At 37.7% G+C, this 141,002-nt stretch overlaps 13 protein-coding genes and 3 long non-coding RNA genes across 30 annotated transcripts; 6 read left to right on the plus strand and 10 right to left on the minus strand.

Moving 5' to 3' along the window:
- The first annotated feature begins 19,649 nt into the window (after window positions 1-19,649).
- Window positions 19,650-22,547, plus strand: LOC131316348 (uncharacterized). Its single transcript, XM_058345683.1, has 2 exons — window positions 19,650-19,758; window positions 21,685-22,547. Exons 1-2 carry the CDS (start codon window positions 19,650-19,652, stop codon window positions 22,545-22,547), a joined length of 972 nt encoding a protein of 323 aa, XP_058201666.1.
- A 5,525-nt stretch (window positions 22,548-28,072) lies between these two features.
- Window positions 28,073-30,386, minus strand: LOC131335473 (uncharacterized). Its single transcript, XM_058370844.1, has 4 exons — window positions 30,289-30,386; window positions 29,359-29,696; window positions 28,274-28,346; window positions 28,073-28,130 (listed from the first exon to the last, which is right to left on the minus strand). Exons 2-3 carry the CDS (start codon window positions 29,676-29,678, stop codon window positions 28,277-28,279), a joined length of 390 nt encoding a protein of 129 aa, XP_058226827.1. The 5' UTR covers window positions 29,679-29,696; window positions 30,289-30,386; the 3' UTR covers window positions 28,073-28,130; window positions 28,274-28,276.
- Window positions 30,387-43,065: 12,679 nt separating this feature from the next.
- LOC131331979 (uncharacterized) lies at window positions 43,066-45,506 on the minus strand. Of its 2 annotated transcripts, none has more exons than XM_058365985.1 (4): window positions 45,418-45,506; window positions 44,492-44,829; window positions 43,434-43,506; window positions 43,066-43,286 (listed from the first exon to the last, which is right to left on the minus strand). In XM_058365985.1, exons 2-3 carry the CDS (start codon window positions 44,809-44,811, stop codon window positions 43,437-43,439), a joined length of 390 nt encoding a protein of 129 aa, XP_058221968.1. In that variant the 5' UTR covers window positions 44,812-44,829; window positions 45,418-45,506; the 3' UTR covers window positions 43,066-43,286; window positions 43,434-43,436. The 2 variants fall into 2 exon arrangements, with proteins under 2 accessions (XP_058221968.1, XP_058221959.1); XM_058365976.1 differs by having other exon boundaries at window positions 43,066-43,289.
- Window positions 45,507-51,857: 6,351 nt separating this feature from the next.
- LOC131334017 (EG45-like domain containing protein) lies at window positions 51,858-53,156 on the plus strand. Its single transcript, XM_058368883.1, has 3 exons — window positions 51,858-52,188; window positions 52,614-52,902; window positions 53,036-53,156. The coding sequence occupies exons 1-3, from the start codon at window positions 52,083-52,085 to the stop codon at window positions 53,040-53,042; spliced, it is 402 nt and encodes a 133-aa protein (XP_058224866.1). The 5' UTR covers window positions 51,858-52,082; the 3' UTR covers window positions 53,043-53,156.
- Window positions 53,157-54,146: 990 nt separating this feature from the next.
- Window positions 54,147-56,685, minus strand: LOC131333970 (anthocyanidin 3-O-galactosyltransferase 3GT6). The gene is made up of 3 exons (XM_058368822.1): window positions 56,104-56,685; window positions 54,808-55,184; window positions 54,147-54,732 (listed from the first exon to the last, which is right to left on the minus strand). Exons 1-3 carry the CDS (start codon window positions 56,585-56,587, stop codon window positions 54,229-54,231), a joined length of 1,365 nt encoding a protein of 454 aa, XP_058224805.1. The 5' UTR covers window positions 56,588-56,685; the 3' UTR covers window positions 54,147-54,228.
- A 1,187-nt stretch (window positions 56,686-57,872) lies between these two features.
- Window positions 57,873-65,721, minus strand: LOC131333889 (uncharacterized). 4 transcript variants are annotated; one of them, XR_009201963.1, is made up of 5 exons: window positions 65,242-65,720; window positions 64,737-64,976; window positions 61,830-63,068; window positions 59,874-60,540; window positions 57,873-57,986 (listed from the first exon to the last, which is right to left on the minus strand). XR_009201963.1 is itself a non-coding variant. In XM_058368712.1 (5 exons), exons 1-5 carry the CDS (start codon window positions 65,574-65,576, stop codon window positions 59,931-59,933), a joined length of 2,283 nt encoding a protein of 760 aa, XP_058224695.1. In that variant the 5' UTR covers window positions 65,577-65,721; the 3' UTR covers window positions 59,706-59,930. The 4 variants fall into 4 exon arrangements, 2 of the variants coding, with proteins under 2 accessions (XP_058224695.1, XP_058224682.1); XR_009201962.1 differs by lacking the exon at window positions 57,873-57,986 and adding an exon at window positions 58,712-58,901; XM_058368712.1 differs by lacking the exon at window positions 57,873-57,986 and having other exon boundaries at window positions 59,706-60,224; window positions 60,366-60,540; window positions 65,242-65,721.
- Window positions 58,890-60,130, plus strand: LOC131334036 (uncharacterized). The gene is made up of 2 exons (XR_009202008.1): window positions 58,890-59,403; window positions 59,515-60,130. It is a non-coding gene; the product is annotated as an uncharacterized LOC131334036 (long non-coding RNA).
- A 2,052-nt stretch (window positions 65,722-67,773) lies between the features above and the next one.
- Window positions 67,774-70,839, minus strand: LOC131334007 (glutaredoxin-C4). The gene is made up of 4 exons (XM_058368875.1): window positions 70,527-70,839; window positions 68,749-68,822; window positions 68,202-68,300; window positions 67,774-68,098 (listed from the first exon to the last, which is right to left on the minus strand). The coding sequence occupies exons 1-4, from the start codon at window positions 70,703-70,705 to the stop codon at window positions 68,022-68,024; spliced, it is 429 nt and encodes a 142-aa protein (XP_058224858.1). The 5' UTR covers window positions 70,706-70,839; the 3' UTR covers window positions 67,774-68,021.
- A 6,863-nt stretch (window positions 70,840-77,702) lies between these two features.
- LOC131333909 (pentatricopeptide repeat-containing protein At1g10910, chloroplastic) lies at window positions 77,703-87,971 on the minus strand. 2 transcript variants are annotated; one of them, XM_058368726.1, is made up of 12 exons: window positions 87,480-87,971; window positions 86,961-87,045; window positions 85,006-85,269; window positions 84,130-84,432; window positions 83,645-83,749; window positions 82,276-82,375; window positions 81,190-81,509; window positions 80,647-80,823; window positions 80,434-80,562; window positions 78,809-78,994; window positions 78,329-78,581; window positions 77,703-78,218 (listed from the first exon to the last, which is right to left on the minus strand). In XM_058368726.1, exons 1-12 carry the CDS (start codon window positions 87,773-87,775, stop codon window positions 78,202-78,204), a joined length of 2,235 nt encoding a protein of 744 aa, XP_058224709.1. In that variant the 5' UTR covers window positions 87,776-87,971; the 3' UTR covers window positions 77,703-78,201. The 2 variants fall into 2 exon arrangements, with proteins under 2 accessions (XP_058224709.1, XP_058224717.1); XM_058368734.1 differs by lacking the exon at window positions 78,809-78,994.
- A 263-nt stretch (window positions 87,972-88,234) lies between these two features.
- On the plus strand, window positions 88,235-91,969 carry LOC131334026 (protein DETOXIFICATION 45, chloroplastic-like). The gene is made up of 3 exons (XM_058368895.1): window positions 88,235-89,439; window positions 90,574-90,668; window positions 91,354-91,969. Exons 1-3 carry the CDS (start codon window positions 89,361-89,363, stop codon window positions 91,510-91,512), a joined length of 333 nt encoding a protein of 110 aa, XP_058224878.1. The 5' UTR covers window positions 88,235-89,360; the 3' UTR covers window positions 91,513-91,969.
- Window positions 91,970-95,996: 4,027 nt separating this feature from the next.
- Window positions 95,997-98,929, plus strand: LOC131334040 (uncharacterized). 3 transcript variants are annotated; one of them, XR_009202013.1, is made up of 3 exons: window positions 95,997-98,130; window positions 98,257-98,366; window positions 98,714-98,929. It is a non-coding gene; the product is annotated as an uncharacterized LOC131334040 (long non-coding RNA). The 3 variants fall into 3 exon arrangements; XR_009202011.1 differs by having other exon boundaries at window positions 95,997-96,217; window positions 97,090-98,366; XR_009202010.1 differs by having other exon boundaries at window positions 95,997-98,366.
- LOC131333982 (flavonol 3-O-glucosyltransferase F3GT2-like) lies at window positions 98,928-101,589 on the minus strand. The gene is made up of 3 exons (XM_058368848.1): window positions 101,004-101,589; window positions 99,614-100,107; window positions 98,928-99,514 (listed from the first exon to the last, which is right to left on the minus strand). Exons 1-3 carry the CDS (start codon window positions 101,482-101,484, stop codon window positions 99,137-99,139), a joined length of 1,353 nt encoding a protein of 450 aa, XP_058224831.1. The 5' UTR covers window positions 101,485-101,589; the 3' UTR covers window positions 98,928-99,136.
- A 1,030-nt stretch (window positions 101,590-102,619) lies between these two features.
- LOC131333999 (pathogenesis-related protein PR-1-like) lies at window positions 102,620-103,444 on the minus strand. Its single transcript, XM_058368868.1, has one exon. It carries the CDS (start codon window positions 103,373-103,375, stop codon window positions 102,788-102,790), a length of 588 nt encoding a protein of 195 aa, XP_058224851.1. The 5' UTR covers window positions 103,376-103,444; the 3' UTR covers window positions 102,620-102,787.
- A 3,584-nt stretch (window positions 103,445-107,028) lies between these two features.
- LOC131333936 (CBL-interacting serine/threonine-protein kinase 21-like) lies at window positions 107,029-110,454 on the minus strand. Of its 6 annotated transcripts, none has more exons than XM_058368784.1 (14): window positions 110,020-110,454; window positions 109,682-109,744; window positions 109,533-109,604; window positions 109,332-109,439; window positions 109,160-109,231; window positions 108,963-109,016; window positions 108,678-108,803; window positions 108,501-108,590; window positions 108,288-108,413; window positions 108,096-108,203; window positions 107,884-107,988; window positions 107,735-107,791; window positions 107,584-107,658; window positions 107,029-107,480 (listed from the first exon to the last, which is right to left on the minus strand). In XM_058368784.1, exons 1-14 carry the CDS (start codon window positions 110,179-110,181, stop codon window positions 107,343-107,345), a joined length of 1,356 nt encoding a protein of 451 aa, XP_058224767.1. In that variant the 5' UTR covers window positions 110,182-110,454; the 3' UTR covers window positions 107,029-107,342. The 6 variants fall into 6 exon arrangements, with proteins under 6 accessions (XP_058224767.1, XP_058224757.1, XP_058224773.1 ...); XM_058368774.1 differs by having other exon boundaries at window positions 107,884-108,003; window positions 110,020-110,443; XM_058368790.1 differs by lacking the exon at window positions 108,963-109,016 and having other exon boundaries at window positions 107,884-108,003; window positions 110,020-110,449.
- A 14,455-nt stretch (window positions 110,455-124,909) lies between these two features.
- On the plus strand, window positions 124,910-133,839 carry LOC131333921 (xylose isomerase). 3 transcript variants are annotated; one of them, XM_058368746.1, is made up of 21 exons: window positions 124,910-125,087; window positions 126,201-126,282; window positions 126,957-127,058; window positions 127,196-127,270; window positions 127,366-127,495; window positions 127,589-127,680; window positions 128,176-128,226; window positions 128,948-129,024; window positions 129,111-129,165; window positions 129,277-129,378; window positions 129,578-129,629; window positions 129,849-129,894; window positions 129,971-130,026; window positions 130,354-130,405; window positions 131,193-131,272; window positions 131,389-131,459; window positions 131,557-131,597; window positions 132,066-132,165; window positions 132,269-132,340; window positions 132,431-132,508; window positions 133,612-133,839. In XM_058368746.1, the coding sequence occupies exons 2-21, from the start codon at window positions 126,223-126,225 to the stop codon at window positions 133,645-133,647; spliced, it is 1,428 nt and encodes a 475-aa protein (XP_058224729.1). In that variant the 5' UTR covers window positions 124,910-125,087; window positions 126,201-126,222; the 3' UTR covers window positions 133,648-133,839. The 3 variants fall into 3 exon arrangements, with proteins under 3 accessions (XP_058224729.1, XP_058224738.1, XP_058224744.1); XM_058368755.1 differs by lacking the exon at window positions 124,910-125,087 and adding an exon at window positions 125,239-125,318; XM_058368761.1 differs by lacking the exon at window positions 124,910-125,087 and adding an exon at window positions 125,361-125,505.
- A 5,513-nt stretch (window positions 133,840-139,352) lies between these two features.
- On the minus strand, window positions 139,353-140,564 carry LOC131334058 (uncharacterized). Its single transcript, XR_009202017.1, has 2 exons — window positions 140,504-140,564; window positions 139,353-139,655 (listed from the first exon to the last, which is right to left on the minus strand). It is a non-coding gene; the product is annotated as an uncharacterized LOC131334058 (long non-coding RNA).
- Between the last annotated feature and the right edge of the window lie 438 nt (window positions 140,565-141,002).

Here is a 141,002-nt window from a genome sequence, read left to right on the forward strand (position 1 = left end):
ATAACTTTAACTAGTCGACAGTCGACTCAATTGATTCCTACGTCGGCCAACCAAACATATCATGTGAGTTCATTAGATCTGTTTAATTAGTTGCTCACTTCACAAACACACACACAGAGAGAGAGAGAGAGAGAGAGAGAGAGAGAGAGAGAGAGAGAGAGAGAGAGAGAGAGAGAGAGAGAGAGAGAGAGAGAGGATTTATGGCATTACAACTTAATTGCACCGGACAAGTACATTGCTATGCTTTGATGAAGCTGGTCATCAACATGAATCAAAAGCTTATTTCAACATTACATGAAGAACGTAAAAAAAAAAAAAAAAGAACTGAAACAAAATGAATGAGGAAAAAAAAATGAAAGAAATTAGTAATTTGAGATTATTGAAAGACCGGCACTGAGTCATTGGTTTTTTTTTTTTTTGGTAAAAGACGACTCATTAAAACATAATTAAGCGTTTACAAGTTTAGGATATGCAACATCGCTCAAATCCGCATACAATAATATAGCAATACAACTTGAAATAAAAGGGTAGACATGAAATTCTCCCACCAACACAGGGGCATCATTTGCCAACGCATCCGCATAGCGATTTGCTTCCCGGTAGATATGGTAGATGGCGACCACATCAAGCTCTAGCATCAGAGACCTGCAATCAAGCAATATGTTACGAAGCGGATAATTCACAGCATTAGCATCGTTTTTTTTTTTGCTCAGCGAAGAAAATATTATTGGCTCGAAAAGGGTACATCGAGAGAGAAACTCACTAAGCACACACGCTTACTGAGAGAGGAAAACAAAGCGGGAAAGAAAGCAATTTACACAGCATTAGCATCGTTGAGTAGTTGAATGACACCCCTAGCATCCACTTCCATTTCCAAATTATGTAAATTGCTTTCTTTAGCTAAAGTTATTCCATTCCTTAAAGCCCAGATTTCAGCCATAAGGCTGGAACTAGCACACATGTTTCTGTGAAACCTGCCAACCCATTGGCCATGATGATCCCGAATAATCCCACCCGTGGAGGCAGCCCTTGAAGTTGAGTTAAAAGCTTCATCCGTATTAAGTTTATAGTGGTTAGAAAACGGTGGAACCCAACCAACAAATTAAGATGTCTTTTTTCGAAGGCGAATTCTTATGGTGAACCATAAAAAACCACTCCAAGAACTTACTCAAGATAGTTATTTAGTAGAGTGAGGTCCATAGCATTCGAGTTTGAATTGTAATCGAACAAACAGCAGTTGCGGTCTGTCCAGATGTGCCAGATGGCAAAGAGGAACACAATATTATAAGGGACACCTGAATATGGTGATTGCCCCCAACTTTCGAATTAGCCAAAATCCAAGTATATGGGTCATCAGAATGGTTTGACAAAGGTATTTGGAGACTAGCCCAAACATCAGAGGCACGACTACAATCACATAAAACATGGCAGGCTGTTTCTGTGGCATGCCGGGCACCAAACAAAGTGGGGTGAGGAGGTGATATGGCGCAAGAAGAGATTGTTGCGAGTGGAAAGGCGATCTTGTGGGGCAAGCCAAACAAAGTGTTGGATGCGGTAAGAGCAAGGGAGGTGCCAAATCCACTTCCAAGAGAGATGAGAGGGTAAATTGGTATCAGGAGGAAGGAGTGAATGGACAGAGTTACAGCTGAAATCCCCATTGGCAGTAGGGTTCCAGATAATTTGATCGGGGGTAGGGTTGAACCACTGGAGAGTGGTTGCATGGATAAAGGAAAGGATATCATCCGGAAGAGTGAGAGAAAGGGAACAAAGATTCCAGGAGTGCTGAGACCAACAGTCTCTAACAAAAGGATAATTGATGACAATTGACTATATAGATTTCCTTACTGGTTCACTTCTTGGAGTTCTACATTTGAAGCATTCCATCCTGCAAGCATAGTTGTGTGCATCGCATCCAGTCCTGCCAAATTAAATACCAAATTCGGATTCGTATTTAGACGAGATGCTACGACACCAATTGTAAGTGGCTACAAACGAATTTGTAAAGCAATAGCTAGCACATTGCACTTGTTTCTGCAGTTGTGACATTCATATCTTCTGTGAGCTTTTGCTTTGTTGCTATGGATTTTCTCGCACATTTCATGAATCTATACGCAAATTTTACGAATTTAATTATATGCATATATGTATGAATTGAAGGCAATTCAAAAAATGCAAACCATACGCAATCAAATAGGGCTTGCATTCCCAAAACAATATAAGGATAATCTTGTTCATGTTTCCTACGGATTTTTTTGTCTCTAACCTATAGATCGCGGATTAGAACTGTGTAACTACATATAATAGCACGAGAACTAAGTAACTACATACAATGCTTAAGTTAAGATGATGTTTGAGTTTAGTTACTTGTACAAAAAGTAATGCTAGGGAGAGAACTTTAAAACACAACTTCATACACAATTGTATCAGAGTTGTTTCGAAGCATAAGGGCTCACATACATCGGACGCCTCAAAACATAGTTGTGTTCAAAGTTAAATTCCTAGCTAGACGTTTAGTTTTAACAATGATACCAATTTCACCTCATAAACTATGAGAGATAAAATGTTAAACGGCAAGATAAGTTGAATTCCGCTGCCTCAAGTCGTGCGCAAGGGTGAAGAAAATCCTCCCTTATTCTAAATTATTCAAACCCCATCTTCGTACAGCAGTTTCACGAAAAATATACTAGCTAATTGATGTTTGTACTAATAAAAAGATGTATGCTAAATTGAAGTCATCTAACACAAATAAATGCTAACTAACCTAGCACAAATCCAGTCACCGGTTTTCCATCCCGGGAGACCACCGCCGGCTGAGGCCACCACGCCTCCACCATAAACATTACAGTAGCCGTTTTTTGTCGCGCTACATTTATAGCAGTTTGATCGGCTAGCGTAGTTGTGTGCTCCACAGTTGATGACATTGCAGTACCAGTCCCCCGGTAAGACCTCGATCCTGTTTAGTCCGAGCGATGGCACATCGACACCACCTCCGAACTTGGGGCATCCACATCGCTGGCACGAGTCCCGCCTTTTGAAGTTCATGTGTTGGCATGAGCAGCAAATCCAGTCTCCTGAGCTCATCTTTCTCAACCTTGATATCTGGAAAGTACAAAAATGGGAGTTAGGAAATATGTTATCATCACTGTTTCTTCATTCAATCCAGCTCTAGCCTCAAATAGTTTACTTCGGATGAATGTATAATAAAAACTCTCTACAACCCTTTTGAGTTTAAGTCTTTTTGCGGGAAAATAGGCCATGTTTTCAGAGAAGTATATAGTGCTACTGCAAAAAATCAAGGCAATTCGAAACTTTTTTTGAATGATGTTCGGGAAAGTTTCATAGAAATTTCTCGGATTTACTCGAGGTGCTTGCAAGTTGGTCTGGACATCTGGTTATAAAAAAAAGTTTCGTCGAAACTAGAGGAACATCTCTATGATGAAAAGATCAAGGAATTAATACTCAGAGACATATCTAGGATTTGAATCATCTGGTCAATAATCGAGCCAATAATAGTTTTAGCTTGCTAGTTCTTAATGGCGAAGTAGAGGGGCTTACCTCAAGAAGATGAAGGAATGAAACCTGAAATAAAAGAACTGAGATGTATTAACTAAGCTGTTGCTGCAGAAATCGAAAGAGGAAATGGTGATTTTGATGGATGGATTGAGATGGACTTATATACTGGTAATTTGTATAAGGCCTAAAGATGGGGTGGGGCCCTGGTTTGGGAACAAATTCCAAGGCTCCATTTGTTTGGCCGTCAAATGTTTTACCTATTTTTCGGTGTTTAGTTGTATAAAAAAAGAGAAAAATATTTTACATATGTAAAACATTTTCTATTAATTTGATGAAAATGACTTACTCTTAAATCTTCCGTAAGTTATTTTTCGAAATGAACCCGTTGCCTTCTACTGCAATTCTCACCACTCAGTTTCCTCACTCCGAGTCCCAACCCTTTTTGATGTCCTTTATGGTGGAGGAATTCTAACTGCATTTTTTTTTTGGAACAACGAAGAAGAGTTTTATTAAAAGAAGAGGAAAGGATAGTACAGATAAAAGGCTAAGAGAGGGCATCACAACGTAAAGATAGCATCCCAACTATGTTGACACCGTGTCCGGCGACATTCATCTGTATCTCAGCCCGCTAGTTGATAAGGAAATCTAACTGCATGGTATATAACTGCATGCATGGAATCACGTATTGTTTGGGTTCGTTTTTGGTGTTGTTAGGGAGTCTATAGCATTTCTTATCGAGGCAATGTATGACTCAGATCCGTAAGGGCCGAGATAAAATTTGAACCATTAATTATTGAGATATATGGTTCAGATTGCACGCACTACAGTTCTGTAGTGCGCCCCTAGGTGCGATATATTATTATATGCATTACCAAAAACTAATTCGAAATTGTTATGCCATATTAGTGTACGCAAACGCTAGAAGATGCCAACTTTACATGATCAAAAAAATCACGACTGTAGCAAAGCTTTGCCCGTCATTTCTAAGCAAAATCAGATGGAGCCAACTTTACATGATTCTCTCTGCATTATTTGAGAGAAGTTTTTTTTCCTCTTTCAAGTTTGATTCTCTTTTCTTCTGGCAAATTGGGTAAGGTGTTATGCAGGAAAGTTTGTATCTGAAATGTAAAATGTTGTCACATGCACGTGCATAGGTCACATGAGAAATTCTACTCTCTGTGTTTCATAATTTTAGTCGATTTTCCAAAACCGTCCGTAAATTCTTTTTTCTCCGTTAAAAAAAAATATTGGGTACAGAGGGATTATGTTTTCCAAGAAATGACGAAAATTATAGAACTGAAAGGAGAATGTCTCACTTGATTTTTATCACCATTTCATGTATATGAGCATTTAGATACTTTTTTTTATTGGTTTCTTGTAGGGGTGGCAAATTAAACCCAAACCCACTCATTAAAAAATAGACCCAACGCAACCCATTTAATAATTAGAGGAGGAATACACTTATATACACCTCGCTAACTAACTATTACGTACAATCTTTTTCTAACTAACTGAACAGCCGGATCAAAAAAAAAACTAACTGAACAGCTTAGCACTAACTAATTACATCTGTTAATTACTTGGCATTTTGTTTTTTATTTATATTACTTGGCATTCCAACACTTTCCACGCAAAATATCCACTGTCTCCATTTCTCTCCCTTCCTTTAATCGATCTCGATACAGAGAACACCGTTCTCTTCTCTCTCTGAATTATCCTTCTACCACCCTAATGCACCAAACGAAGAATCGTTTATTGAATGTACTGTTCTTTCTTTTCCTTTTTCTTTTCTTTTAGCCCTATGTTCTACCTCATCCGTTTGTGGCTTACATGACTGTCTCGATGTACCATTTGTCGAGTTATTAATAAAATTTATTTTGCTGATAAAAAAAAGTCGTTTGTTCATTCACAAAGATGTGCCAAAAACTTATCCACCTTATATTTGCACAAAATCGAGAACTGCTCTTCCATGCAGGAGCTGCTAATTAATAATCGGTCTTGCTATTGTCAGCCCACTGGGCTGACGATAAACACACTAAAAGACAAGAAAAACACGTATTTTTGTGCACTTTTTACATCATTTAATACACATTCACACACCTACTATCGTCAGCCCATTGGGCTGATTTTAGAATTTTCCATTAATAATTAGTTGCTAAAAGTAGAAAAAGAAAGAGATTGCTTTCATCAAGGATAAGAGGAAGCGACTCCGATGACGGTCTTCTCACTGGTCTTCTCAACACGCTAGTCCGGTTATTGGATTTTTTGCCGGGGAGGGGACTTCGACGAAGTCGTTTGCGAGAAAGAGAAGATCGATAGAATTCTGTATTTTTTAGTCCGAAGAGTATCACAATTTCGCTAACCAATGCGAATTCTTTGATACTTTTTTTTCACTGGACACTTTCTAATGTCCAGTAAAAATAAGAATGAGTTTTTTCCGTGTGCTTTATAAAAATATTATTGGTATATCTGATTTTTTCATTTTTATCTAAGATAAAAAAAAAAGATAAATAAATAAAAAAGTAAAATTGTTTGTCAACAAGTAGTTGAAAGAACCAGAAAATGAAAAAACGCAAAGAAATATTTTGGTCATTTTAGTAGTAGAGGGATAGTAAAGTAATTTTATAGGGGTATTTTAGTCATTTAGATTTATAGGGATAATATGGTCATTTTAGAGTACATTGGTACTTTAATCATTGTAAATTTCAGTATATAGTATGCAATTTGGTTAATGGCCAGGTCGGATTTGATTTTAAATAAATAAGTCGGGTTAGGTATGTGTAATTAAACTCATAATTAATGGGTCTAAATGTGTCAATAACCCATTAAAGACTTAACCCATTTACAACTTACCCAATTTGACCCAAACCCGTTCATTTGACACCCCTAGTTTCTTGCCAATCTAGGGAATGGGTCTCGGGTCTTTAGGCACTGGATTATTCTTAGATTTAGGAATATTGTTCTTAGATTTAGGGATATGATGCCGCCAATCCTTATTCTTTTAGTCTTTGTATCATTTTCAAAGATTATAAAATGCTACTCTCTCTGTTTCATAATTTTAGTTCATTTTCCAAAACTTTCGGTAAATTCTTTTTTCCAGTTGAAAAAAAAAGAAAAAAGGAGAAAGAACAGGGAACTAAGTATATGAAGAAACTAGATTGACAAAACGATTGAAAAATAAGTTATGCGGAGAAGTAGTTTATACTCCCCGTCCCAAAACTGGGTACGGAGGGAATATGTTTTTGAAGAAATGACGAAAATTATGGAAGTACTGAAAGGAGAATATCTCACTTGATTTTTATCACCATTTCACGTATATGACGTATTACCCGCTTCTGTGACCATATATACTAGTATACAGTAGCATTTACGAAAAGATACTACTAATAATAGCCGGAGGAGGCCTGGTGGTGTTTTGGTGGTGGCGATATGGTGGCTGGTTGGATTTGGTGGTCGGTGGTGGCTGGAAACTTTGATTGAAGCTGTGCGGAAGAGTAAGGTTAGGTTTTGGACGTTTTGGGGCTGTGTTCCTAATTTTCAGGTATGGGCAGTTTTAGGCCTTTTTCTTGGGCTGTATTTGTATTATTTGGGTTTTTTTAGGTCTTTAGGGTGGTGGAAAAATGACGGCCAATAACGTGTTTTGATAATTAATACATGTCAAAGACATTTTTAGCATTAACAAATGTTCTAGTATGTTCTTGGCAGATATTAATTATCAAAATACGTCCTGGGCGGTCATTTCCTCGATGGGTGATTTGTACTTCGTTTGTTTTATCTGGGCATTTCAGTGGCCCTTAGATGTTTCGGGCTTGGCCCACTAGGTGTTTGTTCAACGTTGGTTGGATTCCCCTCCCATTCCTCTTACTTGTTGTAGCCTTTGACAAGTACCTTTAATAAATTTTTTGGAAGAAATTAAATAGGCATCCTAAATAGAAGACTTATTTAGGTGTTCATCCTACTGTGTTTGAATACTTATGTTCTCATCCTCAAATTGTCATGTTGTCCCAAGATGCCCTTGGTTATTAATTAATATCTATATTGTATTTTACATATCCATAATTATAAGATCAGTAGGAGGTTCCTAAATTTGTGGGATTTAGTTAAATTTGATTCTCTCTCTCTCATCCATCAAAATATCCAACCATCCACCAGCCAAAATTGAAAAGAATAATCTCGAGACAAAAGAGAGAAAAGAACAAGGCAAAAAGATTAGTAGTGTTCAACGGAATGATATACACACAGAATCAGCACTACAAAGCATTACAACCATTGACTCAAAATACATCCTAATAACCGTGGAGGAAAAAGTATGAACATGATGATAAAAATTGTGAAATCACCATAAAACAAAAAAAATTTGTGGAATCGTGACAAAATTTGTGGAATCTCCATGAAACAGAAAAATCATAAATGCTAAAGTCGTGCCAAAATTTGTGGAATCTTTATGAAACAGAAAAAATCATAAATACTTAATGTAAAATCGTGCCGAAGAGCTCACTACTGCACCAACACCCGCACCTGAACATACTTGAATCTCCATGGCTACTCGAATCCAGTTCTCTCTGAAAAACATGCAGCCTCTGGTTCCTATCATCATCTCATCTACGCTCCCATCAATTCCAAAGGACTCCAATATCTCAAGAATCGCCTCCACTTTCTTCCCAGTCTAATCTCTTCGTTTTCGTCCCAAAGAGCTCTCTACTGCACCTGCAAATATTGAAATCGTGACAAAATTTCTGAAATTTCCATGAAACAAAAAAAATCATAAACATGTAACGTAAAATCGTGACGAAGAAACTCTAGTAAACCAAAATCATGACAGTTTTGAGAAATCGCAACACACCTACCGAAATCATGAAATTTTTTGTAGAATCAACATACAACATAAATTATCATGAATACGTATTGTAAAATCATTCCTACGGAACTACAGTAAACAAAAATCATGACAAGATTTGGAGAAATCGAAACACACATACCGAAATCATGATAAAAATTGTGAAATCAACATAAAACATAAAAAAAACCATAAACACGTATCGTAAAATTATGACGACGAAACTACAATAAACCAAAATCAGGACAAACTTCGACAAACTGAAACACATCTACCGAAAACACGACAAAATTTGTGGAATCACCATACAACATAAATTATCATGAAAACATAACAGAAATCATGACAAGATTTGGAAAAATCAAAACATATATACTGAAATCATGACAAGAATTGTGAAATCACCATAAAACAGGAAAAAAAAATGTAAGTATGGTTTAGAAATTGCAACTACGAAGTCTAGCCATTCCAAATCGCTGATATATGTCACCGCCTAAGGTTTTCCAACTGAGTTCGATGGAAGGGGGGTTTTGTATAGGATTTCCTTACCGGAACTTAATGTAGATCGCCGACCGGAGGATGGAACGGAACCGGTCCTTTCGTTTCCCCCTTTCTTCTTTTTTCTGTTTTGGATTTGGACGATAGGGAATGGGAAGTGGGGCATGTAATTTGTGGGATGGTGGGACCCTCCTTGAATAATGGGATATTTTTCCTCCTCACATATCGTCTAATCCCCAATTTTAGTTAAAACAGGACCTCTCTCAAACCTTTTTGTCCGGTAGTTATATATAATCCCTTTAAATCTATTTAACTAAAAAAAATAGTAAAACAATTATTAAGGGTGAAATGGGTGTTATTTAAATTTCAGGATGACGACATAAGTTTTTAAACCTACTAGGATTAGGACTTAAGTATTTATATAGGGCAGGATCTATATTTAAGTTACCCAATTTTTTGTTGATATATATATATATATATATATATATATATATATATATATATAAAATAGACCATATGATTGTCAAGAGTATGTGTGCCAACATAGTTGAGATGCACTTCTCTTATTGTGATGTCTTTTTCTCATGGTCCTTTTAATCTTTGTAACATCTTCAAAGATTAATAAAATTATCTTTTGCCTTGCAAAAAAATAAAAATAATAGACCATATGAAAAAAATACTGTAAATGTTTTTCCGTTGATTTATATAAATGTTTGAAATATATCAAACAGTAATTGCAAGAACTAGTAAGGCTTCGTTCTGCTTAGGAAAATAAGTACTTATTTTTTGAATTAAAGGGAATGTATTTTTGAAAGAATGACCGACCAGTATTGTAAAATGGAAAATAAGTACTTAAAAAATAAGAATCTTAACTGTACGGGGCCTAAGTTGATCTAATTGGTTAGGTGCTTGGCAAAATTCATCTTAGTGATCAAGAGAAATTACTTAATAGTACAAAATTGCAATTACAGAAAATGTAACAGGTGACATATGCATCGATGTACCCTTTAGAGTTTTGAATAAAATTTCTCTTTTACCGACCCAAAAAAAAAAAGACTGCTACTGGCAAATAAACCTCCCTGAGTCGATGGGCTCATAATATTACTCACTCGAACCCAGCTGATTGCGCAAAATTCAAAATTCAAAAATATCTATTCTTCCTTTGTTTGAAATTCCCTTCCGGCATGCAATAATTCAAAAGCCACATCAAGATTCATGCCTTTGGCATCACTTGTGACGTCTCTTGAGTTGTGAGTTTGGGACTTGCACAAAATTCTCAGTTTTATTATTATTATTATTATTTTCAGTCTAAAGCCATGCATGGTATAATAATGGGAGGCCATAATTAAGTGTCACACCTCAAAATGAGAAGTGACCAGTCATGAACCACAAGACCAAAATTCGTAGAACGTGCAACCTAAAAATAAATTTTATAAAAACTCCCAAGCAAAGATCTACTAAACAATCAACCATTTTTTTATTCAGACCATCCCCAATCAATAAATTCCACAAAAAGAATGGGATACAAACATCTCATGAACAAATAAAATCTAGTAATCCAACAGTAATAAACGAATCCAGATGTCTGACAAAATGTTTCAAATGTGGAAGCGATTACTAAAATAAAAATATGATGAGACACTCTAAGTAGGTCAAACTAAAAGAAGTCCCTGAGATGCCACCAGAGTCCTTGCCTAAATCCCCGACTAGGAAAAAGAAGTTGGAATAAATCCATCAGCTGACAAGCTCAGTGAATGACAAAACATGTATATTAGAATAAGGTTCTGAAAAGGATCAAAATAATTTACTATGTTGACATAATTTGGCATCTGCGGTGAACAACAAAATATAAACCAACCCAATGAACAATTCAACCAATAACTTAATGGTGATCACAATACAATATCCAACCACGATGGGGAACCACAACCAATACCAAATAGTACCAAGTGCCAGTGAATAAATATCTCAAAATTGGATCCAATATCGAAACTTAGAGTCACCAGGAATAGGCAGCCCGTGGAACTTTTCTTAAGAATGATCCGATCAATAACAACCGTTGAGCATTAAGATCGCCGGCCTAAACCGGTCTCTCTCCTAATGGCCAGAGTCACCCGCACACAGAAGATTAATTTCCTTGGATTTTCAAAATATGTTCCCATCAACATTCACAAAGTTCTCACCAAAAGATTATTCGATCAACAAATGGTTTTACCAATCCGCATGCCAATTTCAAAAACCAAATAGAACGAATACATGTTCCCAATTTCAATCATTAATTTTCTAGAACAATAATTTAAGGGATACGGAGAAGTTCGCAAATACGTAACATGTTTAACCACTCACCTGGATCCGAAAGTAATGCAATCGAACAACGCAAAACGATCATAACTTGAACAAAGAATCATTTAGCAGTATTATCACTAACCGTATATCAAGTATTACCAATGTAGGACTGCCTGCCTAAAAGAGTGTTTAACTAACCTAGACTAATTACCCAAGTCACCAAACTAGCAAACTCAAAACTCTAATTCCCAAGTCCAAGTTCCACGTACACATGAACCCAACTAGAGCCCAATTGAAAGACCTGATGGCTTTGTGAAGCGACAGATTTGAAAACGATGTAGATGAAAACTAATTGCCTCAGAGAATCCAAAGAAGACCACTCCGAAACCCTTGACTGCTGCTCTCGATTTCGACTGTTGCAACTTTTCTCTCTCAAAATAAACAACCCTAGTCTAATATAATGACTTCCACTAACCCACGTTCACTCCAAATAAAAACCCTACTAATTCGTGAAAATATCTCCTTACGAGTAACTTTATAAAACTACCCGCTAATCACAAACTCCCACAATATAGCCATCTAGTTAAAACAAAATATCTAAAATTCTAACTGAGGTAAAAACTAAATTACTATGGTTAATTAAGCTCATACCTTTGTACTTATACTAACGACAATTGTATCTGTTGTGTATGCAAAAATAATTAATCAGGACCCAACCATAACACCCAATTAAATAATGGCCAAAATAATTAATAAAATAAATTAAAATTCTAGGCCATAACATCCTTCCCCCCTTAAAATAAATTTCGTCCTCGAAATTGCTTACTAATTAACCTCATGCATACAAATACAGGTATTTCTCGCGCATCTCCTTATCACACTCCCATGTAGCTTCTTCAACCGTGTGATTGCACCACAATACCTTGACCAATAGAATCTTTTATTACAGAGCATCTTCTCCTTCATATCTAGAATCTAAACAGATTGCTTATCATAGGTTAAATCATTCTGAACAAACAAGATGAAAAAGGAACCAAATCGCATCAAATTTGCGGACTGCAATTTTTTTGACAACCAAGATCAATCCAGTTATATTAATACAAAAATAAAGTACAATGAAAACAACGAAGCAAAATACAACAAAACAAAACAAAAATAAAGAATAGCCGTATGAAACTAGACGCTGGAGTCGGATCCATCGGTCGCACTCGTGAACGTTGGTGGCGTGGCCAAGCAAGACCCGCACCAACTTAGACCCACAACCAATTTGAGCTAGACCCATAACCACCATGAACTTGTTTCTGTAGTAAACTGAAGGACCATTTCTAAATCTACTGCAGACGCTACCACTGTTGCCATCAGAGCGCACAAAAATTTGTTGATGAAGCTGAATGGATCAAAAAGTCAAAACTCAAATCTAGTTCTCCATATCTAGCTCTTGAGTCCAAAAATGATGGGTAGAATGAGAGATAGATCCTCCCTAAGGAGAGTGATGCAGGAAAGCGTATAAGAAATTGAAAACGGAACAGCAAGGACAATCACAAACACAGTAGTTTTAGAGAAAACTCTCTCTAGACTCTTTTCAATATTCAATAATCATCTCCTTAGCCTTGAGGCGAACAACTAAATATAAAGGACGCAACTCTAAACCCTAGAAAGCGTAAAATAGAGGAAAAAACAAGAGTTCTGAAAAAGAACGACTTGAAATGGAGTTTCCTATGAAAAGTTATAAGCGAAATAAAAATTGCCCAAAAATGGTTCGAATGCCCGTTCAGAGACCCAAACGGCCTTAGAAGGCTAAAAAACACGCGGCACATAGCCAAAGACAATGTGTCCTGACCGTCGGGCCATTTCAAATTGAACCCAGGTGGGCCCAACACCAAATTCCTCGATCGATTATTTACGAAAATACCTATTAGTACAAATTGGCCTTGGAATGCTTAAGGTGGTACTTCTCCTCTTTGGCTACTGCATCAGAAAGAGTCTCAAGACTCTCAACTATCTCACAGCCATGGAGATAGGAGAGAAAAGAGAGTCTGGGCTAAGGCGAGCTGCAATTTTTTGCTTCGCTTATTGTCCTTTCATTCCTCCATTAATTCATTCCACAACTGCATTCATAGAAATGAGGACCTCCAACTAAAGAAATACTTTATTTGTGTCTATTTAAGTGTTCATTGCATGTTATTTTCATCAGCTTATATCTCTTGAGATATATTATATTTTATGTTTTTAAAATCATTCTCTTATAGAAATAATAATATTACATCTCTTGAAGTGAGTGTATTTTAAATTTATAATGCTAGCCTTTTACATGCATTCAAGATCGTAGTTGGTAATCTTAATTACTTCTATTAAACAAAGGTCTAAAAATCATAAAAATATCAAAAAATTGAAAACTATAAGTAATTTACAAATGACAAGAATGTCCAAAAATGAATAAGAAATCTGGGGGAGAGGGAGTTTTAAAAATATGGACACTTACGTGATGCAGATGCCATAGAGGAAGAGTATCTTAGGCATTTTAAGCCTAAGTTGGCAAGACCGTAAATACGCGACTGTGGAGTTATGTGACGGGTCCATATGGGTTCGATCCGAAACGGCTCAACAGTCAAGACATGCACATCGCCTTTTGGCCATGTGCCGTGCATTTTTTAGCCGTTTACGACCGTTTAGGATCCCAAAAGCCCAAATTTGCCGTTTAAGGAAAGATTTGACTTGCTTATAAATTGGGCAAAGAAAATCCGAATTAAGCCGTTCTTTTGGGAGAAGTCTTAGAATTTTCTCTATTTTCCAGTTTTGCTATTATTCTGAATTTTTTCATTTTTGGTAATTTTCGTTAGTAATTGATTCGGCTTCTGTTTTGGGACGAATCAATTAGGGTTAGGGTTTTCTCTTCCTGTATAGTAAGTTGTAAGCCTTCGAGGCTGGACAGTTGTTGATTATTTTTAAATTAAAAGAGTCTAGAGAGCGTTTTTTCTAACTTTACAGTTTGTGTTAATTTTTGTTGTGCGTTTTCTCTAACTTTACAGTTTGTCTCCATTTTTGTTGCGTGATTATTCTGTAGTTTATACGGCGCCCTACATCATTACGGCTCACCGAATTGTAATCTGTTATAGAATTGACTCAATTTTTGTTGCGCGTTTTCTCTAACTTTACAGTTTGTGTCCATTTTTGTTGCACGATTATTCTGTAGTTTATACGGCGCCCTACATCATTATGGCTCACCCAATTATAATGTTTATAGAATTGACGCTCTCGCGCTCTCACTCCCTCATTTGCTTTGCTCGTGCTCGTGCTCGTGCTCTGTGTGACTTAGGATGAACATTGCATGCACCCTTTTGAATTGGCTTGGATTCATAACAGCTGCATACAAGTTCCTAACATTTGCATAAAATTAATTCACAATATGAAAACAAAAGCTTACTTCAAATGTGTGATTAATTTTCGATATACTTCAAGGGGTACATATCGTATACTCTCAAAACTGAGGGCATGCATTGTAGCATTCTTCATAGCTTTTATCTCAGTTTTTTTTTGTTATTGGCAAAAAAAAATTATAAATCTTTGAAAGATATTACAAAGATTTCATGGGTCACGGGTACATCAACATAACACTACCCAAGAACCAAACTCAAATGAAAGGCAAGAAGCTAACCAAAAGCACCACAACCAAGACCACCACACCCTCTAAAGCAACCCAAACAAAATTAATATTTTAATGGCTGCCTCTAATTCCACGAACAGTTTTCCTTGTGCCACGAGCATTAATTGTTCTTGTGGGTAAAATGACTCTTTTGTCCTGTTGTGGTCAAAAGCTGTCAGCCCATAAATGACTCTTTTGTCCGGTGAAGGTTTTTGCATTGCAAAGTGTATTACTATTTACTACTACTTTAATTAGGAGAAAGTTCCAAGATAAATTCTTTTTGCTGTGCCAAGAATATGGCAAAGAGCAATTGTAAGGTTATTCTTTTTTTTTTTGGTAAAAGACGATTCATTAAAACAAATTAAGCATTTACAAGTCTAGGGTATGCAACCCTGCTCAAATCCGCATACAATAATATAGCAATACAACTTGGAATAAAAGGGTAGACATGAAAATCTCCCACCGACACCGGAGTGTCATTTGCCAATGCATCCGCACAGCGATTTGCTTCCCGGTAGATATGGTTGATGGCGACCACATCAAGCTCTAGCATAAGAGACCTGCAATCAAGCAATATGTTACGAAGCGGATGATTCACAGCATTAGCATCGTTGAGCAGTTGAACGACACCCCTAGCGTCCACTTCCACTTCCAAATTATGTAAATTGCTTTCTTTAGCTAAAGTTAATCCATCCCTTAAAGCCCAGATTTCTGCCATAAGGCTGGAACTGGCACACATGTTTCTGTGAAACCCGCCAACCCATTGGCCATGGTGATCCCGAATAATCCCACCCGTGGAGGCAGCCCCTGAAGTTGAGTTAAAAGCTCCTTCCGTATTAAGTTGGAATTGTGATCGAACAAGCAGTAGTTGCGGTCCGTCCAGATGTGCCTAATGGCGAAGAGGAACACAATATTATAAGGGACACCCGAATGGTGATTGCCCCTAACTTTCGAATTAGCCAAAATCCAAGTATATGGGTCATCAAAATGGTTGGACAGAGGTATTTGGAGACTTGCCCAAACATCAGAGGCACAGCTACAATCACGTAAAACATGGCAGGTTGTTTCTGTGGCAGCCGGGCACCAAACACAGTACAGTGTGGAGGTGATATGGTTCAAGAAGAGATTGTTGCGAGTGGAAAGGCGATCTTGTGAGGCAAGCCAAACAAAGTGTTGGATGTGATAAGAGCAAGGGAGGTGCCAAATCCACTTCCAAGAGAGATGAGAGGGTAAATTGGTATCAGGAGGAAGGAGTGAATGGGTAGAGTTGCAGTTGAAATCCCCATTGCCAGTAGGGTTCCAGATAATTTGATCGGGAGTAGGGTTGAACCACTGGAGAGTGGTTGCATGGATAGAGGAAAGGATATCATCAGGAAGAGTGAGAGAAAGGGAACCAAGATTCCAGGAGTTGTGAGACCAACAGTCTCTAACTTTGAGATCAATCTCGTTGCGGGCAAGAGGACCAAAAATTCTGGAACGAAGAGGGCCCTCACCCGTCCAGTTATCCAACCAAAAAGAAGTGGAGAGACCATCCCAAGACGCATGCGCGTACCTTTATAAAAAAGATCTTTCCCGGCCTGAATGCCCCTCCAAGTAGTGGAGGGTCGAGAGCTCATCCAATTGGTGGAGCGATACCTACCTTTAAGAACACGAACCCAAAGGGAGTTTGGATTTTTGGTAAATTTCCAATTCAGTTTAGCCATGGCCACAAGATTGTTATTCCTTTTTTTCCTTAATCCAAGACCCCCCACAGATTTAGGCTGAGTAACTTGGTTCCAATTAACCGCATGGGGTTTTCGTTGGGTTGAAGTTGAACCCCAAAGAAAATTGCGGCTTAATTGGTCGATTTTGTTGGAAACAGAGACCGGAAGGAGATTACAATGCATGATGTGGGAGGGAATGGTCTCAATAATAGATTTAAGCAAGGAACATCTACTTGCAAGCGACAGGTGTTTGCGCTTCCAACCCGAAAGTTTGGCCTCAATCTTATCGATAAGGAACTGGAATGACTGTTTAGTCGGGCGGGAATGGTGAATCGGGCAGCCAAGGTACTTACCAAATGAAGAAGTTTTAGGAAAGCCAAGGGCAGTGGAGAGGGAGGTTTGCACATCAAAGGGAGTGTTGCTGGAAAAGAGAACTTTTGACTTGGTCAGGCTCACCTTAAGCCCCGAACATGTACAGAAGTCATGAAGAATATTATTGATAGTATCACAATTATCCAAGGTGGCTTTCGCAAAGAGAACAAGGGCATCGGCAAAAAAGAGATGAGACAAGAAAGGACCGCTCCTTCCTGTCTTAATGGGGGTCCAACTATTGTCTTCACATGCAAGCGTAATTTGGATTGACAGATATTCCATGCACAGAATGAAAATGTACGGAGATAAAGGATCACCTTGGCGGATACCCCTAGAAGGGTAGAAGGTATCGGTAATGCTCCCATTAAAGAGAATGGATAAAGAGGAGGAAGAGATGATCGACATTATGAGATTGATCCAAAGAATAGGGAAGTTGAAAAAATAGAGAACTTTTCGGATGAAATCCCACTCAAGCCGATCATAAGCTTTTTCCAAATCCAGTTTGATAGCCATGTTGCCTTTAGAACCTTTCATGACATGAAACCGATGAATAACCTCTTGGACAATGATAACATTATCAAACTAGACTGAAGGGGGCTAATAAGGTCATCAAGGAAAAGGGCGAATGCGACTAACAAGGATTTTGGTCACAAGCTTGAGGATGGTATTACACAAACTAATTGGTCGAAGTTGACCTACTGTTTGGGGATTGGATATTTTCGGCACCAAGCAAAGATAAGTATGGTTCGGGTTATGAGGGATCTGACAAGGGAGAAAGCCATCTCAATCACTTGAAAAATGGAATGGGAGACAAGATCCCAAGATTTTTGGAAAAACCCCGGATGAAGGCCATCCGGTCCTGGCGCTTTCCAAGGTTTAAAGGTCCAAAGTACCCTCTTAATCTCTTCCATAGAAGGAACAGAGCATAAAGAAGGGTGGATATCTGTATCCAGATTGGGAAAAGGGAAAGGGGGGTGAACAAGGCTAGTGCTTGAGAAAAACTCAGTGGTAAAAAGGTTTTTGAAATGGGTAGTGAGGACCTCTTTGATGATGCTATCCTCGTATTGCCAGATTCCAGCTTGACTTAAACAAAGCTCTGCATGGTGGTCCATGGTTTGTTAGGCCTCATTTTATTTCCATTAGAAAATGGGAAGCAGGTTTTCAACCCTCTCTTGCAACGATCTCTACTTCGGCAATCTGGGTTCAGCTACCCGAGTTGCCATTGGAAATGTGTGATAAAGAAATCCTTCGAAAGATTGGTACTAAAGTTGGGACACTTTTGAAAATCGATGTTCAAACTGAATCAGGTGTAAAACTAAGGTTTGCACGTTTATGTGTCCAAGTGGACCTTAATTTACCTCTGATTTCCTGGGTTAAGATTGGCAAACATCGTCAACGGGTTGCCTATGAGGGGGTATCCTCTATCTGCTTCCATTGTGGAGTGCTTGGTCACAAGATTCATGATTGTCCTCAAAAAGAGCCGGCCAAGGAGAGCACGCCGATGGTTGAGCAATATGAGAAGTGGATGCTTGCCGGTCGGAAAAATCCTCCTCACCAACAGAAAAATAAGCCTGTCAAGCCGCTTCCTTATTTGGAAACTGGTAGGGGTAAGCAGCCGCTGACTATGGGAAAAGGAACAAAGCAGAGTGCTAAGCCCCTGACTTCTACCGTTGACCCTTCTAGCTCGGGCTCTGCAATCACTTCTACCAACCCTTTTCAAATTTTGTCCTCTTGCAACCAGCCTTCTGACCCTCCCTCTGTAACCACCTTGAGTATCCTTAACACTGCAACCCCTGCAACCTCGTCTAACCTCACCTTGCTTCCTCGGACTCCCATTGTACCCATCAACAGTACCCAAAGTCCTGCCAAAGTCAGCCTTGCATTAACTCCTTCTCTGCCCCTCTCCCCAAAAAAATCTTCTACTTTTTCTAAATTATCCTCCCCTTTACAAAAAAAACCCTCACAGAAAACCTCAACCCAGCACAACCATGGCAAACCGCCACAGATCCAAAGGAAACAACTCCCAAACCCCCAACCAAAATCCAACCACAGCTCCTCTGATACCCTTTTCTTTGTCCAACATGGACCGAGCAAGTCTCCCGGGCTGGTATCTCGAATATCGGACAAACCACTCCCTATTGAGCAACGACCTCCTCCAATATGTGAGACGGCACCCGGACACCATTCTGGACTTCACCAGCCCCGAGGTGATTCAGGCTTGGACCAACCTCTCGCCATTTTACCCGATACCCCCACCCCAATCCATCCCTTAAGACCAATGGCGATAGTAACTTTTGTTCAGTCCCCGTTCATCCATGCAGTGGATTTTCCAACCCAAACCATACAGTTGATCCACAATATGATCCCATCAACATCCCTCCTCCCAAATCTCCAATCGGTGACCCAAACCCTATCAACAGAAACTCTGATCCCGTCCATTCTGGACCCATACTGCAAACTCCACATGTTGGAGAAGGAACCATTGAAATTCATTTACCGTGCGGGGAGGTCCCGAGTGGATGTGTTAACAGTCCCTACATCCGTGAAGTTCTTGACCCTAAGCAGTCACTTCGCAAAACCGCCCGGTGAAGTGGAATTCCACCACTACCTAACCTTCCAAGTGAAACAAGAGGAGTTGAATGCTCCGATAATGGGGCCGGGACAACTGTCCTTGAAGGAGGATGCAATACCAACCAACAGTGTTTTGATGCAGATTCTAATATGGAATTGTAGGGGAGCTGCGAATCCGGCATTTTGACATCACTTTCGCGAACTAATCCGTCAGTACAAACCAGAGATGGTTATTATCACCGAAACTCGTATTGGAGGAGAGAGGGCCACTAAAGCTAGTGCTAATTTGGGTTTTACTAAGGTCGCCATATCAGATTCAGCTGGGTTTGCAGGGGGTATTTGGCTGCTATGGAATGAGGCTGTTTACACCCATTTTTGGCCAAAAATCAGGAAATGGATTTACGGGTTAAAAGGTAGCCTCGAGGGTCGAGGCCCTAGCCTTGAAAGACCTTACGACCAGTTGCCCACGAATTAGGGCCGGTTCTTAAGAAATGATGGGCCTTCCATATAGGCCTAAATCAGTCAAAGGCCTAAGGCTTGAATCAGTCCACTAGGCCTGAGTATTTTGTCCAGGCCTAACCCAAATTCCTAAAAGTAACAAAGGCCTAAGAAATGGGCCCAAATCGGTAGAAGCCTTGGTTTTCTCACCAGGCTTGGGCTCAGAAGGCTTACATTGGGCAAAGGCCCATGATTTACCAATAAGTTCAGGCCCAATTGATGAAAGGCCCACTGCTTTAAGAGCATCGTTAAAGCCTTTAATGAGCAATGACGGGGCCTTAAGCTGCTCACAAGTAGCTCAAAGGCCTTAAGCTGCTCACAAGCAGCTCACAAGGAGCTCAAAGGCCTTAAGCTGCTCACAAACAGCTCACAAGTAGCTCAAAGGCCTTAAAACTGCTCACAAGCAGCTCACAAGGAGCTCAAAGGCCTTAAGCTGCTCACAAACAGCTCACAAGTAGCTCAAAGGCCTTAAGCTGCTCACAAGCAGCTCACAAGTAGCTCGAAGGCCTTAAGCTGCTCACAAGCAGCTCACAAGCAGCTCGAAGGCCTTAAGCTGCTCACAAGTAGCTCAAAGGCCTAGAATATTCCTGATAGGCAGGTTTGGGTAAGCTGCTCACAAGCAGCTCAAGGTCTGAACTGGTGGGACCCCATTCTTCAGCATGAAGCAGGGCCAGAGACAGGTGGCACACATGCAGCCTTTGGAGCTGTTGGTGAATGATTCATGCAGACCTAAGCAAGCTGCTCACAAGCAGCTCATCCAAGTCTGGTTAATCCTTTGTTTCTGGATCCTTCTTCCGTAAAAGATGAACCTCAGAGGATTTAGAGGGCCCACAAGTATGCAAGGTCCAATAAAATGATAAGAAAGGCTTGGTGAAGTATTGGTCTGCAGCTATGGTGGGCCCGGAATGGCCTGGATACTGCAGAAACTGAAATTTTCTTTGCCCTTTTTCAAAGTTATATGCAGAAAAGAAGGATTTTTCAGGCCTTTGCCCTTTTCTTGGAGTAAAAGGCACGTTTTGTTCAGAGAGTAGCCCCTCATTGGAGCATTTCGAAGCTGCTCAAGCTCAAGCCTCTGATAGAAGGCCATGTGGCAGCCATGCATTGGAGTATTTTGAAGCAGCTCAAGGCCTGTAGCTCCTATAAATCACAGTTCTGAAGGCCTTGGCCAAGGTCCACGACCATCAAGCCCCCGGCTTATGCAAATTTATGTTTTAATTATCTTCTATCTTTTGGTCCACGACCATCAAAGCCCATGGCTTATCCAAATTTCATTTCATTTATCTTTTAACTATTTTTATCTTTCGGTCCCCGACCAAATAAGCCCACGGCTTATCGTTCAATTACCTTTACTTTCTAGAATAGTTTGTACTCGATCTAGCCAAGCCTAGATTTTATTTCATTTCCTTGTAATCAGACTTTGTTAAACCGTTAATAAAGTCCATTTATTTCTGTTTTAGGCCTTGCTCTACCTTTCTGTCCATTTTTCACACGATTAGGAAATTTTAAGTCCTTAGCCCGCAAAGGCAAACCACGAACCTCCTCACGGTCTCCACCCTTAGGCCGTGCACTTTCGTTCGATTAGAAGTCAGACTGAGGCTTTCAGGCCTTGATACAAATTTGGACTGCAATCCAGTCCTTGCATGAGGCATACAGGCCTTGATACGAATTTGGGCAGCAATCCTGCCCTGGCACGCCCGCATCAAGCCTAGAACTGCACTACTCGCTGTTCCTAGGCCAATTGTTAATTTTTTGGAAACAAACAGAGGGTGACCTTCAGTGTGACATCCTCGATGTGACACCGCAAGAAATCCACGCCTGCATCCAGGTATCTCCTACCTCTACTCCTTGGATTCTTTCGGCTATCTATGCTAGACCTAATTATGCCGTTCGTCGTGAACAGTGGGATAACCTTACTCAATTTGCTGACTCGCATAACTCACCTTGGATTATGGCGGGAGATTTCAACGAAGTTTTAAGTAGTAGTGATAAATTTGGAGGCCGACCCATCTCCAACAGTCGCTCCTCCGCTTTCTGTAATTGTATTGATTGTTGTGGCATGCACGATTTGGGGTTTTCGGGCCCGCGCTTTACTTGGACTAATACCCAAGTCACAGGTGGACTCATTAAAGAAAGGTTGGATAGAGTGTGGTCCAATTCGAGTTGGAATTTGATTTATCCCGAGGCTCATGTATCGCATTTACCCCGCACCCACTCTGACCACTGCCCGATTCTTCTCTCCACTGTCCCTAACTCTGGTCCTCCCAACCCTCGTCCTTTCCGGTTTGAATCAGTTTGGTTCTCTGATCCCTCTGTTTTCTCGGTTATTGAGGATAGTTGGTCTACTCCTTCCCCCTCCTTTGCCTTCACGACTAACCTCTTTGCCAATAAAATCACTATTTGGAATAAAGAAAACTTTGGACACATTTTTCATAAAAAAAAGAGACTCTTGGCTCGTTTGAGTGGTACCCAAAAAGCCCTTGATCTTAATCCCAACAAATTCTTAACTGATCTCGAGCAAACCCTCATTTCAGACTTCAATAAGATTTTGATTTTGGAAGAAGAGTTTTGGGCCTTAAAATCCCGTGTCAATTGGTTGAGTGATGGGGATCGAAATACCAGGTTGTAAGGTTATTCTGGTGTAGGTATTATTGGGCTTCTTGAATTGCTGATTGACTACTTTCTACATGAGCTGGATATGCTAATTTATTGTTTTATTAGAAGTTTTGACCAAATTAGGAATGTTATGATCAATACCGACTAATCTGTAAAACGCGGAAATTTTTTCTATCCAACATCGGGTAAATTAATTAGCATATTTTTATGGTCCTTTCAGGATGGATTAGGACTACACATGGTTTTAACTATTTAACTACTTTAGAGAAATTCAATGTCTGAGATTCTCAATTCTATTCTATCCTTTCCGTTTCAACTCCAATTATTGGAAGTAGCATTTATTTATTAAGAAATGACATCAACTCCATGAGAAGAAATGGTAAAAAGTTTACAGAAACCCAAAATAAAAAAAAGACAAAAAAAAAAAGCAATCTGGACTAAGTTACGTTAGTGGTCAACAGTCTAAGACTCACGACATTACGGCAGTCAGAAAATATACATTCTTATCTCAACAACTTGCGATTGAAAAAAATCTAAAATATCAGAATTTGCATGTTGATAGAGCTTATGCTTAACCTTAACCCTGGTCATGATCTAAGGTCTCATGTTTTCTGATGATCATGATCAACATATCAATAACGATATGATGTGCACAAGTATTGGATGTCCTATTCGATGTGTTATTGAACATCTGATGTTTCATTTTACGTGAACTATATAATCATAAATTGATGACTATAGACTATCAAACGATATGTTATGATAACATATTCCCTAAAATTTGTTGCAGTAACTTGTTATTAACCCCACGTATCTGTTCTTTGGAAAAAAGTAAAACCTGAATATAAAAACATTAGAAGAAAATTTAGAAAAAGGCCAATTAAGGCTCCGTACCGTTTAACTTTTAGCACTTTTTGGAGGTTTTGTACTTATTAAAAAAAAAACCCTGTCCGTTAGTATTTTAATATATACACTTTTTGCAAAAAAAGCCAATTGATTTTTAATTTTTTGAATAAGGAAAAAACCTTTAAAAAAAAAAACACTTTCTGCTTAATGGTACAACAACACTTAAGCATGCACACTTTAATATAAACACATTAAAAAAATTACTGAAAAAAAGGGCCAAGCATGCACCCAACACTTTATATTCTCCAACAGTGACTAGTCTCAAAAGGGTGAAAATTTTCCCCTGATCAAATATGATACTTTGAAAGGGACCAGATTCTAGTTGTTGTTGATGGAAAACAGCCTTTACTTGCATGTGAATGTCGTTTATTCCCCCTTTTCCATTTTATGCTATCTGATTTTGCAATTTCGACCTTGAATTTGAATGACTGTAATGATTAAAAAGAACAAGAACAAAATGGCATCAAAACGGAGGAAGCATATCAACGAGATTGATACCCAACTCCATGGCAATTCCTTGCCACTCGAGCTCCATGAGGTTACAAGAAGTCAACCTACAACACAAAACCGAAAGAAAACAAACATTTTTTTTTTCGACACGAAATCTTGTCTTCCATAATTGATTAATATCTTCATAATCAAACTAAGAAATTTCTTCGCAAACACCCCTTTATCAATACAAAAAGAAAATGGAACGCGGTGATATCAGTACAAATTATGTAGTACAAAAATGCTACCACGACACTCGTATATACACCGAAATAAACATCCTCACACTACATGGGTGTGTGGGTCCCACACACAATAATGGTGTTGTGTGTGTGGGCCCCCACACCAATGTGAGTCTGCGTGTACATTTGGGTGTGGTTGTAGAATGATGTGATGTAGTTGTAGAAGGATTGTGATGTAGTACAAGGAAATGCGTTACTCGTATTTGTTTAGAATACAAAGATTAAAGTCATCCATTCCTTTAAATGATTTAAGTTCTTAGTTAGATGAAATTGTTTGAGTGCGCGTAGGCCCAATCCATTAGGGAGTGTCCACAGAGTCTATACCATATCGCCTGGACTCAATATACATTAAATGATCCATATCTATTTAAAAGATTTAGTCTTATGAGTGGTCAGTCATCCAATTGTGTATTAAAGTTCAACGCTTTTCTTATTTATCCGATGTGAAACTCAATCCTTCACATATGTTCCCAAACACGTAAAAAAAAAAGATTTCGTAACTTGTGTCTTCTTTCTCTCTCTAACTCTAACTTTTCTCAGCTATTAGGATTCCCCGCATTTTTAGGGAAAATTTCAAAATATCCCCTGACCTTTCGCACAAATCACACACAGGCACCTGACCTTTTAAAATTATCAAAAAAACACATTTTCAGCATTTCCGTTTGTTTTGGATGGGAAGTTAACGGCGGGTGTAAAATTGATGGATTTTTAAATAGGTCAGGTGTTTTTTTGATAATTTTAAAAGGTCAGGTGCCTGTATGTAATTTGTGCGAAAGGTCAGGTGCTATTTTGAAATTTTCCCGCATTTTTTTTTTTTTTTTTGGGGGGGGGGGGGGGGCATCTATTAGGTTCCCCACTTCTTCTTTTTTTTTTGGGAGGTGGCGCCTCCTCCTCCCAAGCATCTCTCCCCCCTCTCTCTCTCTCACACGCACACTCTCATAGCTTCCCCCTTTTTCCTTTCTTGGTCTCTCCTCTCTTGGATTCTGTTTCCTCCGGTGAACTCTCACCGGTTCTACTGCTGGGTGGATCTGGTTATGCCTAGTGGTGTGTGGCCTAGCTCTTGTCAAGGAAGGAGATCGAGTCAAGTTGCCTCTTTTTCTCTCTGTTTCTCTCTTTTTTCTGTTCTTCCTGGTCTTTCCCTACCTGGTCGATTCTCTCCTGTTTCCCACTGGATCCGTTTGTGCCAAAGAAATATGCATGCTAGGAGACAAAACGAATCAAATTCTTTAGTTATCGATACCATAAAGGTGGTGTTCAACTTTTGTGGAAAAGTTATTTTAAAAAAAAAAGGTAATTTCAAGTTAAAAAATCATGTGTTTACGCAAATAATTTTCCTACCAATATGGATCATGTTTGATAGATTTCATTAAGATCTTTTAAACAAAATAAAAAAAATTGAAAAAATATTTTTCATTTTTATTATATTTGAGTTTGAAATTACCTTTTTTTTTCAAAAATTTCTTTTTGGAGAAAGTAGAACACCCCCAAAATCTATATAGCCACCTTTCAAGTAATTAACACGTCCCCTATTAACACCTTATTGCATGAGCCTTGCATGTGGTGTGGGTTTGGAATTATTTAATTATTTTGCAGTGCGGCGATTCGAACAAACACCCAATCTTTAGTAGTACTGCATAAGATAAGATAAGAGAAGACGATTTAGTTTTTTCAATCACCCAATCTTCTTTTTTAATCACAGACGACTCCACGAATAAGATTCTGATATGATTGGTCAATTTTCTTTTTTGTTAATAACCTGGGTGCCTCGGACAGTTGACACACACTACAACTAATCTTAAGAGTCTAATTCCACCCGCCTACTTAAAAACAATAATAAGACATTCTTACTTTATGCTATTGCACACGGTTGTGCTTAATATCCACAACCTAACCAAAAACACTGGCCGATTGTATTTTCAAATGTTAGGGAAGGTACCCTGACTTGATGTACGTACTATTTGATAAATTTTTTGGAATAAATTGTTACTTTTGCCTGAAAAAAAAAAAGAAAAAAAAGAAGAAGTCAGGGAAGGTAGTAGGACCATGAGATAGTCCAGCCAAGCGCATAATTCAAATTCCTGGCTAGCTTGTTCTTATCCACAAGAGTAAGATAGGTTAATAATACTTGGAGAATTAAGTAAATATCAGGTTATATCTGATTAGACGGATTAAGAATAGGATTAGGATTGAATTACATAAAATAGGGAATACATTCCAAGCATCTATATTATAAAATAGAGAAGTTTCTGTTAAAAATCTCTAGGCATATAAATAAGAGCAACTTCTACAACCGTTAGATCGCTTTCTGTTAACTTTGTAGCCATTAGATAGTTTTTTTAAAAAAGATACAAAGAATATTCTTTTAATAAATTTATACTTTTCTACCCTCACTTTTTAGGCTATGTATCTTTACGTAAATATTGACTTTTATGATCAAATAAGGATTTTGTTTAGGTCTGGACATCCGGATTTTGTTTAGTTCAAATACTCGTGTACCATTGCTTTTAACCCGTGAACTAATTTTACCCGAGATGCCTTCTCTTTTTTTTTTGCTTGGCGAGATGCCTTCTCTTTTCGCAACCGTTAGATGAGATTCAACAGCTTAGAGCAAATGTCTGGACCTAAACAAAATCCGAATGTCCAAATATGAATAGCCATGTATAGATAATTGTAGCTGATACTTTGTGGTGATTACAACTATCGCGTAGAACAGTTGTGTAGAATGGATAAATTATTTAAGCAAAGACTATGTTACATTGCATCCGCTAGTTTGAATATGTAATGATGATTAGTGGATCACAATATGTCTACACATGCATCTATTAGAAAATCAATCGCACAAAAATATGGATGATGCTATGGTGTCCCCGGTCATTTTGGAGACACCGTAATATTTGGCATAATTTCACCATTATGAGCATAACTAAAACTCATTACAAGCATAACCAAACCCAAACAAGGTATAATTAAGGAATATCCAAAAAATCAACCAAGGCATAACCAAACCTAACCAAGGCATAACAAATAAGTTATGTTTTGCTATGGTTCTGTTATGCTCATAATGATTTTGGTTATACTCATAATGGTTTTGGTTATGCGCATAATAGGTTTTAGTTATACTCATAATGGTTTTGTTATGCCAAAAGTTACGATGTCCCCAAAATGACTGGGGACATCGAAGTCATTCCCAAATATGCGATATATAAATAAGAGAATGACTTCGGTAACCAATTTTAGGGACACTGTAACTTTTGATATAATAAAACCATTATGAGCATAACCAAAACCCATTACGAGCATAACAGAACCATAGCAATGCATAACTTGTTTGTTATGCCTTGGTTGGGTTTGGTTATGTCTTGGTTGATTTTTTAGATATTCTTTGGTTATGCCTTGTTTGGGTTCTGTTATGCTTGTAATGGATTTTAGTTATGCTCATAATGGTAAAATTATGCAAAAAATTACGGTGTCTCCAAAATAACCGATGACACCATAGCATCATCATATGTGGAATGATGTAGTATTCTTAAGGAACTATAACCAGTCGACTCATTTGATTCCTAAGTCGGCCAAACAAACAAATCATGTGAGTTTTTTTTTATATTCCTAAGTCGGCCAAACAAACAAATCATGTGAGTTCAATAGATCTGTTCAGTTGCTCACACACAAAAGACTTGCAAAAATTTCAGAGAGAGAGAGAGAGAGAGAGAGGTAAATATTAAAATGGTTATGGCATTACAACTTGCACCGGACAAGTACATTGCTATTGTTTGATGAAGCTGGTCATCAACCTGAATCTAAAAGCTTATTTCAACCTGACATGATGAAGAAGGTGAAAGAAAAGAAGTGAAACAAAATGAACGACGAAAAAAGAAAGAAAGAAAGATAGAAATTGGTAAACAAAAGGAAAATGCATTTAGAATAGTATTATTCCCTCATCGCTCCTTGTGTTCAACCTCCTGAAAATAAGAAGGATGACAAATTAACAAAAGGAAAATGCATTTAGAATAGTATTTCACAAAGAAAATTTTAAAAAAAATGGTTTATCTCTACTAGGTAAACAAGAATAATTTACCACAATAGGCTATGTAGATTTCCATACCGATTAAGTTCTTGGTGCACCACATTTGAAGCATTCCATCCGGCAAGCATAGTTGTGTGCACCACATCCAACCCTGGCAAATTAAATACCAAATTTGGATTCCTATTTAGATGAAATGTTACAATTGTAAATGGCTACAAAGGCGCGAATTTGTAAAGCAATTAAATAGCACATTGCACTTGTTTTTGCAGTTGTTCCGGCCGGATGCTAGAGACATTATGGAAAAATTTGGCAAATGCTATAGACACCTCACATATACATATTTGGACATAGATGCATTAAATGAAAAGCTTTAATAAAATAAAAATTCACCACCTTTGGACACAAATTCAAAGGACCTGGCCATAAATTCAAAACATCGACTTTGAATTTGTGACGTTCATTTGTTCTGTAAGCTTTTGCTTTGATGCTATGGATATATATATATATATATATATATATATATATATATATATATATATATATTTTTGCACATTTCATGAATCCATACGCAAATGTTAGGACTTTATATGCACATATGTACGAATTGAAGGCAATCAGAAAATACAAACTATACGCAATCAAATAGGGTGTGCATTCTAGCACTTCCAAACAATATAACGATAAAATCTTGTTCATGTTTCCTTCGGATTTTCTCTCTCTATCCTATAGAGGATTAGAACTGCGTAACTACATATGTATAATAGCACAAGAACTAAGTAATTACATGCAATGCGTGCTACTTTTACAAAGGTAATGCTAGGAAGACAACTTTAAAACACAACTCCATGCACAATTGCATCAGAGTCGTTCAATGAATATGGGCTCATATACATCGGACGCCTCAAAACATAGTTGCGTTCAAAGTTGTTTTCCTAGACTTTTTGTTTCAACAATGATACGCACCTCATAAACTATGAGAGATAAAATGTCAAACGGAAAGATAAGATTTCTGCAATCAAGGGTGAAGAAAATGTCAAACGGAAAGATAAGTACGTTCAAAGTTCGTACTGCATTTTCACGAAAAATATACTAATTGATGTATGTACTAATAGAAAGATATATACTGAATTGAAGTCATCTAACACAAATAAATGCTAACTAACCTAGCGCAAATCCAGTCACCGGTTTTCCATCCGGGGAGACCCCCACCGGCAGAGGCCTCCACTCCTCCACCATAAACATTACAATAGTCGTTCTTTGTCGCTCCACATTTATAGCAGTTTGGTCGGCTAGCGTAGTTGTGTGCTCCGCAGTTGATGACATTGCAGTACCAGTCCCCGGGTAAGACCTCGGTCCTGTTTAGTCCGAGCAGTGGCACATCGACACCACCTCCGAACTTGGGGCACCCACATCTCTGGCACGAGTCCCGCTTTTTGAAGTTCATGTGTTGGCATGAGCAGCAAATCCAGTCTCCTGAGCTCATCTTTCTCAACCTTGATATCTGGAAAGTACAAAAATGTTTGAGTTAGGAAACATGTAATTATCACTATTATATTTCCGTCATTGGATCCAGCTGTAGCAACCAATAGTTTATTTGGGATGAATGTATAAGTAAAACTCTCTACAACCCTTTTTCCGAGAAGTAGTGCTAGTACTGCTATGTAAAGGAAGAGAAAAGTTGTTAAAAAATCAAGGCAATTCGAAACTTCTTTTGAACGATGTTCAGGAAAGTTTTACAGAAATTTCTCGGATTTATTCGAGGTGTGTGCAAATTGGTTTGAACATATGATCATATGTTTAGTTGGCGTCTTGCCTGTCTTAAGGTCTTGGGTGGCTTTTTGCCGGTGTGTCTTAGATCTTTTTAAATCTTTGTAATCCTTTATAAAGATTAATAAATTCTTTTTGCTAAGCCAAAAAAAAAAAAAACAACATATGGTCATAAAAAAAAATGTTTCGTAGAAGAACTTCTCCAAGACGAATGATCAAGGAATTAATACTGAGAGACATATCTAGGATTTAAATCATCCGATCAATAATCAAGCCAATAATAGTTTTTGTTTGTTAGTTGTTAATGGCGAAGTAGAGGGGCTTACCTCAAGAAGATGAAGGAATGAAACCAGAAATAAAAGAACTGAGATATATTAACTAAGCTGTTGCTGCAAAAATCGAAAGAGGAAATGGTGATTTTGATAGATGGATTGAGATGGACTTATATACTGGTAATTTTGTATAGGGCCTAAAGATGGGGTGGGGCTCTGGTTTGGGAACAGATTCCAAAAGTAGAAAGATTTCTGGAAAATTAAGATAGACTTCTCCGAGTCCCAACCCTTTTTGATGTCCTTTTTGGTGGAGGGAATTCTAACTGCATGCATAGAATCACGTGTTGTTTAGGTTCGTTTTGGTGTTGTTGGAGAGTCTATAGCATCTGTTATCCAGGCAATATGGACACTCAGATTCATAGGGCCGAGATAAAATCTGGACCATTGATTGTCGAGATGGACGGCTCGAATCGTAGCCTACATTTATGTAGTGCACCCCTAGGTGCGATCTATTGTTATATGCAATACCAAAAACTAATTTGAAATTGTTATGCCATATTAGTGTACGCAGACGCTAGAAGATGCCAACTTTTCATGATCGAAAAAATCACGACTGTTGCAAAGCTTTGCCCGTCGTTTCTAAGCAAAATCAGATGGTGCCTTCTTTACATGATTCTCCCTGCATTATTTGAGAGAAAAGTTTTTTTTCCCCTTCAAGTTTGATTCTCTTTTCTTTTGGCAAATTGGGTAAGGTGTTATGCAGGAAAGTTTGTATCTGCAATGTTGTCACATGCACGTGCATTCGTCACATGAGAAATGCTACTCTCTCTGTTTCATAATTTAAGTTTATTTTCCAAAACTTTCAGTAAATTCTTTTTTTTCCCGTTATAAAAAGAAAAGAAAAGAACAGGGAACTAATTATATGAAGAAACTAGATTGATAAAACGATTGAAAAATAAGTTATGCATTGTAAGACTGCTAGCTCCTCCATTAATTTTTTTTTTTTTTGCTCGGCAAACGAATCATTTTATTGAACTCGAAAAGGATACATCGAGAGGAAGAAAATTAGATGAAAGGTGCAACAAACTATCCAACCAAGGTTGGATAGACAATACGCCTAAAGATTACGCTACAACTTCACTTTCCGAATCCCTTCTAGATATCCTTTGAAATCCTCCACTGTATAAACCTTAATGTCAAACTTGGCCTTTATCCACATGGCCACTCTAGTTTTGATTAGATCCACTACTTCCCATGCTTGAGTTGAAACATTGTTGAAAACATATCCATTCCTCACAATCCAGATAGACCAGAGAATTGCAAAAAAACATACCTCCCAAATACTTTTTTCCAAGTTCCGAAACCCGTTCTCAAACCACCACGATGCAAGTTCAGCTAGAGAGGATGGGCAAACCCACTGTATTTTCCACCATTCCAGAATACTAGACCAAACTTCCCACGAAATTCGACAATGCAGGAGTAAATGAAGGGGGGTCTCAACAACATTGGAACAGAGGGGACACAATGCCTGTTGGATTTCAGTAATCAAGTTCCTATGAAATAGCACTGACCTTGTTGCAATTCTTCCTTGAACGGCCATCCAAGAGAAGATTTCCACCTTTGGGGGGCTCAAATTCCTCCACAGAGAACCCAAAACACTATTACTTGATTGAGTCTGAAGTTCCCATTGCCTATACACTGATTTGGTGGAGAACTTTTTGTCTACAGACCAAATCCACAGAAGGGAATCCGGTTTTGATGGATCTAAGGTCACTCCCTGCAGTCGTTGCTTCATCTCCTCCAGTTGTTGACTCGCCCGTAAGCGCAACCTTCCCCTAAATTGCAAATCCCAATTGTCACTGCCCCTTCCGATACAAACCTCGCTTAGAACAGCATCTTTTTGCGTGGAACGCAAGTACAGCCGTGGAAAGTCCTCTTTCATAGCTGAATTACCCAACCACACATGATCCCAGAACAGTGTATCACGGCCTGAGTTTACTTGCACTTGAAATCCCGCCCGGATGGAGAAACCAAGGTCCGAGTCATTATTTCCCACTGAACAAATATCCCTCCAGACATTTGAAGTTGGGCCATTGTCTTGTATGTACGGGAGCCAACTCCTTCGGTCTAGATTATATTTCCCTCTAATAACCTTTGCCCAGAGAGAGTCCTTCTCGTTACCGAACCGCCACCACCACTTAGCAAGTAGAGCCAGATTTTGTTGTATCAATCGCTTGACCCCTAAACCCCCGTTTTCTTTCTTCTTGGAAATCCCCTCCCAACTAACCAGGTGCATCTTCTTCTTGTCCGGTGTATCTCCCCAAAAAAACTGTCTCTGTATTTTCTCAAGGGTCCTTGCTACTGCCGTTGGCATTTTGAATAATGACATGTAGTAAGTTGGCAGCGTACTGGAGTTGGAATTAACAAGAGTTAATCTGCCCCCTGTAGAGATGGTTCTCGATCGCCAAATATTTAATCTCTTTTGGGTTTTTTCAATAATGGGCTCCCATGTTTTAATCCTCCTTGGGTTAGCTCCTAGAGGTAACCCAAGGTATTTAATAGGCAAAGATTCCACTCTACAACCCATCACCAGAGCCAGGGCTTCAATCTCCCCCTGTTGGACCTTAACACCACATAGGGAACTCTTGGAATAGTTAATCTTCAAACCAGACATCAATTGAAAGCATCTAAGTATCCTCTTAATGTTCCCCATCTCCTCCAGATCGTTGTTGCAGAATAGGATTGTATCATCCGCAAATTGAAGATGAGAAATTGTCACACCATTATTTCCCAACTTAACACCTTTAATGATGTTTTTCTCACGGGCTCGTTCTAGCATAATATTGAGAGCTTCGGCTACAATATTAAACAGGAACGGAGATAAAGGATCCCCCTGTCTCAACCCTTTTTGCGTTTGGAACTCTTGAGTGGCTGACCCGTTGATCAAGACAGACATATAGACTGAGGAGCAACATTCCTTAATCCACCCACACCACCTCTCCCCAAAACCCACATTCTTAAGCATATCCAGCAAAAAACCCCAGTTTACACAGTCGTAAGCTTTCTCAAAATCCAATTTAAGGATTAACCCCCCTTGAGATGAATGTTTCCAACTGTGAATGGCTTCGTTAGCAATAAGAACACCATCAAGAATTTGTTTACCCCCCACAAATGCCGCTTGAGACTCACCAATAACAGAAGTAAGATGTTGCTTAAGCCTATTAGCAAGGACTTTAGAGAGAATTTTGTAGATACTCCCCACCATGCTAATAGGCCTAAAATCTTTAAAAGTAGTTGGGCAATCAACCTTAGGAATCAACGCAACAAAAGTAGAGTTAATACCTTTCGTAAGCTTTCCATTTGAGTGAAATTCTGAAAAGAATTGGAGCACTAAATCCTTCATGAACTCCCATCCTTTCTTGATGAATGAGAAGTTAAATCCATCTGGACCTGGAGCCTTTAGACTGCTACACCCTTTCAGAGCAGCCCTAATTTCTCCTTCTTCGAACTGACTTTTCAGACTGCTCCTCCATTAATTTTACCGGCAAATAAACCTCCCTGAGTCGACGGGCTCAGAATATTGCTTTCTCGATCCCAGCTGATTGCGCAATTTCCATTTAGGAATCAATTTATCCTGATGCATGTACATCAATTGCAAAATTCAAATATATATATATATATATATATATATATATATATATATATATTTTCTTCCTTTGTTTGAAATTCCCTTTCGGCATTCAATAATTCAAAAGCCACATGAAGATTCATATCCATTGCCATTGGCATCATTTGAGACGTCTCTTGAGTTATGTCTAATATGCATTCATGTTTGGGACATGCCGAAAATTCTCAGTGTTTTTTTAATCATTTTCAGTCTAAAGCCATGCATGGTAATAATGGGAGGCCATAATTAAGGGCATGCAGAATATATATTTTTAGATGAAAATGGAACCAAATCGCATCAAATTTGCGAGCTGCATGGAACCAAATCACATCAAATCGCAACCAACTTGAGCTAGACCCGTAACCACATGAGCTTGTTTCCGCCGCATACTTAAAGACCATTATTGAATCCGCTACAGACGCCGCCACCGTTTCCGTTAGACTGCTCAAAAATTCGTCAACGAAGCTGAATGGATTAAAAAGTCAAAACCGAAATCTAATTCTCTAAATTAATATGGCTCTTGAGTCCAAAAATGATGGCGAGAATGGGAGATCTATCCTCCCTAAGAAGAGAGTCTCAAGACTCTCAACTATCTCATAACCATGGAGGTAAGAGAGAAAAGAAGAGAAAAGAGAGTCTGGACTAAGGCGAGTTGCAATTCTTTGAATCGCCGATTGTCCTTTCATTCGTCTATTAATTCTTTCCACAGCTGCATTCATAAAAATGAGGACCTCCAACTAAAGAAATACTTTATTTGTGACTTTTTATTAAGTGTTCATTACGGTTCTACGTGCTATTTTCATCGACTTAAATCTCTCAAGGTATATTATATTTTATATTTTTAAAACCATTGTCTTATAGAAATAATAATATTACATCTTGAAAGTGAGTGTATTTTAAATTTATAATGCTAGCTTTTTACATGCATTCTGGATCGTAGTTGGTAATCTTAATTACTTCTATTAAACAAAGCTCTAAAAGTCATAAAAATATCAGAAAATTGAAAACTATAAGTAATTTACAAATGACAAGAATATCCAAAAATGAATAAGAAATCTGGGTTGTGGAGGCTCTCAGACTTGGTGGAATCGTTCTAGAAACAAAAATCTCGTGTGAAGTGGCTGAAGCTTGGGGATCGAAACACTAGGTTTTTTCAAATTTCAGCTAATAACCGATTTAAGAGGAACCTAGTAGGAGCAGTAAGGGTCAATGGGAGCGTGCTGGTGGATCTTGTTCAGATCAAAGAAGCAGCCTCAGAACACTTTCGGGCCAACTTTACAGAAGAGAGAAGGTTTAGACCAGATTTGGGAGGTTTTTTTACGAGGAAAATCAACCAGGAGAGTGTAACGCAGCTTGAGAAACCTTTTGAGGAGAAGGAAATTCTGGTAGCTTTGCAAGATTGTAGTAGTCATATAGCCCCTGGTCCTAACGGCTTTAACTTTGCTTTTGTTAAGAAAGGGTGGGTCTTCATGAAGGAAGCGGACCTCAAATTCTTCTCAAAATTCCATTCAAATGTGAAGCTGTGCAAAGGTATTAATTCTACTTTTGTCTCTCTTATTCCTAAAGTAGCTTGCCCTAGCTCTTTTATGGAGTATAGGCCCATTAGTATGCTGGGATGGGTATATAAGGTTTTGTCCAAAGTCTTGGCGAATCGAATAAAGGGGCAATTACGGTCAATGATAGGGGAAGCCCAAGCGGCCTTTGTTTACGGGAAGCAAATACTGGATGGAGTCCTTATAGCCAATGAGGCCATCCATAGTTGGAAAAATAGGGCGAATGGGGGTATTATCCTCAAGTTAGATTTTGAAAGAGCATACAATTGTGTCAATTGGGGCTTCTTGAGCAGTATGTTATTGAGGTTGGGCTTTGGGGACAAATGGAAGGGTTGGATCTTAGAATGCTGCTCATCGGTTTCCATGTCAATTTTGATCAATGGATCACCCTCCCCGGAATTCCACACTCAAAAAGGACTGAGGCAAGGCGATTCTCTTTCTCCATTTTTATTTATTATAGTCGCGGAGGCCCTTAATATACTATTAGAATGAGCAAAGGAGCAAAATATTATTAAGGGAACAAAAGTGGGGAGAAACGGGGTTATTGTTTCTCACTTACAATTTGCGGACGATACAATTCTATTTTGCAATAATGATTCGGTGGAAATGGCGAACATCAAACGAATTTTGAGGTGCTTTCAATTGATATCCGGGTTGAAAATTAATTTCTTGAAGAGTTCCCTTAGTGGAGTGAACATCCCACCGGAAGATATCACATCTCTGGCCAAGATTATGGGATGTAAAATGGAACAGCTCTTGATTAAGTACCATGGTTTGCCTTTAGGTGCTAATCCAGGGAGGATTAAGACGTGAGACTCTGTCATTGAAAGAACTGAGAAGGTGTTGACTATTTGGTGCACTCGGTGTATTTCCACCGGGGGGAAGGTTGACTCTTATTAATTCCAATACGGCAAACGTTCCCATATACTTTACGTCCTTGTTCAAAATGCCAGCTGCTGTTGCGAGGAAATTGGAGAAAATGCAGAGACAATTTTTTGGGGTGATTCGAATGACAAAAAGAAAATGCATGTGGTCAAGTGGGATGAGATTACTCGGAAGAAATCTAATGGAGGCTTGGGGTCAAGAAGATGATGCAACAGAATCTTGCTCTTTTGGCAAAATGGTGGTGGAGATTTGGTACGGATAAAGAATCACTATGAGTGAAGGTGATAAGGGGAAAATACGGTTTGGACGCTAATTGTTGGTTACCCTATGGTCACGGCGCTAAAGCCATGTCAAGAATCTAGTCAGATATTTGCTCTCTGGATAATCCTTCATCCCCATTGAGCTATTCCATCCGAGACAGCTTTCGAGTCCAGGTAAATTCGGGCGATGCAACGGTGTTTTGGGAGCATGTTTGGCTAGGTGAATCCTCATTAAAAGAAGATTATCCTCGACTTTTTTCTTTATCTACCCAAAAGGAGGTGCTGATCAGTAATTTGAGGGTTGAGGGATCACGGGAATTATTGTTCCGAAGAGAATTTTTTGGTCAAGAAAAGCAGGAGTTTGACAACTTGAAAGAGCGGCTTCAACGGGTTATCCTAATCCCTTCCAAACCGGATGCTTTGCAATGGAGATGGTCAAGTAATGGAATTTTTTCTGTCAAGTCAGCCTATGGGCAATGGGAATTGCAATCCCATTCTAGTTGTGCGCTGCTTGGCTCTGTTTGGAAGAATCTGGGCCCTCCTAAGGTGGAAATCTTTGCGTGGATGGCAGTAAAGGAAAGAGCGGTAACCAGGTCTGTCCTTCTTAGCAAAAATTTGATCAGTGAAATTCATTTAGCTTTGTGCCCCCTATGCTCCCTGAGTCTGGAAACTCACCAGCATCTATTTCTTCACTGTCATTTCTCCTGGAGTGTTTGGTCGATAATCCTAGATTGGTGGAACACCAAATGGGTTTGCCCAAGTTCTGTACCTGACTTAGCAAACTAGTGGTTTTTTAATGGTTTCTCCAACCTTGAGAAACATGTTTGGGAAGCTTGCTTCTATGCTACGTTGTGGTTTATTTGGTTGGCAAGGAATGATATTATCTTCAACAATTCTATGAACCAAGTGTAGGAGGTGGGGGATTTAGTAAAAACTAGAGTGGCGATGTGGATGAAAGCGAAGTTTGACATCAAGGTCTACACCGTTGAGGAGTTCAAGATTTTCTTAGATGGTATCCGCAAACTGAAATTGAAACCCAGTTCTAAGGAGAGTCTCCAACTGTTGGTTGGATGTGTTTGTAATTTTGGGTTCAACCAAGCTTTGGCTTAGGTTGAATTTCCTCGATGTACCCCTTTTGAGTTTTAATAAAAATGTTCCGTTTGCCGAGAAAAAAATAAGAAATCTGGGACAGAGCGAGTTTTAAAAATATTGGCACTCTTACGGCTCACCCAATTGTAATCTTTTATAGAATTGACTCTCTCACTCCCTCATTTGCATTGCTCGTGCTCGTGCTGTGTGACTTAGGGATGAACATTGCATGCACCCTTTTGAATTGGCTTCGACTCATAACAGCTGCGTAAAAGTTCCTAACATTTGCATAAAATTAATTCACAATATGAAAACAAAAGCTTACTTCAAATGTGTGATTAATTTTCAATATACTTCAAGGGGTACATATCGTAAGGTGAAATTGTGATGGAATCCGAAAGGTGAAATTGTAATTTAGATTTAGGTGTGTTTACATCCAACTATCTGTTGGATGTTTGTTTTATTTTCTTTTTCATTCGGTCCCTCAATGTATCCCTTTCGAGTTTATAAAAGTTTCGTTTCTCGAGAAAAAAAAGAAGAAGGTACATATCATATACTCTCAAAACTGAGGGCATGCTTTTTTTTTTTCTCGGCAAAACGAAGTTTTATTAGTTCGAAAGGAGTACATCGAGAGGGAAACTCGCTAAGCACAAATGCTTACGAGTGAAAGGATAACAAGGACCAAAAAAACAAGAAAAATAAATTAGAGGACCGTCCAATAGAAAATTGGACCACACCACCCTTCACAAAATCTATTACACTTTCACCTTCCTCATTCCATCAAGGTAACTCTTAAAACTCTCCACCGAGTGCACATTTATATCGAATTTCACCTTAACCCATATTGTTACTTTGGTTTTAATTAACTCCCCAAGATCATTCACACGCCATGAGGCATTGTTGAAGACAAGATCATTCCTTACCAACCAAAACGACCAAGTTGTGGCATGGAAGGTTATTTCCCACAAATACTTCTCCAGGTTTTTGAAGCCCATACCTAGCCACCAAGTAAACAGGTCTAATAGGGAGGCAGGGCACACCCAATTGACATGCCACCAATCCAAAATCAAAGAGGAGGGCATGCATTGTAGCATTCCTCAGAGCTTTTATCTGAGTTTTTTCTTCTTCTTTTTTATCGGCAAAAAAAATTTATAAATCTTTGAAAGAGATTACAAAGATTTAACGGGTCACGGGCACACCAGTGTAATGCTACCCAGGAACCAAACCCAAATGGAAGGCAAGATGTCAACCAAAAGCACCACAGCCAAGACCACCACACCCTCTAAATTAAGCAACCCAAACAAAATTAATACTTTAATTAACATGATTTCACAGCCAGATTACGGTCATAATACTCGTCCGGTGAAGGTTTTTGCGTTGTAAAGTGTATTACTATTTACTACTACTTTAATTAGGAGAATGATCCAAGATAAATTCTTTTACTGTGACAAGAATATGGCAAAGCAATTGTACGTAGGATTATTCTGGTGTAGGTAATAGGTATTCTTTGGCTTCTTGAATTGCTGATTAACTTTCTACAGCTGGATATGCTAATTTATTATTTTAGAGTTTATTAGAAGTTTTGACCAAATTAGGAATGTTATTAATCAATACAACTAATCTGTAAAACGCCGAATTTTTTCTATCCAACATCAGGTAAATTAATTAACATACTTTTATGGTCCTTTTAGGATGGATTAGGACTATACTACACATGGTTTTAACTATTTAATTACTTTAGAGAAAGTTAATGTCTGAGATTCTCAATTCTATTCTATCCTTTCCGACTCCAATTATTGGAAGTAGCATTTATTTATTAAGAAATGACATGAACTCCATGCGAATAAATAGTAAAAAATTCACAGAAACCTAAAAAGAAAAAGAAAAAGAAGCAAACTAGATTAAGTTGCGTTAGTGACTTAGTGGTCAACGGCCTGAGACTTAAGGGGTTTTTCCCATCTTATCTACATCACAAAATTTTTTTTTTTGCTCGGCAAACGAAGATTGAAAATATTACAATATGTGATATCTACATCACAATATTACGGCAATCAGAAAATATACAGCCTTATCTCAACAACTTGTGATTGAAAAAAAATCTAAATATCAGAATCTGCGTGTCTACAGAGCTTATTCTTAACCCTGGTCATGATCTAAGGCCTCATGTTTTCCGTTGATCATGATCAATATATCGATAACGATATGATGTGTACAGGTATTGTATGTCCTATTCGATGTGTTATTGAACATCTGATGTTTCATTTTACGTGAATTATATAATCATAAATTGATGACTATAGACTATCAAACGATATGTTATGATAACGCGTTCCCTAAAAATTGTTGCAGTATCTTGGAACTAACCCCACGTATCTGTTCTTCGAAAAAAAATAAAACCTGAATTTACTCACGTGTATATTAGCAATTCATGCATGTTGACCAAGGATTTGATAGCGTGGAATCTTAAACCCCATTTTCCTGACTGTCGAAATGAATATAAACACATTAGAAGAAACCTTAGAAAAAGGGCCAATTAAGGCTATGTTCCGTTTAGCTTTTAGCACTTTTTAGAGGTTTTGTCCTTATTTAAAGAAAAATCCGTGTCCATTAGTATTTTAATAAACACTTTTTGCGGGAAAAAAAAACCAATTAATTTTTATTTTTTTTGAATAAGGACAAAACCTCACAAAAAAAAAAAAAACTTTTTGCCTAATGGTACAACACTTAAGCATGCACATTTTAATATAAACACATTAAAAAAAATTAAAAAAGGGCCAAGCATACAACCAACACTCTATTCTACAACAGTGACTAGTTTCAACAGGGTGAAAATTCTCCCCTGATCAAATATAGTACTTTGAGAGAGACCAGATTCTAGTTGTTGATGATGGAAAACAGCCTTTACTTGTGAATGTTGTTTATTCCCCGGCCCCTTTTCCATTTTATGCTATCTGATTTTGCAATTTCAACCTTGAATTTGAATGACTGTAATGATTAGAACAAATTGGCATCAAAACGAGAGAAGCATCTCAACAAGGTTAACACGGGCACCCAACCCCATGACAATTCCTCGCCACTCGAGCTTCAAATTATAAAAATGCTAATTCCACACCCATGTACACCCAAATAAATATCCTCGCTCACATGGGTGTGTGGATTCCACACACAATAATGATGTAGTGTGTGTGGGTCTCCACACCAATATGAGTATGAGTGTACATTTGGGTGTGGTTGTAGAATGATTGTTATGTATCATAGGAAAATGCATCACTCGTACGTTTTTGTTGAGAATACAAAGATTAAAGTCATCCATACCTTTAAATGATTTGAGTAACAAAAATGCTACTTGCACAACTGTTGTGTTGGTTGTGTGCGTAATTCTGACCATCCAAATTTATTTAGACGGTCTAGATTTTATAAAAACTCTTCCAAAGAAAAGTTTAACTTTTATGGGGAAGAGTTTGAGCGAATCCTGGCCATTTATTACAGCAATGGACGGCTAGAGATTGGTTGTGTGTTGTGTTTTACACAACCGTTGTGTATGTAGCACTTTTGTTTAAGTTATGCCTAACTGCGGCCTCTTGTCAGGGAAGGAGATCTAGGCAGGTTGCAGCTTTTTCTTTCCGTTTCTCTCTCTTCTCTCCTCTTCCTTATCTCCCCCTACCTGGCCGGTTAATTCTCTCCTATTTCCCGCCGGATTCTTGCTAACAAAGTGATGGGTCTCGGTTTGGCACTGGAATATGCTTAAGCTTAGCTAGGGATATGATGTCGTTTTCTTTATTTTCATTAATCTTTGTAACAATTTTAGAAATTAAAATAAAAAATAAATAAACGAGGAAAAAAACAGCACGTTGTCAAACACTTTGAATTCTGAAAGAAATATGCATGCTAGGAGACTATTAAAATCTATATAGCCACCTTTCAAGTAATTAACACGTCCCCTATTAACACCTTATTGCATGAGCCTTGCTTGTGGTGTGGGTTTGGAATTATTTAATTATTTTGCAGTGCGGCGATTCGAACAAACACAATCTTTAGTATAAGAGAGACAAGACGACACTGATTCCCTAGTTTTTTCAAGCACCCAATCTTCTTTTTTAATCACAGATGACTCCACGCATAAGATTCTGATATGATTGGTCCATGTTTTTTTTTTTTTCATAACTTAGGTGTTCGGGACAGCTGACATACACTGCGACTAATCCTAAGAGCCTAATTCCAGCGCCTACCTTATTTTTTTGATAGGAAACAAAATTTTATTAGAACTCGACAAATGGGACATCGAGGCGAGACCAAATATAGACCATAGAGATTGAGGTACTGTAAGAGACCTAAAAAAAAAGAGCAAAAAAGAGAAGAGAAAAATACATTCAATAAAAATTGAATGAGCCTAACGACAAGACCGCCCAAAACACCACAAAATCATTCCAAATGAAACATTGAATGCCAACATAAGACAAGCAGTTGGAAAGCATCAAGTTCTAGTAACTCAGCTCGCAAGGTCCAATTGATTCATTTTGGACAAAAGGTCCAATTTGATTCTTATCTTTCAGAACTCATCATAAAACCAAACATCCACATGAACTCATCATAAATTCCACCGTACCGCCTACTTGGAAACAATAATAAGACTTTGGTTGGATTTCCCTCCCTCTTTCCCCTTACTTGTTGTAACCTTTGACAAGTTCCCCTAATAAAATGTTATTTTGCCGATCAAAAAATAATAATAAGACACTCTTACTTTATGCCATTGTATAAGGTTGTGCTAAATATCCACTACCTAAGCAAAAACACCTGCCAATTATATTTTCAAAAGTTAGGGAATGTACGCCGACTTGGTGTACTATTTGTCAAGTTTTTTGGAATAAATTGTTACTTTTGCCGATGAAAAAAATAAAGTTAGGAAATGTAGCACCATGTCCACCCAAGCACATAATTCGAATTCCTGGCTAGCTTGTTCTTATCCACAAGAGCTAACTTAGATTAATAATACTTGGAGAATTAAGTACTAAATATCTGTGCATTAATTTCAGGTTATGTTTGATTAGATGAATTAAGAATTAAGTAAATATGAGATATATAAATAATATGTGGACTGATGTAGTATTATTAAGGACATCAATAACTAGAACTAGTCAGGACATCAATAACTAGAACTAGTCGACTCATTTGATTCCTAAGTCGGCCAACCAAACAAATCATGTGAGTTCATTAGATCTGTTCTGTTGCTCACACACAAAGACTTGCAGAAATTTCACTTAAACGTGCACACACACACACGGGGGGGGGGGAGAGAGAGAGAGAGAGAGAGAGAGAGAGAGAGAGAGAGAGAGAGAGAGAGAGAGAGAGAGGAGAATTTTAAAATGGTTATGGCATTATAACGTGCACCGGACAAGTACATTACTATTGTTTGATGAAGCTGGTCATCAACAAGAATCTATAAGCTTATTTCAGCATGACATGATGAAGAAGGTGAAAGAAAAGAAGTGAAACAAAATGAACGATGAAAAAAGAAAGAAAGATAGAAATTGGTAATTTGAAATCGGTAGTTTGCTACATATATGTGTTATTCCCTCATCGTTCCTTGATGAGTTCAACCTCCTGAAAATAAGAAGGATGACAAATTAACAAAAGGAAAATGCATTTAGAATAGTATTTCACAAAGAAAATTTTAAAAAAAATTGGTTCATCTCTACTAGGTAAACAAGAATAATTTACCACAATTGACTATGTAGATTTCCTTACTGATTAAGTTCTTGGTGCACCACATTTGAAGCATTCCATCCGGCAAGCATAGTTGTGTGCACCACATCCAGTCCTGGCAAATTAAATACCAAATTTGAATTCCTATTTAGATGAAATGATACAATTGTAAATGGCTACAAACGCGCGAATTTGTAAAGCAATTAAATAGCACGTTGCACTTGTTTTTGCAGTTGTTCCGGCCGGATGCTAGCGACATTATGAAAAACAATTGGCAAATGCTATAGACACCTCACATATACATATTTGGACATAGATCCGTGAAATGAAAAGCTTAATAAAATAAAAATTCACCACCTTTGTACACAAATTCAAAGGACCTGGACATAAATTCATAACATCGACTTTGAATTTGTGACATTCATATGTTCTGGAAGCTTTTGCTTTGATGCTATGGATATTTTTATTTTTTGCACATTTCATGAATCTATACGCAAATGTTAGGACTTTATATGCACATATGTAAGAATTGAAGGCAATTCAGAAAATGCAAATTGTACGCAATTAAATAGGGTGTGCATTCTAGCACTTCCAAAACAATATAACGATAATCTTGTTCATGTTTCCTACGGATTTTGTCTCTCTATCCTATAGAGGATTAAACTGCGTAACTACATATGTACAATAGCATGAGATCGAACTAAGTAATTACATGCAATGCATGCTACTTTTACAAAGGTAATGCTAGGAAGACAACTTTAAAATAAACTCCATGCACAATTACATCAGAGTCGTTCGATGGATATGGGCTCATATACATCGGACACCTCAAAACATAGTAGCGTTCAAAGTTGTATTCCTAGATTTTCTGTTTCAACAATGATACAAATTTCACCTCATAAACTATGAGAGATAAAATGTCAAACGGAAAGATAAGATTTCTGCAATCAAGGGTGAAGAAAATCTTCCCTTATTCTAAAAAATATTCAAACCCCATCTTCGTACTGCATTTTCACGAAAAATATACTAATTGATGTATGTACTAATAGAAAGATATATACTGAATTGAAGTCATCTAACACAAATAAATGCTAACTAACCTAGCGCAAATCCAGTCACCGGTTTTCCATCCGGGGAGACCACCACTGGCGGAGCCCACCACGCCTCCACCATAAACATTACAATAGTCGTTCTTTGTCGCGTGACATTTATGGCAGGTTGGTCGGCTAGCGTAGTTGTGTGCTCCACAGTTGATGACATTGCAGTACCAGTCCCCCGGTAAGACCTCGGTCCTTTTTAGTCCGAGCAATGGCACATCGACACCACCTCCGAACTTGGGGCACCCACATCGCTGGCACGAGTCCCGCTTTTTGAAGTTCATGTGTTGGCATGAGCAGCAAATCCAGTCTCCTGAGCTCATCTTTCTCAACCTTGATATCTGGAAAGCACAAAAATGTTGAGTTAGGAAACATGTAATTATCACTATTTCTTCATTGGATCCAGCTCTAGCCTCCAATAGTTTATTTGGGATGAATGTATAAGTAAAACTCTGGACAACCCTTTTCAGAGAAGAAGTGCTAGTACTGCTATGTACAGGAAGAGAAAAGTTGTTAAAAAATCAAGGCAATTCGAAACTTCTCTTTTGAACCATGTTCAGGAAAGTTTCTTAGAAATTTCTCGGATTTACTTGAGGTGCGTGCAAGTTGGTCTGAATATATGGTCATATGTTCGGTTGGCATCTTGCCTGCCTTTAAGTCTCGGGTGGCTTTTTGCCGGTGTGCCCTTGATTCTTTTAATCTTTGTAATCCTTTATAAAGATTAATAAATTCTTTTTGCTTAACAAAAAAAAACATATGGTCATAAAAATTAAAAAAAAGTTTCGTAGAAACTAGAGGAACTTCTCGAAGACGAATGATCAAGAAATTAATACTGAGAGACATATCTAGGATCTGAATCATCCGATCAATGATCGAGCCAATAATAGTTTTTGTTTGTTAGTTGTTAATGGCGAAGTAGAGGTGCTTACCTCAAGCAGATGAAGGAATGAAACCAGAAATAAAAGAACTGAGATGTATTAACTAAGCTGTTGCTACAGAAATCGAAAGTGGAAATGGTGATTTTGATGGATGGATTGAGATGGACTTATATACTGGTGATTTTGTATAGGGCCTAAAGATGGGGTGGGGCTCTGGTTTGGGAACAGATTCCAAAAGTAGAAAGATTTCTGGAAAATTAAGATAGACTTCTCCGAGTCACAACCCTTTTTGGTGGAGGAATCCTAACTGCATGGTATATGACTGCAAGCATAGAATCACGTGTTGTTTGGGTTCGTTTTTGGTGTTGTTAGAGAGTCTATAGCATCTGTTATCCAAGCAATGGACGACTCAAATTCATAAGGGCCAAGATAAAATTTGGACCATTAATTGTCGAGATGGACGGTTTAGATCGTGGCCTACATTTATGTAGTGCGCCCCTAGGTGCGATCTATTGTTATATGCAATACCAAATACTAATTTGAAATTGTTATGTCATATTAGTGTATGCAAACGCTAGAAGATGTCAACTTTACATGATCGAAAAAATCACGACTGTAGCAAAGCTTTGCCCGTCGTTTCTAAGCAAAATCAGATGGTGCCTTCTTTACATGATTCTCCCTGCATTATTTGAGAGAAAAGTTTTTTTCCCCCTTTCAAGTTTGATTCTCTTTTCTTCTGTGGCCAATTGGGTAAGGTGTTATGCAGGAAAGTTTGTATCTGAAATGTTGTCACAGGTATGTGCACATGAGATATTCTACTCTCTGTGTTTCATAATTTTAGTTCATTTCTTAAAACCATCCGTAAATTCTTTTTTTTTTTCCGTTAAAAAAAAAATTTGGGTACAGAGGAATTATGTTTTCCTAGAAACGACGAAAATTAGTAGAACTGAAAGGAGAATATCTCATTTGATTTTTATCACCATTTCATGTCTATATATGATGGTTATTATGTGCTTGGCAAAGTTCATGATCTAGGTTCCGAGTCAGCTAGTTTTGAGCAAACTAAGCCCTTAATGTTGTCTGCTAGAGATGCCCTTAGCAGAACGGGGTTTAAGTTGACTCAATTGGTTAGGTGCTTGGCAAAGTTCATCGAAGTGATGATCAAGAGAAATGACTAAAAGCAAAACAACAATTACAGAAAACGTAACAGGTGACATATGCAATGTACGTAAGACTGCTAGCTAGCACCTCCACTTTACTGGCAAATAAACCTCCCTGAGTCGATGGGCTCATAATATTGCTCGCTCGATCCCAGCTGATTGGGCAATTTTCCATTTAAAGAATCAATTCCTCCCGATGCACGTACATCAATTGCAAAATTCAAATATTCTTCCGATCCTCCTTTGTTTGAAAATTCCCTTTCGGCATGCAATAATTGATCAAAACCCACATAAGATTCATATCCATTGGCATCATTTCTGTCTCTTGATCGAGTTGGGATCGGACTTGCACAAAATTCTCAGTGTGTTTTTTTAAAATCATTTTCAGTCTAAAGCCATGCATGCATGGGTAATAATAAATTAATAATATTGGGAGGCCGGCCATATATATATATATATGAATTCTTTTTGGTGATCGATGCTGGATTTGGATGACTGACTTCAGGCTTGCTTTTGCCCCTATGAGTACGTGTTACAACTGGAATGCCCTTTGTGTTACAATTGGCTGTCCTGGTTTTGGACTCATTCAATCATCATTGGATGTAGTTTTTCTTTTCCCTCTGACTTTTTACTGTGTCTCAATTTCTGTGGTCTATAATTGGTCTCTCTTTCTCTCGATATATTTTTTATCAAGTTTCTAATTGGGAGGCCATATAGGGCATGCAAAATATCACTTGTTTATTTTGTATCAAGTAGGGCTTTTGAGCCAAGACACATGTATAAGTAATTTCCAAATGACAAGAATGACCAAATATAAACAAGAAATCTGGGACGGAGGGAGTTTAATTTAAATATTGGCACTAGGCTCACCCAATTATAATCTTTTTTAGAATTGATGCTCTTGCGCTCTTACTCCCTCATTTGCGTTGTTCGCGCTCGTGCTCTGTTTGACTTAGGGATGAAAAATGCATGCACCCTTTTGAATTGCCTTAGATTCATAACCCCTGCATAAAAGTTCCAAACATTTGCATAAAAATTCACAACATGAAAACAAAAGTTTACTTTAATTTCGATATACTTCAAGGGATACATACCGTATACTCTCAAAAGTTTACCTCAACTTAGGTTTTTCCGCTTTTGGGCTTGGCCCATTAGGAATGAGTTTGTCCCAATGGGTGCAGGGCCTGTCTCTAATAGGAGTGGGGTTGTCCCATTGGTGTTCTCTTGATTGGTTTCTTCCTAACCTCGGATTTAGGTCTCAGATGAGTATAGGATTATTTTTTCCTTTGTAACCTTGATGGGTCTCGGGTTAGGGATATGATGTCATAATTCCTTGTCTCTATTAATCTTTGTAACAATTTCAGAGATTAGTAAAATTCTTTTCGTCTTTCAAAAAAAAAAAAAACATGATTTTTACAGGCATAATACTTGACCGGTGTAGGTTTTTGCATTGTAAAGTGTATTACTACTAACTTTAATTAAGAGAAGGTTCCAAGAACTCTTTTACTGTAACAAAGAATTAAGAATTAATATATGGCAAAGAGCAATTGTAAGGTTATTCTGGTGTAGGTATTATTGCGCTTCTTGAATTGCTGATTGACTTTCTACATGAGCTGGATATGCTAATTTATTGTTTTATTACAAGTTTTGACCAAATTAGGAATGTTATGGTCAATACCGACTAATCTAGCTGTAAAACGCCGAAATTTTTTCTATCCACATCAGGTAAATTAATTAACATATTTTTATGGTCCTTTTAGGATGGAGAGAATATTAGGATTATTACACATGTTTTTAACTATTTAATTACCTTAGAGAAAGTCAATGTATGAGATTCTCAATTTTATTTAAGTTACGTTAGTGGTCAACGGCCTACGACTTAAGGGGTTTTGCCCATCTTATCTACATCACAACATTACGACAGTTTGAAAATATACAAACAGAAGAAAAATTACGAGTAAAATTATATACTCGCAAAAAAAAAAAAAAAAAAAAAAACAGCCGTAACTTCTGGTTGGAGATCGAGGACTTCTTGAACTGAAACAAGAGCAAGGAATTTGGCTAATTACAACCTTATCTAAACAATTTGCGATTGAAAAAACCTTTATATTAGAATCAGTATGTCGACAGAGCTTTATGCTTAACCCTGGTCATGATATAAGATTTCTCATGTTTTCCGTTGACCATGATCAACATCTCGATTATGATGTGCACAATTATTGTATGTCCTAGTCGATGTGTTAAGTTAATCATCTGGTATTTCATTTTATGTGGACTATATAATCATATTAGACCGATGACTATAGATTAACGATTAGATGATGTGTTATGATAACGTGTTCCCTAAAAATTATCACAGTAACTTGGTATCAACCGCATGTATCTATTCTTCTTCGAAAAATAAAAAATAAAACCCCTGAATTTACTCACGTGTACATAAGCAATTCATGCATGCACACTTTAATAAAACACATTAGAAAATTAAAAAAAAGAAAAGGGCCAAGCATCTACCCAACACTTTATTCTACAACAGTGACTAGTCTCAAAAGGGTGAAAATTCTCCCCTGATCAAATATAATACTTTGAGCGAGACCAGATTCTAGTTGCTGTTGATGGAAAACAGCCTTAATTTACTTGTGAATGTTGAATATTCTCCCTTTTTCAGCGGTTCTACGCCCACTGCTCTGTTTCACCGCTCAATATCTCATCGTCTGTCTCGGCAATAAATGGTCCGGATTTTAAAAAACTCTTCCAGCGAAGAGAAAAACTCTTCAAATATTGACCGTCCAAAACACTTTTGGACAGTGAAATTGAGAGCAAAAGAGAAGAGTGGTGAATTTTGAATGGTGGGCATAGATTTTCTGTTTTTCATTTTATGCTATCTGATTTGCAATTTCAATCTTGAATTTGAATGACTGTATGTTATGCTGCTAATTGTTCTAGACGCCCTTTGGGATTGGCATGGGCCTAGCTTCCATATCCTAGAACTCCGCTAAGCTTTGTTAGATTTTTTTTTGGACAGTGAAAAGTAATTTCTTTTTCTTCCCAAAAGGATAACCATGAATAACATGAGAGTACATCCATCCTTTATCAACGGCCCACAACGGTCGATAGACTTTCCAAATAGGAACAACTGATCATCCATAACCCTTACAAACAAAGCAATGAGCCACGCCATTACCAATACTCTTCACAAAACTAAACTCACACAAAGAAAGTACTCACCAATCTCCTAGAATCTTCCACAAGGAGGACACTACGCTTACAAAACTAAAACCACACACAGAAAAATACACACCAATCTCCTGGTAACTTCCACAAGGACTCCAGCATATGGACCTAGACCGAGTCATGCTGAGTTAACTACGAGCCACACCAACACAGGCCATCTCGAGGCCAAGGCTATGTCTCCGTCAAGACCCCGGCGACCTCGACCACAAAAACTCGCCTCCCGCGGCCACGAACTGCAAAACACAACCTCCAACAACTGTCGGACTAAGCGGCAGAAGAGGCAGAGGAGGGGCGGCGTATGGTGGTCGGGAGAGGAGGAGGATGGGGGTGATGGAGGAAGGAGAGGAAACCTCCCAAATCTAGGATCGGGAGAGGAAAAAAACCCACAAGGGGGATAAATCCCTCCCCTCTCGCTGCCCATTAGGGTGTAAAATCCTTTGGAGAGAGAGAGAGAGAGTAGTTAAAAGGAACAAAAACAAAATAGCATCACGATGAGGGAAGCATCCCAATGAGGTGGATACCCAACCCCCATGACAAATTAGTTGCCACTCGAGCTCCAAGAGGTTACAACGGGAACAAGAAGTCAACCTACAACCCAAACCGAAAGAAAACAAACAATTTTTTTTTTTCCTCACGAAATCTTGTCTTCCATAATTGATTAATATCTTCAAAATAAAACTAAGAAATTTCTTCACAAACATCCTTTTATCTATACAAAAAGAAAACCGAACTTGGTGATATGACTACAATATGTTTGTGTTACCAACTATCTAAATGTGATTCAATTACACAATATAACACATGTTTGACCCGTTTATGAAAAAGAGTCCAGCCACCCATAAAGATACGTTAGCTATTTTTGTTTTGCACCCCTTCCTCTCAAGGGAAATTCCAACTCGCGCAAACAACTAGAATTACGATGGTCCATATCCTCTGTTTTTCTGAAGTCTTGAAATGAAGTTTCCTCCCAACTGATGTAAAATGGAGTTTGATTGCCAAAAGTCCAATGAGGAGCCCCCAAAAAGAAAGAGAACCACTCAATGCAAAACAAAAGAAATTAACCCTGTTAGAAATAGCCAAGAAAAGATTGCAAGTTTAACAATTATCCAAATTGAACCTGATAACAAAATGATGTACATGTTCCTCTGTGGAAAGCAAAATGGTGGTATCCAATTTACTATGCTTGCAAGCAAGAAGATTATTTCACCGAATCAATCTATTTACCTATTTGCGCCACATACTAAGCACGTGTAATACACATGACGTGTGCTTATAGTTTCAAAAAACAAGAGAGACAAAATTATGAAAAGTTTAACGTCAACCATCTACATTCTCTCACGTCCCGCCCTCCCTTTTCCTTTTCGAACTTTCGCTAATTGTTATGCGAATTGTAAGGAGGACCTCTCTCATCCTTTTCATTTTTACCATCTCTAATTTGAAAGCTAGCACAGACCCCTGGGTTATTAAAAAGCACATTGGATAAGATGATCCCATGTTTTCTAAAGATGAAGATTAACCCATTACAAAATGTTAAATCATAGCATGCAGGAAAGAAATATCATTTAACTGAGACTATCGATTCCGTGAGGTAATCCATGCTTGCTTGCCTAAAGGAGGATTGGCCTTTTTTAGGCATGTAAGCGACCACCACTTTTTGCCCCAAGATTCCCATTTGAGCACCCTGATTGGGGAGCCTCAAGGCTAGAGGTCAGGGGCCATCTCGACTTTTTGCTGCTACAGTGAGCTAATGTTCATGTACTATAGCGATTTTTAAAATTTTACTTTAATGGGTTTTTCGACTTTTTACCATTTTCCTCTATGTCCTTTTTCCTTCTTAGTTTCTTGCTTTTTTGTCCTTTTGCGCAGGGTTACTTGGGTAAAATCATGTCGGGAAACCTTCAAAAATCAGAAGCAAAATCTTGGGAAGATTTTGCTAAATTTTGATGAGAGAGAGAGAGAGTCAACCAAGGATTTGATTCTGATTCTGATTTTAATAATTTGATTTTGATTCTTATTTTGCATCCAATGGTGGAAAAATAATTTGAGAGCTTGAGCAGTTGAAAGCAAGATTTAAGGTGAATTGTGAGGGATCCACTGAGCAATACAAAGAGCAATGAGCACAGAACCACATGCGAGGATGTCGTGCTCAGCCTAGTAAAATTTCAGTTTCTCTCCTCTCTCTACTTGAACCTTCTGGACGGGAGAACTTGGGCTATAAAAGAGAGCTAAAACCACTAAAATTTTCATTGATCACAATAAACTCCCAAAAGGGTTCCAAGGTATAGAGATATTCAGTGTGTTGTCTATATCGGTGCAACAACAAAGATGGGCAGTTTGATCCGATTTGTGCTCATGGTCATCACAGTAACGAGCCTAATCTCATTTGGGTCCGCATTCACGGCCCGTGCAACATACTACACAAAATATATCCGTAAGTGGTTACATATATATACCGAACCCAAATAAATATACATACATACATACATACATACATATGTGCAAGTGATTAACAAGAATAAAACATCCGCGGTCATATAAGCCTGCGTTCTTTAAGTGAGGTACGTAGTTAGGATTTGGCCTCGAGGGGGAGTCAAGTTTAAAAAGCGAATGTATAAATTTTGGTTATTCTAATTTTTACAGGACGTGTTTTTCGATAGATTAAAGAAAGAAATCTCAAGAATCAGACGATACCGTTACCATGAATTAGTAACCACTAGGTCCACATGCCAAATTTTAGAGAATAAATTCGGTTATGTTTCTGGATATGGGACACAGTTAATGTATTTTCTCCATGTAGGTCCTTCGTCGACTTTCCAATGCCGTAACCCATGAATCGCGTAACTCTGTTTTTTGCAGCATCTTCATGCTATGGCAATGTGGATCAAGGCACAATGATCGCAAAAATTGGAGAAGAGTTTTACAGGAAGGGGTACGAATGCGGGAAGAAGTTCTACGTTCGATGCGTTGAAGGATTGAACACAACCACTTGCCGAGGGGATGGTACTAATTTCGTAACCGTTAAGATTGTTGGTCTATGTTCATCAAGTGAATGCCCATCATCATCTTTCAGTATTTCCCTCTCCAAGGAGGCTTTCAACAAGATCGCGTATCCTGGGCAAAGAACCATACGAGCCGAGTTGGAAGTGTAAGCTATATAATGCATATTCCCTAGTGTTAAACTTATCTTGCCTTCCTTTTTGAAATTCAGAATCTATGCGATAAGGTTCATCGTATGTTATCGAGGTTCTAAATAACACGAGTGTGTGTGTTATTTTCAGGGCATGAACAAGCGACAGATCAAGTTAAGGCTATGTTTTTCGAAATTGCAATTGGGAGCTCCCAGAAAATAATGTAACCTTGCAATCAGCTAAGAAAGAATAATCTGGAGATTTGCAATCAGCTTGCTATGTTGTATCCGACATGAACTCTCAATGCAAAGATATTAGTAAATTGGGGGTGCCGGACAGCATGCGTGATGGGCCAATCCGGGTCGTCCGTGCTCAGCAATGAATGACTCAGATTGCATCTTGACCGAACAGATCTCGATCGTCTATTGCTGTTCAGCTGAGATACAATATGAGTTGTCCATTGCCGAGCATGGACGGCCCGAATCGGCCCAACACACATGTTGTCCTTAACGCACCCCGTATTAAGGGCTCAAGCAATGAGACATTAATCTCCATGGGTTCGTTTAGTTTGCCTATTTTACTTATTTATTTAGGCTTCATTTGGCCCAAATTTTGGCGACTTTTTGGCAAGCTCTTTTTGGTTCTTCTCTCTTAATTCTCACTAGATTCCGTTCTACTTTTAACATCACATCGTTCGCCTCGATGAGAGAAATAGAAAAAGTATCAATATCTTATCGAGACAAGCAATGCAATGTCAAAGTTTGAACCATATCTCGTAAGAATTATACAATAAAAAAACAAACGCACCAAAAAGTTGCCAAAAAATTAGGCCAAAGGGGGCCTAATACTTAATTTGCTAATCTACTTGGATGCTCGTTTCGCTTATTAACTTAATTTGTTAACTTATCTGCTCTTAGTTTAGTTGAAAATAAATACTACCCCTGCTCCGAGTGATCTGATGTGTAAATTTTACCATTGCCATGGACCTATGAGAAATTTTTCGGTCCCGGGCGGGTATATCCCTCGTGGTACCCGTTCGGCACATTCGGACCATTTAATACACGACTCAGATTGAAACTCTCTCTCCTCTCATCCCAACACTCTCTTTCCTTTTTCTTTCTCCAAATTTGAGCCGTCCAAAAACGCAATAAACAGCTCGAATGCTCTGAACGAGCACCACGTGATACCCACCGACACTGAAAATTTTTCCGGTCTGTAGCCGCGAAAGTCACTTTTCCCAAAAGGAAAATTGCTCCATTAGTGAACAATAAAACGGCATTTATAACAAAGCAAAATCCCATATTTTAATACTAGTTGCAAGATACTAGTAATTCCAAGCATTTCTAAAGGTCGTACCCTGCTACTATGTCCATCAATGTGTTCAAATTTTGAGTCGATCTCCCTTTGGGTCCAAAAGCCTTCAAAGCAAACTCTTTGTACTTTCCAACTTGCTCCCTCAATTCCTTCCCCTTCTCATGGGACAAAACCAGTTCAAGGGCAGACATTGTGCTACCTTCTGTGAAGACTCCACCCTCCACCCTCACCCCAATCTTCCACACATTCTCCACCATCCACGCGTCCACCTGTTGATCCCCGAAGAACGGCCTACCGATGATTGGCACGCCGGCCTCGACGCTCTCCATCACCGAATTCCAGCCGCAGTGGGTTAAGAAAACCCCGACTGAGCGATGCTCTAAAACTTGCACCTGAGGCGCCCACGGCACTATTTTCCCTAGCTCACTTGTTCTCTTCAGGAATCCTTCCGGTAGATGTTGTTTGAAATTGTCTCTGAGAGACCAGAGAAACGGTGTGCTTCTAGCTTCTAGTGCTTCAGCTAACGCCGCTAGCTGTTCAAAATAAATTACAACGTTATATATATAATTGTACATTTTAAGAGTTCAAGCTTAATTTTAGTACACTACCTCAACCGGTGGCGGTGTAGCCACAGATCCAAAGCCGATGTACGCCACTGAAGCTGCTTTACGCCGGTCCAACCACGGGATACACCCGTACTCATCCAAGTTGGACGACGGCAGTGGTGATATCGAGTTGAACGGGCCACAGGTGAGGAGCTTCTGAAACTTCGACGCGAGAACTTTCATGGGTTCAGGTTCCAGTTCGTCGAAGGAGTTTATGGCAACTGCGGTCGCTTTGTGCAAAACCTGGCCCATTTTGTATAGCATCATTGAGAAGGGTGATTCTAAGTTTCCATACACGACTCCGCTGGGCAAGTCCCCGAGTCGTACCTCCGAAAATCCCGGGACGAATTTCACGATTTCGTCTTCGCGTCCAGCAGTATCTGTGTGTATCAAGAAGTAGTCCATCAATTATTGAATCACAAGTGTTAGAGTACATGAAAACAAAACATGAAAGGGTCCATGAAATTCGAATGAATGGTTCAGAAAACAAAACATGAAAGGGTCCATGAAAGATGTGAATCTAAACCGTTCATTCCAGTTTCTTGGACCATTTCATATTTTGTTGTCATGTATCATACTATTCCTCTTATTGAATCGTTAAATGAGCTAAATAAATGAAGCAACATCTCTGAGGTAGTTTTAGAGTTAGATAATGTCTTGAACCAAAGATTAGAAAAGAATACTCACTCCGTCCCCTTTTTGGTTTTATTGTTCTAAAATTATTGTCCCAGTTGAAAAGTCAGGGGAAAGAAGCAGTGAGTTTACTCTTTTACCCTTACTTTTTGAAATTAAGCACATGCAATGATGCTATTTTGAAACGTAGAAGGGAAAAAAATATGATATTTCCTAATAAGTTGAGATCTCCAAAAGAGACCGATAAATTGGAACCGAGTGAGTAGTCAAGCAGCAAAAGCTATGTGGTGCCCGGGGCACCACCTAGCAGGTGGTATGTAATGACATAAACCTTTTGTCCCTTCCGATACCATTGCATCCTGATATAATGCAAAATCGCAAGTGTATGGGCCGTTTTTCCGTTAAGTGTCAGTCCGGTTTTAATTCATGAACCGGTTGACAACTGATATATACTTGACCCTTGCATGTAATTTAGGAGATGAACAAGTTTTTTTTTTTCAAAAAAACGATTTTGAGATCGACAACCGTGACAACCGATTTCTACTGCGTATCGTTTGACACTTCCGATACTGTTATACCACGATCACTAGCTAGCTACTTCATATTTTAAACCTTGGTTAATTATGTTTATAGCTTACACCCAATTATCAACCGGAAATTACTTACCATGCATTCCAACAGTTTCCCTGATAAGATCAGTATAACAATGAGCCGCAAGTGAGCATGCCCCCGACGTCCACAGCGCGACCCACGGCACCCCCATCTCCTCTGCCAACTCGCATGAGAACCACATAAACGCATCCGACACCACACAATCAATCCTCCGCCCGGTCTCCTCCTCAGCCGCCTTCATCCCGGCCTCAAAGCTCTCCTTCCCTGCCGCCAGGAACAAGTTGATGTCTTCATGGTGCTTCCCTGAGAACACGAACCCCTCGGGAACGCCGTCCGATGTGGCGTGAGGTCTTATGTTGTTTTCGCGATTTTCGGATGGGAACAGGGTTTGGATGGATTGAGGAGTGCTGAAGAAGGAGAAAGTGACGTTGGGAGCGGCAGAGGCGAGGCGGCGGATGATGCTGAGGATTGGGGCGGCGTGTGTGGAGAATGGGAATGGCAAAACGGCGACGTGTCGGTCTTTTGAGGAATTGGTCATGGTTTGTTTTTGTGATGGCTCTGGGGTTTGTTAAGTGCGAGAGAGAGAGATGCTATAAAGATAAGGAACACGAACTTGGGAATTACAATGAAACAGAATAAGCGAGTAACATAAGAAAAGCAGATTTATATACTGAGAGAGAGAGAGAATGGTGGTGGGCTCGTGGGATTGTGAACTGGTTGTTGGGAGTGAGGTTGAGGATATAGTCTGAGGAAAGTGAGGGGGGTTAGCACAAGGGTACTCGTACCTTTCAATAAAAGACACAACTACCCCACTTTTGCCCCTCATTAATTTGTCAACAGGATTTGCACGGTTCCTATGGCTTAGCTATTAGCTAATGGCTTATTGACATTTTTGCTCCCGAAACTATTTATATGCATAAGTCTGTGTTTGAAATTATGCCAAAATAACACCGAACCGATCCAATAATATTAATATTTGTTGAACTGTTGATACACTAGCAACCTAAGAACAACTTTGACCTCAACTAAAATATCCAGCCATTTAGGGTCTTCGTGGAAAATTGGGAGAGAAGGTGCGTGGGGGACTGGACTTCATGGAAAATTGATTATGCACAATTGCGCGCAAGAACCTAGTGGGGCATAATCCACCGGGAAGGACCGGCACAATATGAGGAGATACTCACAATGCAATTTTGCATGAATTGTACCGGGTCACGATGGATCATCCGCCGAGAATAAACATTGAGTCGTGCAACTCATTAGCAGTGGTTGGGTTGTGCGGTTGCTTTCCAGGCTAGTATTGGTCCGACGACTCAGCAGCTATTGGCTCCACGTGGGCATCAGGTGACAATGCTCAGCCACGTAAGGTTCGACTATAATGCTCAGACCCATTCCGCTAAGATTTTTATTTTTTAACTACTTATTTTTTGTTTTACGGGACATATTATTCTCTCAATATACATCACCTTTAAATAAAAAAAGCACTTACTCCTATTTGAAAAATAAGTACTTATTTTCATTAGAGGAATGGGGACGTTTACTGAAGCCCAAAACATAAAAGGCTGTTCTAATTAATTTGAGACCTAAAATAAGCCCGAAAGGCTGGATGGTACAATCCAATCTCTGCTTTCGGCCCACACAAAATTGGCCTCAGTTGCCTCATAATGGACAGGTGTCTATGGGCCGGACCCAATTACATTTCATTATACTTGTGAGTGTTAGTTACAGATTACCTCCTTAAACTATCACATTTTTGTACTTTAACCCCTCCAACTGAAAAAATCTACACCTTGCTCTCTTGATCTATCAAGGAGTTCTGACAATTTAATACTATTATTTTGTGGAACAGCTTAGAGATAGTCCGAATTTATCCCGAGTCCTGACAATTTCGTCAATCACCATGAAAAGATATCCTCTGTTTAATCATTCAAGGATTTCTGTAAAATGAAAAATTAGATGGTAGGACAAGTGTTATTTCTTAAGGGAAATTCATTTTAGCACTCCTTTTTTTCTTTAATACTAAGGAACTCCCTATTTAATCCTTATCCATGTGGAACGGCAAATTTTTCATTTAAACATTTGTTCTACAAACATAAAAATGTTAATCTTGTAATCTACACAAATAAAAAGGAGTGAAAAATTCATTTCACTTTAAACTACACAAATATTGCAGAAAAAAAGGAAAGAAAAATGATTTCTACACTTGGTTTATATGCATTAACAGTTTTATTAATGTTTATAATTGCGAATTTACAACAATACACTGTCTTGAATTAAGCATAAAATGGAAATACTTGTGTTGGAATTTTACTATATACCTACCTAGGGGGTATACCAACAGAAAAGTAGTAGAAAAATCATTCTGCATAAGAAAATGCATTATATGGGCTAGTACAACATACATTAGTAAAGGAACACAACCTTCACACCGAACTTGGGGGGCATATATGCTGCATGTTGTGGACAATTCGAGCCTTTGGATCGTGGATCCGACAACTCGGATCTCATCTCGGCAATGGACGTCTGAGAACCCTTTATTGCCAAGATGAGATCCTAAGCTATTGGATGCACGATCCGACGGCCGAGATTGTGCACAAAACCCATGCTGTGCACAAGTGCACAACAGGCCTCCGGATCACACCACTCCAACATAAAGTGTGTGAGTCTGTGTGTGTGTGTGTGAGAGAGAGAGAGAGAGAGAGAGAGAGAGAGAGAGAGGCATGCGGACAAAGGTGATGGTGACCAAAAACCAGGCTTCATCGGTGAGGACGAGAATTATTTAATGCATAAGCCGTGAACGTTTCTGAATCCGTACGGAGCGGACAAATTCACCTCAATTCATCACTTTACACCTGCCCAAACAAAACTAAAGCATTTCTTCAAGTCTCTGTCTCAGAGAGAGAGAGAGAGAGAGAGAGTGTGTGTGTGTGTGTGTGTTTTATTGATGGAGGGGTCCTGGGGAGGCATGTTAGTGTCTATGATTTGTGGTGTTACGAGAGGACATTGAGGCCAATCCAAATGCCGGGAAGATTCTATTTCTGCAGCTCTCTTCAATTCTCTCTCTCTCTCTCTCTCTCTCTCTCTCTCTCACACACACACACACACACACACTTGAAGACTGATATATATACAGCAAATTACCTATTCTCTCCCAAGACGGGAAAAGACAGGAAAGCTCTCCTATTCTATGCAATAAGAAAGATGAAATCCTCGCGTGTCCTATTCCTCTGCCTCCTTGCAATTGCTTTGCTTTGTGTTTCCGAATGCGTCGGGTCTTCTTTCAAGCAAGGAAGGCGGCTCGCAAGAGAACCAAAGGTGTTGGTTGGAGAACACAATGAACTCCACAAAATCCAGGTAGACAATGAAATCCTCCCTCCAAATCTTTCTGGATTTTTTTTTCCCTCAAGGTCATTTGCTTACCTATAAACACTTGCCTGAAATAAATTAATTGCCTGACAAGTGCAGGTTAGAAACATGAGAATTAAGCAAGGTAGACCAACCACGGTTGACGTTTCTAGACGTGAAGAGGGTTTAGAGGAGGAGCTGGTCTACCACATTGATTACCATGGAGTGATGACTCATCCGACTCCAACACCGAAGCATCCCACACCATAGAAACACTATTAGCAAAGGGATATATAGATAAGATCGACTCCTGGTTTAATTTCCGCACTTTTTTTTGCTCGTCAACTTGAGTTCGTCTACTTTTTTCACTTTATCCTACTAGAGCAACAGTAGTCGTGATAATGTAAACAGTTCTACTTGTGTTAGTGGGGAACATAGGTCATGCTAAATGTACCCAAGTGGTCAAAACTCAAAAGTACCTGAAAATACATATAGAATGAAGTAGAGGTTAATGGCCACCGGTGCACCAATATTTGTCAATTGCAATGCAACGAAAGCATCCCACTCGTATATTGTTTCCGGACCTTTCTGTACTTCCCAAGCAATATCTTGTAGCACTTTTCCACATCCTCAAAAGCTGCTTCATTGCAGAACTTGCACTTGACTTCCATGAATGCAGCTTCTGCCTCATCTTTATGGTCATGGCAAAATAGAATAAGGTGTTGAAGTTGTTCAATTGAAGGAATACTCCATTCTTGTACCTCAATTACTTGTTCATCATTGCCAAGATGCTGCAGCCATCTTATCTGCTGTAATGGATCTTCGTTTTCCTGGAGAGACATCGTCACATTCCGAAGTGCATCTGAGAAACTTGATTTAGCATCAATGCTTTTAATCAAATGGCTGAAAATTGATCTCTGATTCAGATCAAGCCAGCCTTCGCTATCTGACAATAATGAAATTGCACCAACCAAGCAAGCTTTACGAAAGGTAGGATCAGAATCACCAATTAGCTTGATTGCAACACGCATTAGGATCACAGAAATAGCATTCAGACTCCCACACAATGAATCACATGACATAGAACTAGATTGCTTCTGATTCTGATTCCAATTATGAAGTGCAACATGAGCGAATCCCTCCCACCTGTGTATCAAATAAAGGGTCAGGATAAGCATATGTTAATCAACTCACATCACTCGAGTGTATTTTCTTCTAGTTAAACAGAAATTCTGTGACAGACCATCTGTTTCTCTATTGCACACTGATTGCCACAACGGCAATTCCATAGCATGGCCTTACAGTTACAGGCTTACAGCCAACAAAGTGGTTCCAAACATTCAATTTCAATCTGGACCAACTTTGAAATTAACATCAGAACAAATGTATAGGATAACCTTCTAACCATGACCTGATCAACAAAAAAAAACTGAACTTTCTAACCATGACCAGATGCTATGCAGCCACTTCATTTTGCCAGATGGTTTTCACAAATGAGAATGCAAAACATATGCTATTTGATTCACTCCAATAAATGCGTATGTTTGCATTTCCATGTGACCCAGTTAACAGTAATTCTATTTAATCAAGTAATTCACTAGTTTGATCAATCTCTGCGTTGCAAAATGATTACATTTAGTACCTTAAAATACATTTTACAGACATCACTGGCGAGATTTTCCCGGGACATAGGGTCCATAACTCTATGTTCTTATCTGATTATGTCCAAATCATATAATGTTGGCACAAATATGGGCCCATCCACATGTGCCCTGCTCAGTGTCAGTTAGTAGAACAAAAACTTTTCAGTCAATCAGCATGTTCTGGTCTACACATGCCCTAATAATATTCCAATAGAGCAGGGATATGGATTACTCCCTCCGTCCCAAAAAGATTGTCTGCTCAATGAAAAGATAACTTAAAAGAAATGCATTTTTTCAAAAAAATCAAACCTTTTTCCATAAATTAAAAGAACTCATTGATATCTAGTAACTTGCGAAGAGAAGTTTGATTTTGTTGACAAAATACATTATGTGTAAGTTCCCGTTTGGCAGACCACAATCTTTTTGGAACATTGGTATTATTCTTTTATGTCCATGTTTGGTTGACAGTTCCGTTTTCCACAATGCTATGCATTAGATTTGTAATCAATGGATCGTGCCACATTCTAAAAAGACTTGCTCACGGATAAGATGATGGTTATAAAATTATAGTAAATGCTTCCAAGTTCCAACCCTTTATGGCCCAACTGTGCCTGTTAGCCAAATTCTCAAAGTTAGCATGCATATATACATGTATGCAACACAGTAAGCACCAGTTGGGGCATTTGGGATCTCAGAAATATCCCCAGATAACAATGTAATGCAACTACATTTTAGTAATCCATCAATTCATCCTAAGCAAAAGGAGAGAAAAAGAAAAGCATGGGTTCTTACTCAAATGGAGGTTCCACCTCAATAGCAAGTGTCAGATGTAAGGACAACTCAGCAGTCTCATTAGGTCGGTCATTATCCACAACAGTACACGCCTCATGAGGAAAACCTCTAGGAATATACAAAACATCCCCTTCTCTAAGAAAAATTTGTTCGGATCCATCCAGGGCCAACGTAGCAGCCTCATGTGTGTTTTCAACAGTTTCATACAACCGGGGTAACTGGAGAGTTTTTGGATGAAAAACAGTCCATTTCTTAACTCCAACAAGTTGGCATACAAACACGCAGTGATCATCCCTGTGACAAGCCAGACCCTGAGAATTAGGCGGCGTCAGGTACATATTAACTCCTGCAGATGGTTGACCAAACAGGTATGCCAAACCATCTACTAAATCAGCAATACTCCCCAAGCGGAACTCCATGCCACGAAGCGCAATTGTATAACCTTCTTCATATGCTTCTTTGCATCTCAAAATATCATCCATAATGAGAAACTGCAAGTCCTGAAAAAAGTGCACCTCTCTTTTTAAATTCTGTGTTTTCAAGACTCTTATGTCCTGTTTGTATATCATAGGGCAACCCAATTGATTTTTCATCTCCTTGAGGAAATGAAGAATGTCTAACTCATCTGAAGTGATAGGTGGACAAGAAACAAGATTCTTAAGGATCGTAGAAAGGAAAGAAGGAAATGCCTCGTAGAAATCTAGAGACTGTCTAAAAGAACCAAAGATATCAGTGCCCTCATTTAAACCTGATGAGAACTTTCCTATAAGCATAGGTGACACCTCCCAGTTGTTCTCCATGAAATTTTCAAAACCAGACCCATCCCTGCTGAATATGCATCTCTTAACAACATCCATATGGCGAGGTGTGGTAAGCTCATCCACAATAATGGAGAGTCTAAAAATGCTCTCTGCCAGATTATTTGTACTAAAATTGCTGACACAGGAATGTGACTCTTGACTGCGTTTCAAGATGGTGTTGGTGCAAAGTAACATTTGTGAACGAACTTTAGTCCAGAATTTTTTCAAGTACACCAATAAACTTTCTGAGAGCTTCTTTGGGATCTTCTCCAGGTTTTCTGTTGAGCAGGCGTTGATGAGCATAATGGAAGCATCAAGAAGAGAGACTGGAAGCTCATCTTCCTCAAACCTTATTCTAAGTCGGGCCTCACTTCCTCTTTCCTCATTAGAAAGACAAACCAATGCCTGTGAATTTCTAGAGACCTGAAGGAAGTGAAAACTAGTAGATGTTAAGTCAGAATTGTCCAAGTGTACAGGTGAGACTAATATTAAAGCAGTGGTCACTAAATGCGCATAGAGATTGTGGCAGACAAAGTTGATCATTAAAATTACATAGAAGGTTATACCGGCAATTGCGTCACCAAAATTAGGATAGAAGCTTATAGTGGTCAAGATCGAGGAAAGAATACACCTAATTGAAATTTTCTAATTCGAAGTCGTGATATAACAAGTTCTATTACTCTGCAGCAAAGTCGGACGTAAAGGAAAGAAGAAGGAACAATAACATAACAAAACAAAAACAAAAAGGCAAGGGAGAACGGGAGAACCGTTTTTGCAAAATCTACCCTTGAAATTTAGAACACAACTGTGATCAAACTTGCCCAAAGTAACATTGCCTAGGTAATGGCAACAGCTGCATCCGGAATGACATCTCAGTTGTACAAAATCAACAGGTGAATGGATTCCCACACACACACAGAGAGAGAGAGAGAGAGAGAGAGAGAGAGAGAGAGAGTACCAGAAGAGCAAAATTTTATCAACTGAATTCCCGGTAGATCAATAACTCCATTTATTAGTTATTACCTCATAAACAGAGCTGTCCACGTACCATTCTCTAACCAACTCCCAACTGGCTGATTACAACCACAAACAGAACTAACAATCTTAAATAGACTCTTAAGTCTCTAACTAACCTGACTGCCGAGGGGAATTATCAAGCTTAACTAGCCATCATCCCCTGTAACAGGTGCAGTGCTTAATGACATCTATCCGGAAAATTCGTACAATGGCAACAGCTGATGGGAAAAAATTTACTTGCAGCTTAACCTCCTTGTACACAAAACCAAAAGAACCTGCAACTATCATTTTAGTTTGCATTACTAGATTTTCTACCCAACCATTGACTGTCTTCAAACCTTATTTTATAGTTCTTGTTCTCTTTGGTCATCGACCTCTACAACAAAGTGATCAATTAATTCTGATAAACTGGATTTTCATGGCATTACTCGCAGCATCGCCTGGTCGATGATTAATTAATTCTCATAAACTGGATTTTCATGGCATTACTCGCAGCATGGCCTGGTCGATCACATAGGCGAGAATAAGAAAAAATTCTACAGAATTGTACTATTTTTGTCAATAGAAGGATGGGAAGGGGTCCCCCATGGGCATGACCAACAGGGTTCCCGTTCCCATCCACCATGAAATGTCAAGTTGTGGCTAGCTGTCCCAATTAGGTTTGTCATCACAGGGCGCTCTAGCTAGTTAACCATTGCCCGGGGGAGAGCAGCTCGACCATGGCCCCACCACGGAGCGAGTAGGAGCAAGGGCCCTCCACACAGCATCTAGTTCGAAAGCCCCATTACCCGCATTGAGTCCTTCACACCAACAGTTCAAGAAGAGAAACTTCAAGTGTCATTTTCGTGCAGGACAGCATTGCAGTCAAACATTATCAATTACTAAAATACCAATGTAAATTATAAAGCACAAGTGGCTGTGAATTCGAGTCCTTAAGATCAAGATTCAAGAAAATGAACCTAAAGTGTTTTTTATGTGCAGCATTCGTATTGCAATCAAACAATCAAAAAGTACAACAAAATCGCACCAACAAAAGAAGAGCAAACCAAGGGGTAATAACTAGTAATAAGAGGAAGAGGAAGATACTCACATAAGACACTCAAGGAAAGAAGATTCAACGAGGCGTTGTCGCCCGAACGACGTCGTGGCCATATCCAAAACAGCATTGCAAGCAGCGATCGACGAACTCCTCCTTCCATTTGAACTCGACAACGCAAAGATCAGACCTTTCACGATTTCATCATCACCAGCTATTTGCTCATTCATTTCTAGCGAAAACAACGCGGCCACCCCCACAAACTCCGCACACTTGCACACAACCTCAGCATACCTACCATGACAGCAAATGCCAACATTAGCTCTCGTTTCAGCAATGTTAGAAGCTAGTCATGCGGAAAAGGGGCCTGGTGCCTAAGCAGGGAATAGGCGCCCGCCCAACCAGTCGGCTGCCTAATCTAGGTGTTGGGACCACCACCTAGCGCCTAGGTGGGGACTAATAGGCCTAGGCTGCCAACTTTTAGAACACTGCATTTCAGTGAAAAATTAATCAATAAATTCATAAAATCAAGTGCAGAAAAGGGAAAAGAAAACCTTACTTGGAAGTGAGGAGGAGTGGAAGCAAAGAGAGGATGGGAAGGGGTAGGGTTAAATTGGGAAAAAGAGGAGGAGAATTATGGGTTTTGGAGAGAAGAGAGAGGCGGAGCTGGGTTAGGAGTTGGAGTTGGAGTTGATGATGATGATAAGAGTTTGGTCTGCGGGAATCATTTTTCTTCCTCTGCTTCTTGTTAGGGTTGGCGAAAGTCGTAGAAGAAGAAGATGTTGCGTGAAGGGATGCGAGCATCAGGGCGAAGATGGTCTCCGATTTCATACTCTTCTTGCTCCTTTTCCTTTTGTGTTTCGGTCTAATGGTTCTCCGCTCCTGCTGCTCCATTTGTTGTGGTTTCCTCTCGAGAGGAATTCTGGGAAAAAACTGAATTTTAGGCCTGCTCTTTTTTCCCAAAAACAAGGAATTCAACACGAACTCGCGCTTAAAACACGCGGGGTTTCACCAAACTCAGCTGCCAGGATTTCAATTTTGACCTTGTTCATTTGGGAGACTCAAATACTCGTAGCACGGTCTTCAATAAATTTTTTCTATCTCTCTCTATTCATTACTATCAAAAACCTCCCTCGAAGCAAACAAGGCTATATGACTTCGCAAGTTGAACACATGAAATACGTTAGAACGACATACCTTTAGTTTCATTAAAACTTCGCACGTTAAACATGCAAAGTGAGTTGAAACCACGTCGCATCAATCAAAGCTCCGGCATGTAACCAGTAAGTGGCCAATACTATAAACATGGAGTCTCACGGGCAAGAATCCTTCCACTGACACTACATATTGACGACCGCACTTTCCTCGGTTCCGCATGTTTCGCTGTAACAAACAGAGCCTAAGATCGTAACATATCATCACGCTATGCAGCAAATGTCCACGACAGCACATTTCATCAAACTGGCCTGATGGTGGTCCTTTCCCTTTGGCGATTTTGCTAAAATACCGGTATAAATCAAAGTAGTCCATTTTTAAGTATCTAAATCCAAGAATATAGGTCGCCCCTTCTATAGCTCGAGCCAGCAAAAAGCTCGCCCCTAAAGCAACATTTTGGTTCAAACTAAACACTTATTAATGCTACAGCAAGAGCTTGAGGGTTTAACATTTTGAGTCTTCTTTTTTCCAACTACGAGCACGACCAATGGGGATGGATATGGGGTTGTATAGCCATTTTCCATCCCCATTATAGAACTCTCCGCAATATTCTTTGGGTTAAATTACTCATGATGATAGTTTGAAAGAGAAAATTGTAATGGTTGTATAGTATTGTATCTAGAAAAAAGATATGCTTATTTATAGATTGATTGAGAGAATGGTGATTGAGGACGGTAGTTGAGACAATGGTAGTTGAGAATGATGGTTGAGAAAAATTAGGTGGAGGAATTAATCATTCATCCCGATAAGAGGAATTAAAAAAATATGAAATGTGAACCGATGTTAAAAAAAGTTCATATAAGATGACATTTTACACAAGAAAGACTTTTTTATTTTTCTTTAGTGAACTTTTTTTTTGTGGTCATAATACTTTACTTTTTAGACTCCTCCCGTCAAGATGGATAGTTAATCCAAAAACTCTGACACGAATTTAACAAGAATTCAGAAAAGATAAACAAAACAGAAAACAGAAAAGAAGTTTTGGAATGAGAATAGAGCCTAAGTCATACCATACTTAATTTCCCTACTATGCTCGTCTTGTGCTGCGAATGGACCACAGAGACCAGTATATCACGGTCAGATGTTAGGAGAAACTTTTGTATATCCAGATATACAAGGGTTCTTTTTTTTTTTTTTTTGATCAGATATACAAGGGTTCTTACTATCCCTTTCCGGTTTGTTTTCAATTTTTAGTTCACTTCCCGAGCATACCTTGATAATCGGCTTCGTTCATTTTATAGAGTTCGACGAGAACATTAATCTTGCAAAAAATTATGATTATCGGACTTTAGTAGATACATGATCGGCATATGTGAAAAATGAAAAAAAACAAAAATTGGATCCAAAAACACACTAGATCAGAACCCAATTTTTGTTTTATGGCATTTTTCACATTTGCCGATCATATATCTACTAAAGTCCGATAATCATAATTTTTGACATGATTAATGTTCTCGTCAAGCCCTACAAAATGAACGAAGCCGATTATCAAGTTGTGCTCGGGAAGTGACCTAAAAATTGAAAACGAACCTAAAAGGGATACCAAGAGCCCTTGTATACCTGGAATATAAAAAAGTTTCTCCAGATGTTAGATCTCGACTAACTAACAACAAATTTTTCAGGACCGGTTAGGTATGGCTGACATGGTGCCCACGCAGCATTGAAAAATTCCTCCTAACTTACTGAATAGAATCACACAAATGAAAACCTCTCAACTTCCAAACTACAACACAAATGATCCTAGGAAGCTCATGGTCATGGCTACCTGTTGCTTCAGTTTTTCTTTTCAATCACAATAAGCTCACAGCCTTGTCCAATGAATGAATTATATCTACGATCCATAGGCAAATAGCTTATGGACCTATAAGAAAGCATGTTGATAGTCATCTTTTATTCCTTAAAACATTTCAATTCTCTTGCAATGCAAGTCTACAAGTAATTTGAGTTTTGGTCTGAAAATTACGATGAGACGGTTTCTTAAAAGGATACATGAAGTACGGTTGTTCGTAAATACCGGTTGAAAGCTACAATGATAACTCATCACAGAATACTAGTATACAGTCTTTTACATCACTACCCTACAAAAAGTACGAGAACAAAGGAAACAGACACTTGATTTTTGGCTTAGAGGTCATCCTTATCCTTTGGGGCAACACCTAAAAGCTTTGCCAATTCACCGCTTTCAAACGCTTCAACAGTATCTGTAATCAACAGATTAAAATGTAGTCAGGTGCGGTGTTCATGTCAAATGAAGATTGAATCTAAAACTAACTAGGAAAGTAAGCACAGGGATCAGTTAGTTACCATCTGAGCCGCCAATGTGCTTTCCATTGATGAACACCTGAGGCACAGTACGCCTCCCTACAATCTCACTCAGGGCATCCTGGATGTTCCACCCATCATCTGTAATGACAAAAAAGGTACACCTTTTGATAAGTTCCAGGTCAGTCCCAAAAACAAACCAAGAGATTTTGCTGTTCGCAGAAACAACAGAGCTGCTCAAGCTTTGGTATGGCTAATTGTTCAGTGTCAAATGTAATCTGAATCAATAAGGGTGAAAATCCTTACAATGTCAACCTGCTAAAAGTGCTACAAGCTAATACTAACTGTGAAACTTTCACCGGCTGAACGATTTATTATGCACAATTGGTATAGGCAGCAACATAGTCATTAGAAGGGCATGCTTTTAAAAGTCTTCTTCACTTTCTTCCTTTTAGCTTTCTATTTTTCCCTTAATTTATTAACATGTCAGTTTCAAATTATCTACCGAGTCAGAAAATCTTTCTGGAGCTTTTACACTCATTCATACTTTCCTGAGTTATTTAAGATGTTAGTAAGGTTGTAAACAAACCTCTCTCATCAAGCTCAACAACATATGGTGCTTGGTTCAACTCTTTGAAGACAGCTTTTGCCTTTCTGCAGTACCTGAATGCGAGAACAGAATTGGTTAATGATTTATCTACCGCAAGCTTCCAGACGATCCAAAGAAAATACTGTCAAAAAGGTTAGATCCAAAAACTGAACACAAGTTGCATAACGGAAATCGAATATTGCACCAAGATGCTATTATTCTAATTGCACCACGGTAACAGGAGCAAATTATTTAACATACAAAAATCAGCAGGGGATGGAGGATGGGGGGAGAATGCCAGATTTCCCTCACACCATGACGTCCAGTTCATTGGGACAATTTAGTGTCAATAAAAATACAAAATCAATCAATTTTAGGTGTGTTTAGAACACAGTGTACAATCTGTATAGAAATCAACATCACAGTGTACAGTTTTTGTTGAGAACACAATGGACAGTCTATAGAAATCATTTAACATGCAATCAATATCACCATTTTTTAAGCCCAGAACCCAAACAGCCCAAAACTCGCAATATGATCGAAAACATAAGAGACCACCACAACTACGCAGTTTGTCTGAAACCCCCTTTAAGAGTGTTGCAGGAGCTGTTGTACTTTGGGGCGCAGCAGGCAGCCTCCCACGTTACTGTTAACGAGATCACTATAATTGTTTCTGTAGCACAATAGCACATTACTCTACATGCTTTTACACGAAGAAGTCAAACGAGGTCAGTAGGAAGTTAGGAACCATAACATTCCCAAACATAATAAGATACACTGGAACTGTTGGAGACAAAAATCGTAGTCTCTACTTTTGACGGCAAAACAAACCCAAGATACACGAGCATATTTTCATATATCAGCCAAGAGTTTTGATTATTACAACCATTGAAGCTGATAAGATTAAAAAAGAATGGCAGAAAAATGTTCTCAATCTGGTCTTTAAAGTCTATAGGCATTTTTAAACCATGTATCAAAGAGCGAAGTCCTGTTTCTAGCACACCCGAGACGGGAAGTACTTCAAAATTCCTTGTCTGTGTTTGGAACATGGATTTTTGGTGGGAATTCAGTAGGGCCGCAAGGCCTTACGAGGCCTCAGAAGTCAGACCAAATACCCAAATAAAGCCGATACTTGTTGGGTCTTTGGCAAGTTATGACCAGTGGCAAGAAAGAATTTTTAAAGACATTTTGATTGGCCTCAGGCAATGGGCTGTGGCCTAAAATTTTTTTGAGCCTTGTGTGTGTTTTTTGATAAGATTTATCAAGAGAAGGGCAACTGATAGGGGAAATAAATACGGTTGCTTCAGCTCATATTTCCCTTATTCCCTCTACCTTCTCCTATCTCTCCTTAGGATCATCCCTAAAATGAATCCGTCATCCAAACACAACCCTAGGAGTTATTTGTGTATCATGGCAAAGCTATACTGGTTCAATTTGATAGCAGTAGCAGTAAAAGATCCATTCTTTTTTAGACTAGCTTCAGATTGATATGGGGAATAAAATGGACTGATTCCATCCAATACCCAAATTGAGATTTCCAGTGTCCAATTATGTTTTCCTGATAAATGACGATTTGGGTGTCGGCCCCATACCTTAACGCAAATCAAAGACAATAACAACTTTGGTGCAAATTCGATCCCCATTTCAGATCCAAGCAGAAAAGAGATCCAAATCAAGAATAGTCATACATTGTTTTGGACAAAATAGATGTGCATTTGTATATATAGGCGGGGAGAGAGAGAGAGAGAGAGAGAGAGAGAGAGAGAGAGAGAGCGTACGGGCAGTAGGATTTGGAGAAGATGACGATGGAGTGAGAAGAAATGGTCTTCTTGACGAAGGCAGCTGGGGAGGAGGAAGATGCAGCAGCTTCAGATGTTAATGGTGAGCAAAGAAAGGATACAGACAGAATGATGATGAATTTGGACATCGACGTTGAGGAGGAGAAGAGTTTCACCATTTTCCACACAGCTTCTGCTGCTGCTGTATATGACTTCCAACCCACGAAGGCACTGGTATTTGTTTGGGGTTTTTATTGCTGAAGGCCTCAAGAAAAACTTTTCTCAAACTTGGGGTTAGTTGCTGATTTTTGAAACTTTGGGAACTCAATTGGAAATTTTTGTATACACACATTCTCAGCCTGAGGGTCGTTGCCGATTTTTCTTTTTCATTTGTTTTTTTAATAATCTCCATGAAATGCTATGTCAATTGTCAATCCTTGGACCACATCAAATTATGAGCTAATATCTACTTTTATTTTTATTTTTTTTGCAAGAATCCATTTTATGAATTTTCCATCGTTTTAGGTCTCAAAACTCGTGCACATAATTTCCAATATTATATATATATATATATATATATAGAACTATTATATAATTGCACTATTCATCCGAATTACTATTCATTACTGTTCATGATACTATTCACCCATGGATTTAACTATTCATAACATGGTACTATTCACCCACGGATTTAACTATTCATAATTGATTCCTTTTCAATTTAAACGTATCATTCAACTTTAACTCTTGCTTTTACTATTGTTGATTAATTGATTGATTTCTTCAGTCACTTTTCTATAAATATCTCAGTCACCTCCCTCCTTCCTACTGACCTCCCACTCTGTATCTCTCCCCTACTCTGATAATACCCATGTTCCCCTACTGTGTCTGTGCTTCCGCCCCCATTTGGTATCAAAGCCAAGCATACTTGCTCTCAAGAGTTAACTCAGAGATATTTTAGATACTCTTCTACAAAGTTATTAGAGTTCTGAATATACTCTTCTATCCCAGTTAATTGCTGAGTATCAATCTACTCCAGCTTCCTTTGTAAACCGGTAAACCATTCATGTACTGTTTTAATTCAGTAATTGAATTACAATTCCAGTAATTACTTCTGTTCTTACTTGTGTTCATATTAAGTTATTCTATACTCAACTATAGAACTATCATATAATTGCACTATTCTATACTCAACTATAAGAGCTATCATATAATTGCACTATTCATCTGAATTACTATTCATTACTGTTCATGGTACTATTCACCCACGGATTTAACTATTCATAATTGATTCCTTTTCAATTAAACGTATCATTCAACTTCAACTTTTGCTTTTACTATTGTTGATTAATTGATTTCTTCAGTCACTTCTCTATAAATATCTCAGTCACCTCCTCCTTCCTACTCACCTCCCACTCTGTATCTCTCTTCTACTCTGATAATACCCATGTTCCCCTACTGTGTCTGTGCTCTGATACTAAATGGGGACGGAAGCACAGACACAGTAGGAGAACATGGGTATTATCAGAGTAGGGGAGAGATACAGAGTGGAAGGTGATCCAAAAGGAGGGAGGTGACTGAGATATTTATAGAAAAGTGACTGAAGAAATCAATCAATTAATCAACAATAGTAAAAGCAAAAGTTAAAGTTGAATGATACGTTTAAATTGAAAAGGAATCAATTATGAATAGTTAAATCCGTAGGTGAATAGTACCATGAACAGTAATGAATAGTAATTCGGATGAATAGTGCAATTATATGATAGTTTTTATAGTTGAGTATAGAATAACTTAATATGAACAAAAGTAAGAACAGAAGTAATTACTGGAATTGTAATTCAATTACTGAATTAAAACAGTACATGAATGGTTTACCGGTTTACAAAGGAAGCTGGAGTAGATTGATACTCAGCAATTAACTGGGATAGAAGAGTATATTCAGAACTCTAATAACTTTGTAGAAGAGTATCTAAAATATCTCTGAGTTAACTCTTGAGAGCAAGTATGCAATTAACTCTGCAATTGCCTCTTATTCCCCCCTCACTACATTACTCTTGGATCCTTTTATAGACTAAGGTCCTGAGTATTACAAATAATTCAATCACGTGACTTTTCCCCTTTCGGTGGAGAAATGATGACTAAAGTGGATGATTTTTCCTACTTTCGGTGCTGGTGGGGACCAAAAGTAGAAATAATTGACTGCTGACTGTTGATGCTTTTGCAGATTGTCAAAAGCAATAATAGACTGCTGACTGTTGGAGCTCTTGAAAGCTGACTGTTGTTACTTTCGGTGCTGGTGGGGGCCAAGTAGCAATGGTTATTTCCTTTGACTAGAATTCCATCATGTTGTCCAGGTTTTGCAACTCTTCATTTGTTAGATTATCCCAATAATCTTGCCCATCGTCTTCATTGTTGATGTCTGGGCCGGATTCTTGGTCATCATCATTCTGGGAACCCATATTGTGATCCCAATAGAGTTTGTAATCTCTGACAAGATTTTGGAATTTTGTATAATAAATAAATAGGACTTCTTGAATAGGATCAGTGGACTTGATTTTTTGAACAGAATCCTCACAAATTAAGTGATATCTGCCTTCTTAGAAATAATCATTATTTTCAAGATCATTTGCAATTGTCTTGGCCCTGTGATGTCTGATCTGTGCTCTAATAGGTTCAGAACATGGCCAAGGGCATTCATCTTTAATAAGATCAATAGGAGCATGTAGCCTACTGAAAGGCCAATTAGTAGAGAGATACATGATATGTTGTGCCAATATCACATTCCCTGTGTTGGTCCATTCGGGCATTTTACTGGAGATTAAAACTTGACATTTTTTAGTGCTCTATGTTTGTCAAAGATATTGTTAACACATATGGCTAACTTTCTAGTGACTCGGTCAGTTTGCTCTGGGTCAGTAAAGATGATTTGTTTAAGAAATCCATGGTCTAATAGGGTCATTGGGCTGACTTGAATAATTTGTCCTTTGTATGAAAGAACAAGGTCTTGAAAATGCTGCATATGGATGCAAGCTTTAGGAATGCTAAATATTAATTGGCATGGGCAATCATATCTTTCTAATGGTGTCTCTAAACATAATGGATTAGTTTTTGGGCAGGTGACTCGATCTTGGTTTTCATTATAGTGAGTTTCCCAAGTGATTGATAATCCTGGGGTTGGTTGACTGGCTAATTTAGTAAGGGTTTCAAATAGGAATTCTTGAAAATGGTGACCAGATTGTCTGGCCAAATGTTGAATATGGCTGACTACATCTAATGGTAGTGACTTGGGGAGTAGGGATAGGGATTGTGGTAAAGCTATGGTTTTGAAAGCTTTTTCTTGAAAAGTTTCAAATACACTTACGCTTTCACCATCATCCAGTAGGGATGATTGCACATGTACACCTTTACTACCATCCAGTGGGGATGATAGTTTTTTTCACTTCTTTTACCAGTGGGATAAAAGAGGTCTTCTTGGCTTCAAGTGACTGATTCTTCAATGCAGTGATTTCTGCTTTGAGCTGATTATTTTCAGTTGACTGCTGGTAATACCTGCAGTTTAAATCAAAATATTTGCAAGCCATTGAATCACAATGCTTACAAGAAGGGAGGTTAGTAGATGAACTAGTGCTGACTAAAGATGGGTTACTTGAAACTCCATCAAGAGAACTAGGGAAAATAACTCCACTAGTTTGCTGATTAAAATAAATACTTAAACAATTTAAGCTGTCTAATAATCTACGGTGATCCCCTCTTGTATTCCAGAGATTATCCAGAAGACATTGTTGGGTTTCATCCATGCTCTCTAAGTAATTTAGCTTCCTAAATTTTGTGCTGGCTCCTTCAGAGAATACTGGCAGAAGGATTTTTCCAAAGGGAATTGTTTTGTGTTGACTTTGAGCCATCTGTAAAATAATCAAATGAATCATTAGTAAAATAAATAGAATAATTTTGCAATTGACTTAATTCATTTTTGTCTGGTGTTGATAAAAATTCAAAAGTGACTTGTTGATCGCAAGACATGATGTTGTTACTAGTGACTGTGAATGGATAGAGTAAATAAATGAAGGGCATTCCTAAAATTACCTTGTCAGTTAAATTTTTGACTAAAACAAAAGAGGTTTTGAAATCAATTTTATTTTGGCAAATATTTACTTCGGGCAATTTGTATTTAATTATCATTTTACCTCCATTTGCAGAACTTAATCGTTCAGTTGTTTCTTGATAATATTTAACAGGTATCAAACTTTCCTGAATACAATTTAAATCTGCTCCTGTATCGATGAGAGCAGTAACCTGTATTTTATAATCACCTATTATCAATTTAATACGGGCATGCCATTTCTGTATGTTTATTTGATTGATTATACTTAATCTGTGACTATTATGGTTACTGTTGGGTTGGTCAATATCTTGATCACTGTTTGGGTGGTCAATATCTTTTTCTTGGCTGGGATTTTGAGTATCATCTTCGAAGGTTTCTTCAGAAAATGAACTGTCTTTATTTTTTCTGAGGAATTTGTTAGTCAATGCTAATTTGGGAAGTTGGTTTTTAATCTTCGTAATTTCTATTTTAATAAGATTTATTTCATACTGTAAATCATGTAAAGTGACTTCTTTATTGATTTTATTAAAACGTTCTATAGTAGCATTGAGGCTTACTGTTGGTTTATTGTACTGGGGTTGTTTCCCTTGTTGTAACAAGAGTTGTTTTAGTTTTTTAATATATTGTTGTTTTAATTCTGGATCATCTATTCGGCTGATTAGATCAATCAATAATTCTTCTTCTGGTAATTCTTTAGTAAGTACATTTAATTTCTTACAACAATTATCAGTACAACCAATTTTAATTTGATCTTCATTTGGACTTTCACTAAGGGAATGGTAATCAGAGGATGTACTAATATCTTCTTCATCATCAGAATTGTTTAGATTTGCAATTCGGAAAATCTCCAAGATATGCTGTTTATCAGTATCAGATATATTTAGTTGACTGATTTTGGCTTGGACTTTACATTCAGTTTCGTAATGTCCTTTTTTACCACAGTTGTAACACGTAATGTTACTCTTGTCATCGTGCTTCTTTTTATTCTTTTGATTTTTGGGTTTTTCGTAATATTTTTCTTTGGATAATTTGGGTTTACTATTTTTTGAGTATCGATAATTCTTACTATTGTAGGTTGGTTTAGTATGGTGTTTGGGTTTTCTTCGTGATGGTGCTACAGGTGGTAGATCATACTGTTCACAAAAGTTTCCTAACTCATACTTGGCTTTATTTTTATCTTTTTGGGCTTGTTTACTAATTTTCATGTCAATGCACATTCTTAGACCTTCTTTTTGAATGGTACTAATAATGTCACCATACGTTAATTTATCATATTCAATGACTCCTGTTGGTTGACTAAGAACATCCCTAATTTTGTGAGCAAATAAATTAGGAAGTTCATTAATAAACTTTTCTTTCCAAAATGATTTTGTACAATTATCTCTGAGCATGACTCTAGATGTAAAAACATATTTGTACCACCTAAAATCACTTAATGTTGGACAATGCAAATTGCTTAGCTGATCATGTATCCTAGAAGTAATGTTACTGGGCTGTCCAATAAAATGTTTAATGATGGTATAAATTAAAGTATTGACTCCATCTGGTGTTCCCATTCCAATTTCATTGTCAAAAATTGGGAGACCATTTTCATCTAATTGGACAGCATGTTTAACCTCTTCTCGTGACTCATGGGTGAGATATTTATCCCACCATGCTTTTAACATTCCAGTGAAACCAGAAGTTAGTAGATCAACTATTTGTAGTTGATTAAGATCTGTATTTCCTAAGTAGCTGTTAGCAGCCATTGACATGTGATTTAATTTTTCTAATATTTGGTGTTCACTCAAGCCATCAATATTCCATTCATATAATTTATTAGAAGAAACAGAAAATTGATTGGATAGATTATTTTCTTCATATTGTAAATCAGGAGGGGTTGGTCTAGAATACTAATTTTTGGTAAGAGTGGTAGTGTTGGTTGAGGGATTGATAAGACGGTTAATTCCTTGACTGGAGAACTGGTTTTGGAGTTGTGTGATTTCTTCATCAGAAGAAGTTTGTTCTTTTTGACTAGAAGTACTAGTGTCACAATTTTTTGTGATCGTAGAAACTTGAGGTGATTCTTGTTCAGATTTAATGGTTAATTTTGTTAGTATTTCATCAATCATTTGAATATTTTGATTCTGGTTGATGTTAATTTTTTTTCTTTTTTCTGGAAGACGTATAAGGGGTGCTTCTATTTGTTTACTAGAGGATGGAAAACTGCAAAAAGATCTTTCATCAATTTTGGTTTCCATTTTATCTAATTGGTTACCTATGATTTTTAGACATTGATTGGTGTAATTAATTTGTTCAACAATTTGTTTGCATTCTATTCTTTCACTGGGTAATTTGAATGGAGATGTAGTAATAGATGCAGTAATAGACATTGATTGAATTTTTAGACATTGCAGTAATAGATATATATATATATATATATATATATATATATATATATATATATATATCTCTTTCCTCATTACCCCAAAAAAATCCTTCCTCAAAATCCAAACCGAACATATTTGGCACTAGCTATTAATATTAATGATGAGTTGTCACAGATAAAATCTCAATTATGAGACCTTGTGGTTAATTTTGAAGTCATGTATCACAGTTTAATAAATTAAAATTGAGATGTTGTCATTATTTGTTTTGGATTTTTTGAGTGTGTTTTTAATATTCTGTGTCGTAAGTTTCAGGTGTTTTTTTTTTTTTTTCCCCGTGTGCAGCTAGTTACTGAAGTGTCTACGATACATACCAAAATAATGATATGTACCATAGGGCTTCCCTTTCCTTATGATTCTTGGAAAGCAATGTGAAGCTAATTCCAGTGCCAGAATTCCTCCACAAATGCGTTGTAGTTTTCTCATTTCTTTATGCATCTACCATGGTGCTTTTTTCTGCATTTTGAAGTTTATTACTCAAAATATTACCAATACACAAGAAGGCATACAAATCTCACAGTTTAAAATATAAGCATCACCCCACTCTTTAATCATCTGTTAGTTTTTTGTTTTGTTTTTTTTTATCAGTAATCATCTGTTAGTTTGGCTGGCTAAAAATAATTTTTTCACATTGGGCCTTGGAATGCAAATCACAAAAAGAACAAAGAAACTGCAATAACAGGAGTCCAATCCCAGGTTGAATCTGTCAAGCGGCGGTCAATGCCCCAGTATTTTTTGCGCTTGTAATAACTCTTCACAAAATGAATGGATGGGAGAGCTTCTATAATTTCCACTCAACTAACTTTCAGGATCAAACAAAAAACCTACACATTTAGACTCCCAAGTCCCTCAAGTCACGCAGACTTCATCCTAGGTAACTCGTTTCAAGAACAGAACAGACAAAGGTAACAATACTCTTCACTGTTCCCGGGAAACATTTCATGACTACCTGAAAGCAAGATGCCACTTTGGCGCTCGCAAGTACCTCTTGCTGAATGGTGGTGCCTTCGGAACCATTACTTTGTGCGAGGACTCTATTGCAGCCGTCTGATTAACTAATTTCTTAGTGCACATAACTAGTTCATAGTTAACTCCACAACTGATCTCAGTCATGCATAGCAATGCCACAACAGCAGAAGGCAGTCTATTACCGATCAACACCACCTGAAAGGAAAAAAAATTAAAGAATAGACTCACCAAAGTTACTAGCTCCCCCAAAAATGGAGAAAGGGTGCAAAATACGTTTGTTGTGGATTGAAACGGTATTCATTTACCTAAAAATGTCTCCAATCTCCAATTTATTTTTTCATTCTGAGGGGGTATTAATGCTTTTGACACTGTATGCTGCTTGGCCAATATCTCAGCAATGAGTTGGCGACCAAATAAGTCCGAGTTCTTGAGTATTAAGTTTCTTGTTGATGAATCAACCACGTAGCCTTGACCTGGCATCCATTGTAGTAACTGGAGAAGCAGATCCTTCTTTTCAGGTTCCGCAATATAGCGTGTTATGGCCACATGAAACAGTCCCTGAAATGAAAGAAAATAAAAAAGAAAAAGAGTTGAGATTTCAGACCAGGTTCCATAAGGATTCTGATGAATATGATGTTCAAAATTAAAGGGCTAGGAAATAATTGATAATGGAGAAGTTATCCATGAAACTTATCACTCTATATAGGAAAAACAAGTCATGGAACAAACTCCAAGTAGGAGAAGAGGTATAACTTAAGCCCACCATCTCTGGCCATTTAACCTACCTTGGCATCCTCCCATCTCCAACCACCATGTTCAGAAATCACTGTGAACAAATCCAAACACCATTGTTTTCTCAATGCTAGACAGCCCTGATCAGGTGTGGAGTAATGTGAAGGCACAAGGTTGGCGGCCAGTGATGTCAATAAGCTCACCCTCCCAATGATGGGTGTCTTATTTGCAATATGAAGCTGATTAGAGTCATTGGACACATGAGAGAGAGAGAGAGAGAGAGAGAGAGAGAGAGAGAGAGAGAGAGAGAGAGAGAGAGAGAGAGAGAGAGAGAATTGTCTAACCCCATAAATGAGGAGATTTGCAGTAGAATTAGAAAAGAAAATAATTGATTAGTAAATCATGTAAAGATCTTTATTTTAGTTGCACATAAAATGGGGACCCAATCCAAAAAGGCAAGACTTCCTGATGCTTTTGGCAAAGGATGAGGTGAGGTGAAGTTTGCAACCGACATTGCTCAAGTTCGATTTTGTTTTTCCTCACCAAAAGAGGATGAATAATACCTACACTCTCATTGGCAGTGAGAATGTGGGCGCCTATGGAGCATCGACACCTCTACCGGTCGAAGTGTTGCAGTGTCCGGACACGCGGGGACACCTCGGGGACACGTGTCCCCGATGCCACGTGACGTGTCCAATAATTTAATTTAAATTTCTGAGGTGGAAACAGCTGGGGACACCGATCAAACTATAATTTTTAAAAAAATTTGGAGGTCAAATTGTAATCTTTTTTTAAAATTAGGGGGTCAAACTGTTATTATGGAACTATGGATCTTTTGTTTTCAATTGAGTTGTATTGAACTTATGGACGCTTGTTTGTTTGAATGGTATTGGAATTATGGATGTTTCGTTTTGTCCACATTTTGCCATTTAAACTTGGAAAAAAATAGATAAATAAATAAATATATATATATATATTATATATATAATATACACGTGGCGTGTCCCCCGCCGTGTCCGTGTCCCCATTTTTTAAGAATTCTCATGTCCCTGTGTCTATATCCGTATCTGTGTCCGTGCATCATAGGTGGGCTATACTACTTGGGGGGTGGGGGTGGGGGTGGGGGTGGGGGGTGGGGGGGTGGAGTTACTTTTTGATATGACCCACACGTCCTCCACCAATAAGAGTGAGGGTGAGGGTATTGATTACCCTCTATTAATAAGGGTCAACTAAAATCATCTTCACTTTGCTTGGTGAGTGAATGTTCAGGTGTAATAAAAGTGCGAGCTTTAACCAACATGGCACAAGGCATTATAAACCACCCGCAGGCCGCAGCCTTACAGTCTCCTAACTGCACCCATGGGATTCAGACTAACAGAGCAACACTCTCCTAAAAAGTGCAGCGTTTCTCATCAAAATGCTAGTAGCAGAAGTTTAATGTATGATATGTGAACTTGGTGAACTTGTATATAGTTATCAAATTATTATTTTCTTTGATAAGTAAATAATTATATTAAGAAGAAGGCATTAAGGAAATGCCACCCGTTTTAAAAAAAAAAGGCCGTATGCACTATCATGAGAATGGAAAAGCTCAATCCAATCTAAAATTTGATCAAGAGACGGATTACATTCTCTCTTGTCCCAACTATACAAGCTATTCACCAAAAAACTATATTACCTGATCAATCTTGTAGCCGGACTCGTGGATGGCTCTTATAACATCATTCAGCAAGTTTATATTACCCCACTTCAGAAATGAAGTTGCGAACTCCTTTTTAGCAGGCTCAGAAATCAACTTTCCATTATCCTGCCAGATAACAAGTTCAATAAAAAACTAATTCTCAATAAAAGGCCTAACCAATTGTTGATTTCAATACTCTATATAGGATACCTTGACTACGACATATGCTTCTTCAAGTAGTCGTCCCCCTATAAGGATATTCAGAATCTTTTCATGAAGGGCCTTGGACACAGTTCTTTTGCTATATCTCAACATATTGTACACGGAAAATGCTTCTGACAGGGCACCCGTTATACCAAGATGGAAAATTAACAAGGAGCAATGTTCCTGCAGGTAAACAACAATGTCAGGACAAATGGAGTTAAATCCTCACAGTTCATCTCGTTGATACTTTGAGCTCTCACTAATCACGTGACAAAGCACTGATCTATAGTCACGACTCACGAATTGCAAAATCAACTTTGCAGATTTCTCCTAATGATACCTCGATGGTAACACTACCAGAGTTCCTAAAGTAATGACACACTAAAGTCAAAATCTTGGTTTTTACTTGGAGATAAATTCATTATGAGAATCATAGCATGAGAAAAAAATAGGTAGCAAGTAATGATCTGAAAGGCAACTGCGTATTTCATGGCTTATGATAAAATGGCAAATCAGGTTTAGAAACAAGTGATAATTAGTCAAGCGTACCTCCGCTACTTGGTGGCCCTTCTTGTGCATGTCCTCCACAGTACGATAAGCAAGAAGAAACAATTTCTCCTTGCAAAAATATTTGATTAGAATATGAAAGGTATTTTGATCAGGACTGATTGCTAATTCGTCCATCTTCCTCATCAGTTTCATAACACTCTCCATTTCTCCGGCTCTGCAGTAGGCGCAGAGCATTGTATTCATAATAACCAAGTCATATTTATTGTACGTGGCTTCAAAATCATGAGCCAATTGATTTGCCTCTTCAAATAGCTCACTTCTGCAAAGGGCAGATATCATAATACTGTGGGAGTAGCCATCTGCAGGAATACAAAAGAAAATTGAACATTTCCAGAAAAGATGCCAGATTATGCACAACATAAAGTTCATGTATTCAGCAAGCAATCCCAAAACACAATGAAATAGAAAGCACATAACTTCGTCACAAATTAGTCATCATAATCACGGAGGTAATGAATCTCGGTAAAAAAGAGATATGTATATAAGTTACTCAATTAGGATGATGGTAAAAAGGCATATCTGAAAGACCCATTTCCCTGAGCTCTACCAAATAGAATTATGCACGCATATGCAGATAAACCCCAAAAGATGACTAGAGAAAAAGAAAGGAAGAAAAAAACAGATAACTGGGGGAAAAGAAATAGATGGATGGAAAGATAATACAAGACACCTGTAACATGGAACAAGGATTGTGAGGGAAGGTATTTCTGCTGGTTGAAGGCATATATCAAAAGTTACATACATTTGTTATGCATTTAGACCAAAAAGGTGACATCCTTGGCTTGGCACTGCATCTGAACATTCATTTCGCACAGAAAGATTATACAAGACTCGTGTAATACAAAACCCGGATCACAGAGGGAAGGTACTTTGGCAGGTTGAAGGCATATATCAAAGAAGAATATATATTTGTTATCCATTCAGTCCAAAAGGTGACCTCTTGGCTTGGTACCATATCTGCACATACATTTTGGCAAACCATGGATCGTCGATGATTGAGGAGACAGATTTCAAGAGAGGCTATAAAGAAGGTTAATAACTAAATACTATTGGCAGAAAACATACCAGATCTCACATCTTTGTTCTTCATTTCCTCGAAAACTGATTTCGCTTCAAGTATCTGTCCAGCCTTCACAAGGCCATCCATCAACAAGCAGTACGGCATCTACAAATAGTATATTCTATATTGTTACACTAACCAATCTAAAAGTTGTTAAAGAGAGGGGTAAATTTGTAATTTATCCACAACAACTCACTCTAAAGCTCTGATAGATATAGGGGTAACTTTATTACTATATCTTCAATATGCCTTCTCACGTGTAGTCAGGCTTGTTAAGTTACCAATTGTCCCAAAAGCTTAAGCTGTTAGGAAATTAGCCCGATAATGTATATCAAGCTATCTAACACCATCCCTCACGTGCAACCCCGTCTTGCATGTGAAGACATAAATATTCAAACATACTGCGAAAGAATGCAAAGGGGAGTAATCCAATAGATAACCAATGCAAATAGAGAGACAAACCCAAGGCCTCTCCCAACTTAAGCTCTAATAATATGTTATCAATTGTTGCAAAAGCTTAAGCTGTTAGAAAATGGGCCAACAATGTATTTCAAGCTATCTAACCAGGCTCTCCTCCAAAGCAGGCTAACCATGTGCAACATACGCTTTTGGACAAGACGCTCTTGATTGATTGCCCGTGGTGTGTGCCTTAACTGCACCTTGATTCTTTGTGGTCCCTATGTTATAGATCCTTTGTTTATCTCTTCACATGCAAGTCAGGGGTCCCATGTGCACAGGTGTAGAGAAGTGTTAGAGCATGTCCCACACTGATTAATTATTACCTCCAAAATTGGTATATGAGCGACCCGCCACTTATTACCAATTGATTTTGAGGTTGACACTTTAGAATATATACATCTGAGAAGCTAAGCAAAGTTGACTATGGAAAACTTGACTGCCTTGCAAATTACTAGGACCATCCTTAGACTTATGTTAAAAAATTTGAACAATTTCTGTCCAAAGATAATTTGAAGCATGGACATTAACTCTTGTCAAAACCTCAAAACTGTTGATATTTGATACTTTTCAAGTACTTAGACACAGTTTGTAGTTGAGAAGCCAAAGGTATCAAACCAGGTTTCAAGAAAAAAACCTAAGCTTTGAATCATTAACAACAAATTACTCAGTCTTCCAAGTAACTAAAGAAAGATCTACCGAGAAACCCAATATATCATATCTTCGAGACATAATTATTGCAATCAAATTTAAAGAATCCATATGATGATGGTCACAAAAGCCTTCCGAGAAAGCTTATTTGATAATTTATTATGGTTCATATTGCTGGTATGCCAAGAATCCTTCCAAGGATTTTCCTCCAACATGGTTGAAACAGATTTTCCACCGTGATGTTCGAGAATAAGGTATCAGGCATACCTCGTCTTCAGCATATCCCAAAGCTTCCAACTCAGTTAACAATTCTCTTGACTTTTCAAACAAACCACCTCTAACATATACCTTTAACAAAGTTGTCAAAATAACCTGCAAGAGAAACCATGAAGTGGAGGATGCATTTTAATCTTGAGTAAAAGCCTGACAGCTAAAAAGAAAATTACACCAAAGAATTAAACAACACCAGTTCCAAAGGGACCAAGACAAAGAGAAAAGAGAGAGTGAGTGAGCGAGAGCTGCAGCTAAAGCAAGACATCTTGGATTTTCTAGACAATTTCGTGATGGGGACAGAAAAGGAAAAAAAAGTGAAGAAAGTAACTATCCAATGCGTAATTCTTGATTTATCTTAATTTGAACCTAAACGAAAAATAAAACCATATATGGATGTAGATGCAGTTAGAAACAAATGTGGATACACAACTGCAGGAACCTGTAACCTTTTAGCAACAAGAAAAAAAACGAAAACAAACCTTATTTGGTACCAACCCTGCAGATTTCATATCTTGAACCAACATGTCAGCCTTCTTAAAATTTCCATCTACCGAGTAAGCATTGAGCAAAGAGCTGTAATGGTAAAGATTAGGGGAATAGCCTTCATCCTTCATCTGGTAAAAGTAGTTCTCAGCTTCATCACATTCATTACTGGAAGCACAAACAGCTATAAGTGTCCCATAGATTACACTATCCATTTGCAGGCCACTAGATTTCAGCTCCTGCACCAGCTCTATCGCCTTTGAGTAGCTATTTTTCACTTTGGCGCAGCCTGCAAGAAGCTAAGGATGACAAAAGGCAATATTGGTGAAGGTTCACTAAAGTACAACACCAAAAAATAAGTACTCCCTCTCTTATCAAAAAATAATAATAAATAATAAGTATTTCCTCCGTCCTATTTTGTTTGTCCATTTCCGGCAGTTGTACCCTTTAATCAGATAAAAAAAAAAAAATTTTTTTTTTTTTTTTTGAATAATTTTGAAAAAACAGTTCTACCAATCTATAGATCTCAATAGATCTTGTAGAGAAAGTTTTCAATATAATCCCGAAAATAATTACATAGATTAGATGATATTGTGATGTCTGAAAAAGTAAAAAATGGATAGACAAAGTGGCATGATTTTTTGCTCCAAAATGTATATCATAATTTTATCCACGATATGAAGAATTATTTTGCTTTCAAGCATGTACATGAGGATCTTATATTAACTGAAAATTAACATATTGTTGTTTCCTAATTTTGCTAAGTTTGGCTACAAACTTTGCATCACCACAAGGCAATTCTTAACAGAGTGGGGCCAACAAATATAAACTCTTAACTGAGTGGGAATTATTACAATATCGAAATGACATACCGTACTATATGTGAAAACATCTGGTATGAGACCATCTTGCTTCATTTGATAAAACAATCTGATGCTACTCTCAAATTTGCCACCCCAAACTAGGCATCCAAGAACAGAATTACAGATGGAGACATTATTCTTCATTGCCTCATCTTTTATGCCATTAAAAACCTCCAATGCCTTTGCATGATTACGGCCCTTCCCCATGAACTTTATATAACTACTATAAGATGAAGAGTTGATCCTACCATTGTCTTGCATCCACTCAAAGAGCTGTAATACCATAAAGTACCTTAGTTAAGAACTGATCATCACTAAAATCTGGAAAAGAAAAATTTGCAGAAATTAGTAGCTTAGGTTTAGAATGGTGGGAAAGGACAAGATACCATAAATTCAATAAAAACTTTTGTTAACTAACCGAAAGGGTAATTGTAACAGAATACCACAAATTAGGACGAGACAAATACATATTCTCCACAACAACATTGTATTACCATTTACAATAGCTCTAAAGCTACTCATGTAAAATTCTCTGCTCAGCGTAGGACAAGATTTCTTGATAACACAGCCACAAAACCCTAAAATGTTCCACATGCCACATGAAGGAACATGAAGAACAAGTACACTTCAGAAATTGGAGATAAAATTACTTGGAAACCAAAAATACCACAAGTTAATGAGTATTACAAAACATGGTTTAGCTAATTCAGTAAAAAATTTGCTGCATTTTCTATAATCCAAGTTCCAAGTAGTAGTATATACTAGTAAGTGGTTACCCATAAATACAAGATAGTGTGGTTGTCTCCCAGGCCCAGATTACCACAGCTTGGTGGCTCAAGCAAGTCTTAATTTTCACAAAAAAGAGGTGTATGACATAATCATATGGTGAAATTGCAACAAGTAGAGTTTCCTGGACTTGTGTTTCTAGATTGCTTTTTTTTGTGCTAAATTATTTTGCTTGTTTGTGTTAAGATATACTAGAAATAAAGCAATCTTCCTTGCATTAATTTTCAGCTCACGATACTTAATTTAAGTTCCTGCTGCGAGAGTTATATCTCCCATATTGGAAAAGAATTTGGAAAGCACAATTTATGTTCCTGCCATGAGAGTTATATCTCCCATATTGGAAAAAAATTTGGAAAGCACAATTTGGAATTTGCGGCACGAAATTTGAACAATACTTTTTTTTGTGTTTTGTCCAAAGTTTCAAGATACTATTTTTTTAAACAGAGTTCAAAACTTCTTCCATCCCACTGTACTATTTAACCAACACGTTATGTCATGATAGGGTTTATGGTTTTAACAGCCCACATTTTACTTTAAAGGCACATAACAAATTGCATCAGTAAGAGTTCTAAACCGCGTCATGCAGGAGACCCTTTAACAAAGATGTTATATCATCCAACTCAAAACCAATTGCCCATAAGCAGAGAGGCAGTTAAGCTCATGTACTAGTTCGGGGGTGATAATTTACTAAAATGTATCATAAACTCCTACATTCTCAGCATGTGGGACCCCCAATTCGCACATTTGGAGGTAAATGAAGGATTTGACAAACGGAAAACGAAACAATGTGGACTTAAGGCATGAACAAAGGGACAATCAATCAATATAGTCCTGCCCAAAAGCATCTGAAAGTAGCTATGTTACCATGCTAAAGCAACCAACCCAAGCAAATATACTGTTTTCGAGGTGATAATTAACAAATATGGGACAAGTTGTAGTAAAAGCCATGAAGAATAACTTTTTGGACTGGATGGATATATACAGAAGTAACAAAGGCAGCAAATCAAGATGCAGACTCACTTGGACAAAAACAAAAAGAAATCTCAAATGTTTCACTCAAATTTATACCCAACTACGCAAATAAAACAGAAAGGCCAAAAACAATCAAATGTCGTGATTAGCAACAAAAGAGAAAATGTTGCGGTGAAGCAAAAAATAAATGCCTTCAAGATGCCCACCTGAGAAAGTTCCTGCCACCTATTTAGGTTTCCATAATGACGCAAGATGATATTTAGGTCTTGCGCCCTCAATATTCCACCGGACCTGTAAACAGAAAACACCATCACTTGATGCAAGACAGTTCTTCATCATGTTATTCTTGTATATCAATGAACAAACCCCTTCATGATACGGCAGTTCAGAACTGACCATATCAAGTAGAAACAATATCACTTCAACTTTAATCTGAAAGGGATTTTTGATTCTTGGCCATCTAGAACATAAGCAACCATGGCTAGGACATTGATGAGTCGAACACAAAACGCATAAATTGCAATTCAAAAAATTCACACACACACAGTCAATTTTCTCATACTAGTTAGACAACCTTCGAGGAGATTTCAGCTCAGAACTCACGGTCCAGTAAAAATTCCAATCAAAACCATCCAAGTATGGCTCAATTTCACATATCAAACACACCAAGGCAATAACACATTCAGCTCAACATAACAAAGATTCAAAGACTGGGAAAAAAAAACCTCGAAAGTGCCGAGTCCAAATCTTCAGAGTTCTGCATGTCGAGAATAGCAGATTGCCTCGCATTGTGGGAAATTGAAATGGGTCTTTGGGATCTGTAATAAACATTTCTGGGTCTGCTTTTAAAGGGTTCACTGTGAATAGTAGTAGCAGCAGCGGAAGAAGTGGATGGTGAGTTGTTAATTGACTTAGGAGTAGTAGTGGGTAATGGTGGGGAGCGAGAGAGAGAAGAGGTTATGGGCGAATAAGAAAAATGGGCGGTGGGAAATGGATGGGCAAAAACGGAGGATAACTCCATTTTCCTCTTTTTCTATTTATCCGGAGCAAATTACTAGGATTGATTGAAGATGACGAAATTTTTTCCCGCTTCGGAGATTTCAGCCGAAACCGATGAACTCTCACTTTTTCCAGAAGTCAGACCATTGAAAGGATCTGTTGGATCAATGAGCTTGGGGAGCGAGAGAGAGAGCGCTTGCTTGCTTGGGTTTGTCACGCGAGCTTTGTCGAAACGGCGACGGCCGGGTTTACATTCAAAGCTCGCAACTTGAAACACGAGTTTATCCAAAAACGACATCGCCCGTTCTCGTTGAGACTTCGCATTTTCAACCTGAGAAGTCCTAGAAATCATTTATTGCTCAAATTGTGAGCTCATTCTGGTTTTTTTCCATAATCGAAATCGTTCATCCTGCGGATATTGTCAATATAAAGAACATTATTAACGATCATTTGAATCAAATCCCATTTGATATATTATCAAACGCGATAGAAGTAAATTTGTTTTTGCGAAAATGAATGTGGCCACACATTATCAAACCCATTTGAACTGCGACGTGAATTCGTCAAATTGTGAACTCATTCTGATTTATCTGCACGATCGAAAGGGTTTATGTTGTAGAGCTCGTCAAGAAGGTAAATCGTGTTGAAGAACATATTGATCGAGTGCTGATTGATGTACAATCGGAGATGATTTGAGTGAAATTGTTTTTACCAAAATAGATATGGCCACACTGTATAAGACCCATTTTATCGGGGAATAAATTAACTCCGACGAAAGAACGTCCCCGACGAAGAGGTCATCTTCCATCCTTCAACCCTAACTGATAACCTAATTTCAATTCTGTATAGATTTCATTGTTCTCGGCAAACTTCTCTCTACTCCATTCCTAGTTTGACAACAATTGTGTTTACGAGAGATTTCATGGTCATTTGAATTTTACCTTAATCTCGAGCTTACTTGAATTTTACCTTAATCTCTCTTGGGTGAACTTCCAGTTTTCCTTCTACCTACATAGTTAATGTGAACAAACAAGAAAAGAGGGAGAGCAAAGCCTCCCGTTTTTTAAGCTCGTTAAAGTTTCAAATCGAGCTCAAATAAGTTACTACTCGGTTCATTTATCACCCCAAATCCTTTGAGATCAGCACGTCTCATAGCTAAGCTTGAACACATTTTCGAAGCTTTTTTAATCACCCCTAATCCTGGGTTTGTCCAAAAATTGACCTGAATGTAGTTGTATGTGCTCGCCTACTCGGACCTGAGAGATTTTCCATTTTGCCATCAATTAGAAAAATGTGTGTTTTCGTGTTCTGTTGATAAAGAAACTTACATAGTGTAGTAAGTTTAACTTCATTTAACCAATTTGCTTACACACCTCACAAATCTCTCTTAAGTTCTGGAAATAACATAACTAAGCGAGAACATCTTGGTATATATGTCCACAATCCACATACCTTATTTGATCAGAAGGATGGTGGTTTTAACTTTTTTTGATCTTCTCCTCTATTCCTGTTGACAATTAATAGAGTACTTCTTCTTCTTTTTTAAATAGTTTGGTTATTCCGCGGGTGTTTCTTTAGGGCCTGGATGTTCATCAGTTGGTTATGGGATGGCTGAAGAACTTGGACCTTTTCACATTGAGAAAGACGAGAAGACTCTTTATTTGAATCCTTGTGCTTGGAACCAAGGTATGTAGGCTCCAGTGATTTCTCATTCACAAAACACACCTACATAAGTAGTGAATATGATATCTACTCTCTTATGATCTATGGGCCTGATGAATACTGCATAAGTTCAAGATCTGTAGTTTGAACTCCGGAAACCTTCCACAGTATGTACAGCATGTTTATTTCTCCATCTAAATTTGTGAATGAGCCCCGGTACTTCCTATATACTCCTGTTATTTGTGTCCTTAATTAGGCATGAGAACTCTATGCATTCAAGGCTTAATCACATTCGGTGCCTGTATTCAATTCCACAAGATAGCTCTATTTCAATGGCACCAGGGTTATTCAGTTGCGCACTCGAGGTATTAAAGCAAAGGAGACTTACATAAACATTTTCCATACATCTAAAGTATGGATGGGCGAAGTGAGGGCTGAATATCTACTAGTTCTGTCCATGTGAACCATCTCTCAAAGTTGGGTGGTATTGGACGAGAATTTTTACTCGCACTTCTAGTCCCGGAAAATGGCCTTTTACTGTGTTCCTCTCATTTCACAAAGGCATATTTGTCAAAGTGAGGGCTCCTGTTTACTTCTCGGTAGTTGTCTTAAAGCAGCCATGATGCCAAAAAGTTTGTGAAAGTATGGTCCTAGGTATCGGATGTGATTTAATGGCTTCAGGGAGCAGAAGCAAAACTCATCTATCTTGCTTCCAATATGAGAATAGTTTCTGATGGCTTTGACATTTAGGTAGCAATTGATTACTGGAATAATGCTTGCTGGAGCAGTTTTGTCATTTTGATTTCCTTGTCCTGTTAATTTTTTCCTGCTATCAATCACTACTAACATGTTTGTGTTTTGGAAAGGCTGTTGATTTTGCCACTCCCTTTTTTGTTAATGCCACTCCCTTGCAAGTGTATTTTTGGTACATTTTGATTTCCTTGTCCTGTTAATTTTTTCCTGCTATCAATCACTAGTAACATGTTTGTGTTTTGGAAAGGCTGCTGATTTTGCCATTCCCTTTTTTGTTAATGTCACTCCCCTGCAAGTGCAGGGGAGTGACATTAACAAAAAAGGGAGTGGCAAAATCATTTTAGAAATTGGAATTTCCTTTTACTCCTGTATCCACTATTGACTCAGTTGTTGTCCTCTTTGCAGGTGTTGGTAATTTTTGTGCTATATTTCTGTTTCCCATACTCATGTATTATTTTCAGTTAGTTGTGACTGGAGCAGCAATTTCCACTTTTATCTCAGTACGATATTCCTTACTTATTCTCTTCCCAGTTTTCCTTATGTTCCACCGAGTAATTGACCATGGAATTTATGGTACAGATACATTGTTACCATCTCAATGATTTGGCATTTGAGTAAGAGAGCTGTATAATAAGCCTCCAAAGTTGAAAAATCTGCAATTTGGGGGTTATAAAAATCTGGCGAGAGTTCTCCCGTGATACTGCTGCTGTGGTTCAAATTTAGCTGCATGCTCTGACAGTTCCCGTTTTTGCTTTGTCATTTATTGTGATAGTCATCAATTTCATATTGAGATTATGGATTTATAATGCTTGGTATTACAGTCGATAAAAAAACATTGACATGAATTCTTTGTGATCCTGGTTTGTCAACATTGCACTTTCTTACATATTCTTTACTTCATCACAAAGTGTGTGACTCCCGTCTTGCCATTTCTGCTATTCAGAGACAGGTTTTGGATCATGTAGATGACCCCTTCTTGCCATTTCGGCCTGGAGAAAACCTAACCCTGGTAGTATCAACTATCAAGATCAATTATCAGCTGCCATGTCAAGTAAAGGCTCTAGGGCCACTGCAGCAGTGGTTGCTCGCAATTACACATTCTTTTTTTTTTTGATCGGCACAATTACACATTCTTTACTTCAACACAAAGTGTGTGACTCCCGTCTTGCCATTTCTGCTATTCAGAGACAGGTTTTGGATCATGTAGATGACCCCCTTCTTGCCATTTCGGCCTGGAGAAAACCTAACCTTGGTAGTATCAAGATCAATTATCAGCTGCCATGTCGAGTAAAGGCTCTAGGGCCACTGCAGCAGTGGTTGCTCGCAATGACAAAGGGGTTCTGATCGATGGAACTTTCTCCTTCTTCAGCTCCTCTTCTGTTCTGCGTGGCAAATTGGAAGCTATAAGGAAAGCTTGTTTTCTGGCAAAGGATTTCATGGGTTTTCCAGTGACAGTAGAATCAGATAACAAGACGGCCATATCTCTGAGTGTGTCCGAGCTAGTTCCACCTTGGGAGGTTCACCCAGTGGTTATGGATATTCGGGAACTGCATAGACAGCATAACTTCGAGTTTGTTTGGGTTAGGAGAACAGCCAACAAGGCAGCCCATCAAGTGGCCTCTCTGGCAGGAAAAGGGAAGCTGCCTCTTGACTGGATTCCTAATCCTCCAACCTCTTTGCTTAGTATTTTACATTTTGATGTGATTTTCTCTGCTTTGTAAGCCTTCGGGCCTTTTATTCCAGTTAAAAAACAAAGTGTGCGTCTCTTGTACCAATGTGTCGTAGAGAAGGGCATTAAAGCTTAAAGCACCATGTGGTAGCGCTCTAAGAGCACTCAATCAGAGCTAAAGATCCCAAAACAAGCTCAACACACCTCAAGTACTAAGACAACAGAGAATTCATAGAAGAGAAGGACATCAGTGAGTTAGTCACAGGGGAATCTCAGTCAAAGCAAAGTTAATTTAGCTGTGTACGTTGTATAATGTATAGGAGGAAGCTATGGTACACAGGGTATACCGTATGTCTCAATTATGACAATTTGTGATTTTCATTATGCCAATTTTTGATTTTCTAATGCATATTTATGATTCTAGTTACGACTTGTACATTAAAATTTACCTGTTGAACAGGTCATTAGCAGGTTACCCATAATTAAAAAATATTGTTATTATGTAACCATAATTATTCGTACTGAAATCCATAATACTTGTACCCTAACCAAATATATGCGTACAATATCAAAAATTAAATAATGTTACCACAAATGTTATAACAACACCATAAATTAGCATTATCTTACCACAATGAATCGTACCAAATTTTTTTGACTCGTATGATATTCCGTAACAAAATCAAAATATGTCGTACCAGAATCAACAATTGTTATACCCAAGCCAAAAATATTTGTAAAATGCCACAAATTTTAGAAAATAACCACAATTATTATGACAACACCTAAAATTGTCATTTTCTTAACACAATGTGTCATATCAAAAGAAAACATATTTAAATACCACAAATTTTATAACAAACCATAATTGTTATGACAATACCATAAATTGACGTTTTCTTACCACAATGTGTCGTACCAAAGGAAATTAATTAAAATATTCCGTAATAACACATGTTTAAAATACCACAAATTTAGTAATATAATCAAATTTGTTATGACAACACCATAAATTGACGTTTTTATATCCACAACGTGTCGTATAAAAAAATTCAATCAGAATGTTCAATTAACGGTAGTTATAATCAACAAAATATCATACCTCAAATTCAGTAATATAACCAAATTTTTTATAACAACACCATAAATTAACGTTTTCATACCCACAACATATCGTATAAAAAAATTCAATTGAAATGCTCAGTTAACGATAGTTATTATTAGCAAAATATCATACCGCAAATTCAGTAATATAACCAAATTTGTTATGACAACACCATAAATTGGTGTTTTCATACCCACAACGTGTCGTATAAAAAAAATTCAATCGGAATGGTCAGTAAATGATAGTTATAATTGACAAAATACAATACCACTAATTATTTTCAATTCCCGCCACATTATTTTTTCAAATTTTAAAATTTCCACCATATTATCTTAATTTTCGATTCCCTCTACACTAATTTTTCAAATTCTTATTTGTCCCTACACAATACCTCAATAATTTAAACTAAAAATGAAGTTTTTGCACAAAATTTTCATCCAAGAAATTCACCAAAAAGTAAGTACTATACCCAAATTTTCGAATACAACTACAATTTCCTCTCAAAATATTAGTCTAAATCAAATTCTTTTTCTACAAAATTTAATTCAAAAAATCAAAATTCCTTTGTGAAAAAATGAGAGGTCACGAAAAAATAATTATCCAACTGTCTCAAATGCATACACTTTCAACACTAAAATTGAGTACAAAAAAATAAGTGTGAATATCAAAAAATAGAGTGTGAAAATTACTCTCCTTTTTGTAATTGGTGAAATTAATTATATTAATACCCAATCTTATCAATATTTAGGGCGGTGCACTTAACAATTGGCACTATATATTTAACACATGGATCGGTGTCAAACCTTCACCCCATGCGTACCAATCCAAATTTAATGGTGGTCCTTGGAACTAGGCCATTGAAGTAAAATCTAAATAATTTTGTAAATTTATTGTCACTGTATTTTCTTTCAAAAAAAATTATTATAATCGACATTTTGATTTACATCAATGACATAGCTATAATATGATCTATAAGTGCAGGCCCATCACTAGGACGGAGGCATTTGAGGCCTCTGTCTTCTCAAATTTTTAGCCTGAAAATAACGCCCTTACATACAAGAAAATATTATATAATCAATAGCCTTTAGAATTACAAATTCTCAATTGTGTACCATAGTGATAAGGTGTTGGAGTTTGACATTTATCTAAAAGATCTGGGGTTCAAGTCTTAAACCCTTCGTTCCTATTTTTTTTTAAAAGAATGTTATTATTTTTTAGAATAAATCACATAGTTAGTCCTTGAAGTTTCATAATTCAACAAATCTCATCGTTCAATTTCAATACAATATTAAAATATAATAATGCACCATCTGAGCCCCACGTAAGGTGTTTATTTTATTTTATCAAAATCGTCTATCTTTTACATAATATTAATTAGGTCATTCGTATCAAGAATGAAGTTGGTGGCTTATAGCTAGACACTTAATTGGATGGAAAATATCATTCTATTATTCAATTTGCGTGCCGATGATGGAGTTTCCTAAACTTGATTGAGACAAAAAATTACGTAGGTGATTTAATCAACAAACATAAAAAATTCAACGGATTTGATCGTCATTATTGTGTCACAGTCGCATGACTACATTACATTCAACTACAATAGAGGACTAGGTTTCATACCAAATATAAATTGACTGTACAATCTAAATGTCGTTAGTGAGTGTATTTTTAGAATGATCGATCAGGACTGTTAGGATGTTAAGTTATACAATATTTAATTTGTGATATTTTAGACATGTATTTTGTTTGGGTATAATAATTATTGATTGTGCAACGATATATTTTGGTCTTGTATCTAGTATTTTTTGATCGATTTCTTTTGGTACGACACATTGTGGTAAGAAAGTGTCAATTTTTTGTATTGTCATAACAATTGTGGTTATGTTATATAATTTGTAGTATTTTACACATGAGGGAGAGGGAGAGAAAGTCAACGAAGAGAGAACAATCTGTTACCTGCTAAGCCATTTTTTTATTTTATTAATTGGTTTAATAAATGGGTGGTCCGGATTATTTACTTTGAAATCCAAGGGTTTAAAATCATGATGCGTACGGTACACCCCTTAATAAGGGGTGTGTACCATAGGACTATCCGTATGTATAACAACATTAAAAGTGATCATTGATTTTATCATGAACAAAATTCAAAACTTCTCTCTCTATCTTCAGTCTTGTATCTCTATTTTCTTCTCTCCATTGCATTACACAACTGTACAAGTCAAAAACTTAGAAATTCTAAGAATTCTCACAAGCCTGCAACTACCTTCACCAAACTTGTGAAATTCTTGGTGGAGCTCCAATCACTTCCCACAGCCATCTTAGCTTTCTGTTTAAGATTACCTACGTTCTCTCTCATTCCCCCCCCCCCCCCTTTTTCCCGACGAGAAAACGAGCTCTAGGGCTTTCGTAGTTGCAGATTTAGTGAAGTTTCCGCCCTCAACGCTTATTCCAATCTTCCACACATCCTCACCTAGCCGGCTGTTCAGCCCTTGATCAGCAAAAAATTGCACGCCCCCGGCAATGCTCTCGGAAACCGAGTTCCACCCAGCATATCATTGGCACGCCCCCGGCAATGCCCTTGATCTGTTGTATCAATGACTGCTCGGGGACGCGATTGGGGGAGAGAGAGCGCGCGCTTGGGGTGGCATATGGCAGACGCGAGCTTTGTCGAACCGGCTATTGTGGCCGGGTTTCATTAAAATATCGCATCTGGAAAACGCGAGGTTACCCAAAAACGACGTCGCCCGTTCTCGTTGAGACTTCGCAATTTCAACCTGAGAAGTCCTAGAAATCATTTATTGCTCAAATTGTGAGCTCATTCCGGTTTATTTCCATAATCAAAATCGTTGATCTTGCGGATATTGTCAATATAAAGAACATAAATAACAATCAATTGAATCGAATCCCATTTTATACATTATCAAACGCGATAGAAGTAAATTTGTTTTTGCAAAAATGAATGTGGCCACACATTATCAAACCCATTTGAACTGCGACGCGAATTCATCAAATTGTGATCTCATTCTGATTTATCTGCACAATCGAAAGGGTTCATGTTGTAGAGCTCATCAAGAAGGTAAATCGTGTTGAAGAACATATTGATCGAGTGCTGATTGATGCACAATCGAAGATGATATAAGTGAAATTATTTTTACGAAAATAGATATGGTCACACTGTATCACATCCATTTTATCGGAGAATAAATTAACTCTGACGAAAGAAACGTCCCCGACGAAGAGTTCATCTTCCATCCTTCAACCCTAACTGATAACCAGTCAGCTAAGTTCAATTTTGTACAGATTTCATTGTTCTCGGCAAACTTCTCTCTACTCCATTCCAAGTTTGAGAACAATTGTGTTTATGAGAGATTTCATGGTCACTTGAATTTTACCTTAATCTCTTGATGATCTCTTTACACCTATTAATTGCGACAACAATGAAAGAAAATTTCTTGCTCCATTGCATGCTTAAATTGAGACAATTGTTATACTTTACTTTGTGTATTACTGCTTTTGCAAGCACTGGTTTTTGCTAGAATCGAAATGATTGCTTTCAGTTTGGACTTCACTCCTTTGAAGATACATTTTTTTTGGAAGAGTAAAGCCTTACTTTTTGAAGCTCGTTAAAGTTTTCAACCGAGCTCGAATAAGCCACTAATCGGCTCATTTATCACCTCTAATCCTTTGGGATCTGCTCGTCTAATAGCTAAGCTTGAACACATTTTCGAAGCTTTTTAAGCTTTCAAACCCAACTTGATCAACCTCTTGCTTGGCTCAATGGGCTCATTAATCATCCCTAAATCCTGGGTTTGTCCAAAACTTGTCCTGAATGTGCATCAACTGTATGTGCTCGCCTACTCAGACCTGAGAGATTTTCCATTTTGCCATCAATTAGAGAAAAGCATGCATTCATGAGATGTGTTATCGTGTTCTGTTGATAAAGAACCTTACATAGTGTAGTAAGTTTAACTTCATTGGCCACAAATCTCTCTTAAGTTCTCGAAATACCACCCATCTGGTTTATGCTTTTCGTTTGGAGCTAATGGTTTTTGTACTGCAAAGCATGTTGGGATTTGTTTTTATCCTTTTCCTCATCTTTGTTGATACTGGTTGCTGTGACATTTGTTTTTACCCTTTTTCCCAAAAGCATGAAAAGAAAAGGGGGTTCACATGAGTCTCCTTGAAGAACTAAGAGACTTAAGCTCGCCTAGCCGCCTGCTACTCGAAGGGCAGTTGATGACATTCGTCTCTGCGGCTGGCACTCAGAGGAACCACAGCGACTCTGTTTGCTTGCATTCTCTATCGCATGAAGTGAGCACTGCAGACTGCACACCCATGAGAAATAAGCCAAAGCACGAGCACACTTCTTGCCTCAGTACCTTTTACCAGAACCCTCACATGATCCAATTTTCATGTTCAATTGTTCTAGAAATTGAAAGCAGAGTTTTTCTATTACTTAATCTATATAGTAGAAGCAAGCTCAGAAAGGAGAATTTCCAAGTCATTGCTTCTCTTCAGATCAAACTTTAACTCGACGGATTTCAGTGCCATCCAAATACTAATTCACATGGTGAAGTGGCCTAGTAACATGTTCACGATTGCTACTTTTTCAACTTATATATGAGTACCCGTTTAGATAGTGATTTTGTCTTTTATTGTTTTAAGTATTGTACTAGCTTACTAGGATTGAAGGCTCACTATTTCATGTAGGGATAGTATTTGCAGAGTTGTCTTTTCGGATTCATTCGACCATCACGCGGGGTATGGTTGCAGCAACGCATTGATAACATATTATGCTTGGGAAAAGGATTGTGTCCCTTCGTCAAAGGATAGTAAAAGGAAAGGTGTTTGATATGCGCCCTTCCCATTTTAGGGATGTAGAACTCGTCTTTGTGCAAGAAGCTTTCCCTTGCTTTTTACTGTAACTGCAGAATTATGAAGACAAATGGTTCACAGTGCTTCTGGCATTCCAGATTGTCTGATGAAATGCCCATGAATAAAAGAACCTTGTTTTTCTTCTTCTTCTGAAGAAAGAACTTGAACATTCCCAGGTACTGTTCACGATCCAAGAACGATCCACTTTTTACCCTTGAAATATTTCTAAATCAGGCAGAAGCCAACCCAAACACGTTGCCCAATGCTGTTGCCTTTTCATCCTCTAGAAAACCACTTTATTCGATATCACCCAGTTTTCTGTAAGTGTAGCAACATGAATTTCATAATTTTTTCTTGGTACTGTCTGGATGAAGATTACATGGAGATATAAATTCGAGTATTATTGTTGTAAGTGCTGGTCCTTTGGTTGTTTTTGCAGGAATCTTAGAGCCGAAGCAACTCTGCTTTCTTATGGCATTTTGGAGACCCCAGATATGTACAACGAAGTACTTCTATGCGATTTTGAAGTATTTGAATGCAGTACACCATGTAAATCAAGTATTCGAACTACTTCAATCTTTTCTGATATGTCTCACAATTTTAATTTTTTGTGAACGTAAATGGAATGGGATTTCACGGTTTCACTCTTGGTACTTGTTGTATTGCTGGTTGATGAGGTTCGAGAAACTTTTTACTTTAATTCAATGATTCTGCGTTGTGCTGTATCTTCTTCTCGATGCTACTTCCAATTCTTTGTTTTTCAACTCAGACCATAACGGAGAAAATGAAGAAGTATTCAAAGAACAAGAGTGATTTTAGACTTGCTCTAAGTTGAAGTAGTACCGGTTGAGTTAATTATTAGTGCAGTTGCTTGACAAAGAATGGTATGTTGTCAGGACGCATGGCCAATATGTATAGCTTGTTACGAGTACGTTCTATACAAGTTCAAGGCCGTTTTCCTCTACAAATTTGTGTAGGCTTCATCACAAAGTGTGTGGCTCTTGTACCAATAATGTGTCGTAGAGAAGGGCATTAAATCACCATGTGGTAGTGCTCTAAGAGCACTCAATCAGAGCTAAAGATCCCAAAACAAGCTCAACACACCTCAAGTACTAAAACAACAGAGAATCTCTGTCAAAGCAAAGTTAATTTAGCTGTGTACGTTGTATAATGTATAACAACGTTAATAGTGTTCATTGATTTTATCATGAACAAAATTCAAAACTTCTCTCTCTATCTTCTGTCTTGTATCTCTATTTTCTTCTCTCCATTGCATTACACAACTGTACAAGTCAAAAACTTAGAAATTCTAAGCATTCTCACAAGCCTGCAACTACCTTCACCAAACTTGTGAAATTCTTGGTGGAGCTCCCATCACTTCCCACAGCCATCTTAGCTTTCTGTTTAAGATTACCTATGTTCTCTCTCATTTCCCCCCCTTTTCCCAACGAGAAAACGAGCTCTAGGGCTTTCGTAGTTGCAGATTTAGTGAAGTTTCCGCCCTCAACGCTTACACCAATCTTCCACACTTCCTCAACTAGCCGGCTGTTCAGCCCTTGATCAGCAAAAAATGGCCGGCATATCATTGGCACGCCCCCGGCAATGCTCTCGGAAACCGAGTTCCACCCGGCGTGTGTTATGAACACTCCGACCGATGGGTGCTCCAAGACTTGTAATTGAGGAGTCCATGGAACTACCTGTTTAAGTCATGCATGAACCAAGAAATAGAATTTAATATTTCAAAATGACCACACTAAAAAGAATGGATGGATTAGAATTTTCACTTCCAACATTACCATCCCAAGAGTGCTGGTTCTTTCAAGAAATCCCTCCAGCAACTGAAGCTTTGAACTGTCTCTAAAAGACCACAAAAACGGCACCCTTTGAGTTTCCAGTGCCTCTGCCAACGCAATCAGCTCATTAGGCCGAGGCGTCAAAAGTGAACCAAAGCTTAGATACGCCACGGATGCCTTGTCATGATTGTCCAGCCACGGTATGCACCTGCTTTCATCCGAAAACGACTTTGGTGGCCAGGCTAGATCAAAGGGGCCTATGTTCAACACCATTTTCAGCTTCGACTTGAGATCGTTGGTGATGGTCGGATCAATTTCTTCGAACGAGTTTATTGTGAGAGCCGTCGCTCTTGGTAACGTTTGTCCCATTTTGTGTACCATGATGTTGAATGGCGCTTCTAGTTTTCCATGTACGATCCCTGCTGGTAGGTCCTTGGCGCGAATTGCTGACATTCCTGGGATGAAATTAAGAGTCTCGTCTCCATTTTCCTCCTTACCTGTGTAATTTTGGAGCCATAGATCATTAGGAATGGGCAAAAATTAATTTCGTCTATGGAAGTCATTCAAGTGTGACATAATAAGCTACCAAAAATGTTTTCCAAGATAACTCAGAGTGTTCAAACCAACTTACGCACACATTGGTTACTCTCAAAGGACCCACCTCACCTTTCATTAGCAGCGAACCAAATAAAGACTGTATAGACTAGCCCCATAATAATTAATGGAATGTTGCTCCACATTTCAATGAGTTGTTTGTTAAATTTTCTCTGTTTTCTTCGAATGAGAACAATAAATAGATACTAATATTTATTTGTTTCATTGAAACGATCCCATTATATATATTGTGGCACAACATTCCATGACAATATCAAACACACCCGCCTACGTGGCACTGCATGATTAGAGGTTGCAAAGTAGTTTTAAAGTGGTTGTTCTCCCATTATCAATCATGTTGTGTCATGCAGGCGGGTGTGGTTGGTGTTGTAGTGAAGTGTTGTATCCCTAGCATTATGGTTTTTAAAATCGGCCCATAGGTAACGTAATGATTTTTAGCCTTCCGATATCGTTACACCCCAATATACCGGTGAGATAAAAAATCGCATGCGTATCAGCCAGTTCCCCTTCTGAATTGGTTGGTTTCTAGGTTAACGGATGATACTTGACCTTGTGGGGATTAAGGAAATTAAAAAATTTGGTAAAAATAATTTGCAAAAAAATCACGACCGCTACAACCTATTCATATTAAGTATTGTTCGATACTCCCGACACCGTTACACAACGACCATATATTACAGTTACGTCTCTCGAAACCGTTTTCTAAAACCTAGCCTTGGCCATAGCTTTTCTTGTATATATTTATATCTTCTTCTTTTTTCACGTTAGATAGCCTAACCTTTCAACGTGCTCCTAACGACATCGGTGTACATATGAAGGGAGATAGAGCAAGGCGCCGCAGTCCAAAACGCCACCCAAGGGACGCCCATTTCTGCTGCCATATCGGCGCCAAACCAAAAGAACGCATCAGTCAACAAGCACGTGATCTTCGCGCCTGTGTCAGCCACAGCCCCTTCCAGACCATTTTTGAAGTTTTCCAGCACTGCCTTCAGGAAAAGCTCTACGGCCTCCAAGGGATTGCCCGAAAACACGTGCCCCTCGGGGACACCATCGTCCACATTAAAAGGCTTGATGTTTTGGAAGTCATCGGGTTTGATTTTGGAAAATACTTTTTGATTGGATTTGGAGGTGTTGATGAATGAGAATTTGAGGTTGGGTGCAGAGGTGGATAGGCGGCGGACGACGGTGAGGAGAGGGGTGGCGTGGGTGCCGAATGGGAATGCTAGGACGGCAACGTGACCTTCATTGGGGAGTTGCATGGCCACACAGAGAGAGAGAGAAAGAAGAAAGATTCTTTGTGCAATGTTTTGTTTGTGGGCGGGTTTTGCTGTACAAGGAGGAGGCCGTTGGGGTGGTTGGCGCGAGAGAAACGGCATGGGAAAGGAAGTGAACGGACACAAATTTACAAGATAAAGGTTGAGAATGGTTCCAGGAATCTTGATTAGTTCACATAGGCGCCGTTGCACGGAAAGGATGGAAAAACACGGAGAAATCAACTTTCCTGCAAAATAGGTCTTGCTAAAATGAAGAGATTCTTATTTTTCTGTAAAATTTCTTATCAACAGAACACACATTGAAAAATAAATTTTATTTCTTTACTTCACCTCACTTCACTTTTCCTGAGAACCAATTTCTTATATAACATTTCCGACAACTGAATGGAGCCTAGGGTCGGTTTGATTAGTAGCGAGATAATAGTAGAAAGTACAAGAAAGAGAAAAAAAAAAAACTTTTTTGGTGTTCACTTAAGGGTTCATTTGATTAGCGAGATAATGGTAAAAAGTACAAGAAAGAGAAAAAATTACTTTTTTGTGTTCACTTGGCAAGAACGTCCTAGAAAGTGGTAGAAAACAAACTTTCCTGTAGCTTGCTTTATTTTTTCTCACAAAAAGTTCAAGGAAATTTTATTTTCTTGTGAGAATGAACAATAATTACTCTGACTTCCTTATTTTTTTGCAAAACTTTCATTTCAATCAAACAGATGTGAGAAAAAAAATAATTTTTTTTTTCTTTTCTTTTACTTCACTTTCTCTAATTTTCACGTTTCATTATTTTTTTCTTGCTAATCAAATAGACCCATACATGATGGGTCTGGTGGAAACTAATTAAGGATTTTAATTTCTCCACTATTTCGGTTCGAGATTTTCTACATGCTATCTTTAGAACCAGTTCATAAATGAATTTTATTTCAACTTTCAATGGACACTCACTAATGGATGGTGGGCTTAACTGGTTTTCAAAAAATTAATCTGAGTTGTGTGTAAACTAGCTCCAACTCCCTGAATTATTAACATAACATGAATGTGTCTAAAATGACCCAACTCAGGAGGCGTTTCTCATCATAAAAATTATTAAGAAGACATTCAACCCCTTCCAAGAGTCCAACACCATTGATTTCTTTTTCTTTTTTCCCTTCACCTTGTTATTATTGAACTACAAAATTATATGTCACACACATGAAAAAAAACAAAAAAACACGAGACACGGCACAACCATATGCACATATCCCACATCTTTAACCAAAATCCAAATGCACCTATACATACTATATGTCAACATAAATCAATATGGCCTCTCACCAATGTAATTTCCAGGCGGATCGTAGTTACAAGTCATGAACACATCCCCACTGTCACAAACAACCCTTGCACAACCGATCCGTCGCGTATTTTTCCACACAATCTGTGTATAATGCCCGCACTGTTCCCCAAATGCGCACGTATTGGTGGAGTACGAGTAGTACTTCTCTTCGTCAGCCCACGCCCGAACAGCGTCGGGCGGGGTCCAATTTGAGCCGCTGCCCCAAAATATGTTCTCCCCAAGCTTGAACCCGAATTCCGGGAACGAATGGACCAACGCACAATCCGATTGCCTCTGTCCTGCCCACCACTTTGCGTAATTCTCGAGATTGAAGTCCCAAATAAGTGGTAGCTCCCACTTGGCTGCCCTAACCATGTTATGGGCAAATAAGAATTGTATCGACTCCCCAATGCAACCCCAACAGAGCTGCTTGGAAACCCGGTATATGGTATCGTTATCGGGTATTTTCCGGCCAGAATTGGGTGTCGGAGATGAGTGAGAAGAGAGTACTAGGTTGGTGGTGGTGACTGTTACGAAGAGAGTGACGAAAAGAAGCAAATGTGGTTTCATTTTTTTGTGCTCAATGGGGGAAGAAGAGAAAATGTGCTTTCTTTTGATTAGTAGTATCGCAGGTTGTGCTATGGGACGCGTCTGGAAATGCCCAATTTTATCATTGTGCACAAACTAAAGTCCCGTGACCTAAGCCAAAAGGATTAGCCCGGTTGGATTTATGTTTGCTTCTCACACAATTGCCAAAGTTTGTTTTCCAAGGTCAAGCCACAAAAAAATACTACTCCGTAGTATTTTATTTGAATCTTCTAATCTTAGTGTGAATAGTCGCCTTTCATCAAATCAAAAAGAAAATTAATTGAAGTGCACCATGTGCATAAGCTGACTCAAACGCCCGTCGAAACAGAAAGAAAAATAAAGGTTCCCGTGACCTGGTATGAGGTGGTTATGCTGCACCCGTGACCGCTCCCTTTTGTTTGTTTTTTGGGAATGTCCCAATTGCAATTTCTAGACACAAACGAGGCACGTGGCAGGAAATAATTGCCAGACAGGGGGTCAACTAGTGGCCACTGCCACTTCCCCCTAGGATTGCAAATAGAAGTATTGAAATGCGTGTAGGGTACTGTTTGGTTGCCTCTTGTTTGGGAGCTTTTCCATTTTCTGTAGTGTTGGTATATCGATATAATTGGTCCTCTTCCCTTCGCATTGAATTTACTTGCTTAGTTTTTAAAAATGATGATAATTTTGACGCTTCATTTTTATATACAGACGCTCTATTTTTAACGTAACTTCACATACAAAATGAAATGTCTACGTACAAAAGTAGAGTGCATAAATTAATTTTCTTTTAGAAACCATTTTTCAATTTTATTGAAAGGCCAAGTTCATCTAAGCAGTGGATCAAAAAGAAAAAGAAAAAAAAGTTCATCTAAGCTCCGGCCAGATTTGGCGCCCCAACTCTATCGGGCAACCTTGTGTGGGCTGCGGTGGAGGCCTTGGCACTGGGAGAAGATATTCAATATTCTGGGGGCAAGATCTAGCACGAATCTGAACCACATTTTAATGTGTGGTCTACACACTTAAGGATGAACTCTACACCAATATATGATCTAGATTTGTGTTCAATCTTGTTTCATAAGCATTTAATAATTTCTTGGCTCCTGTCACTCTCATGAGTCTCACCACTCACTTGAAAATTAACAATCATTCCTTCCGACCAAATGTGAGCCAAAAACGTCAAGTTCTCTACGCCCCTGACTCAAATGTCACACCCCCTCAACCAAAGTTATGGGATGCCTGTTGTCACCGGCAGTCTGAACTTGGACACACCTCCACACCGAGGTGTCCTAGCCCATTGTCGACGAGCGACCGCACTTCCTATTCAGAGTGTCGTGCAAGGTTTTGCCTAATGTCACTGAGCACTCACACTTCCTATTTGGGAGTCGGAATCATTTTCCTTATAGATTATGACAAAAACAAAAATAAAATAAATTTGTTTCTTAATTTTACTTTGTTTTGTATTACTTGAAAACAAACAGGATAATTTCTTCTTCTTTTTAAACATAACCAATAGAGAAATATCACTCTCTCTCTTATTTCCTCCAAAATCTCTCTTATCTTTCCCATCATTTCTTTTCTACCAAGTCCAAACAAATTACTGGTTTGTTTAGAAGTTAGGAAAAAGAACGAAAGAGAAGACATAGTAATTAAAGCCTTTTCCCCCTCTACTCATCATTTGGAAGTTAGTAAAATTTTCTCCCATTTTTCCTTACTTACTTTTCCTTTTTTTCTCCCTCCCAAGTTCCAAAAGGAGGCTAGCGTAGAAAATATTATACATTACATATGAACAATTTTTTGAGAAATGCAAATAGTGATTTTGGACATTTTTGGGAACAATTTTTCAGTGCTGAGCGGTACCACGTGATGTCTATTCGCGCATTCGAACTGTCCATTCAGTGTTTGAACGACTTAGATTTGGAGACAGAAATTGTTGGGATGAGAGGAGAGAAAGAGTTTCAATCCGAACCATTCAAAAATATATCAGACAGCTCGGATATGCAGAGCGGATACCAACGTAAGATATATCTGCTCGGCACTGAAAAATCCCTGCATTTTTTGGTGATGTTGGGAACATTTTTCTTTTTTTTTTTCTCCCACCCCCCACAAGTTCCAAACGACTGTTTCAACTTTCCCCTCTACACCAAACCCATCTTCCGACGCCATCCCTGCAGGTGGCAAATGGCCGGAACGACGATTACTCCGCCAGCGGAAATCGGAATGGACAATTCCACTGGCTCTGCGTATTACACATTCCCCATAGCAGCAGTCGCTGGCCAGTTAGCTTTGTTCGTTCACAATTCGCCCAAAAGCAACACGATTCAGTTCTTCTGCTCGCCAGGTTTAATCAATCCATTTTTGTGCCGTAGGAGTATAAATCATACTATATACATATATAGACACACACACGTCCTTATCGTCCATTTGTTGAATCTTCAGAAATGGGTTTGATTCAATTAGTGTGAAAACTAGACCAGCTTGCCATCTTTGGGTTCTATTCTTCAGTTCTTTTGGTGGGGGGTATTTAATGTGGCCAAGAAATGAACAAGAACCAACCTTTTCTAGTAAATCTCTCACTTTCATTGTAAGCGAAAACAACTGTCCGGCGCCAATCACATATGCAATGCACGGCATCGTCTGATAAATTTAATAAGTTGGATTCCGCTCACATTTCTGTAGGTAAGCTTCATTCCCTTGTGGTATTTGGGCATCAAGCATTTGAAAATAGTGTTGATTATGGGTGGGAAAAAAAAAACCATTAAACCAAAACAGGACCAAGCCGATGATTTGGTTTGGTTCTTAGAGGTATCTAGTCTGGTCCGGTTTGATTCTTAGCCAAACTGGAAAAAATCGGTCCGGTCCAGTTCGCCACTTGCCAATCTGGTATAATTTGGATCTGGCCGAATTTTTATATATGTGTATTAGTAAAACATAGATGGGGTTTTTATTCTGAGTATTCTTTAATGTTTAAAGATGCCTTCACTTGAACAAATATAAGGTGAGAAAAGTGTTTATTTTCGGAGTCCAAAACGGCACAGTCTCCCGTAGGAAGCAAAAATAATGGGACAGTGGGAGTACACAAAAGTGTTTCGACAGAAAACGTTTTATCACTCACATGTGACTTTATTTTCTATTTACTTGTACGAAAAGAAGACCCCGCAAGTGTCTATAGAGTGTCCTAGCATGTCCCTGGAGTGTCCACTTGGAAAAACTTGAGAAAACTATAGGACATGTTAAATTTGAGCGTCGGACACTCATCCAAAGAGTGTCGGTGTTTGCCAAGTGTTTGACACCGGTATGTGAGCTCCCGTGAAGTGTTTGTGCTACGTAGCTCCTCCCACCCCTCAACCAAAACAAAGTAACAAACATGGTTATATAACTTAGCTTGCTCGGTTGGTCAAAACTCTTGCATCTCACTAACAGGTCAAGAGTTCAAATCTTCTCCCCACCTGCATATGGGTGTTATTTCTCTTGTATTTGTTGAGATTATTTCTCCTTTTAATGGGGCTATTAGTTGGTGCATCTCACCAAGACGTTAGGAGTTCAAATCTTCTCCCCATCTGCATGTGGGTGTTATTTCTCTTGTATTTGTTGAGATTATTTCTCCTTTTAATGGGGCTATTAGTTGGGTTGGGCTTATAGTGATTGTGGACTTGTTTCCAGTTTGATGTAATTCTCGTACTTTTATTCTCCTATTGCTTGTAATAAAAAAAAATGTTTAACAATCCCTACACACTCTTTATCTCCAATCAAACAACCAATTTCACTATTACTCCCCCTTCAGTCTTCACTCCCCTCCTCGTACCAATCTTCTTCAACCTATAACTCGCATCAAATGAGGCCATAGGTCTTTATCATCCTTGTCATCTTTGTTTTGAAGTGGCACAATTGAAAAAAAGCTGGCGGGCATCTTTGTTTCTGAAGTGGCACAATTGAAAAAATGCTGGTGGGACGCCACCAAATATATTCCTTACAATATTTCCACAGATCCAAGGCTTCCTTCAGTTTGATACATATTTTTGCTATTGACAATTACTTCCTTGGCTGCTTGATTTTCAGTTGATACACCTGATTCTTCTGTCAGCATACTTGATAAACTTTTGCAGAACTGCTCACCAATTTCAGATGAACAAAAATGATTAAAGGTACTAAATTTAACGTGTGTGTGTGTGTGTGTATCAATATCAATATGTAATGTTTGTGCTTATTACCTCTCTGTACAGTCCCAGTTCCCCATCAGATTTTGATATTTCTATTACACAATGTGTGGGCGCCACTTCAATTACCTGAGTTTTGCCACATACACTGGTTAGAGTTTGATATCCTGATTTTAGAGCAACAGAATCTGTAACTGTTTATTACCTCTGCTGATAGGTTAAAGAATGATCTACTCATCTTCAATTCTGGATGAATTTTCAACTGATATTTTCAAGAAAATTAAAGAAATTGAGAAGCAAATAGGAAGATTTCACTTGGGTCAATAAAAAACAACAGATGGATGCAGATACTACCTTCGAATTGTTCTTCCTTTCAACCGACAGAGACACATCCCTTGCTGCAGCCTCAATTTTCTCTATCGTTTTGTGGATTGTATGCTTGGATCCAAGAGTTATTTTCTGCTTTTCGTAATTCTAAATCGGATCAAAAAGTTAACGGCATTTTAGAATTGAAGAAAAGAAGTATTTATAACGTATGGACTTATGCTACGATATTTGCAAATCACCTGTACTTCAAATAGTCCTGACAAATCAAGGTCTTGTGACATTGCTATTAGCTGAAAAGCATTGATGAAACTTGGAGTATTGGAAGGTTTTGTTTGAGTCTCATTTTCCTACATAAGGTGCAAGATATCTCTAAGTTGACATTGTCAATTGTGGAACTTTCTATGTTGCTTTCTACTCATTAAAGTCATTACCTCAATTGAACCTAAAGATGCATGAACATCATCCAAGTTGGTATCTTCATCACATTCGAAATGCACTGCAGGCTCATAATCTGTTTGAAACCACTTGTCTTCGATAATTTCTTGTAGTGTTATTCGCTGCATTGGCAAAACAAGATATTGTTGGATTTCCAGTCTTAATTCCACAATTTGTATCTGTTTACTAATGATGGTGTAGAGCGCTACCGTTCTTGGATTCGGATCAAGTATCCGGGAGATCAGTTTCTTATGGCTTTCTGTAAACCACTCAGGAAATACGTATTCTGCTCTCAGGATCTATTGCAAGGACATTTTTATCTAGTGTAAGAAATTTGCTGATTCTATAAAATTTGGGTATTTTTATAATTTGGTTTGATGGCATACCTTCAGATACAAGTTCACCAGGCTACGATCATCAAAAGGTAGAAATCCGGCAAGTAATTCAAAAAGGATGACTCCACAGGACCAAATATCTACGGCCGCTCCCTCATAGCCCTTATTTGTAATCAGCTGTTCACCAAATCATGAAGATTGTAATGAAGTTAGCTGTCTGCTTTTTTTCATACAAAGGTAATCTTCTTTCGCTTTCAAAATTTCTCGCTTTCGTTTTTCCTTTAATGCAAGAAAACAAGGTATAAATAGTGTTTTAACATGAAAATTGTCTATTACCTCTGGTGCTACATAGCTTGGAGAGCCACATGCAGTAGATAGTAGGTCCCCGGGCTGTTAATTCAGTTATGAAAAGAGGGTTACTCTAGGAACCATGTGGGGGTTACGTGGTTCAGCGTTTAAAAGTCGGGAGTCAATCCGCACAAGCCCCAAATCACAGGGAGGTAACATGTCTAGAAAGAATAAGCAGCGGTTACCTTTCGCAACACGCTGAGTCCAAAATCTGATACTTTCAGATTTTCGTTTCTGTCCAAAAGCAAGTTTTCTGGCTGTAAATAAAAATGCCAAGATCCAAGTAAATTTCCAATTTTCCCCTAGTAGAGAACTGTGAAAAGAAGACCTGAGCAGGGTAGTTAGTTTCATTCTGACCTTTAGATCTCTGTGGTAAACCCCTCTGGAATGACAATAGTCTACAGCGTCGATTAACAGCTGAAAGTGTTTCCTTGCCTTTCTTTCATCAAACCTTTTGACATATAACTGAGAGAGAAAATTTTCAAGGTAATTAGAATTGTTTGTAAGATCTCCCGAACACCAGTTTTGGCTTCCAAAAGTCAACTAGTTGAATCTCACCATCTTATCAGATAGCTGCCCTCCTGGTACATAGTCCATTACCATGTAAATTTTTGTTTTTGTGCCAATTACCTGTGAGTTGAAATCAATGTCTATATCAAGAAAGTTCTTTAGACGAGTCAAATCCAGATTTGAAGCAGCTATAATACCTCGTGTATTTTGACAATGTTTGGATGATTCAGAAGCTTCATTGTTCTTATTTCTCTCTTCACCTAAAAAACAAAGCTCCAGTGCATAAAAATAAAAATAAAAAAGATGCAGATTTGAATCTATTAGGGAACTTAGCCCCCTTTTCTTACATTTTCCCATGCCAAAACTCCACTTTCCCAAGATTTCATTTCAATGTGTTTGATTTTTCCCTCCTTAAGGAAACTTTAAAGAAACTACATTGGGAACTAATCTAGTGCAAATCAAGCTGTACATATCCAATGAAGCATAAAAAGAACAAAGATAGGGGTTTTTCGAAATTGGTTTTCGTGGAATTCACCTGGTACATGAGATTTCTTTTTACGACCATTTGCTTATCGATGATCTTGATCGCAACGTACTGACCATTGTCTGTGTTTACGGCCAGCTTGACCTTCGCGAACATGCCTTCTCCGATCGTCCGAATCAGTTGGTACTTCCCAATGCTGTTTGTGTATCCCATTCTGAGACAAATTCAGTACCCTCTCGCCAATTGCTTTATGTCCGAGCTCTCTGAAGCTATGTTTATTCTCCGTCAATGTTGGAGTGCTACTTATATCCTTTTCTGTTCTTAGCTAGTGCTCAAGTTGGGGGCAATTTTGATTCTGATTCTTTGACCTGTTCCGATATTTGAGGAATTATTTTTTCCGTGTGAATCTCATGTTTCTATAAGAAGAGATACAAACATGACGGAACGCGGCTTCATTGTGTATTATTTGGAGGATTAATGAGCTGCTGGCTAGTTGGTGAGGGTGAAGGGGTGTGTGTTTTGAATGGAAGGTGGTGACCGTAATCTACCAATTTGACTCGGTGGGGTTGCTAATTATTGTCATGGATCAACCCAGGTCATACTTGGAAATAATAGCACATGCATAATTGACAGGTGGTGGGGATGGTGCTATGCAGTGGTGTGCGCAACACCATACTGCGCACCTCCGAGCCATTGGATCGTGCATCCGATGTCTCGGATCTCATCTCGGCAATGATCGACTCTCGATCGTTGGTTGTCGAGATGAGATCCGAGCCATCGGATGCATGATCCGACGGCTCAGAGGTGCGCAGCACGGTGTTGTGCACCTCACTGCACAGCACCAACCCGAAGTCAATTGTGAGAAAAAGAGTGCGTGGGATCCCGCATGCTATTTGCATGCATACTTTTAATCTTAGCCGTCGGATGAGATCCGACGGCCGATGTGCAATGCATCTCAGGAATTGGTTTAGGGATGGAGTTATTTGGGAATTGGTTTAAAAGGGTTTTTTTTTTAGAGATAATACATACACTATCATCCATCCACTATACCATCCATTACATTTTTTATACGGCTCACCCCGGCTCCCAAAAAAATACAAAAAAATGTCCATAAATTTTAGAATAATACTTTATGGGGCTCTGTAAAAAATCAGCTCCAAAGAATATCGGTAAGTATTATTTCTTGATTTGTAGGGACGAAACTGTTTAACTGCACCGTTTCGCCCCTACGAATCAAGAAATAATATTTACCAATATTTGTTGGAGCTGATTTTTTACAGGGCCCCATAATATATTATTTTAAAATTTATGAATATTTTTCTGTATTTTTTTGGGGCACAGGATGAGCCCTACAAAACATGTAGTGGATGATGTAGTGGTTAAATGTAGTGTACCTAGACTTATTGTTTTTTTTTTTTGATCGGCGGAATTGGTTTAGAAGTTACTCTTACGTCTTCCTCGACATCAAATCTTCTATACGGAAGAATTCATATACCTCTATTCTTGTGCATTTTCAGTTGCAGAATTGTAAGGCTAAAAATGCACGGGCATAGAGGTACAGACAATATTTGGTTTGGGTGATCTGGTATGTTTTTGTGCAACAAATGATTCTAGTGGTGAAGTTCATGGACCTCCTTTGCCCCATGATTTATGCCAAAGTTCATGTTGATCCTAGATTAAGTGCTATCTGATCTATATAGCTTTGTATATTAGATTACAGGGCGGTTCCGGGGACACCCAAAAAAATACTTCATAGTTTCTGATCAAATTTTGATGATCCGAGCTGCTCAATGTAATCAGAACGTGATTTTAAAAGGTAAGTGAGAGAAATCAGCAAAAAAAAATGACCGGGAAGGGCTTGATCCGAACAGTTTCGAACAGTTTTTTATTGAACGGTTCAAATAAAAATTGCTCAAATCAAGCCTTTCCCGATTATTTTTTTTGTTAATTTCTCGCGGGCACCTTTAAAATCACATTCTGCACACATTGAACGGTTCGGATCATAAAATTTTGATCGGAAACTATGAGTTTAAAATTTGAGGTGTTTTTTTGGATGTTCTTTGAACCGTCCCGATTAGATTATCCTGAAAAAAGCAATGGATGAGAGAATTCTTGATCTCTTATTATCTTAAAATTGAAACGCATTAAAAGTAGGTCAGTCCAGGGAAGCCCTGACAACCACCTAACGTCTCGAATTTTACGAGTAATTATTCAGTGGTCTTAGAAAACAATCACATGGTGCTTCAGTACTTGTATCCATCTCACGTTTCTGTGGAGTGTAGACACTTAGTAGGTCCTCACAAAAATGTGCACCACATGTTGGCGACGCATGTCCCCCAAATAATTTTATGGACCACACTTCCAAGATTAGTACTATGATCTCTTGCAAAGAATACTTGGCTGTGGCATAGTGATAGAGAGTTTCCTATTTTTGTAAGGTTGCAGGATCCAATTTTTTTTTTTTTTTTGGATAAGCAAGGATCCATTTGTTGCTTGCTTTGCTCTTTTATTTTTTGAGGCCCAACACATTTGTTGGGACTCGCAACTCACGTGCTTTAAGAAATGTCTTTTCAACCAAAGATTGATTATTTGTTCAATTAAATGGGAGTATTTTTTTCTCTTACTGAGCTTTCTGTTATGTGGACTTATGTCCCGTTTGATATAATTCAGATAATAATATTCTACTGCCGCTTGTGATTAAGGAAAAACTATTTTTTCCAATGATTTTTGGCATGTAAATTTGTTTGTCTAATATGTACTGCTGGATATCGAGGTAATTTTAAGGTACATTTTCTTTGTACTTAGAATTTCTCTTATCTAAATTGTAGAACTCTAGTGACCAAAAAAATCGCACATACTTCCATTTAATACTTGTTATTATCTATCTATATCATAAAATAGAGCAATTTTTTTTTTGTTTTTGAAAATGTTCAGGCATACAAATGAGAACAACAGTTATATTAATTGGATTACTCTTCATTAAAATAGTAGGTATGTGATTAAAAAATGAACAATAAAGGAAAAACCTAATTATTGCTTTCCTTATCAAATATCTATGTTCTTTTTTTGTAATATTTATTAATTTTTGCCCTCTATCTCTATCTTTATCAAGTTAGATTACTCTTCATTAAAATAGTAGTCATGTGATTAGAAAAGAAACCAAACCAAACCGAGCCTTACGTCCCAATCCCTTGGGGTCGGCTATATGAATCCATTTCCTCTATTGAGCTCTGTCAATGGCCACTTGTTCACACAAACCCATTATACTTATATCTTTGCGCATTACAACATCTAATGTCAATTATTCATTCCCAAGTTTTCTTACCGAACATGACAAATTGATTCTAGAAATACATCAATTTGACACACTCCAACCAGAGAGAGAGAGAGAGAGAGAGAGAGAGAGTAATAATTAGATTTTTTTTTGTTTCTTTTCTAATCACATGGTTACTATTTTACGAAAAAAACTCGATGGCGATAAATGTTGCTCTCATTTGTATACGTTTATATAGAGCAAATTTATCACCATCGAATTATTTTTCATTAAAATAGTAAATAGAAAATTTTTCTTTGAAAATGTCTAGGCATATAAATGAAAGCAACATTTATTGCCATTGAATTATTTTTCGTCAAAATAGTAGCCATGTGATTAGAAAAGAAATAAAAAAAAGAAAGAAAACCTAATTAGTGTTTTCCATACCATTCTCTTTTTTAGTACTTCTTTCCTCTCTATCTCTATCTTTATAAAGTTGAATTGTTTTTAGTTAAAATAGTAGCCATGTGATTAGAAAAGAAACAAAAAAGAAAAACCTAATTATTGCTTTCCTTACCAAATTTCTCTCTCCTTTTTTTGTAACATTTTTCATCCTCTCTCTATTTCTCTCAAACTTGATAAAGATAGAGAAAGAGAGGGAGAGCAAATATTACGGGGAGAGAGAGAGAGAGAGAGAGAGAGAGAGAGAGAGAGAGAGAGAGAGAGAGAGAGAGAGAGTAATAATTAGATTTTTTTTTGTTTCTTTTCTAATCACATGGTTACTATTTTACGAAAAAAACTCGATGGCGATAAATGTTGCTCTCATTTGTATACGTATAAATAGAGCAAATTTATCACCATCGAATTATTTTTCATTAAAATAGTAAATAGAAAATTTTTCTTTGAAAATGTCTAGGCATATAAATGAAAGTAACATTTATTGCCATTGAATTATTTTTCGTCAAAATAGTAGCCATGTGATTAGAAAAGAAATAAAAAAAAGAAAGAAAACCTAATTAGTGTTTTCCATACCATTCTCTTTTTTAGTACTTCTTTCCTCTCTATCTCTATCTTTATAAAGTTGAATTGTTTTTAGTTAAAATAGTAGCCATGTGATTAGAAAAGAAACAAAAAAGAAAAACCTAATTATTGCTTTCCTTACCAAATTTCTCTCTCCTTTTTTTGTAACATTTTTCATCATAGAGAAAGAGAGGGAGAGCAAATATTACGGGGAGAGAGAGAGAGAGAGAGAGAGAGAGAGAGAGAGAGAGAGAGAGAGAGCCACAGAAAAAAAAATCGATGGCGATAACTGTTGCTCTCATTTATAAGTCTAAACATTTTTAAATAAAACCACTCTGTTTTATAATACAGATTTGAGATAATATTTTAATATGTGCGGATATTAAAAAAATGAGATTATTATTAGGAGTGCCTTTAGGCACGAGTAATCCAGTAGTTCTTATATATAGTTCTAATGATTTGATTTTGTTTGTTACGTATTTCAAAAAAGAAGAGACCAAGAACTGAGGAGGGAGGTTGAAGTACATAGGTGTCGTCAAAAATGGTGAAGAGGTGAATTAAGTTAACCTTTCTATTCACGAATTTAATCAAACTTTTCAGATTAATTTCGACTTGCACATGCATTGCGTGTGTCCCGGCCGCAAGTATTTAATAATCTTAGTCCTCACTTAGCCCCGAGGTCTAAAATTGGTTCCGCCAAAATTTAGAAATGAGAAAATTTACAGAGCGTCCTAATAACGATATTTTTGTTTTTTTTTTTTATCACTGCACGAGCTATTGAATACTCCTATCAATCTGTTTTTATCATACCACCAAGATGGTAGCCCAGTTGGTGGGAGACACCATCTCTCTTTAACAACTGCGTAGGTTCGTGCCCCGGGAGGCACATGTGTGCATGTACCTGGTGATACCATTAATAGGCTTTGATTCGAACCCGTAGGCTTTGATTCAAACCCGTAGTTGGACCGAAGAGAGGGATTTCTCTCTGCTGTGCTCTAAGTGGTGATGGCCCGTCCTCTCGGATGGTAGCTATGGCTCGAACCGGGCAGTCCACGGCGGGTCGGGAGTCCCTATGATCACGCCCAGGGAGGAGTTGCTACGCTGGTCACCCTCTCCCACCCTTTTGATGATAAAAAAAAATATATATATGTTTTTATCATTGGTTATTTTAATGTCTACGTGCAAGGATATGATTTTATCTAAATTTTTAAAACTCTTTCAATTCCCTCCACCCTTCGCCTCCCTCGCCCCCTCCGCTTGTTTGGCCTTACTGTAACCGATCTGGTGAAGATTTGAAGATGAGATGGCTTGGTTTTGCTCATCCGGCGAATATGCCGACAGATTCGGTGCAGCGGCTTCCGGCAATAGCGTCCTTGGCTGGGTTTTTTTTTTTAAATTTTACAGTCTCTTTTTGATTTCGTTTGTTTTGGGTTTGGTTGGTTTGGTTTTCTCCTTTTAATGGTAGTTTTCCCTCCCCTGAGTGGGGTTTCTGATGTTCTTTGGGGTATCTTTGCCACAGTTGAGAGTTTGTGTTGCTCTCTCTGTTTGAAAGTCGGTCATAGCCGATTAGCTTGCAAAGCCTGATTGCAAAACTCTAGTGGGTGATCTTAGGTAACTAAGCCTCTTGTTTGGTTATTTACTTCCCTTGAGACGATATTTAACTTTGATGTATTCAATTGTTTTCTCATATAAAACAACTCCTATCATTTTGACAAAAAAAAAAACAATTAATGATGTAACCAATGATTGTATCCATCTAGTCAGTGCTCAACTGGGCCGCTCTCTCCCCTCCCTCCCCCTCTCTCTCTTTCTCTCGGTTCAACGGAAGTACCCTCTTTTCTTTTACTTGTTGGCTTTTGTGGAAAAATAACAACTCATCCATTTTCAATCTGGACCACAATGGTGCGAACCTTGTGAAATACATTTTGCAGGTGCTTGTGAAAATGGCACTAAAAATACTACTACTCCCTCCGTCCTAATTTAATTGTTCTTTTTGAGAGTTCGTCTCACTTTTCAATTTATTATATCTTATAACTTATAATGTTTTATGTGATTTCAAAAATATCGTATTATAGAACAAATCGAGATCTATCAAACAAGATCAATATTGAATATAAAATTTATTATTAATTTAAAGATATAACTAATTTTTTTTATCCGATTAAAATAAAACTGAAACAAATAAATTAGGACGGATGGAGTAATAAAAGTAAATGCAATGCTACGCTTACAACATTTCATTACAACATGGATACAACATGCTGACGTGGCACTGGTTCTCACCAACTTACAACATTCCATCTAGTGCCATGTCAGCATGTTGTATATATGTTGTAAGCGTAGCATTCCTGTAAAAGTAATCCTTTTCACTCGATCACCCATGGGACCAGTGAACTCCATTTGCCTCCCTCCGCACTTGGGTGAAATCAGCACTTGGTCCCCATTAGTAATAATAACTCCATAAATATGAGCCACAAAAGTCGATTTATGTTTCACGTTTATCACACAAAAGTGTCCTTTGCACAACACTTGGGTATCATCGAACTTGTTTTTGGCAACACACCATAAGGTCATTCACTTATGCCCCGTTTCAGAACACCTTTTTAAAAAATAAATACTTATTTCACATTTTCAAACTCAAAAATAATGTAAATGAAAATCTCAATAAGATCTATCAAACAAGATCCATATTGATAGAAAATTTATTTACATAAGCACATGATTTTTGAGCTTGAAATTGCTTTTTTAAAAAATAAATACTTATTTCCCTTTCGAAAACGGGGTCTTAGTATCATCCTTGACTGCAGGTTTATGCTGGCTAGCTAGGATGGACGGGAAGCAAATCAAGCATACCTACCGCGAAGCCAACGAATGCTCAGATTTATCACATGGGTTAAAGTTTGGACTTTAAGAGAGTTTTATATAAGGTTATCTACAGCCCAAAAGTGAAGCGTGGACAAAACCGTTTCCTTTCAACAATGCACACGACGTCTATACTCAAATGGAGCATATTTTTTCTTACAGTTGACACACTTTATTTAAAAATCTCACTCCATTTGACTCTTTTAATATGAGGTCGCTTTCCTCGGTACAAACTTTATGCCATCAAATCAAATAATTGATTCCAAAATTATTATTTTTTTGGTACAATAATTGATTCCAAATTGATTACGAAACAGTGGGAAAAGACGTTTCTTTTTCTTTAATTAGACGTTATCATGTTTAGTTGTGGTGTTTAATTTTAGTTTTGTAACTAGATGCCGTTCCACTTTCTTTTTAAACATTTTTTTTAAAAAGAAAATAATTTTAAGTTCAAATATAATAAAAATAAAAAATAAATTTTTATTTTTTTTGCACCGTTTAAAATATCTCAATGTAATCTATCAAACAAGATCCATATTAGTAGAAAAATTATTTGCGTAAACACATGATTTTTGAACTTTAAATTACCTTCATTTTCTAAAAATTTCTTTTTAAATAAACTGGAATGGGGTTAATGTGTTTTGACATGTCAATTCGGTCCTTTCAGTTTTAATTTGTTTGGGGGCTTTAAAATTTCTACTCACGGTCCGCATGGAATATGTTCTATCTATCTCTCTCTCCACTCAAATTTCCTTCAAAACTCAAAACGAACAAGCCTAGAGAGTCGGATTTTTTTATAGAAATAATGTGACACATACCGATGCAGCTCATATCATCATTTAAAAACCAGGCAAAACCAGGCCAAATGACTACTTGAAAAAGTACTCAGCCTTGTATAGTCTATTATTTGGCCATCTTTATGGATTGTGGTCATTCACCGGTGTATAGGCAAAACGCATTTGTAATTGTTGAGTTATATATAAAGATTCTGCTTATACTATCACTCACAAAATTCTCCTGTAAAATTTGTTCTGCTGATATTGTCCGAAAATAATTTTACAAATTCTCATTATATAATCCTAACATCTATTATAATTTACAATCCAGAATCCAGAACTTAAAATATAATTGACTCCCAAATACTACATTAATTTTGACAGGTTGATAATAGAATTTCATGGGATTATATTTCCTTGTGGAACATACACAATCATACAATTGGGGGACGTTGAGTGTTCAGGGTGCGTTCTTGTAAACTTATTAACTGGAAACTTATTCTATTATTTTTTACTTTTTGGGCGAGGGTACGTAACTATCTTGACTGGTTATTGTGGGTGTTACTTGAACCACTCCCTCCATCCCAAAAATGATACAATAGTTCCCTACGAAAAATAATTTTTCGAATCTCTTCATTTTTTAATCTGAAAATTGCACGTCTTTTTTCTGGAGACTATCACAATGAGACAGAGGGAGTAGAATAAAATCCATTTTAGCACATTTTACCTGTGTCCTTTCCTTCTGCTTTCGTATGGTATGGAGTATGAACAAGACGAATAAAATCCATTTTAGCACATTTTACCTGTGTCCTTTCCTTCTGCTTTCGTATGGTACTTTCGTATGAACAAGACCAACCGCCGTGTTTGAACCGAAGGAAAGGAAAACTGATAAGCCAGTGTGTAAGAGATCTACGTTTCCGAAGCGAAAGCATGCTCCCCTCTCTTCCGATCGGGCTTGCCAATGATATGTAGTCTGCAAGGCCCGGTCGGAGGAAAGGGGAGCATCTCCAACTAAAGTATTTCTTGTTTTTAACCAACTAAAGTGTAAGAGCATCTCCATTTGACATGCATTTTCACTTATTGCTTCACCTAGCTATTGCTAGTGATCATATTTTTCCTTACAATTAACACGCTTTATTTAAAAATCTCACTCCATTTGACTCTTTTAAGATCGCTTTCCTCAGTACCAACTTATGCGATCAAATCAAATAATTGAGTCCAAATTTATTTACTATTTATTTACAATAATTGATTCCAAATTGATTACGAAACAGTGGGGAATTGAAAGTCCTTTTCTTTTTTTTTATTAGACGTTATCAATTAGTTCATGTTTAGTTGTCGTGTTTGATTTTAGTTTTGTAATCAAAACCAAATCTGTTTGTTGTGAAATTAAGGTTGATAAGATCCACCGTATCTTTCCAGCCTAATTAATGTGTTTTGATGGTAATCTCGCAACTAGCACATCTTTCCATCCTTCCATTAAACTAGCATTAGCATGTATCATTAGGCACTTCAAAAATATGAAAAGAAGTACTTTACCATGTTCTATCACTGACAAGTGACAAACCATTAATCATTCAATGGAATCAATTGAACTGATTTCCTTCAAAATAAACTTCAGTTAGTGCCAAAAAAAAAAACCCTCCATGCCAATCATGCTGTTTCAGTTAAATGGCTTCTAATTAAAAAAGGAAGCAATCTCTACATCTTGCAGATCAAAAAAAATATCTCTACATCTGAAAATGGGTAGCGATAATACCAAAACTGTAATTGTTAATGCCAAATTTGAGTGCATTAAATACTTGAATCATGTGCAAAGTACATGACTATTATGCTAGAAAAGAAATTTTGTTAGCAAAAACAACTTTAGAAGAGAAGAGAAGAGAAGAGAGGGATAGGCTCATTACATTAAATAAAATAAAAAAAGATAAGGGGAATTTGCCCTAAATTAAGTGATTGAGCGTGACTAAAAATATGGCATTAACAAAAACAGCTTTAACATTATTATTTTACCTAAATGTGTTTCATTCACACAATCAAAAATTGTTTGCTAGATTAATTTCATGACTTTGTTCTTTGAGTTGTTAAACCCTTGTAATCTTTCTTTCATATATATATATATATATATATATATATATATATATATATATATATATATAGTCATTTTTAAATGAGGAGGTCCTTATTTTAGTTATATATATATATAGTCATTTTTAAATGAGGAGGTCCTTATTTTATATATATATTTATTTATTTATGATGTTCTTCTTTGATGCCAAAAAGAAGTGAATAAGACATGTAATAAGTGACGTATATTTTGCTTGTAATACTATTTTGGAAACTGATTTTTGCGCTTCACTTTTTACCAATGGCGTTTTAATTTTAACGTGAAGTTACTAGTAACTTTATGAACAAAGTGGAGCGCTATCAATGAAAAGTGGAACACGAATATCAATTTCTTACTATTTTTTGTAAAAGAAAATTCCATCGTAATCTGTATTTTTGAAGGATAAGGATAAGGATAAAAGGTCATGATATGAACCGATGACAGAATTTGAAAGCACTTTTCGATATAATTTTATGGATAAAATAATTCTTTGTCCGTTTAGTTCCCTTCTATGTCAATTTGATCCTTTCATTTTCAATTCGTCTGATTTTGACCCGTAACTTTGGATTTTGTCACTAGCTGGTTGAATGAGTAATAGAGAGTAGGACTTTGACAGAAACAACGCGATGCCTGCAGCCGATGCAGCTCAAATCATCATTTTTCACACTACTTGGAAACATTCTTGATCACGAATTGCTTCCGCCTCCTGTGCAGAGCAACTGGTACTTAAAAGCAGTACAAACTTGACATATATGATTCCACCTATTTTTGAAAGAGAGATGCTATATGTACCGAAAAAAGGGTGCTCGGATCAAGCACCCTACACACCTCGGATGCCGTTGATTCTCGCGTAAGCCTCATCGGTTTTTTTTTTATAGAATTTTTGAATGGCTCGGATCGGCCGGCTGGTGGCTGGAGACGGCCCGCCGCTGGCCTTCGATACGATTTCCCTCCCCCCGGTCGGTACTTATATCATTTTTGATTTTTGAAATAACTTCATTTAGTTACGGAGAGTGGTACGATAAAGATTCCTATTCAGGTGTGCATGGTAGGCACCTCTTCAAAATGTCCTAAATTGATAACATTCATAATATAATGCATAATATTGGTATAAGAGTTCATAATATTTGAAAAAAGGGAAAACGTAATTATTTTTTCTCTAAAAAAGGAAAACTTAATTATTGTTTTCCTTACCAAATCTCTCTCTCTCTCTCTCTCTCTCTCTCTCTTGTTTTTTTAACATTTTCTTCCTCTCTCTATAAACAGAGCCATATGATTAGAAAAGGAACAAAAAGGAAAAATCTAATTATTGTTTTTCTTACCAAATATCTCTGTCCTTATTTTTTCATAATATTTATTAATTTTCTCACTCTATCTCTATCTTTAGTAGTTATTTGATTAGAAAAGAAACAAAAAAGAAAAACCTAAATTATTGTTTTCCTAAGTTTCCTTACCAAATCTCTCTCTCCTTTTTTTCCCATAACATTTGCTTCCCACTCTCTAACTTGATTTTTCCGTAACATTTGCTTCCCCTCTCTCCAACTTGATAAAGATAGAGACAGAGAGGGAGAGCAACATTTATCGTTATCGAATTATTTTTGGCCGCTAATTTTGCCACTCCATTTTTTGTTAATACCACTCCCCTGCAAGTGAATATTTGGTGCAAAAATACACTTGTAGGGGAGTTGCGTTAACCAAAAAGGGAGTGGCAAAATCATTTCCCTTATTTTTTGTTAAAATAGTAAATAGAGCAGTTTTCTTTGAAAATGCCTATAAATAGAGCGTTTTCTTTGAAAATATCTAGGCGTACAAATGAGAGCAACATTTATTGCCATCGAATTATTTTTTGTTAAAATAGTACCCATGTGACTTGAAAAGAAACAAAAAAAAAAAAAAAATTCTTTCCTTACCAAATCTCTTCTTTTTTTTTTTAGTAATATCGATTAATTTTCTCTCTCTATCTCTATCTTTATCAAGTTGGATTAATACACTTTTTTTATCGACAAAAGTAGTATTTTATTAAGAAGAGGGGGAAAGGGATTTCCAACCAAGGTTGAAAAGTACAGCCAGATGGGACAAGCCCATACACTCTAAAGGGCAAAGTGCAAACACCTAAATACCTCAAAGGCCAGGTATTACAAATGAAGCTCAAAAACACCAAATGACCTAAAAAAAATCAAATATTATAATTAAGCACAAACAAAGGAACCTAACCCACCAAAGTGGGCCAAGCCCAGTCCCTAAAACCAAAAACAAACCCTAATGATGCAAATCTTCAACCCGCCGCCCACCATCGCTTACCAATCAAACAGCAGCCAAACCCAAACTGTCGATCATCCGCCTCTGATAACCACCAAGCCGCCTCTGGCCAACCCAAATGGAGAAATAGCAAGTTGGATTACTCTTCATTAAAATAGTAGCCATGTGAGATTAGAAAAGAAACAAAAAAGGAAAACCTAATTATTGTTTTCCTTACCAAATCTCTCTCTCCTTTTTTTTTTTTGTAACATTTTCTTTCTCTCTCTATTTCTCTCCAACTTGAGAGAGAGAGAGAGAGAGAGAGAGAGAGAGAGAGAGAGAGAGAGAGAGAGAGAGAGAGTAAATATTACTGAAAAAAGAGAGAGATTTAGTAAGGAAATTAATAATTAGATTTTCCTTTTTTGTTTCTTTTTCTAATTACATGACTATTATTTTAGCGAAAAAAAATTGATGACAATAAATGTTGCTCTTATTTGTATTTCTAGACATTTTTAAAGAAAAACCACTCTTTTTATAATACAGATTTGGGATAATGTATTAATGTGTGCAAAAATTAAAAAAATGAGATGATTATTAGGAGTGCCTGTAGGCATCAGTAAATGTGTTATTTTAAAACATTCTTTAATGTTGCATTGAATTGATGTGTATCATTGTAATTTTATTTTCAAACATTCTTTAATGTGACTTCAAGGAGATGTGAGGTTGGTTGGCGGTGCGGTCAATAGTAGAGAAGGAGAATTCATTTAAATTGCGTTCAAAACTTATTACGTAATCAATAGTCAGTAAATGTGTTATTTTAAAACATTCTTTAATGTTGTATTGAATTGATGCGTATCATTGTTATTTTATTTTCAAACATTCTTTAATGTGACTTCAAGGAGACATCAGTTTGGTTGGCGGAGCAGCCAACAGTAGAGAAGGAGAATTCATTTAAATTGTATTCAGAACTTATTACGTCGTGCCTTTAGACATGGACAATCACTAGTGATATAAATTACAGTACAATCCAAGGGTGCATAGTCACTGCATACTTCACACACTAAATTTAAGACGTGTATTTTAGCATTTCCATCTAACTCCACAATATTACATAGAAAGGCCTCCCCTCGAATACCTCATGTGATTCTCTTTTCTGATATCGGATACTATGTTCCGTCGGAGTGGCGTCTTATCGATATCCTCTCTTTCCGTTGTCTCTTTGTTGACTCTCCTATCCGATTCTGACTTCTCTGTCTTCTTTCCAAGTCCTCATTATTCATCACCCGAACGCAACGAAGCCATGTTTGAAAAAATTGCCCGCCGTATATTTTAATGTCGATGGTTCGAATTGTAAATTATTCATGAAAAAAGATTAAGTTAATCGGATATCAGTAAAGCATTGGTCGAATAATATTTCGTTTGAGATAAAATTAAGGTCGGAAGACTATTGGCCTTTCCAAATACAAATCTAATCTATTTAGATGGGCCATTACAAAATCGGGACCCCCGAAATGATTGGAGCAGATCATAACGTGAGGGGAAAATGACAGCCCATGACGTATTTTGATAATTAATATCCGTCAAGAACATATTGAGAATATTTGTTAATACTGAAAATGTCATTGACGGATATTAATTATTAAAACATGTATTCGGCCTTCATTTTTTGTAGTCGGGTTTCAAGCCCAAGGTGGAAGCCCAAAGAAAATTGTCTACATATTGATCCAGGCCCAAAGCCCATAGCCAGTTGGGTTCCCCTTTTAAATTTTGACACTACCTAAATCCCTATGTTTGGCTTGCAAGTCTCTCACTATTTCTCATCTTCGGAGAAAAAAAACTTAACATAATGTGAACAATTCTCCCTTTTGCAGCTTTTGCTGTCCATTTTTAGTGTTGTACGCATAGCTACAATACTTTTGTGTACAAACTTGTACACCACCTGTGTAGGATCCATTTTGAGCTCCCGCACAAATATTTCCAACCTTTCAATTCGTTTAGAATATTTTTTTAATGGTTCTTGTAAAAATCAATTCCGCTAGATATCGGTAAGTATTTGATCGATACGTTATTTTTTCTGTCTGTCCAATTAGAGACCAAAAAGAGAACGTATGGATCAAACACTTGCCGATATCCCGCTAATCTGATTTTTTACAATGACCCTTCAAAAAATATTCTGAACAAATTAAACGACTTAAATCATTTGTATAGAATTTCGATATGGTTCTACACAAGATGGTGTACAAGTATTGTACCCGTAACAAAATTGCCTCAAATTAGAGGATAACAAACTGAATTGAAACTTGGTCCGCAAAAGAACCCGACGGCTTGGTCAGCAATGGTTAATGCCTCAGGTTCGAAGCTTTTTGAAACTTCCTGAATGCTATTAACTTCTTTCAGGTTCGTTCATATGAAATTTTGCTCTAATTTTAATTAAATTCCCTACAAACGGGCAATAAAATTAAATATTAAAATTAGTCGAACTTTCCGTAAGCTACCGGTTAATAAAAAAAAAACTCGGTCAACAAAAGTGGAGGTCCTTTTTCCCACAAAATACTCCATGCATTTGTTTCTCGTAGGCCTCGTCACCGCCACGTATACGAGGTTCAATCCGACACGTGTGGTGGGGTATCCTAGCATCCCTGGATTATGTCCTTATGTCCTATCATAAATATACATTAGTACGACGAGATCAATTTCAATCAGGTTTGTACGCTAATTCTCCGCAACAGATAGGATCGGATCAGTCGGAATTAAAGGCCCTGTTATCGAATTAGTATATAATAACAGTATCTGGGTTCACTGCCCCTTTGTTGGAGTTCTGGTTCTGGTTTGCCCTCGCAGGAAAGGAAAGCCTCTTCAATCTGTAAGTTTTCTCTACCTATGTTGTTTTTTTTTTTTTGAACATTCTACCTATGTTGTTAGATTAATGGTTTTCCCAGATGAAAGTATAAATCTTCCTATGTTGTTTGCTCTTTTGTACTAATAACTTTAAGCATCTTCACTAGCCATATGGCCCATATTGCACTCTCTCTCTCTCTCTCTCTCTCTCTCTCTCTCACTCATCTGAGCGATTGATCTTTTGAGAACAAGACAGGTCTACTCTAATCTGTGATAGTCCAATTGGGGATAACCTTTTTTTTTTTTTTGGTCATACATATAGAATATTACTGTTTACACTGATCCAATCGCAACCAATTCCAATGGGTATCAAACTCATTCCCAATAGGATTTGAACCCGTAAACTCAATACGTTTAGTGCACGATCGCTATGCCAATTTGGGGTAATTTACGCATGCCAATTGTTGCTTCTGGTTGATCTCACTTGTTGTTTTGGGATGTCAATTTGGTTGTGACTTCTGAGATATGATATATGTTTGCTTTGGTGTTTTGAATTTTGTAAATCGACCATAATTTTAGCAAAGAGACAAATTAGTCGATTAATAGGCGGATGTCATGTGCTGAATAACTTTTGGGATGATTGGTATGAGCTAATGCGGTAAATCCTTTTTTTTTTTTTGTATTCTTAATAATCGGATGTCCGGGCCAGTGCGGGCGCACATCGACTAATTCCGTGCCCTGACATTAACCGTTAATGGTTCACCTCGGTGATTGCACGTATAAGGTTTCAACTCTGTTCATTCCTTCTTTTTGCCAGAGATGGCATTTGTTTGAAGATCTTAGAGTGACAATTAATGGAGTCGAAGCCAAGACCTCACATCTAAAGTGAGGCTACACGACCAGCAAGGCTAGGCCCATGCTCTCAACTAAGTGCATTTCACATGGTTCTTTTTTTTTTGTTAATGTGAAGTTTGGGTTCAAATCTCCCCCTCGTTTTTTGATCAGCCCTTTCCCCTCCCTTTGTTAGTAAATTATCTGATGTTCTTACTTGTACACGAAAAAAGGTGGTTTTCGTATTGTAGCCTTTAGTGTTTGGTGATATTGCAATACTATTTGTTTTCTGCTTTTGGTTGTGTAGGTTGTTTGGTGAGGTGAATAAAATGAAGGCTGTGAAGTTCCTGTTATGGGTTCTTTGTCTACATATAGTCTCCCTAGCTGTGGTATAGAATCTCTCTCTTGATTCTATTTCTCTGTGTGTGCGTGTTACCTTTTCAACTTACTATATTCCTGCCCAGTGGCATAGCCAGAAAATCGTACTAGCGGGGCACAAAACAACACATGCAACTTTGTCGTGAAAACAAATTATGTTTCTTTTTTTTGTAAGAATATGAAACACGTTGATGTTAGCTCTAAAGGAATCATCTTCGACCCAAATTTGATTGAGGAGTTAGTGATAGATTTAAGAATGATAAAGAGAAAAATATGGAAGAAGGTAAAAAGGTGGTTGGCCTGACTTGCATTTTGTTATTAGATAATAATTGTAATTCTGTAAACAAATGGCATTTTGGAGGCGAAAGTTCAATGAATGAAAGCTTGCTTGTAATAGTCACAATTCACAAAGTGCCCCAAAACCATTCTCTATCAATATTTATGTGGTACTCATACATTTTAGTCTTGATCCCACATGAACATGTTGCGGAGAATGGTGTTAGTACACCAGGTGACAAAATGCCAAGAGCACTTGATAATTTTTTCTTGTTCTGAACTTGTGTACTGAAATAACTAAGTAAAATATTGCAATTGTAATTAAAAAAATCCAGTGGGGTCCCATGCCCCCACTGGTCTCTCCTTATGTCCGTCACTGATCCTGCCATTTGTTCCATCTCAAATGCAGATTGATGGGAGTCCAGAGACCTGTCCCGCTGACATTAGCAGTGGATGTGGTGATGACTGGGAAGGGGAATTTTTCCCCGGCATTCCTAAAATTAAGTATGAGGTAAGATGACAAGACTACTAGATCCGTGTTTAGTATTTTCAAGATTTTTCAACAACTGCAATTGCTTCACTACATTCAGAGGTAATTTATCTCTAAAATTCTAATGCACACTTGTACCATTTGTTTCGCCTGCTTAGGGCCCTTCAAGCAAGAACCCACTTGTATTTAAGTGGTATAATGCTCAAGAGGACATTCTTGGGAAGAAAATGAAGGTTGGTTTGTTATTTTCCTTCTGTTTATAATTTGTTCATTTGTTGTTTCGGGAGAATAAATACGAAAGGGTTAAGGAATATATTGCTGACTGCAGGATTGGATGAGATTTAGTGTTGCTTTCTGGCACACATTCCGTGGGACTGGAGGTGACCCATTTGGTGCGCCTACAAAGATGTGGCCATGGGAAGACGGTACCAATTCAGTGGCTATGGCTAAGAGGAGGAGTAAGACCTATCAGAATCATCCAACTCTTTTCACAGTTATTACTGACTGCACTCTATGAGTAACTGAGTACTTTCTTTCTTTTAATGATACAGTGAGAGCAAATTTTGAGTTTATAGACAAGCTTGGAGTTGACTTCTGGTGCTTTCATGATAGGGATATTGCTCCAGATGGTAAAACCCTCGAGGTGAGTAATCTTTTGTTTATGTCCCCTTAATGTCAGACTCAGTGGTTTAGAGGTCGAAAATGTGGGTGAAGGGATATGAAATGTAGAAAGATAAAAAGGATGTGGCGATTTTATATCCTTTCATCCAAAAAAGTTTATTCTTTACGTTGATTGATTAGCTTGGAAATCTATCATTTTGGAACTATAAAGCCCCTTAGTTTGATGGAAAGTAGAAGAGTGTGAAGAAATGTAAAAGCTGTTGAAACGACTTTTGGTTTTGAGTTAGGTTGTATTCTGGGTAAAAAAAAAAAAAAACTGGAAGTACGAATTTCCACTGCTGATTCGTGTCGATTCCCTGGGAAACTGAAATGTTTCAGCTGTTTGGGTTGAAACAAAATGAGATTTTGTTCCTTACTTCCTACTCTTTGAATGATGATGGTGGATTAATGTGGCTCTGAGGATTGCATGTTCGCTTTTGTAGCACAAATTCATTGATGTCTATTCTGATTGTCTTAGGATTCCAATGCAAATTTGGATGAAGTGGTAGCACTTGCTAAAGAGCTTCAGGTAACCTAACTTTCATGAATTGGCATACCAAAACTTTTATTGCATTTGAGCAGAGAGCACATATAATCGCTCTTTAGGATAGATAGTTATTCATGTCTTGGTTCTCCATGTTTCTGCGAGGATTAAGAGCCTACTGTTAAGGCTCAACGTTCATAAGGATTTCTTTGTCCTCATTTGGTGGTTTAGATGGATATTTTCATTGCAGATGCAGTACAAAAAATTATTATAGTAGGTAATTCTAGACTTTCTGGGCTACCTTCCCAGATTGTGCTTCTAAACCAAACGGAACCAAATAGGACCGAGTCTTGAGTCCCAATCATTTGAGGTCGGCTACAGAAATCTGTTTTCTCCATTGAGCTCTATCAAGGGAAACATTTTCCGTGATATCCAACAAATCTAGATCCTTTCTAACTATCGCCTCTGAAGTCACCTCTCCCCTTAATTCTACTTATACTGTAGCCATATCACTCTTCCTAAATACTGCATCTATTGATCTACGATAGGCATGTCCAAACCATCTTAATCTCTTCTTTTCAGCTTATCTTCTTTTGGTGCTACCTCTACCATCCATGAAGATTTTTCGTTTCTACTTCTAACTTGCAAAGTCTTACTACACATCAATCGAAACATTCCCATTTCAGTTACACTAATCTGCTTGTTGTTTCAACTACTTTCAGATTTTGCCTCTGTTTTTGTTAATACACATTATCTAATTACATAGGGAAGAAAGATCCGTCCTTTGTGGGGTACAGCCCAGTTGTTCATGCATCCTCGCTACATGCATGGTGCTGCTACTAGGTACTTTTCAACGGATTCACTACTGAATATGTTTCATGATGTTCATGCTATTAAGTGAGTTGTACCATTGGTATCTTGCTTTACAGCTCTGAATTAGGAGTATACGCATATGGTGCTGCTCAAGTGAAGAAAGCCATCGAGGTGGGTGGTTTCTATGTGTTGAGCCAGAACATGAGTGTTTATGTGCACTCTTAGATGAACTTGAGTTATCTGCTGTGACCCGTAAGTGAGCTAAACTCACTACTGCTACAGGTGACTCACTATCTAGGTGGAGAAAATTATGTCTTTTGGGGCGGTCGGGAGGGTTATCAGACTCTCTTGAACACAGATATGGAAAGAGAGCTTAACCATATGGTAAGTCATCAGATGACTTCTTTAGTTATCAATTTTGAGTTTAAGATTCAAGTCATGTCCTTTCATACTTTGTAAGTGTCCCCTTTACAGTTTATGCATTAGTGCATAAAGGTATGTTAATATAGGAACTGAAGGTTATCATTATATTCATTTTCTAAAAATTGGAAAAATAAATTAAATGTTGTTTGCCTATTGGCAGGCAAGGTTTCTTGAAGCAGCTGTGGCATATAAGAAGAAGATCGGATTCAATGGTATTTTTCTTGCTCAATTCTTTACCAAGGATAATAAATGCGTAGCCAAATATAGCTTTATTGTTCAAAGTAATTCATGTTGCTGGACTTGGATTGAACTTGCATCTTTTTTAAAGATAACTACTACAAATTTGAATCTCTATTAGTCTTTTTAACGAAACTACTATTTTAATCACTTTGCCATGATTTAATGGTCTCTCTGTGTCTCTCTCACTCCAGGGACACTTCTTATCGAACCCAAGCCACAAGAACCTACAAAACACCAGTATGCTTCCATTATTATTCTTTGAAGGGTATTATATTGTACACATTCTCTGTTTTACAGTTGATTATTTTGTCAGGTATGACTGGGATGCAGCAACAACAGCTAATTTCTTGCGTAAATATGGTCTTGCAGGTATATTACTGCCTCTCATCACATCTTCTGTGCCGTCAAATGTCCTTATTTCTTGGTTTACCATTGTGCTCAATGTCCACTGCATGATTATTTGTGCACTCATATATCAATATCGTCAATTTAATTAATCATTATATAGTAAGCCTAGGATCCCATTGGTGTAATCCAATCGCTTTGGCCTTTGCTTGACGTTGCAATTGAGTATCACTGTATCAGCTACCTATTTAGACACGTTTTATAAGCAAATTGAACAATAAAACAGAGTACATCTCCTAAATGGACTTGAATTGAGTTTTAAGAGTTAATTCCTGGCCTTCTCATCTGCAGGAGAATTCAAGCTCAACATTGAATGCAACCATGCCACCTTATCTGGTCATAGGTTCGTCGTATTTTGTCTTGTAACTCTCAATTTATTTGTGTCACTTGTCTTGTGAGTTTTCTTTGAAGGAATCTATTGTATGGGCATCCAGTAGACAGAATGTCAATGGAAAACAAATCCGTTGACTATGAATAAGGAGTATCGCTCGTATTAAGATCGAGCTTGAACTTGAGGGTTTTTTTTTTAATCCACATGACAAGCAAACTAATAAAAGATACTTTTTTTTTTTTTTTGAGCTGATAGAAGATATTATGTTGGTTAACAGCATATTTTTGCTTTCTCAAAACATGCTTCCTGAAATCACAACTTCAACATACGATTTTAAGGGAAATCACAGCTACAATTGTGATGTTATGCTACTTGAAGGTGCAATTATGGTTAAGATCATGAGTTGAAGCCATGATATTTGAACGTTTTTCATTTGGGTAAATACTATTTTAGAACGGTGGTATTTCCCTGAGTATTTATTCAAAGTACAAACACTCGTTAGTAATTGCACATTATATGTATGTTGGTAAGTGCAGTTTCACAATTTATTGTAGGCAATATTTAATTCTTTTTCGTTCTGAACGAGTAAGACATTATTACATCTGTCATGGCTTCAGAAGGAATTCGGGTAGTTATTGTAATCTTATTTTACTTGAAAATCTTCCAAATTTGATTGTGCTATCTATATTGTAACCAGGAGTGACATTGGTCTATGTTCTGTTTGAGATTTACTTGTTAATGTCCTCGACAAATATGAAAGCCACTAGTTTTTCACTTTTTTCCCCTCCATGATTTGCAGCTGTCACCATGAACTTGAAACTGCAAGAATCAATGGTTTACTTGGAAATATAGATGCTAACACGGGAGATCCTCAAATCGGTATTCTATCAGAGTCTCAGACTATCACTTACCAGTATGCCGCTCTTTAAATAGTAACAATAGATTCTATGGTTATAAATGGGAGTTGATATGAAGAGCTTTTTTCAAAACTTCAGGTTGGGACACAGATCAGTTCTTAACTGACATAGGAGAAGCAACCATGGTTATGCTCAGTGTCGTGAGAAATGTATGTGGTTAACATATGCATAGAACATATGTAGGCTTGTAATTACTTGTTGTACTACATGTAACTGGTTCTGCTGTTCATTTTGTTTCGATGACAGGGTGGCTTAGCACCAGGAGGATTCAATTTTGATGCCAAACTGTTAGTAAATTCCTTTCATCAACCTTTTCTATGGCGTTATGCATCATAAATATGTGGATTAATAGTCTTATGGACGTTACGTGCTGCTTTCTTATTTGAGGGTTTCCTAACACTTCTCCAAGAATTATCTGCAAAATACGCTCCAATAACTGCTGTTTGATTTGGTCTCCACCTTTATTTGTTTGTTTTCGAGGTTGATTTTACCTTGAAATTAACCTAGTTTTGGGCTGACAAATAATGCTAAAATTTCCTTGTGAAAGAAAGCTTTTATGATGTCCGTTGTATGAGTATTAGTTAGTTCATTAGTTGTATTAGACTACGAGTGTTAGTCAGATTATATATCAAAGGCATGTGTAATCCTCGAGAAGGTACAATCGGACCCAGAATATAATTTTCCTTTTGTTTTGTATTTCTTGTTTCTTGAGTATTTATGTTTCTGAACATGACAGTATTTATGGTTATTTTTAGACGAAGGGAAAGCACGGATGTTGAGGACTTGTTTATTGCTCATATAAGTGGAATGGATACCTTGGCTCGTGGACTCCGGAATGTTGCAAAGCTGATTGAGGTGATCTATTCCTCTTTCTTAGGAAGTAATACAATTTTATCAAAAGAGGTTCTTCAGTTCCTCTTGATTGTTGTACTTAGTAGTTTTTTTGATGTGACAAAAGGATGGTTCTTTGGATGAGCTTGTTCTCAAACGATATCAAAGTTTTGATTCAGATCTTGGGGCTTTAGTAGAGGTAATATGCATTTGAGTTTCTTTTATCTTTTGTTTTCAATGCGCTCTTTCATATCCAACGGTTAGTGCTCAACCATACACTTCCCAACAGGCTGGCAAAGCTGATTTTGAACTGCTTGAGAAGAAAGCCATGGAATGGGGAGAACCCAAGGTTCCGTCTGCCAAGCAGGTAATTCAACATTATGTATTTCAGGTTATTTAACATGCTAGAAGACTAGAAAATGATCGCTAATAATCTCTCGGGAGAAAGAGAAGCATGAAACATGAGGACTTTCAAATGTATTGCTTCAGTTTTAGCAGCAGTTAAAAAATAAGTCTTGTACCTCTTGCTTTCTCTCTCTATACGCTACTTCATTTCTATCAGACCAAACGGGGCTATCATGTTGTCATATTATAAACTTCATGTGAAATCCATTTTGAAATCTTGACTTGAGCTGGGTCTGTGGGTTTGAGCAATTATTTCTTGATGAATACAACTATATGTGGTAAAAACAGGAAGGGAAGTTTTAAAAATCCTTTCTTTTGTGCTGTTTGGTCGACTTGGAGAGAGAATTTTTTTTGGAAACGACTTCTGAAACAATTGCATGTCCTCTCGAACGATCATGATTATGTAAAAGGTAACTTGGGAGGAAGTTGCCTTCCAAATTTAAGTCGAAAAAATAATGCTCAATATACCCTTGAGGATCAAACAGTTTCAAACTGGAGAACTACAAAAGAGATGATTAATAACCTTATCCCCCTAATTCCTTCTTTTTTGTCTTTTGCTCCCTTCCCTTTCTCTTCTCTTCCTGACTTCTGAACTCTGTGTATTAATTCCCTAGTCGAACCTTTTCGTCACAGGAAGCTTCATTATATTGTTTTCTACATTTCACTTGATTTTATTTTCAAATTCTTCATTTGCCTTGCTCGTACGGCTTCCGCGTAGGGAAACATGGATCCGTATTTCAGTTTTGACCCCAAATTGGGTAACTAGCAATATCCAGTCTGACCTGGAAAACTCACTAGGTTGTACCATGAATGAGCGGATATGGGAATCTAGACATGTTTCAAAGTTTCAGAGTGATCCTCTAAAATAAAATGTCATGAATACGAGGTTATTTTCAAATTGTTTGCATTGCTCAAGGGGTATTCATCAAACTTGGTTGGTTTATTTGTTGGCTATCGACCTCAAATATAATCTGTCACATGTTCTGCTGATCATCTTAATTTGTTTGTCAGTTGTTTGTTTGACTTTACCTGAATTTGACATTAGTTTTGTGTACAACGTTGCAGGAACTTGCGGAGATGATTTTCCAATCAGCACTGTAGACTACTAGACTTACAAATAACTCGTTAGATTTTCCTGCCTAGAGTTTCTTATAAATAATACATGATGCTGCTTATCGTTGATGGTGCGACAGTAGGGTCGAGTTTAGAGTTAAGTCTTCTCATCGTGATTGTTATGTATTATTCTCAATATTTGTTGGATAATAATGGAAAGCATTTTTGCTAGTTTTCAAATTCTCTCTCTCTCTCTCTCTCTCTCTCTCTCTCCCTCTCTCAACATGTAATACTATGCTAAAACTGCTGTGTGCTGAAGTGCCGTTGGATGTGGATTAGAGTATACCCATTGCAGAACTGATTGAAAACTTCATAAAAGGGCGAAATCTCTGGCCCTATGATAGAATGACCAATATGGGTAAGCGAAAGAGTATCAAAGTGGGAGTTTGGTTTGGTTCGAAGTCAATCCATGTGTGCCAAAATTTTGAGCTAGTTTCCAAGTAATTTGCTTCCACCATCGTGGTCCAATCTTTAGCTCAGTTGGTGAAAAAACACGGATTTGTACAGGAAAAGTTTAACAGAAATTCAAAACCAAAACATGTGTGCGGGAAAATTATTCCCAACTTTCACGACAAAGGAATACTCCTATGTTTTCATGTACGTGTACAAACGGTAAAAGAATTTTTTACTAAAATATAGATGGATCGTTCATTCTTCACTCTATATAGCAGGATACCCTCAGTACACGAGTATTTGAAGGCCGTCTTTTGCTCTCTGTTTTGCGAATTGTGGGAAGAGCTGGGAAGGGGAAGAGGAAGTATATAAACACAATGGAAAAAATAAAAGGAAAGAGATTCTCGTGCTTTCATTGCCTTGCCCATCTTATTGAACATGGCCTAAAAGGGGTGCTTGTGAATTGGAGTCTGAAAAGACAATGAAATTGGCCTTTATAATTCACATAGCGATAACACTAATGAGTTTTGTTCTAGTTTATGATTGGTTTATTAAATTCCAATAAGGAATCACTTATATGTGCATCACACGGGAAGCAAATCGATCTTTTTCAGAAAAATTAGATTCGAAAGGAAGCAATCAGAGGAGAAATCGTCTATCATCACCATCCATTCAGGAAAGCTTGCAAATATTATTTTTCTAGGCGTGTACACGTTCATGGATTGATTCGGTTCTATAGGAATTTGAGGACCGAACACTACTCGAGGTTCTAAGAAATTGAAGACCGTGTGCAGAACAAAAGTCTAATGGACCGAACCCAAACCAATCTGTGGATCACAGTTCGGTTAAGGACTCCACTCCTAACTGGAACTGCAAAATAACTTCTACTACCTACAATAGCCTACTTACTGTCATGGGCACAGTTATTGTTCGAGAGAGAAGAAAAGAACATATCCATAACTTTTAGAATACGAAAACTGATGAGATATAATTTGCAAAAATGGTGCAAGTCAGGGATCCACCAACAATAATTTGAGAAAAAGTTCTGTCCGGAGAGCCTCCAGTATACGGATGACCAATGGGGTAAAGCCACGTCACACTCCAATAATTGCTGCAGTTTTGACCGGGAAAACGATCCAATCCCTCCCGATTTGAAAAGAGGTTTGGTGGGTCCCTTCCTCTACGGCTTTACCCAGCAAGTCCAACAATAATTTTACAATCACACGCAAATAACACACACTCATTTAGGAAGTGGGTCCCACACACACTGCACACATCCTATGTGTGTGGGGTCACCCCTTTTGTAAGTGTATGTGTAAATGTTTGTATGTAATTGTAGTATTGTTGCAAACCCAATTACGCCTTTTGAGTACTTTTTTTGGGAAGGCCTTTGGAGTTTTCGAAAAACTCCAAAGATTGGAGTAAAAGTTATGGCTCCACCGAGATCATTTTTGAATATTCATCGAATAAATTTTTTCTTGATATTTTATTTTTGATAGCTTAGGTGTCTGTATCAGGTTTTGAGCACTTCGATAAATTCTGAGGGATCAATCTCACTGTCCACTTGCAGGGATTTCGTGATCTTATTCGTTGAAAATATTAAATTTTCAACGTTCAATTGTTTCCTTATGGTTTCCTCTTTTCCTCCGAGTCCTACTACGGCTACACCATTTGCATACTGCGGTTTGAGAGACTCAATTTAGGTCACGTACAAATGATTAAAGCCGCTCAAATAAATTTTTTAAAAGAATCGTGTACAAATCCAACTCAATTGCATTTCGGTAGGGACTTTATCGAATTTTTATTCAATTTCCTGTCAGAAAATTGAACAAAGAACTAAGAACTTACTGATATTCGGCTGAACAGATTTGTTACAAAGATCATTAAAATGCATTTTTACATAAATTGTGTGCGACACCAAGATGGATCTTTGACATTGCCTTGTGCATTTGGTGTACTCATAATTTTATTGTTTCCCAGAAATTTCTCTTGGTTGTGCCGTAACTTACTCCTTGTGGCTTGTATAACTAAAGTCAACAGTGGGAATGGTTTGTTTACCCGGCAAAGCTGCAGCTGCATTTACCAGTGACTGATGTGGCTGTAGCCAAGTTGGAATTGAAAGTCAACACCAACTCTTTAGGAGTTATTCCGAATTGCACTAGAGTCTTCCGAGCTCTTTCAAAATACTAGTACTTTGATTTCTACTACAACCAAATTCTAGGCTATGCTAGAATTCTCCGAAATCTTTTCGGTTTTCTTTCAAAACTTCTAGATCTCTTTTCCTAGAGTTGTCTTTGTCTAGAAATTCTTTTGCTCTCTATAAATAGAAAAGGAGAGGTCATTGTAAGAGTGAGAGACTCATGTGTGAATGAGTTCTTTTGCTCCCTTGATATTTGGTGTCGTTGTGCTGCGTTTTGTGGCGAGACTCTTGGGTTTGCGTCAGTTGGGCTGGCTCCCACATCGGGAGTTTGGATTTGTGTATGTGTTTAAAAGGTTTACTTACTCTACCTCTCCCTAGTCATTCTGTTTTTGTATTCGGCAGAAGTCCTATACATTACGTTGCCCAAATAGCTTAACCTGTTATCAAAATACCCATTCTTGCCTTGTCTCTGAACATCCCCCATGTCTAATGTCTATATGCATAGGCTTCACAAGGCCTGAGAAACATAGCTTCTAAGTTCCAACCATACCATCGAATTTTCGAAAGGAATTAACATAATAGTCATGTTGGAAAATACAAGTGCATGGCACAATTTATCCTCATACTGACTAAAGAGACCCTCCATGGCACTATTTATCCTCATACTGACTAAAGAGACCCTCCTTTTTGATTTTGCCTACGTAAATGGAGGGCACAAAGCTGATATCATATCATGCATTTGACATTAGTTCTTTTAGGGTAAATTTAGTATTTACAACTTAACCTTTTTTTTGAACGGCTATTGAAAACTAAACTGATTATGACAGAGTTGCAAAATTTCTCATGCCTAAGGAACTCTTGGCATAATAAGGGTTTTGATGGACATGATAAGAGAAAATGACAACACTCAATAGCTAGAATTTAAATGACCATAACCAGAGAGGGGAAAAAAAAAACTTATTGTTGGGTGCTCGGGTCAACTTTATAGGTTAATTGAGAACTTGTTTTGCAGCCCCAGTGATTTTGAACTTGGAATCACTTGAACACAACCTTTCGGAACTTTGTCATTTCCAACAGCTATTCATATTTCTTGCAAGGCAGTAAGAGTGAGTGCAGCTCCATTTTAATCCAGTTATTGCCATCTGGCAGGCAGGGGAAACATAGACATTATGCAAAAGCAGTCAGATCCTAAATTGTAAAACAAGTAGTGACCATTTCTCTCGTTTTGTATTTCTTGACCCAAAAAACCTTGCTGGTTTCCGTTGATCTACAATATTCTTCATAATGATTTGAATAACTTTTAATCTTTGTTTGGAATACAATAATGTTTATGCAAAGTAGCAACATACAGCACTTTGAGTGAGAAAAAAACTGTATTGGAAAAGTCTTGTTTAAAAGAAAGGGACAACAACTGAAGACAATAATCTTCAGGAAGAGTCTAGGCGAACAATATACATCCTGATGGAGTCAGATTCTGTTTCTCACTGGGATATGGCAATCTCAAACTTTGGAGAACTATGTCTTTCATTTTGTAGAGTTTTTGTACTCACATTGAAAAGATAATCACAATGACACTATTTAATATTCTTATCTAAATTCTTTGGGAAATACTAATTTAATAAATCTTCGAACGGAAATGAATAGTGTTCGAGTTTCAGAGTGCTTTTTAGAAATGCCGAAAGAATTAGTATGGGGCAAGATATACATTATGGGGATCGTGATGGAGGCGAGTGAAAAGAGTTGGGATAAGAGTTGGTGATTGTCATGGCACATGATCAGGAGTGAGATAGAAGAACGAAGGAGCCAGAAGGATCCTTGTGTTTTTGACCTATTATTTTTATTTTATGACTTGTGCACATGTTCACTTCGTTTGCGGACGAATATAATTTTATTTGTTGGCAATAAAACTACTCATGGCTTGTTTGAACTCTAATAACTACTTAATAAATACTACTAATTAATGAACTAGCATGTGCAACAAGAAGAATAGTGGGGTTTACATGTGGCCTTTATAATAATAATAATATGGAGATGTTTCTGGTTGTATTTTACGTGTGTTTTGTTTCGAATTGCTGATGTTTTTAATAGAATTTTTTTTCTTTGTTGAGAAACATAAATTTGATTCATCGCAAAAGCTGAAATTATATACAACCCAAGCAATATATATATATATATATATATATATATATATATATATATATATATATATATATATATATATGTGGACAATAGAGCACCACAATCGCAATAACCGACTTGACCAGTTGCATTAGTACTAGCTCAACTTATTCTCTTCTTCTAGGCATTAAGCATCAACACAACTCCCCTCTTTTGGCCATTCAGTCCACTCCTTTTGGCCAAATCTCTCAAGAATTCATTTGCCTAATTTCAATCCACAGATGATTCATTCATGTCATAGTTTCAATATATTCATGAATGAACATTCATCCTACGAACTACAACCAAAAAAAGCCAATGCCCACGTTCCGCCGCTAAACAAATAGTAAAGCAAAATACACCAATATATCTAATCATATAAAATTTTGGTTCCTACGTTTTAGCATAATATATAATAACTATAAGATTGTGCTTTAGTTTCAGCTCCCTAGCGAACACTTGCTTGAGGAAGAATCTTTAAAATTCAAATTCATTGCCACGCTTGCCTTGATGCATCCCCTTCCCTTCTTCGATTGGGACATCAAAGGTCCCTCCCTACTCTTACAATACAAGCCGTACTCCTTAAATGAGATCTTTAGCTCAGAACACAAGAACTCCAGCACCCTTAGTACAAGCACCCTGAGTACAACACCAACACCCCGAGTACAAGCACCGAAAACTCCAAAAACCAAAACCCTGGGCCGCAATAAGCACATGAAAACGATAAAGGCCAGAGTGGCTAACTCACAAGACGATGAAATCCGCCAAGCCGAGAGAGGACATTACCATTGCTAAATTGAAATCTTGTAGCTGCCTCTGCACTCTTCTCACTATTTGATTTGGAGCGTTGTAATTTTACTTTCAACTCCAACCCAGGACTCTTTTCTAAAACTCAAAACATTCTTTTCCTTTTCACTTAATGATTTAAATTAGGATTTTCCAAAAAAATCTTTGAAAAATAATGTATTAAATAGTGGTCGTCATTGTGAAGACATAGATCTCCGAAGTTTGAGAAACAAAACCCAACACCTCCCTTTGATTATACATCAAGAAATATATAGCCTTTTTCTGAATACTCCAATTTTTCTTTTGATTTAACTGGAACAGATACAAACTATAAAACCGAGTCCTGGGGAATAAAATTTCCCTAGCATAATCCAACTACATCTGCTCAAGGCAATTAGGGAAAGATTGAATTACAACTAAATGACTACTAGAACTAGATAAACTAGCTAAACCGTCCACACACTGATTGGCTTTACGAAAGACATGGGGCACCTCCGTCTTGAGTCAATCCAAGAGAGACCTGCAATCATAGAGAAAGTTGGTCAATTCATGGTTTCCAATCTCCCGATTCTTGAGAAGTTGCACTAGAGTGAATCTATTTCTACCAAAATCCCTTGTAAGTTATGATCAAAAGACAACTTTAAACCATCCCAAAGAGCCCAACATTCTACTTCAACCACAATAATTTGTCAATGAAAACCTACTACCCAATTACCCAACCCATCCCCGATAAGACCTCCCGCCATGCCTGCCCTAGTATTTGCCATGATCAAAAACCTACTACCCGGATGGACGAGGCTTCACCAAAGAACATAAGATTGCCGGCAAAGAAAAGATGGGTCAAAGGAGGCCCCTACTCACCACATGACTTGGGCTCCATCTCTTATCCACACAAGCCTGATCAATCATCCTTGTCAAACACTCCATACAAAAAATCAATCATCCTTGTCAAACAATCCATACAAAGAATGACAATGTTGGGAGATAAAGGTCTCCCCGATGTATTCCTCTTGCCGACAAGAATTCCTCTGTCAAGGAAGGGTTTAAGACGCTAGACAAGGGTCTTGGTGACCAATTTATACACAGTATTGCAGAGGCTAATAGGTATCAAGTGAATGGAGACCCAGAACAAATTGAAATAAATAAGGGTCTGAAAACCAAACCGAATCAAAACAAAAGGGTTTTTGTCTAAAAAAAACACTCTACCACAAGTAGAATGTTAGGAGTTCAAGCAATTCCTATCATAGAATCAAATAGGCCAATGGCGTATATATGTTGCGGTTGTTTTTTCACACAAACATAGGACTTCTAGGGTTTGTTCCATCCAAGACTTGCAGTGACCAATTTGATAAGATTCTTGTAGGATACCTAAAAACCTATGGATCAGCTTCGTTTTCGGGAGCCGGTGCATCTGGGGAGCTGGAGCCGCCACTAGTGGCGGTCGGTGGATTTGCCTGCTGCCAAAACATAACTAAGTTAGTAATTACAATCACGCAACAAAGATGGACACACAAACTGTATAGGTTTAGAGAAATGCCCTCTAGACTCTTTTCATTCAATAATAATCAATAATTGTTTAGCCCTAAGGCTTACAACTTATTATATAGGCATCAAGCCCTAACTAGAAAACGGAAAAAATACCAATTTCAAAAAAATATGAAATTATTACAAATTCAAAAAATAGGGGAAAAAATACGACTTTTCCAAAAAGAATGGACTAAAACGGAATTTCCTACTAAAAGTTATAAGCAAATCAAATATTTTCTAAAATGGCAAAATTGCTCTTTCAGAACACTAAATGGAGTCCGACGGCTAAAAAACATACAACACAAAAAAGTTATTTTTCATGCATTATACTTGTTTTCGA

This window comes from Rhododendron vialii, chromosome 1a (genome assembly GCF_030253575.1).
Source record: "Rhododendron vialii isolate Sample 1 chromosome 1a, ASM3025357v1".
Taxonomy (NCBI): Eukaryota; Viridiplantae; Streptophyta; class Magnoliopsida; order Ericales; family Ericaceae; genus Rhododendron; species Rhododendron vialii.

Coding starts and splice junctions, on each gene's coding strand:
- LOC131333999 (XM_058368868.1), bottom strand. CDS start 103,375: ATGAAACCACATTTGCTTCTTTTCGTCACTCTCTTCGTAACAGTCACC.
- LOC131334017 (XM_058368883.1), top strand. CDS start 52,083: ATGGGCAGTTTGATCCGATTTGTGCTCATGGTCATCACAGTAACGAGC. Junction 52,189..52,613: donor ATACTACACAAAATATATCC/GTAAGTGGTTAC, acceptor TGTTTTTTGCAG/CATCTTCATGCTATGGCAAT.
- LOC131333936 (XM_058368774.1), bottom strand. CDS start 110,181: ATGGGATACACAAACAGCATTGGGAAGTACCAACTGATTCGGACGATC. Junction 109,017..109,159: donor GACTCAGCGTGTTGCGAAAG/GTAACCGCTGCT, acceptor CTGAATTAACAG/CCCGGGGACCTACTATCTAC. Junction 107,659..107,734: donor TCTTTAACCTATCAGCAGAG/GTAATAAACAGT, acceptor GGCAAAACTCAG/GTAATTGAAGTGGCGCCCAC.
- LOC131331979 (XM_058365985.1), bottom strand. CDS start 44,811: ATGAGCTCAGGAGACTGGATTTGCTGCTCATGCCAACACATGAACTTC. Junction 43,507..44,491: donor GGTGACTGGATTTGCGCTAG/GTTAGTTAGCAT, acceptor TTAATTTGCCAG/GACTGGATGTGGTGCACACA.
- LOC131333921 (XM_058368746.1), top strand. CDS start 126,223: ATGAAGGCTGTGAAGTTCCTGTTATGGGTTCTTTGTCTACATATAGTC. Junction 127,681..128,175: donor CAGATGGTAAAACCCTCGAG/GTGAGTAATCTT, acceptor TGATTGTCTTAG/GATTCCAATGCAAATTTGGA. Junction 132,166..132,268: donor ATGTTGCAAAGCTGATTGAG/GTGATCTATTCC, acceptor ATGTGACAAAAG/GATGGTTCTTTGGATGAGCT.
- LOC131333982 (XM_058368848.1), bottom strand. CDS start 101,484: ATGCAACTCCCCAATGAAGGTCACGTTGCCGTCCTAGCATTCCCATTC. Junction 100,108..101,003: donor CGTTAGGAGCACGTTGAAAG/GTTAGGCTATCT, acceptor AAAATTACACAG/GTAAGGAGGAAAATGGAGAC. Junction 99,515..99,613: donor GAACCAGCACTCTTGGGATG/GTAATGTTGGAA, acceptor TGACTTAAACAG/GTAGTTCCATGGACTCCTCA.
- LOC131333970 (XM_058368822.1), bottom strand. CDS start 56,587: ATGACCAATTCCTCAAAAGACCGACACGTCGCCGTTTTGCCATTCCCA. Junction 55,185..56,103: donor GGAAACTGTTGGAATGCATG/GTAAGTAATTTC, acceptor TGATACACACAG/ATACTGCTGGACGCGAAGAC. Junction 54,733..54,807: donor CTACACCGCCACCGGTTGAG/GTAGTGTACTAA, acceptor TATTTTGAACAG/CTAGCGGCGTTAGCTGAAGC.
- LOC131333909 (XM_058368726.1), bottom strand. CDS start 87,775: ATGGAGTTATCCTCCGTTTTTGCCCATCCATTTCCCACCGCCCATTTT. Junction 83,750..84,129: donor CAGGGTTGGTACCAAATAAG/GTTTGTTTTCGT, acceptor TTTCTCTTGCAG/GTTATTTTGACAACTTTGTT. Junction 80,563..80,646: donor AAGCATATGTCGTAGTCAAG/GTATCCTATATA, acceptor GTTATCTGGCAG/GATAATGGAAAGTTGATTTC.
- LOC131335473 (XM_058370844.1), bottom strand. CDS start 29,678: ATGAGCTCAGGAGACTGGATTTGCTGCTCATGCCAACACATGAACTTC. Junction 28,347..29,358: donor GGTGACTGGATTTGCGCTAG/GTTAGTTAGCAT, acceptor TTAATTTGCCAG/GGTTGGATGTGGTGCACACA.
- LOC131316348 (XM_058345683.1), top strand. CDS start 19,650: ATGGTTATTATCACCGAAACTCGTATTGGAGGAGAGAGGGCCACTAAA. Junction 19,759..21,684: donor TTCAGCTGGGTTTGCAGGGG/GTATTTGGCTGC, acceptor GGAAACAAACAG/AGGGTGACCTTCAGTGTGAC.
- LOC131334026 (XM_058368895.1), top strand. CDS start 89,361: ATGGCTGAAGAACTTGGACCTTTTCACATTGAGAAAGACGAGAAGACT. Junction 89,440..90,573: donor TCCTTGTGCTTGGAACCAAG/GTATGTAGGCTC, acceptor TCCTCTTTGCAG/GTGTTGGTAATTTTTGTGCT. Junction 90,669..91,353: donor CAATTTCCACTTTTATCTCA/GTACGATATTCC, acceptor TCTGCTATTCAG/AGACAGGTTTTGGATCATGT.
- LOC131333889 (XM_058368699.1), bottom strand. CDS start 65,576: ATGGAGCAGCAGGAGCGGAGAACCATTAGACCGAAACACAAAAGGAAA. Junction 64,977..65,241: donor CCACTCCTCCTCACTTCCAA/GTAAGGTTTTCT, acceptor CTGTCATGGTAG/GTATGCTGAGGTTGTGTGCA. Junction 60,541..61,829: donor GAGGTGGAACCTCCATTTGA/GTAAGAACCCAT, acceptor TTTGATACACAG/GTGGGAGGGATTCGCTCATG.
- LOC131334007 (XM_058368875.1), bottom strand. CDS start 70,705: ATGGTGAAACTCTTCTCCTCCTCAACGTCGATGTCCAAATTCATCATC. Junction 68,823..70,526: donor TTCTCCAAATCCTACTGCCC/GTACGCTCTCTC, acceptor TCTCGCATTCAG/GTACTGCAGAAAGGCAAAAG. Junction 68,099..68,201: donor GCACATTGGCGGCTCAGATG/GTAACTAACTGA, acceptor TGTTGATTACAG/ATACTGTTGAAGCGTTTGAA.